Raw genomic sequence first — 144,179 nt, 5'->3', positions numbered from 1 at the left:
AATATCCACTTTGATAATAATGACAGGTACTATTCATTAGGCACTAGCTGTGGACTCCACACAGATCTAAGTCTTTGACAGCATTTAATCCTCACAACAATTACATAAGGTAGATTTTTTTAAAAAATTATACATGACAAAGTAAAGTTTAGAAAAGTGAAATAAGTAGTCAATATTAACACAACAGTCAGATGGCAGATCCAGGATTCAAACCCAGGTCTAAACCCAAAGCCAAGTTTCTTTACTAAGCAACATCAAAGCAAACAAAAAAGCTTCTGGAGGAAATGTTGAAATTTCTCCAATGAAATAGTCCCATCCAATGACATTACTAAAAATAAACTATAAAATCAGCATATGCTTCAGAAGCTAAAGAAGTCTTAAGCCAAATTAATAAAAGGGGGGAAGCAAAGGGCATCCAAAGTAGAAATCAGGCAGTTTTAAAGATGCGGCCTAGAGCAGTTAAAACATTTAACATTAACATTTTTAAATCTCGATGAGAAGTTAGCGATAACCTTGAAAAATAGTAGACAACTGAAGACTTGTTATAAAAATGGGAACTTGCTTCTTGGCCACAAATTCTATTTATTATAGATAAAAAGTAACAACTGAACCAATTCTTTTTTTAAAATACAAGATCAAAATTCCAGTTTCATTCATTGAACAGCAACATTTCCTTTATGGTACAGGTCCTTGAATAAAAGAGACAAAAACAGTTTGAAGGCATAAGCTCTACTCTCAAGGAGATTGTCATCCGCTTCCGCTATAAGACCTGAGGAGTCTACCCATGGCTGGGAAAGAAAGTCAGGTGAAGGGCAGCCCAATTCTGGAGGGACCTGCCAGCCAGGCAGAGAATTTAAGTCTCATGCTCGGGCCTCCCTGGTGGCGCAGTGGTTGAGCGCTAGGCTGCGAAGCTGTCCGCAGCCTCTGCAGCGCCGGTTCGATTCCCCTCCGGCCAGGGAGAACCCCACATGGCGCAGCAGACCTCTCCTGCAGCCCGCTGCCCCTCAGCAGTGTATTTCGTCAGTCTGCCTGTTCTGCTCCCTGCTCTGGCTCTGGTGAATTCTCTCACTCTCCCAAGCTTCTGACTGTACCCCAGTTCTTGTACAAATAAATAAATTAATATTTAAAAAAATAGAAAAAAAGAATTTAGGTCTGATGCTATACAATGTGAAGATTTGGGCAACAAAGGGTTAAAAGAACACTCTAACCAGGCTGCAGCACCACATTCCATGTTCACTATGGAGAAAAAGAGATGTGGTAACCAGAGTCCTTCACTAGATAAGATAAAAGGCTTAAATAAATTAATCAGAATTGCTCTGAACATGATAAGATAAGGGGTTTAAATGACTCAGGGTGAGGTAATTGTTGAATAAGTAGAGATATGCATGTTTCTCCAGCAGAAAAATGGTATGCAATTTAGGGGAGTTTGCTTAATATAATGCAAAACATATTAATTAGATGGAAATTTGTTTTGTTTTGTTTTTTTTAAATAGTTATTTATTTATTTATTTATTTATTTATACAAGCACTGGGTACAGTCAGAAGCGGGGGAGGGTGAGAGAATTCACCAGAGCCAGAGTGAGGAACAGAACAGGCAGAAGGACCGAAGTACACTGCTGAGGGGAGCAGTGGGCAGGCGGCAGGAGAGGTCTGCGCGCCATGTGGGACCCTCCTCCGGGGAGTAGCCGGGGATCGAACTGGCGCAGCAGAGGCTGTGGGCAGCTTCGCAACCCAGCGCTCAACCACTGAGCCACCAGGGAAGTGGGGGGGGCGTTATATGGAAATTTGAAGCCTGGTGTGAGTGGGTGTGTACGTGTGTGTGTTTGTAAGCATGTGTATGTTTGTGTTTGTGATATGGAAGTGTGTGTGTATGCATTATAAGTGATTTATAAGAGAAAATTCATTTGTAAGTGATTTTCACTAAAGTTCACTAAATTGAACTGGCAGGAGGTTATTAATAGGATGGTATGGAGGAAGTTGTTATTTTTTTAAATTTTTGTTTTTTCCTAATAGAACAAAATAATACATGACTATGTTTTCCTTGTAATATTTATAGAAGCTATAGGGCCTCCCCGGTGGCGCAGCGGTTGAGCGCTGGGTTGCGAAGCTGCCCACAGCCTCTGCGTTGCCGGTTCGATCCCCGGCTGCTCTCCGGCCACCAGAGGAGGGTCCCACATGGCGCACAGACCTCTCCTGCCGCCCGCTGCTCCCCTCAGCAGTGTACTTCGGTCCTACTGCCTGCTCTGCTCCCGGCTCTGGCTCTGGTGAATTCTCTCACCCTCCCGCGTTTCTGACTGTACCCAGTGCATGTATTAATAAATAAATAAAAATACATGCCTCTTTAAAAAAAAAAATTTTTTTTAAATTTATAGAAGCTATACATCAAAATAAAGTCCCTTCTGACTGTTACAGGGCCACCCCAGTACACAATGGTTTGCCTGACTGTGGTCCTCACCTGTGCATTTAAAAGGGATATATCATTAAGACACAACTGCAGGCACACACAAAAATGTTAATAAAGGTTTTATTTACAAAAGAAGAGGAAATGAAGAAATGAATAACTCAGGTAGAAAGAGAGGGAGATAAATTGGTGAATGTGTCCTACCAGTTTCGCTCAGCTGGAACCCTAATAGCACACTGAAAGCCAGCAAAAAGCCAAGAGAGTCCCCAAGGGCCACGTCTGGTTTTATACCAAACCTGGCTGCTTAACTCCACCTTCAGGTCCCAGCAATCCTCCCTTCAGTGATGACTACATGGGATTTGTAGTTCTTGGTGTCTTGGAGCTCTTTGGTCCAATTGGGGCTGGAGTGGGGGTGGAGACTGTGTTTGTGGAGTTTGTTCAAGGCATCCTTTCCCTCCAACCTGACTACCTCTCAATTATGTCCTGTCCAAATCCCAATGCATTCTCGACTTATCTTTTCCTAAAATTTGAAGTACAAGCACATTTATACACAAAACACAAAAACCAAAAGAAAATATAAAACAAAAAAACAAAGGGGAGAAAGATTACAGTAATAATGACACCATTATAAAGCAGGAGATGTGCTGGACTGTTCACATAAAAGTTTTTAGCTTGTCAAGCAAATGTTTTGTGTATAACTACTAAGTGTTAAGGACTAGGAACATAATAATGACCTTAAAGATTTCATAGCCAAATCAAAACAGGACATATATCAATAAGGAAGGTAAGATTCAGATAGATTACACAACTCACCCAAAGTTACTGTGACCTAAGTTATATAACTGGGTTTCAAACCCAGTCTGTATGTCTTCAGAGCCCATCCTCCTTCTTTCACTAGTACTCAATTGTTCTCAAATCATTTGTTTCAAAAGCAATAGGTTTTTTTTTTTTTTAAAGATTTATTTATTTATTTGTTTGTTTATTTATTTATACATGCACTGGGTACAGTCAGAAGCGCGGGAGGGTGAGAGAATTCACCAGAGCCAGAGCGGGGAGCAGAGCAGGCAGAAGGACCGAAGTACACTGCTGAGGGGAGCAGCGGGCGGCAGGAGAGGTCTGCGTGCCATGTGGGACCCTCCTCCGGTGGCTGGGGAGCAGCCGGGGATCGAACCGGTGCTGCAGAGGCTGCGGGCAGCTTCGCAACCCAGCGCTCAACCGCTGCGCCACCAGGGAGGCCCAGCAATAGGTTTTTTTTATGAAAATAAAATAATTATATCATAATTCAAAGCAGAAAAAAAAAATGAAAATGCTCTGCTTCATTTCATGGCCTACCCATAAAAAGTACTTGTATTCCTATCAGGAGTACTGAGTGAAAATACTTTAATTACACCTCAAAGGTCCAAGTCCTCTGTTGTTAAACAACTTTAGAGACTACCTAATTAATATTAATGCTGATAGAGAGAATTAGCATTAGTGAATTCCAAACCAAGAAATGCCAGAGAATTATAGATTCCTGTCCTCCCATTATTTGTGACTCACTATCACTAATCTTAAACATACTGGGTATCCAAGATCTGGAATTATAAAAACTCCTTGGTGTTTGATGACCACTACTGCTTAAAAAGCAATTCCAGTACAACAATGTTCTGTTTAGTGATTCCTCTTTACCACCCATACCCCAATGTGGAATATTTGTCAGGTTTAAACAATAGGGAAGCTTAGAAGACCCTGTATTTATGGATTACCATCTGAAATGTCTCACTTTCCTTTTTTCTGCTTTATTTTTCATGCTTAGCTGCCTTTCATTTGAGTCATATAATTCTTCTGAAATGATTCCAGTCTGGTTCATACTAGCTTCAGTCTAATCTTTGCTTTCTAGTTAATGTTTTAACTGCTTCCTCACCTTTGGTAAAATTTAAAACTGTGTTCCAGGTAATACCAAACTATTTAATTCAGTGTCTAAGCTTCTCTTTCTGATGACGTGTCCTGGCAAAAACCCTAGTTCTCCTCCCTCTGTCCTATGAATTCCCCAGGATCAATCCTGGCTTCATGGATTTGGAATTGTTTATTGCAGCCATCATTATTACAGTATCCCCAATGATTCACCATCCAATGTCTGCTTATTTTCAGTCCTGGAAATCTTTCTTCTTCATGTCCATTGTTGAAGAGTAAAGAGGTTTAAGAAGAGACCCCTTCATATCATCAGCTAAAACTAGCTATCCCGTACTTTCTGACCATTGGTTCTTTCCTCCAGAACAGTATTTCTTAATGTGGTGCCTAGATCAACACAACAGTATCATCAGGGAAATTGTCAAAAATGTAAATTCTGGGCCTCCCTGGTGGCGCAAGGGGTTAAGCACCACACTATGAAGAAATCCGCAGCCTCTGCAGCACAAGTTCAATCCTGGGCCAGCCAGGGAGAAACCCAAATAGCGAGGCAGACCTCTCCTGTCTCGCCCGCTGCTCCCCTCAGGAGTGTATTTCAGTCAGTCTGCCTGTTCTGTTCCCCACTCTGTCTCTGGTGAGTCCTCTCACCCTCCCTCACTTCTGACTGTACCCAGTGCTTGTATAAATAAATAAATAAATCTTTAAAAAAAAAAAAAAGAAAGAAAATTAATGTACAGTCTTGAGAGTAGTGATGAAAAGATGTTTCTAAAGCATTCTTACCATAGTGTTTAACAAATAGTACATGCAAAAAAAAAAAAAACCAAATAGTACATGCTTAATAAACTTTAATTTAAAGACATTAGTAATGAATTTGGATGCCCAGATTTGGGTAAGTAAGACAATGAAGAGCAAGGGCCTTTTGGGGAAAGAAGAAGTTATGTGTAGTTTTGTGACAGAGCATGGATAGTGATGCAGATAGTGATGCCAGAGGGGGAGAAGACTTCAAGCCCCGTGTTCTTCAGGGGCATTTGGGAGGGTTAGAGAGAGAGTCATCAAAAGCTAGTGGCCAAGGAGTTGAAGCACTAGTGGAAGAAGTTGCTGGTGAGGCAAAAATTGAGGATCTCAGCAAGGCCATATTCATTGGGCCAGGGAGGTTTCTCACAGTCAGGAAGATAAGCTCTTGTGCATGGGACATTGTACCAGTTGTGACCCCTGACAGTGAACATTCAGCTAAAAAAAAAGACTTCTTGACAGTGAACATTCAATTAAAAAAAAAAAAAGACTTCTTGACCAGTTAATGCAGAGTTTCTCTTGCACACTCAATGAAGGGGCTATGAGTGACATTTTCTTCCTGCTCTACTAACAGAAGCCTGCAACTGGGCATGTCTTTGCACCAAACTCACCTTGCCAATCAAAAGGACCCCACCTTTTAATCTCTCACCGTGGCTTTATGAGGATCTGTTTCTTAACTGACCCCATCCAAAATTTACCAGTAATCTCAGTTTTTTTTTGATCCCTAAAGGTTCAACCTCATGGTCCATCCCTGCCTTGGTCTTATTTGATTGGGCTGCTATCAATCTGACTCAACAGAGCCCTTGCCCAAAGAGAAAACATTTGGTGAACTTACTAAAAACAATTAATTTGTGGCAAGCTCTAAGCTGGCTTGAATTTAGGAAAATCTGAAGTGGGAATACATTGACGAAACTGTCAAAATTACTCATTGAGAACAAACTATATGTAAAGTGCTAGATATTATGGAGATTCAGAGAGTGGGAGGTCTGGTTCATCTTCATCTACCCAATTTGGGAAATAAAACAGAGCATGAGAAATTAACAACACAAATCACACATAAAATTTAATTTAATGACAAAATAAGATTTAAGAGAGCAGATGGATGATAAGGATAATAATTTCCACACAGCTTCTAGAAAGACCAACTCGTGAGCTTTTTGAATCAGGAAATGTGGAGGAGGGGAAAATTGATTTGTATTTTAAGTACAGGCAGTTGTATGGGATGAAATGCCCCACACTCCTCACCCGCCTCCAAATTCAGATGTTGAAGTTCTAATCCACAGCTCCTCAGAATATGATTGTATTTGGAGACAGGGTCTTTCCAAAGTAACTGAGTTCAAAGGAAGTTATTATGGTGAACCTAAATCTAATATGACTGGTGTCCCCATAAGAAGAACAAATTAGGGCAAAGACACAATGATGGAAGAACAGTACAGACACAGGGTGTAGATGGCCATCTACAAGTCAGAAGGAGATCTCAGAAGAAACTAATCCTGGTGATACCTTGATCTTGGACTTCCAAACTTCAGAATTGTGAGAAAATACATTTTTGTTGTTTATGCCACCCAGTCTGTGATACTATATAACAACAACTATAAAAACTAGTGAGGCGGTACCTGGTATCATGTGTGCCTTGAAAGAAGGAAAATTGATTCTTTAAGAAAAGAGCATAATGGGGGCAATAGAAGAGGTTGGATAAAACAAGAAGATGAATTTCAGGAAATGATAGGGGAAAAAAACAAAATGAATAAGAAAAACTAGACAGTGCTTGTCAAAACAAGCCTTTGTTGAAGAAAGAGTACCAAGATTACTTATTCCATCAGAGCTACTCTGTCTTGAGTCAGTGGAGGAGAAAACTGAATGATCTCAGTGACAAAGAAACAAGGAATAAGTGCCTCTTTTTCTTCCTTCGTGCCTTCCCTGGACAAAGGGAACTTTCAGGGAAATCCATGGAGACAAAACCCAAAGAAAGGAGAAGCACCATGGAGGGTGCCCAAGCTATTGAAGGCAGAAGAATATAGGAAGGGGAATTAATGTGACTTCTGGCATTAAAGAAAGTAAAAGATTAAGATTCTAAGGAATAAAAGGAGTTCAAAGGAAGACTCAAGGAGCTAAAAATAAACCATACACATGTGGGCCAAGTGTTATATAAACCAGAAACAGGACATTGGAACAGCATTAGATCATTCAAGGTTAGAATCACAGTTTATGGGGACCAGAAAGGAAAGAAATAGGGTATAACTTTAAAATAAGCAACAAAGTGATATGAGAAGAAAGACTGGGTTTGGGCATCTACTTTTAATCCTTCCCTGAATTTTCTGAACAAATTATTTCCCTTTTTTGTGTGTGTTGAGTCTAAACCCAAGCAAAAATAAAATAACTATGAAAGGAGGAGGAAGGAGGGATGCATTCTTCTTGGCTGTGTTGAATAGATTAGGTGTAATTTACCAAAGGTGTATTTTATAAAGAAATCAGTCACCACAGAGTCCCCTTCCTGGGGAAGTCATGATCCATACCACATGACCTCTTCTATCTTTTCCTAACCCCTCAGCTCATGGGAACTAGGAAAAAGCACATAAGCCAAAACTAAGCAGGTTTTAGATGGATTTATAACCTTGAAGTAGATTAATAGAGAACTTCTACTTAAATAGGGACATCTTGAGTCCAGTAGACACTATCTCCTAGAGATTTGACCTAGAAGTGAGAAATTATGAACAAGTTGAAGCTTTAAGTTGTCAGAAAACATGAGTAAGCAGTTACGAACAAGCAAAAGTCATAGGTAAGCTGAACTCAAATGTATTCATAGGTCAGTCAAGAAACCAGCGTGTAGAAATAGGAATGGTAGCCACACAGTTGGAGGGAAGATGAGTCATGACAATTACCGTATCCCTGAACTCGCCAAGGCGGCCAGATGACTCAGTTTAAAGTCTCTTCACTGGATGCCTCTAGCTCCTGAATGACTGCCAGCGCTCAAGAGGCCAGACCCCACAGGATTTCCTGAATTGCCAGGCAGTTCTTAAAGTTCCTGCTCCCACAAATATCCTCACAATACCCCTATTTCCATCATCCAAATGAACCACTGCTCATTTTAGTAAAAGTAGATTACAAACACGTCAGTAACAATATCGGCTAGCGTTTATTCAACGCTACCAGGTGACAAGCACTCAGCTGTTAACTTTACATTATTTTATTTTCTCAACAATCTATGAAGCACTGTTATTATTCTCACCAATTCATAGATGGAAAAATCTGATTAGAGGTTGCCTTTCTTGCCCAAGATTACATAGTGATTCCATGGTAAAGGTGATTCTGAATTGAAATCTGTACAAAAGCAGAACTCAACCAAAATTATATTTAACTCTAGTCAAGTTACTCTCTTTCTTTGAGATCATTTTAAGACTAGACAGTGGGAGTCAACTACTCCAAATCATCCCAATTTTAAATATAGTGATCAAAACTAATGAGGGAATGAAGAATCATCATGAATATTATATGCTATAAAATAAAAGCCATGTTTCCTGCTGAAACTTCATAAAAGAAAAGTACAGAAAAGTTCCCCCAAAGCAAGAAATGATGAATGGAAATTAATTACTAATTTCAGATGCATAGTATGTGCATGATGTATGTTTCATTTTAATAGATGCTTAGGAAAATGCATTTTTTCTAGTTTAATTGTGAACATGATTTCCCCAAAGTAATTTTTTAAAAAAAGACTTAAACTCTATAATAAAAAATTCTCTACAAACAACTTTTTAGAAAGCTAAGTTTCTAGGAGAGAGATGACTTTGCATTAAAAAAATATAAGTGAAACTAGAGTTTTAAAAATGTATGTAAGAAAAACATATTAAAGTACAAGAAATATAAAGTACAAGATTACTGTGCTCTTAATTATACTAAAGTAATAAGATTTATTTCTTAAAATGGGAAAATTTAGCAGAAGTATATGGAGGCTAAATCAATTTGAAAATGTATAGTAATGTTGCATATGTGTTAGTTAGCCCTAGGGAAAAAAAAAAGATTTTTTTTTGTGTGTTTCCTTCACTGCTGGCTTCTCAGAAATTAGTACAACTTATAGCATTTGGGTGCTCAATAAAACTATTATATAAAATGAATAAATGATCCATACTCAAGGCACTGAGATTATCCACTGAATTCTATCTGCAAATGACACATGAACTTGAACAAATCACTTAACATCTTTGGGTGCAAGTTTTATTTAAATTTGTCGTATTTTTCTGACTTATTTAAAAGATACTGCAAGATGGGATTTGTCCTACCAAATATGAACATTAATAGCATTGTACTGATTCAGGAATAGACAATAATTGGTACACACTAGAAAATTTAGAAGCAGAATCTTGTGTGTGCACTTCAATTTAGTATATGTGCATGCATTAATACAATAACTATTAATATTATTGATGATATATCATCATCTATTAATAATATATTATGCATATATTTAGTATTCCTCAAAGATGGTATATAAAATCAGTATATAAAATAAAATGAACTGGTTAGGGATAACTATTGTTTAAGAAACATACCACATATTAAGCTAACTTCCAGATAGATCAAGAATCTGAACAATTTTTAATAAAAAAGTGAAATTATAAAACTAGAAGGAACAAAAATTATTTGTATTCTTAAAACAACACCCTTTTAAGAGTAACCCTAAATGTCTATGAAGAAAACTAAAATGTGAACTACAATTGTTTTATATTTAACATCACTATAAACACACTTGGGAGGGAATAAATGGCAACCCAGGAAACCATAATTATAATAGAAACAAAAAGAATCATAGTCATGATAAAGTGCTACAATTTTTTTTAAGACTTATTTATTTATGCATACAAGAGCTGGGGTACAGGCCAGAGATGCTGGGGGTGAAAGGATTCACCAAATAGAGAGCAGGGAACAGAACAGGCAGATTGACAGAAGTACACTGCTGAGGGGAGCAGCGGGCGAATCAGGAGAGGTCTGCTGTGCCATGTGGGTAGCTCCCTGGCCATAGTGCGGTGCTTAACTCCTTGTGCCACCAGGGAGGCCCATAGAGTGCTATAAATTGATGAGAATTATAAGTGACATATAACACAGTAAAACAGGAAATGGAATAAACAGGAAATACAGAGAAAAAAATCTATAAATGGCTAAAACACATAAGAAAGTTTACTAACAGTAAATATGTAAATGGACAACAAAAATGACCATTCACTAGTCATTAGTAACAGTTGATATAATTGTTTTGGAGACCACCTTGGCAATCTGTCTCAATAGAGTTGACCTTACTTAAAAGGAAAAGTATAGAGGAGAGAGTTCTCTCTCTCTTTAAGTTAGACAAAACGAGGTTTGACACCTCCATTTGTCAGCTTTGTGACCTTGGGCAAGTTGCTTAAGCTATCTTAGTCACAGAGTCTGCGTGAAAAAAAGTGGCTAATAGTGCCTCTCAGGCTCGAGAAAGTGCAAGCACAGAGCCTAGCACACAGCAAGAGCTCAATAAATATGACTTTCATCTCCTCTTACTCTCTTTTTCCTCAGATCCCTTCCAGTTTGAACAGACGAAGGAGTGAGTCAAGGCCGAAGAGTCCAACTCTCCTGTCACGAAGTCACTGATTAAAGCATTTGTATGTATTTGAGGGAGAGATTTCCAGGAAAGCAGCAAAGCAAAGTGTGGTAGTGAGTGAAGAAAACAGAGCAGAAAGAACAAATCACAAGTAAAGACTTGACAGCATTAAAATGATGAATGCCAAATGCAAAACAACAAGGAAAACAAATTAAATGTGAACAATTATCTACTCTATTGTACATGAGAAAACAAGAAATATTATGGAAGTAGGAGAAAAAATTAGACACATAGAGGTGGCACTAATTCTGAGGCTAATGTGACTTTAAAGTATTTCTGAAATTGTGATCATTATGCACCTTACCAAAACATCAGAAAAGTAGAAGATAGAAAAAATACTCCTTAATTTTAACAGACTGACTATCATTTTAGTTTATTACCTCATAGTGTTTAGCATAGACTTTAAAAAATTGCAATGTATTTCACGTGCCATAAACTTTACCTCCATCAAATATATAATTCAGTCATTTTAGTACATTCACAAAGATGTGCCATTAACACTACTTTTTAAGTCTAAAACATTTTCATCACTCCTCTCCTCCTCAAAAAAAAAAACAAAAACAAAAAAAAAACGGACATCATTAGCAATTACTCTCTATTTCCCATCTCTCCAATTTCTGGCTCCACTTTCTATCTCTATATATTCTTCAAAGGCATATTTTGAACCAGTTGAATTACAGGAGCCTTGCTTTTTTCACTTTATAGTCTATCAGAAACAAACTTTGCATTGGTAGAAAGTTTCCAAATTTTTTTACAGACAAGCCATTTCGAAAATGTTTGCAAAGTATAAAAATTAAAAGAATTGGAGGGCCTCCCCGGTGGCACAGCGGTTGAGCGCTGGGTTGCGAAGCTGCCCGCGGCCTCTGCGGCGCCGGTTTGATCCCCGCCTGCTCCCCGGCCACCGGGCAAGGGTCCCACATGGCGCGCAGACCTCTCCTGCAGCCCGCTGCTCCCCTCAGCAGTGTACTTTGGTCCTTCTGCCTGTTCTGCTCCCCGCTCTGGCTCTGGTGAATTCTCTCACCCTCCCGCACTTCTGACTGTACCCAGTGCTTGTATAAACAAAACAAACAAACAAGCAAACAAATAAATAAATAAATAAACATGCCTCTATTAAAATAAATAAAAAAATAAATAAAAGAATTGGAGAAAGAAAAACAAGATAATTTTAAGATCTCAATTAAAAGATAAAGATATAAGTAATTTATTAGCAAGGTGGTGACATTGCATAAAAAGTGAACTGTGACTTGATCAGATTATTGAAGAAAATGACATTTTCTTGGATCTGATGGTCCTTAAATCAAAGGGTCATCTTTTTCAAAAATTGTTTTTAGTTAAATTACAAAAAAGTCTATAAAGATAAAGGGTGTATTATAATAAGAATGTTTTGTTGCTACATCCTACCCCTACTTCTTCTCCTTTGCTTTCCCCACAAAACCTTAGACCTACACTTGAGAAGCAAACAAGTTTAACCTTTTAAATGCTACAGTTTTTAATTCTTCTTGGTGGTTACTTCCCTATCTCTAAGTAATACAGTCATATCACCACTTCTTTATTTATCAAGACAGACTTTATCTGTGGACTTCCTTCCCATTTTGATAGATGACAGCTCAGTTCATCTACACCCTCCCCCCTCTCAACTTAGATGTCTCACTATTTTTAGTTCCTCTACAGTAATTGTAGTTACACACTACTTTAGGTACTCTTTGTAACTTTCTTAATAGATACCTTTGTTATCACTTTGATTTAATATAATTTGCATCCTTCAACTCCCCACCTTGTACAGTATAGGTCTTCTCCCCCTTTACTCCCCAAATTCTCTTGCTCTTATATTCTGTGATATTTCAGTGAAAAAGTGCAAATGATAGCACAATGGAATAGGAAGTTTTAACTATGACATTTTAAACCAATTTTTATGGATTTGTCATTGGTTTACATAATTATACATATAGAAGTACAGCTTCACACTTTTCAACATATACATGTTACACTTACCTTCCACCAAAGCTCCAAGTGCCAACACCATCACATCACCTTCACTACTCCCTTTGCCCTCCCTTCCCCATCCTTTACACTAACCATTATATTTTTAACAATCTAAGAGTTATTTTGTTGTGTTTTACCACTCTGTTTTCTTTGATTGTTTATATTCCATAAATAAGTGAAACCATCTAATAATTATCTTTCCCTTTCTGACTTATTTCACTTATCCTAATCACTTCAAGACCTATTCGTATCTTCCCGAAAGGCATTATTTCATCTTTTTAAATAGTAGAATTAACTTTTTAAATAGTATGACATTTTGAAAGATTGCATAAGAGTTCAAACAACATTAGAGACTAATGTAGGAAGGCATGAATTGACCACTTAGGCTTATGAAATCTTAACTTTTTAACTTATTTACTCCCATTTTTTAAAAAGATTTATTTATGCATACAAGAACTGGGGTACAGGCCAGAGTTGTGGGAGATGAGAGGATTCACCAGTGACAGAGTAGGGAACAGAACAAGCAGAGTGACTGAAATGCACTGCTGAGGGGAGCAGCTGGTTGAGACAGGAGAGGTCTGCTGCACCATGTGGGTTGCTCTCTGGCAGAGGATGGAACTCGTGCTGCAGTGGCTGTGGGTAACTTCCCATTGCGGATAATTTCCCAGTGCTATACTTACCCCTTGCACCACCAGAGAGGCCCTTTACTTCCACTTTTTTTTTTAAAGTATTATTGGGACTCTCTGGTGGCACAAGGGGTTAAGTCTCAGCACTATGAAGCAATTTGCAGCCACTGCAGCATAAGTTCCCTCCCCAGCCAGGGAGGTGACACACATGGCCCAACAGACCTCCCTTGTCTCACCCGCTGCTCCCCTCAGCAGTGCATTTCAGTCAATCCACCTGTTCTGTTCCCCACTCTGTCTCTGGTGAATCCTCTCACCCTCTGTACCTCTGGCCTACACCCCAGCTCTTGTATGCATAAATAAATAAATATTTTTTTAAAAAAAGAAAGTATTATTAATTCATTCTGTATTACTGATTCACTCTTTTTCTCTTCCACCTCATTGTTTATCATGGTATCAAAGCCTCCCTCATTAATTTGGTTTTTATCATTCCGGCTCATGATTTTTTATTTTGGACACATACTTTGACTTCTGTAAACACTGTCTATTAACAAAGACATTTGCAAGAGTAAAATGTAGGATCTCCCTGGTGGCGTGAGGGGTTAAGACGCAACCTACGAAGCTATCCACAGCCACTGCAGCACGAGCTCCATCCCTTGGCCAGGGAGCTACCCACATGGGGCAGCAGACCTCTCCTGACTCACCCATTGTTCCCCCAGCAGTCTATTTCAGTCAGTCTGTAACAGGGTGGTCCCCAGGAAAGGGGGAGGTTCCAGGTTCCCTGCCCCACCCAAAAAGGAGGGTGGTGCTGAGCAGGGAGAGAAGAAGCTGCAGGAGACTGAGGAAGGAAGTAGGATAGAGAGTCAGAAGGAGAACTGGAGGAGGCAAATGGAGAGGCACATGAAGAAACTGTGCTTGCCTTTTGGTCGTGGACTGGGTGACACAGATGTGGGTGAGACCCGTGGGAGGTGACAATGGCGGTTTTTGTCTTGATTTTGAGTTTGCGCTTTTCTTTCCAGACTTGTCTGGTTGTTTCTGATCCTTTTCTGTGGGTCCCCACTGGAAGATGCTTAAGACTTGAGGCAGGCTTTAGGGCCTTGCTCTGGGACAGTCCTGCTTGGGTGGACTTTTACCCACGAGGGGACGGGGAACTTTGTGTACTTGATTTAGAAACTATATTCTTTGCCTTTCCTGTATTGTTTCCTAATTGTATTAAAGTTCCTTCCCATTAAAGTCGCATATGTTTTGTGTTCATGTGGCGGATAGCAGAATCCATTTAGAGTAGGCATGTTTGCGGGGTCTGGGCTGACCCTCTCCCTGCCCTGTAACAAATCTGCCTGTTCTGTTCCCCACTCTGTCTTTGGTGAATCCTCTCACCCCCTACACTTCTGGCCTACACCCCAGTTCTTGTATGCATAAATAAATAAATATTTTTAAAAAAAGAGTAAAATGTAAGCTACTGAGAATTGGAGAGCAGTACCATTTCTAAGTTGTAAGATTTTAGGATGAATATTACTGCAAAGCAAACAAAAAGTTGCAAGAGCATGACTGATAAAGCACAAAGAATACCATAAAAGGGTAAAAAATAATTTTGTGGCTTAAGAGGAATTATGGGATACACCAAAGGCCAGAATCAGGAAGGTGAATTTTAATTTTGCACCAAGATGGATTTGAGAGTGGGCCATCCATGCAAAGAAATAAGGGACTAAAACTGAAGAGGACATTTCCTGACAGAGTCTCCTCACCAGGCTCATTGGGTGGGTGGAAAGAGAATCTCATCTGAGGGAACACAAGGCAAATCTAATCCTTATGGTGCTAAGTACAGATCACACTTCAGAGAAATGAGAGTTAAGGAAGAAGGGACAGGGATCTGTGTACTAACCCCATTTTCAGCTTATGCAGAGAACATCATCATTTGTAGCTAACATGCATAATAGGAAGCTTAGAGTCTAGCATTTAAGTAATGTTATTACAGACAATTGTGAGAGAAGCAGAAACAGGAGTCATAAAAAAAAACACCAAATTAAAAGAGCTGGAGGCATGAAGATACAAATACAAGGACATTCATTTTTCCTTATTACTAAATAGACTAAATTTTCACAAGGGGTTTGGTTTTAAGTCAGTTGTTAAAAAGAGTTGGTCCTCCCTAGTGTGCAGGAGTGAAAGTATCGAATTATCAAGCTACTGCCAGCCATTGGCGGCATGAGTTTCATCCTGGCCAGGAAGCTGACCCACATGGTGCAGCAGACCTCTCCTATCTTGCCCAGTGCTTAGCAGTGTATCTCAGTAGATCTGCCTGTTTTGCTCCCTACTCTCTTTCTCACCCCCTGCATCTCTGGCCTATACTCTAGTTTTTGTATGCATAAATAAATAAAAATAAATTTAAAAATAGATGGTAATAAAAATATATGTACTCAGAATGAATCGACATTCATTATATTTTTTTAAATAAAAAAATATTTCTGAAAAGTTGGAGTCTCCTGTGGGTCCTGCACTCACATGGGTAGCCTCTTAAAGAGTCTAAGTGTTAGGGGGAAATGATGTCCTGAGTTAATCCCATACAGGCTTTGTGGACCCCCACCCCCACTCCAGACTAAAGCCATTAAGACATTGGGAAAGACAAATCCCATCAAAATGGTGACAAAAAAAGTGAAAGGGGGGAATTGTTAGGGGGAAATGATGTCCTGAGTTAATCCCATACAGGCTTTGTGGACCCCACCCCCACTCCAGACTAAAGCCATCAAGACATTGGGAAAGACAAATCCCATCACCACCAAGGGAGGGTGGCTGGGACCTGAGGGTGGAGTTGGGTAGCCAGGTTGGATATAAAAACCAAACACATGGGCCTTGGGCTCTCTCTGGCTCGCGATCGCTCGCCACCTGGCTTCACCGCTCCTGGCTGGCGGCCAACTCTGAGAGCGCCATTTTGGGATTCCTAATCGGCGGATCGGGTAGGACTCATTTAAAACTTCGTCTCCCACTTTTCTCCCAGAGCTGTACATATCCTCATTTCCCCTTCCCTTGTAAATAAACCTTTTATTAACCTTTCACGTGTGCCTGCAGTAGAGCATTGATAAGTCCTTTTAAGCGCGCGGGTGAGGACCCACGGTCAGGCACCCCGTTTTGTATCGGGGTTGCTCTACAACATAAGGAACAAGTAGATAACTTAGTCCCAAAGTAGTTCAGGCAACGGATGACAAGGAAATGAGGAATGGATGTGATCCTTGCACAACAACTTTACTTTTTTAATGGGTTTCTAATGTAATTGCAATAATATTCTATGTTAGTACTGATACAGGGCAGCCAGGGGCACTAAAACTGGCCAAGGACAGTGCCCAAATAGTTTACCAGTCACTGAGTTCTTCATCTGCATGCACAATTGCAAGACTACTCAGATTCAGAGAACAATAATGGGATTTATTTAACAAACCAGAGAAAACAAAGAGTTACTGAGGCCACAAAAGGCTGCTTACCTCATCTAGTATTTTCAAGTCCTAAACACAAAATCTCCCAAGATGGCATCTTTCTGCCACTGCGGGCCTGGAACATGTGGCGGCCAGACTGTAGGCTGGGATCCAACTCACGAAGAAAGATTTAAGGAAGACACAATAGGAGATGCTCACTGGAGCAGCCGAGATGTGCCAGCACAACACTAGACAAGAGACACTCAAAACAGCAGCTGCAGCAGCTGAACAACCTGACGAGCGGCAAAACTCACTCAGCTCAGCAAGGCTACAGACTCGGGGTCTTCAGTTTTCCTTCCAGGCTGTAACAGCAAAAAAGCTGGGAACAGTTTCAGTTACTCGGCTACTTGCAAAGTCTCCAAACTTTTCCTCTCAGAGATTGGCTGCTGGAAGCCTCTCCACATCCTTCAGAGGCCCTCAACAGCCTTCTGGAAGATTGGCATGGAATCACTGAAGATCTGAAAAATGCTGAAATCCTGAAAGCTGAATCCTAAACTCTTCTGCAGTCCCTTTATTTCTTATCAGTCTCCAATCCCATTGATTCTTTGTTCGCATTTTGCCTGGGGCTATCAATCCTCACTAGCACCCCCCCTCCAGGGGTTGCAATCTGTAGCAGTCTTTGGCTTCAGCTTCCTGTTATAGTAAAATATACTGTAGTTTGCAAAGTACCTTTGTAGCCTGATAATAGGGGGATGTGAGGTAAGTTTCAGCCAAGGCTGCCCCACTCCCCATGAGTAGGTGTGGAGCGATGAGGTGGCAGCAAGTAGTGAGGATGATTAACTAGAGCTGCTCAGAAAAAAGTAATTGGTCCAGTTTAGGAACCGTCATTAGTTTACCCTATGTCAAACTCTCTTTCTGTGAAAACTTCAGTAGGATAAACCTCTTTTTGATAAATGTCACTCAGAGGCAGGTCCAGGAGAGACAGCATTCTACAGGTTGAAACTGAGAACTCCCAAAATGCACTAATAACAGAAAATAATCTTGAGTTTATCAAGAGAGTAGTGTAAGGCATAGAGAAGCAATTAAAACAGCAGTAACTTTTTTTTTTTAAGATTTTTTAAAATTTATTTATGCATACAAGAACTGGGGTACAGGCCAGAATTGCAGTAGGTGAGAATTCACCAGAGACAGAGTGGGGAGCAGAACAGGCAATACTGCAGTACTTTCCAAAGGGCAAAACTACTTAGAAATTACAAAATTGCATAGTGTGGAACCAAGCATAAGTATTCTTAGCCATCGCTTTGTGTAACTGCCATTTTAGAATTTAAGGTTTTGCTGGGTAAAGACTGCATTCCAGAGATAGTTTGGACCCTCACTCCACCCTTACTCTCTGGTCACCAATGAAGGCGAACTTGCTGTAATTGGAGCTGCAGGTTGGAGCTGCATCCTGGCCTGGCCAGTCAGCTTAGAATGATAGCTGGGCAAAGTTGGAGAACGCATCCTTGTAGCCAATGAGTAACTGCCAGCATAATTTAACCTTATTAAAAGACCCCTGCTTCCTTTGTTCGGGGCTCTCGGTATCTGCCACTGCATTGGCAGGTGCCGTGAACCTGTACTCGAGTCTGAAATAAACTCCCTTTTGTGTTTGCATCAGCTGTCTTTGGGTTCTTGGAGGCTATGCCTGCCGAGTCTGCTGACCTTGGGCACAACACGTAGAACTTTGACAGTAAAAAAAAGACTGCATAAAAAGGCCCTAATACTGGGCCTCTTGAAGTGTTCATATTAAAAGATCTTGGCGGGGGGGCCTCCCTGGTGGCCTAAGGGTTAAGTCTCGGCACCATCACTGCTATGCCTTGAGTTCAATCCCCAGTCAGGGAGCTAACCCACATATGGCACAGCAGACCTCTCCTGTCTCGCCCACTGTTTGTTCCTCTTAGCGGAGTATTTCAGTTAATCTGCCTGTTCTGCTCCCCACTCTGACTCTGGTGAATCCTCTCACCTCCCCCTGCCCTCCGCGCCGCACCGCGCCGCACCTCTGGCCTACATTCCAGTTCTCCTATGCATAAATAAATAAATCTTTAAAAAATAAAAATAAGAGATCCTGGGGTATGTTGCAGGGTTACAGGCCATTGATAACTGGCAAATTATGTGGCAAGCTTACTGAAGAAAATACAGAGCAGAAAGTAAAGACAGAAGTCCTAGAAAGGAAGAAAGGGAGGCATTTTGGAAATTAATGTCAAAGATATAAATATCATATGTAGTGATATATAATATGCATTGATTCATTTCAACTTTTTTTTTTTTTAAGACTTATTTATTTAAACAAGCACTGGGTACAGTCAGGAGCGCGGGAGGGTGAGAGAATTCACCAGAGTCAGAGCAGAGAGCAGGACAGGCAGAAGGACCAAAATATACTGCTGAGGGGAGCAGCGGGCAGCAAGGGAGGTCTGCACGCCATGTGGGACCCTCACCGGTGGCTGGGGATCGAACCGGCGCTGCAGAGACTGCAGGCAACTTGGCAACCCAGCGCCCAACCGCTGCGCCACTGGGGAGGCCCTCATTTCAACTTCTTTAGAAGAAATCACCATTAATATCTACAAAAGTAGAAGAAGCACAGCTTCAAACATATTTGAACACTTGACCATATGCTAAAGAAATAGGAACCAGTGTCACTAAAGGGAGCACTATATCCTAATGTTTGTATATGTACACACACGTACACATGCATCTATCCACACCATACACATATGCGAATATATTTGTAAAACATAAATTTAAGTATAAATTGAAAAGTTCATTAAAAAAAAGTAAAAGAGGGCCTCACCGGTGGCACAGCGGTTGAGCGCTGGGTTGTGAAGCTGCCCACATCCTCTGCAGCGCCAGTTCGATCCCCGGCTGCTCCCCGGCCACCGGGAGGAGGGTCCCACATGGCACGCAGAACCCCACATGGCGTGCAGACCTCTCCTGCGGCCCGCTGCTCCCCTCAGCAGTGTACTTCGTCAGTCTGCCTGTTCTGCTCCCCACTCTGGCTCTGGTGAATTCTCTCACCCTCCCACGCTTCTGACTGTACCCAGTGCTTGTATAAATAAATAAATAAATCTTTAAAAAAAAAGAAAGAAAAAAGTAAAAGAAAAAAGCAAATTTGAAATGTCACGAAACTCCACCTTTTATTTTTTTTTAATAAATAACTGTTACAGGGCAGTCCCGATATAAAACGGGTTGCCTGACTGTGGGTCCTCACCTGCGCGCTTAAAAGGGACTTAATACTCCACTGCAGGGTCACACAAAAGGTTAATAAAAGGTTTATTCACAAGGGAAGGGGAAATGAGGAAATGTACAACTCAGGGGAAAAGTGGGAGATAAAGTCTTAAATGCGTCCTACCCGATCCGCGGATCTGGAATTCCAAATGGCACTCCGAGAGCTGGGGGTGAGCCACCAGCCATGAAGCCAAGAAGAGAGAGTGAGACCCCAAGGCCCATGTGTCTGGTTTTATACCACACCTGGCTGCTTAACTCCACCCTCAGGTCCCAGCCACCTTCCCTTTGGTGGTGACGGGATTTGTCTTTCCCAATGTCCTGATGGCTTTGGTCTGGAGTGGGGGTGGAGTCCACAAAACCTATATGGAATTAGCTCAGGACATCCTTTCCCCCTAACATAACCACTGGCAAGAACCAACATGGAGATACTAACCTGTGTCAGTCACACCCTGTGTGAAATTTTTCAGGTTGACTCCTCCTCTACTACCCCAGTGTACTTGCACTTTGTCTTTTGTATCTCCGGTCACCATTATGAGGTATTGCAATGTGTGTTTCATGTGTCCTTCCTTCTAGGAGTTGAAGTTTTTCTGATAAGGTCTACATTCCTTTCATCTTTATATCACTAGCATCTAATGCAGTATTTGTCCAACCTCTGTGCTCAGTGCATCCTTGTTGCCTCAAGGGGCGGTTGTGTTGGAAACAGCTCAGGATGAGGGGAAGATGACTCAAAGTCTATGTGGAGTAATGAGAAGCCTAGAGGGGCTACACCGGAAGTAATGTGCAGCCCCAATACAAAGGCACTCTTGTCTTTATTAGCATTGAGTACAAAGGTGGGGCAAGTACCTAGGGAGTGTACATGCATGGGGGAAGCAGTTATTGGGGTTATTGGGGAAGTACGCTACGGTGGAGTGACCAGGGGCCATTGGCTGGTGCACTCCATTATTCCTGCCAGTTTAAGCATGTTATCGCTATTCCATAATCTGCCTACTATTATCAGCAGATACTGATTTCCCAGTATTTTCCTCATACCAGAACTTTTACCCTTGGTAAGAGGGCCCCTGCATGACCCTACACCTAGCTGACAACCTGGAACTCTGGGCACCAAGACAATATCCCTCAGAACAAGGAGGCCTGGGGACCTCACACATCCTCATCTAGACTGAATCACTATCTGTCACAGAGAAATTAGCTGTCCTGTTGAAGCAACTGCTTGCCTTCTAGTCCAGTTCTCACAGCTTTGTCCTCTCCTTAAACAGAGAATCAATAGCAATCATACTATATTCACAGACTTGCTTTTACTTCTTCCGTGGGAGAATAAAGGCCAATGTTTCTCACAGAGGCTAAGACAATTCTTCCCATGTACTGTTAAAAACAAAAAACAAAAACTGTTAGAAGCCTAAGATTGAGTGCTGAATCACCCAGGCAGAGGCACAGGTTTGGAAGCCTCTTGGTGATGAGAATTAGGAGAGTGATAGGCAGTGGACCTTCTAAATCTCAAACTGCTTGTGTCCCATGTTAGCAAAGTAAAATATCTGCGTGGTGTTGGTTGACTGGTGATATCTGCATTTGTTATTGTGTAACTACAGTGCAAACTGAGATGGTCTTCTTTAGGAGAACAGTATACATTTGGACTATTTTGGGACTGTGGTACCAGGTCATCACCTGCCTCATGAGAATTATGCCATCCAGTCAAGTGTCAACAGATGCCCTGGTTTCAGCAATCTTGGTGGGCCAGTCAGAGATTAGTAGCTCACACTATCACCCTGGGTTTTTAGACTACAATTCCCATCTTTACTTCTGTCAAGGTCGAAGCCCAAAAAGATAAAATCCTTGTCATATAAGCTGTGGATGAGTCCCCTGTATAATAGGAGGTATCCAAGTGTGGATATCACCATGTTATGGAAGACACCGTGTAGCCAGTAACTGCTAAGTCCAGGCTTCAAAGCCAGGCATAGCCTGCCTTAAAACTTTGGTTGCTTGTCCCTGATGCCCTTCAACAGTGGCACAGTCACTCTCATATGACCAATGAATGACCTGGCAGTTGGCAATGTAATAGAGGCCAGATAGCTGTCCCAAGATAGACTGTTTCAGTCTTGCTTTGCTAAGTGAAAAAAGACTAGAAATTTGGAACATCAAGAGAACTAAACACTGTTCTCTCAGTCAGCAGGAAAAAGAAAAGAAAGAACTAGATGAAAACAGTGCAAGCCCGAGAGGATGTATGGTATAAGAAGCTAATTAACCACATCCAATTTGTTATTGGTTTTAATAGTGGAAAAAGCTGACTGTAATAACATGTGATACATAAATTGCTTTTATGACAGAATTCACTAAAATTCAAATGAGGTAATACATCTGAAAGTGCTTTAAATGCATACAGTTATTTGTACAAGAAGAAACCTTTCACAAGAGAAATTTGAAACATTGGTATTTTTGCCTCTCTAAGAACAAGAGCAGTTTTGAGAGTTGTTCCTTGCTAAAGAAACAAACTCATGTTTATCTTCTCAGTTTGGCAGAGTCAGGTAGAGAACAAAATTAGCCTTCAGGAGTAGAAACTCTCCAGGACTCTATGAGGCTCCATAATTGTACTCTGAACTGTGGCCAAGAAGGTTAGGTAGCACTTTTTAATATACTTTTAGAAAAATGTAGAGTGAGCATGATAAAGCTGTGCAATCTAAATTAGACATTATTGGCATGCCTAGAGACAGTCTACTAGAAAAATATTTTTACTTATAAAAAAAATCAATTTTTATTTTATACTGTGAAAGATTCAATCTGCTTCCATTTCAGTTCTCTTTATCTAGTAAACCCACCCCCACCATCTCTCATTATTTTTCTCTCCAGTCTTACAGATCTCCTGACTCTGAGGAGAAATCTCGCTTCACTATTCCTTTCCCCAGAACTGTTTGTCTGATTCATGGAGGTGCCTGATCAGTACTTTCCCTGGGAGTCTGAGTACACATTGTGCCTTCTTTAAATTTCCCTTCTCGTTGTTTTTTTTTTACCTCTACCACCTTCAAACTTTAAGTTCCCTCTACGGTTTCAAATATAGAATATTTTGCTGTTCCTCCTACGAGAGAGCTTAAAACACCTCTAATTACACTGTTTTCCCCCATCCCTCCTCTCCTTTGCAATTTACATGCAGCACAGCAGTGAGGTTTGCTTGACTGGCCTCTCTAATTTCTCGTGTCATTTTGATGTGTTTCTATCTTAGGTGAGTCTTAGCTAAACAATGGCCCAGCATCCCATCTGTGTCTAAAAGAACTGCTTCACAGGCAAAGTAAAAAGGACCTCAGAGCTGTAGTCACCCTGGGCTTTGCTATCCAAACAGTTCCAAGTTGATACTGAACTCTAGGTTGAAAAATTTGTTTGATTCACCTGAAATATTCCTTTCTATATTGTAAGATTGCAAGTTCTTACTTCAATTTGAATGTGTTTACAAATGAAAAATTATATAACCTTATGGGTTAGCCTGTTTTCATTGGCCCAGAGTAGTATTTTTCAAATAATTTGGGGTCTGTGTAATTCTTCTGGACAATTCTTAGACCTCCTCAAGTTTGAGAACTACTTGAATTGTGCTAAGAAAAAAATCAAATGTATAATATTTGGCAGGACAATGTTTTGAACATTAACTGATGCTCTCCTCTTTCCCAAGGCTTCTTTCTTCTTATCTCTACCCTCCTTTGCTTCCCCTCACACTTCAGACTACTCATTATTTGCCTTATTGCCTCAAGTGAAGAACTCAAGAAAACACAGAATTGATTCCTGATCCTTTGCATTTTAAAATATACTTTGAAATCTTAAACTGGGAAGAGATTAAGAGTCTGTTAAAGGCAAAAGATTAAGCTTTTGAAATTTCAAAGCCAATGCCTTAGAAAGGACTCAAATTTAGAGTGTGCACGGTATACCAAAGCTAGGCTTTCCTGCTTCCTGGGACTGGTAAAGGTTTAAATCAAGGTGAGTCAATAAATAAACAAGTGGTAAGTAGACTTAGCAGATTCAGAGAAGTGGCCTGAGGGTATACTCCTTCTTGAGAGAAGGCATATTTGCATTCCACTCCCCCCCAAAGTTGAGGGAAAGGCAGTGAGATCCCAGGTTTGCCATCTGCTGCCAGTAAAGAGCAGAAAGAGGGCTGACCCAGGGAGAGAGAATCCAGGTGATGAGGTTTTGTAGAGTGCAGGGTCCTTGGGTTCACTCTGGGAAATGTTTTGCCAGAGCTCACATTACAGCGAAACGCGGCAAGTTTCTCCACGAGACAGAGACATTTTTATATTTAAAGACAGAGTTATATTTAAAGAGCAGGTTGATTAGAAAAAGGAAAAGGGGCAGGTTTTGCTGAGAGAGGCCTGCATGGTTGCAGGCGGGTGGCCTTGAGGAGAGTGGCCTCTGCTGAGGGAGGTCAGTGAAGAACAGTCCCGGCATGATACAGATCACGGGCAGCCAGAAAGCTGCTGCCCTGCAGAGAGAAAGAGTTGGTGAAAAGAGGCACCTGCATAATCACAGGTGGGCAGTGGGAGTGCTGCCCCAAGCCTGTGCAGAGACTGCCCTGATACAGTCCTTTTCTCTTTGGGAGGGGTCACTCCTCTGTGGAGTGGCCTGCTTGTTGCTGATGTTGGGTAACAGGCAAAACTAGAAAGGGACCAGAGATTCCAGGGTGGGACCAATCTCCTTATCTTTACCCTCAGGTCTGTGCTCCACTCCCGAGGGCAGTCTGATCCTGCTTGGGGTTCATACCTTGTGATAAGGCACAGGCATCTAAGGGTCACGACCTCTACAGCTAGGTTTATGGTCCTACTATTTCCCTCAACCCCCACCTTCTTGTGAGTCAGGTTCTGGTCTTGGGGCACCTCCTTACAGTCTTTCTATTCTTGTCCTCCATCACAGGTATGGGCACAAAATTAGGGAAAGGAGGAGAAATGTTAGTGTCGAGAGGAGAAAACCTTAACTTAATTGATATCAAATCTCTACCACTTGGTGACATTTAAGATCCCATACAGGAATAGGAAATAAAATGTTTCTTCTATATTTCTGTTAATGCTCTGAAATTCATACGCTCTACCCAGTGGAAAGCAGAGGTCTGGGTTCAGGTTGGGAATCTGTCTTGCAAACTGTGTGTGTGCCCCGGGCACTTACTCAACTTTTGTCAACCTTTGTTATTCATTAAAAGGGGGTGTTAACATTAGCTTGAACATGTGAAACTGACATTTTTGTAGGTCAAAAATCATTGAATGTTGGCAATTTCATATGATTCAACTTAGTACCTACCTCACAGCCATAAGGAAAAAAATTAGAATATTATCTTATGCTATCTCTAGTTTTGAATAAGGTGTAATGAGTACATGATTTATTAAAAGATATGTAAGCAAAACCAGTGGTCTAATGGTTATAGTACAATCTGAGCTTAAAATATTTTCTCCCTACAATACTGAGCATGAAATGCTTATTAGTTAGTTCTCTTTTCCCCTTCTCCTCTTCTTCCTCTTCCTCTTAAAGTTTAATTCTTGTTTTCTTTCTTGTTCTGTGTCTTAAACTTTATAAAAGTTCCTATTGAATTTTTAAAATAGTTAATGTGCTTTCATTGAACTCATTGGTGCAGTAAAACATCTCTCATCTCATCACTTTTCTCCTTCTGTCCGGAGTTCTATTTCTTATATATTTTTCTGATGCTGAGCATATTTAAATGTGTTGTATTTGTGAGTTCTAAAAATAACTTTAAAAGTTATTTTAAAGTTTATATATGTAAATGAGTTTATATATATATATATAGTTATTATATAAGATTATCAGTTTATGAATAAGAAGCTGAAGCTTTCAGAAATTCAGCCCCTCTGCCCAAGCTCACGCTAAGAATAAGTTGCAAGGCTTGGACATTAGATTAGCTGCACTTACTGATACTTAGAGTCTTCATGTTATAGAGCAGCCCCGATATTAAACGGGTTCCTAGCTGTGGGTCCTCACCCGCGCGCTTTAAAGGGACTTATGAATACTCTACTACAGACACACACAAAAGGGTTAATAAAAGGTTTATTTACAAGAGAAAAAGAAAATAAGGAAAAGGTACAACTCAGGGAGAAAATAGGGAAATAAAGTCTTTAATGCGTCCTACCCGATCCGACGACCTGGAAACCCAAAGTCACTCTCAGAGCTGACCGGACGCTGCGAGCTGGCCGAGAGCCCAAAATGGAGAGAGCCCCCCAAAGCCCACGTGTCTGCCTTTTGTATCCACCTGGCTGCTTAACCCCACCCTCAGGTCCCAGCCACCTTCCCTTTGGTGGTGATGGGATTTGGAGTTCCCAGTGTCTTTGGCTTTGACCTGGGGTGGGGGTGGAGTCCACAAAGCCTGTATGGAATTTGCTTTGGGACCGCCTTTTCCCCCTAACATTCACATTACAAATACAAACCTTACATTTAAATAATTTATTTCATTAGGTATTCAAGTGTTTTTGTTTTGTTTTGTTTGTATGTTTATGAGCAATAAGAACTGTTAGGGGGAAAAGGCAGTCCCAAAGCAAATTCCATATAGGCTTTGTGGTTGCTCTATAACAGAACCAGTTCAAAAACCAGTATTATTCAAGGTTCCATATTTGTGAATTCTCCTACTTGCTAAAAAATTACTTGTACCTTCAAAATCAATACCCATGGCATGTTCACAGTCATTCTCAGAAAACAGAGTGGCAAAAAAAAATTGAGTTGCTGACTTTATATCCTTCCAGCGAAGGTCGAACAAGGTGACGCTGCATTCTCCTTTCAGCTTTATGCTGTAAACAAGTGTCCTTTTTGCTGTCTATTTAATGCAGTCGATTCAACATTTCTGAGCATTTTGTTGTTGACTTTACTTTTTAAAATGATCCCAACACCAAGTGTTGAAGTGTTGTCTATTGTCCTAAGTACAAGTAGGCTGTGAAGTGCCTACAGAGAAAATGCAGTTTAGGTAAGCTTCATTCCAAAAGGGGCTTTAGCATTATTACTGTGAGGTTAATGTTAATGAATCAACAATATGTATAAAATAATTTGCTTCTAAACAGAAATACATATAAAACGAGGTTACATGTTCAGTTGACAGAATTGTTGTCCCAGAGGTTGGCAGGAGCTAATCCTATATTTCCCCTTGGAGCAATGGTTCAGAATTTGCCAATTCTGTGCTTACAGCATATGGAATATAATGACCACAAAGAATGAGATTTGACTATATTTCAAAACTCAACAAATAAAGTCAAGTTTCTCCACCTCACTTTTTATTTGCTAGGGTCAATTTGATTTATATTTTTCTTAAATATGATAGCTATACTATCATAGCCCACATTCTTGAGTTTATAAAAATAAATCTTTTGTCGGGAACACAAATGAATCCTAACTGTAATTTTAGAGGGGTGGACTTAAAAGAAAGCCATGTGGCAGTAGCAATCAAGTTTTCAGTCCCTTCAGGAGTGTTTACTTTTTCACTAGTGTATGAGAAATGTGTAGTAATCTTCGCAACGGCAACAACACAGAATTTAGCCTTATTTTGCTACTAATAGAAAATGCCATTTTTATGAAAGCAATTTTATGCATGCTGGTTTTTTTTTAAAGATTTATTTATTTAGGGCCTCCCCGGTGGTGCAGCGGTTGAGCGCTGGGTTGCGAAGCTGCCCGCAGCCTCTGCAGCACTGGTTCGATCCCCGGCTGCTCCCAGGCCACCGGAGGAGGGTCCTACATGGCACGCAGACCTCTCCTGCCGCCCGCTGCTCCCCTCAGCAGTGTACTTTGGTCCTTCTGCCTGCTCTGCTCTCCGCTCTGGCTCTGGTGAATTCTCTCACCCTCCCGCGCTTCTGACTGTACCCAGTGCTTGTATAAATAAATAAAAATAAATCTTTAAACAAAAAAAAATAAAGATTTATTTATTTATACATAAAAGAGTTGGGGTACAGGCCAGAGATGCAGGGGTGAGAGGATTCACTAGAGACAGAGCGGAGAACAAACAGGCAGACTGACTGAAATACACTGCTGAGGGGAGCAGCTGGTGAGACAAGAGAGATCTGCTGCGCCATATGGGTTTGTCTTTGGCCGGCCAGGGATCGAACTCGTGCTGCAGAGGCTGCAGATTGCTTCATAGTGCAGTGCTTAACCCCTTGTGCCACCAGGGAGGCCCTGAATGCAGTTTTTGTAAGTGAAAACCAAGCATTATTTAGCATGTATTTTGTTATAACAACAAATTTTGCTACCATTTATGTTCTAATAAGAAATGGCTGTAATTCCTTGTGATTTGTGAAAATGTAGACATTTCCTAGAAGGACAACATATTAAATGTTATCAGTTTCTTGCCATTGCTATATATCCTTTGGACTGCTGTACTTTATAAATATACAAGGACAATGTTGGTCAATTATACCTCAATGTAAATGAGTTTACTGTAAGTTTTCCTGACCACAGCTTCTGTCAGAAGAGTTTTGTGGAGAGAGTGACTAGATGGATGGGAGAGATGAGTTCAAAGAGTAATTGTGAGCTTATCTGTGCGAATGGCCTGTAATGGGTTGAATTGTGTCATTCTCAAAAAGTTATGTTGGAGTCCTAACCTCCAATGGTTCAGAAGTGACTTTATTTGGGCCTCCCTGGTGGCACAAGGAGTTAAGACGCAATCTATGAAGATAGCGGCAGCCACTGGGGCACAAGTTCAGTCCCTGGCCAGGGAGCTACCCACATGGTGCAGCAGACCTCTTCTGATTGGCCCACTGTTCCCCTCGGCAGTGTATTTCAATCGGTCTGCCTATTCTGTTTCCCACTCTGTCTCTAGTGAATCCTCTCAGCTCCCCACAACTCTGGCCTGTACCCTAATACCAGTATTTATAAATAAATCTTTAAAAAAAAAAAGAAGTGACTTTATTTTAGATAAGGTTTTTACCAGAGGTCAAGTTAAAATGAGTCATATTACACTAAACAATATGACTGGTGTCCTTACAAAAAGGGATAACTTGAGGACACAAGCAGACACATACATGCAGACACACTACACACTCCAGGAGAATGTCTGTGATGAAGGCAGAGATCAGGATGATGCAAGTCTAGAAACTCCAAAGATTACCAGCAAAATGCCAGAAACTAGAAGTGAAACCTGGAATAGACCCTTTCCTCATAGCTCTCAAAAGAAAGTTGCCAACAACTTGATCTAAGAACTATTACCTCTAGAACTGTGAGACAATATATTTCTGTTGTTTAGGTCACTCTATTTGTAGTTCTTTGTTATGACTACCTCAGAAAACTAATGCATGACCCATCACTGGTTGAAGAAAAAAAAAAAACCCTGTGGCTTCTACTTTTGCTGTAACTCAGCAAAACCAGCAAAGGATTTGCTTAGAAGCTAGAAATGAAGTGAATCCTTCCCAAGATCATGAAACAATAGCTTCAAGCTTTTATAGAGTGCAAAAGTCTGATTTAAAAACCTGTCTCAAAGGACAGTGCACTCCTGGGCCACAATTTAGGCCATTGGACAACTGTTCTCCATGCTCCCTTGATAAAAGCTTGGCTACTTGTCTATTTAAGTACAAGTAGCCAAAAAGCTTGGCTACCTGTATTTAAGCACAAGTAGCCAAATTAATGAGAGAGAGAGAGAGTGAGGGAATGTTTTTCTGTGGGCATGAGCGGCAGGGTCTTCCTTGTTACTTAACATTAACAATGATCAATGTGTTTTGTCACCTACTCCAGTGCTGATTACATCTTTCTTTCTTTTGTGCAGGCAAATCTACTTGGAACTATTTTGGGCTCAGCGTGGGTATAATTCTTTGTTCACTCTGATCCATTCCCTATGGTTTCCCTATTGATGGGAGATTACTAACGAATGACGGCAAGTACTAAATGAAAGTGGTTTTAAAAAAAAATTCAATGACTCTTTTACATCGTATTCTATGTTATCCACAACATGTTCATTAGTTATTTTATATCTCTGCTGGACATTTTGGGATATGGGCTTTGCAACACCTACACAAATTCTTGTGTGATGATGGCAATTATTATGTTCTTTGTCTAATAACTTTACCAGGTATTGTCACTGGAGTATGAAATGGGGTGTAGTCAGAAATCTGGTCAGAGCCAAGTCAGTTAGTTCTGTTGAAGGAATTTAATATAGGAGCTAGCTACCAGGAACTAATTAGAAAGCCAAGTTGGAGGAGGGTCAAGCCACAGTAGCAAAAACAAGAAGCTTCTACCATCCTTCCCTAGGGTTGGAGAGACCAACATAGGAGCCTGGAGCCACTGTCTCTGACTAGACTAAAATCAGAATTGTAGAGAAGCAGCCACAGTGGAAGAAGCTCCCCAAATCAGAGAGGGGTAAAAATACCTTGGCTTCATTTCTTCTGCCAGTGCTCCTTCTTCATTTTTCTTTTTTTTTTAGATTTTTATTTATTTATGCATGGAAGAATTGGTGTGTAGGCTAGAGGTGCAGGGGGTGAGAGGATTCATTAGAGACAGAATGGGAAGCAGAACAGGCAGATATACTGAAGTACACTGCTGAGGGGAGCAGCTGGCAAGATAGGAGAGGTCTGCTGCATCATGTGGGTTAGCTCCCTAGTCAGGGATTGAAGTCAGGCTGTAGAGGTGATAGCACGATAGCGCTGAGACTCAACCCTTACACCACCAGGGAGGTCCCTACTTAACCTTTTTATCTTTCATTGTCCTGATTCCTTTTGGGCAAAGATAAGTGAATCTAGGGAATGGAGTTGGCAGGAATCAGCTTCCTTAGGTACAGACAGAGCAAGAAAAGAGCAAGGAATGAATGGATCTGAGAATAAGTAGGCAAATGATGAGCACATTAAGGCTAGTGCAGTTTGTTTTATTGGATTTTGCGAGGTAAATAGTCAAAGCAAATCAGAGAAACAAGTCTAAACCAGGGGCTGAACAAGATCAGTGAAGTATAATGGCTATTGTATGCAGTATACAGGGTCATAAAGAGAAGTTCAGTCAATATAGGAAACTAGCACAAATGAATCCTAAATTACAAGTAGAGAAGCATGAACCAGTCTCATTGAGGTCAGAGGAAACAGAAAGTTATAGATTTTCATGATAATTAGGCCATATCAAGGGGATAGGACATAAACACACACAAAGAAGTAAGTAACAAAGGGTCAAATGGGCTTAAAGATGTACAGCTCATTATCTATATAGAGAAATTCATTCCAAATAACCAGTTGAAATGTAGACATTTGAATCCATAAACTACTTTTCTTAGTGTTTGCCAATATCTTTGCCATTTTACATATTTTGGTGATCTGAAGTTTATTCCCACATCTGCTTAGAAATTGTGCTTGAAATTGCTGATATCAGTTTCCTTGTCATAATTCTTTCTCATGAGAGTAGGTTACATAAATAAAAGTTATAATTATCTGAGTTTTCTGTTCATTTGAGACTCTTTAAGTAGAATGCTTCTGATGGTACTAGAGGGCATTTAATTGCAATAAGGAAGGCAAAGATAATGGGGAGTGAACAAGAAAAAAATCATCCAATCAATGAATAGACTAAAAACTTAAAAAAAAAAAGAGCAATGTAACTTTCAAGTTAATCTTACATTTTCTGCCCTTTTCTATTTCTGTACTTTTCATGGAAGTGACTCCTTGGGGAGCCAGTAAAGTCACTATTATTAATTCCACACAGCACCATGTGAAAAAAAGATAAATACTTTAAGTGATCATACCTAACTCTACTAAAAAATAATCTCACTAGTTCCCTATGTGCTTACTTGGATAATTGAATTGAAAGTTATTCCTTGTCTTTAATTAATTAGATTGCAAGTTTTCAAAATGTTTTTATTAATAAAGCTCTTTCTGGTGGAATATAAATTAATATCTGCAGAAGATCCCTGCCTGGCTCACTAATTACGCGGGCATCTGGCTATAATTAATGTTTGCAAGAAAGCAATGCATTTTGCTGCTGTTATTCAACATAAAAATGTGCATTTTGGAAAGTAATAAAGGCAGTACATAGAATTATAGAAACACAAGTTTATATAATCATACACACACAAACAAATGCGACTCAAAGCCTAGACAGATACAAAGAGCCTGCTGTAATTATCTAGGAAATTAATAAAATCATTCACCTAGAAATACAAATTAAATATATATAGGTATTAGACTAGACTCCGAGAACATATAGATACACATAAATCTTAGTTTCATGGAGTTTGTAAGCTAGAGAGAAAGCCTAAGAGGCTTCTATAGGGGCAACATGGGCAGGGATCACACGTGACACAAAGAAAGGTGTCCCCACAGGAAATGGTGAGTAAATTTTTAACCTGAGTGATAGAAGGTCTGAGCTCTCATTTAGCCCAGTCTGGAGCTTTGACCTCATACCATTGGCAAGCTGCAGCCTGGATTTCCACCTTGAGCTAACCTCACTCTGTTGTACACACAGCCAAGCCTCCTTCTTACCTCACTCCCAGTTCTCAAGGGCACACTTTACAAAGTAGAATCTCCCACCCCTCGCCCCACTACACTTCCCACATCAAACAGATCAGCTAGTCCTGTGGATTACATTTCTCAGAAACATCTCTGAACATTTGCCTCCTCTGCAACCCCTCTGCTTCAGACACAGGGCAAATGCTCACTAATTCTCTGTTCTATCACAGCAGCTTCCGATCAGGTCTCTGCATCTGTTTTGCTTTACTGAAACTTTCCACTGGAGGAAGAGTTGTCTTCCCAAAACATGTAGTTCTCTTTCCCAGTACCTTCTGATAGGTCCCTTTTGACTACACCAAGTGGGTCTCAAACTTGGATGTGTTCCAGGATCATGCAGGGAACATTTTTTTAAAACACAGATTCCTCCAGTACCAGAAGCGGGGCCTGGGTGATCCATATTCCTAGCAAGTACTCCAGATGGCTCTTTACCGTCAGCTGAGAGATCAGGGTTTTGGAACTGTAAGATCAAGTCCAGGCTTCCCACACAGTCATTCACAATGACCCTTCCCTGCATACAACTATACCACAGACACAATCGTAATCCATTTCTGAAACTCCCAGAATTACTTAATGCCTCATGTCACTGTACATGCTATTCTCTTCAGAATTGCTTTTTGCCTTCTTTTTCCCCCTGGAAAACATTCCCTAAGTTGCCTTCTCTGGAGATTTCCCTCTCAGCTGAGTGAACTATGAGTCTTGCTCTGCTTACAAAGTCCATCATAAATTCCTTCTCGTGGTGTACTTTAATTTTTTCTTCTGTTTCTTTTACTGCACTTTGACTTCCTCAGGGGTGGGGCTGCAAATTACTCAACTCTTTAATCTTAGTATCAAGCCTGTTCCTGGTTCATAACTGGCACATAACACAAATAAAGAAATGAATGGACAAATGGATGAACAGAGTTCTAGTTATACTATGATAAAAACTGGCGTTGTATGAGGTGATGACTCTTTGTGAACTGAATAATTATATGCCTTCCAATAGAATAATTAAGTTAAATGTAGCTAGCACCAGTTCATCAGCACTTGAGATGAAATGGAAACCAAAATAAATAAATGGTATTGCAAAAATATAATGATTGCTTTCACAGTGCAGGACTGAGGGAATGATTAAGCATTTAGATTAATGTAATGTTTGGCAGATGTCCAGCATTTTGTTTTTCATTTGCCTTTGTAGTCATTTATGGACTAACAATATAGACACACACACGCATCTTTATTTCTTTTTACAAATTCAACAATATTTTTCAGTGTGTTTCTCTTTTCTCTGCTTTTACTCATTTTTTTTCCTCTTTAGTGTTGGTAATACTTTTTTCATGAAAATATTATGAACCCCTAACCACTAAGCAAGAAATTAACATTTAGTTGTATCAATTTACAATTCAACATAAATGTAAATATAATTTTTTTTTTGTAAATATAATTTTTAATGAATTTCACTTCTCTTATATTCATTACCTCCCTTTGGGTAATAAATACTATTTTTTCCCTATTTTGATTACCCCTCTTCCATGTTCTGTGCACTGTGGTTCTTTCATGTGGGTCTAGTTAAGATGTGGGGTCATGTGCCCCAGATTTGGCCAACTTGAGTCACAGTGAAGTCTTCAGGAAGGGCACCGGATCCAAATCAGCCAATGAGAGTTGCTCCCCGTTCCTTTTTAGGACCACCGAGAAATATGTACTCTCTGCACTGGGGATAGACTGTAAGCCATTTTTGCCACTGTGAATAAGGCTGCCTGAGAATGACGTCAACACTGTGGTAAGAAGGGTCAAAAGAGAAAGAGAGGCAGACTGATATATTTTAGTCTTTGCATTGAACTATGCTTGAACCAAATTTATCCCTTTGAATGTACACATTTGAGTTGCATGCACTCTAAAAAAATTCCTTTTTATTCTTAAACTGGTTTGAGTTTGAATAGTAGTACATGACAAATTTTATAGCATCATTGAATTTGTTATATTCCACAAGAATAGTCTGGATTATCAATATAACCTTTACCTTCTTTGAAATGAGAGAGAAAATTTAAGTAGTATTTTACTAGTTTGTTGTGAGATCTTAAATTAGTCACTTAACTTTTCTTTACCACACTTTTCTCACTTGCTAAACTGGGGAGTTATACTAAGTCACTTCTGCAAAATTAATATTCTGTGAAAAAAACACAGACACAATGTTAGAGCAATTGACTGCTATTTAAGGATCACAATTCTGTAGGCACAAATGTTGCAATGGTTCATGGTGTGCCTCAGGGGCTGTAGTGGGGGTGGGAGGAAACATGAGGGGAAAGTTTGATAAACTTTATTTTTTTTTTTTTAATGAACTTCATTTTGGATGAACTCAAAACAGTCAAATAATTTTTTATTTATCATATTATCATTATTAGCCTCTTCTGTAATTGGAAGACTTGTTTAAAAAAATGTGAGAACTGTCACAGTCTGTCAAAGTTGCCAAAGGATGAAAATAGATGTGTCAGAAAAAATGTATTCACAATTCAGTTTCTTCTCATCAAACCGGAACCAAATGCAGTTTTATATTGAGACGAGAAGCCTGAGCATTTTTCAAATACATATTTTGAAGAGGAGAGCAGTGCTGGAGACAGAACTAGGAAAAAAAGCAATGAATATTTAAAAATCTGACTAACATCTGTTTTAATAAAAAAATAACGATATATTAAACTAAATGCAAGGTAGACATTGGACCACACTGTAATTTCAAAGAAATAAGAATGCACTTTTTTGGGCCTCCCCGGTGGCGCAGCGGTTGAGCGCTGAGTTGCGAAGCTGCCCGCGGCCTCTGCGGCGCCGGTTCGATCCCCGGCTGCTCCCTGGCCACCAGAGGAGGGTCCCACATGGCGCGCAGACCTCTCCTGCCGCCCGCTGCTCCCCTCAGCAGTGTACTTCGGTCCTTCTGCCTGCTCTGCTCCCCGCTCTGGCTCTGGCTCTGGCGAATTCTCTCACCCTCACGCGCTTCTGACTGTACCCAGTGCATGTATAAACAAAACAAACAAACAAATAAATAAATAAAAAAAACATGCCTCTATAAAAAAAAAAAAAAAAAAAAAAAAGAATGCACTTTTTGCCTTTTATTTTAAAAATAATTAAGGTACTATTTCCTAGCGCTTTTCCTCCATCTATATGGGACATCCAGATCAGCTACACTTAACAAAGTCAATGCAACCTACAATGTGTTTGTGTTTTCCTCTCAAATCTGTTTTTCTAGTTTTGTATATTAATACGCAAAGTAAGACAGACTGAATTTGCTCAGACTTAATTATCCTGAAAGTTTTCTCTCGTTATATTGTGGGCAATTGTGTTAGAATTCCACTGTGGACAACTTCTCAATAATTTTCCTTTATATTCAATTTTTTTAATTATAAAATGAATATATATTTATTGTAGCAAGAAAATACAAAGCTATAGTGAGAAAATTGGGCCTCCCTGGTGGCGCAGCGGTTGAGCGCTCGGTTGCGAAGCTGCCCGCAACCTCTGCGGTACCGGTTCGATCCCCGGCTGCTCCCCGGCCTCTGGAGGAGGGTCCCACATGGCGCGCAGACCTCTCCTGCGGCCCGCTGCTCCCCTCAGCAGTGTACTTCGGTCCTTCTGCCTGCTCTGCTCCCCGCTCTGGCTCTGGTGAATTCTCTCACCCTCCCGCGCTTCTGACTGTACCCAGTGCATGTATAAACAAAACAAACAAACAAAACAAATAAATAAATAAATAAAGCATGCCTCTATAAAAAAAAAAAATAAATAAAATAAAATAAAAAAAAATATAGTGAGAAAATTAATAATCTCCCTCTTCAATCTCATTCCTCTTAGATTTCCACTGTTTCATGTGCAACCTTTCATATTTTCTCTGTTTATACCACATATAAATATATAGATACATAGGACCCACCCTTCCTTCCTTTCTCCCTTTTCAGTATTTTTCCAAATATTAAATTGTACCACAATTCAAAGACCACAAACTGGTGGCCAGCAAGCTAAATACAGCAGGAAAAATATTTGTTTGCAAAACATTAGGGAAATTTAACATCAAAAACTGGAAGATATGGATGTACAAATCGCCTAAATGGTGATATTACTGACGCTGCAGGGGCTTCCAAGCCTTTTCATTTCTTATTATTTTCTACCTTTTTATATTACTGCCCTATCACCTATACGCATTTGAATTTATATCCTTCTGATATAACTTAGCAACTTGCTTTTTACATTTAACATTTTAGCATAGTGTTATCAATTAGAATAAGATTCAGTGCATATAATTGAAAATGCCAAACTACAATGACTTAAATACTAGGGCTTATTTTTTCTCACATGTAAAGTAAGTCTGGAAGTGAGTGATCTAGGCTTATGTGCCTCTTTTGGGTCATGAGTGACCTAAGCTGTTTCTATTTTCTGCTTCACTTTCCTTATTATTTTTTTAAAGATTTATTTATTTATTTATTTATTTTTTATAATAAATTTTATTGTTACATTCCCCATACAATTGCAGCCCCCCCATTCTGACCCCAATGCCTCCCCTCCCGCCCCCGCCCCCCTAAAAGTGTCTCTGGTTCATAGTTTTTTGTTGATTTTGATTTTCACTTTCTTATAGTTATTCATTTTCCTGGTCCCTTATTTAAGTTTTCTAGATTCCTGCTATGAGTGAGACCATCCGGTATTTTTCTTTTTCTTTTTGGCTTATTTCGCTGAGCATGATCCCTTCCAGCGCCATCCATGTTGCTGCAAATTGCATGTGTTTATCTTTTTTGAATGCTGAGTAATATTCCATGGTGTATATGTATCACATCTTCTTGATCCAGTCATCTATTTTTGGGCATTTGGGTTGTTTCCAAAGCTTAGCTATTGTAAACAGTGCTGCTATAAACATAGGGGTGCAGGTGTTCTTTGGAATTGATGTTTCTGTGTCCTTTGGGTAAATACCTAGGAGTGGAATTGCTGGATCATATGGAAGCTCTATGTTTAGTAGGTCCAGAAATCTCCACACAGCTTTCCACAGTGGTTGGACCAGTTTGCACTCCCACCAACAGTGCAGAAGAGTTCCTTTTTCTCCACACCCTCGCCAGCATTTGTTGTTGCTAGTTTTTTTAATATGTGCCATTCTCACTGGTGTAAGATGGTATCTCATGGTAGTTTTGATTTGCATTTCCCTGATGGCAAGTGATGTTGAACATTTTTTCATATGCCTGTTGGCCATTTATTTATTTTTATACAAGAGCTGGGGTACAGGCCAGAAGCACGGGAGTGTGAGAGGATTCACCACAGAGTGGGGAGCAGAATAGGCAGACGGACTGAAGACACTGCTGAGGGGGGCAGCATGTGAGGCAGGAGAGGTCTGCCACACCATGTGGATATTTCCCTGGCCAGTCAGGAATTGAACTGGCGCTGCGGACAGCTTCACAGCGCAACACCCAACCTGCTGCACCACCAGGGAGGCCCTGCTTCAGTTTCCTTAGAACAAGGTTGCTTTCTCAAGTTTGACTAATTGTTCATAATGGCTTTATCTACTGCCTGTGTTTCAGGCAGGAAGAGAGTAGAAGGCAAAAAAAGAAAATGGTACTCCACATTGAGTCTGTGCTCTTTAGCTATGTTTCGGAAGTTCTACTCAACTACTGGTTTTATCTCATTGGCCATAACATAATCACGGAGCTACATTTAGTTGCAAATGAGATTGACAAATGCAGTCTTTGGACACCTGAATAAAATCCAGGTACTGTCACTAAGGAGAAAGCATGAATATCAATCTCTACTACATATTCCTCTAGGTTAATACAGACCTATGGAAAAGATTTCTAGTGTCTCTCAAGATCTAGGCTCCCCGCTTATTAAATTAAAACCAAACCTGAGGGGCCTCCCTAGTGGCGCAGGGGTTAAAGACAGAACTATCAGACAACAGCCACTGCAGCCCAAGTTCAATCCCAGGATCCCTGGCTGGCCACGGAGCTAACCACATGGTGCAGCAGACCTCTCCTGTCTCACCCGCTGTTCCCCTCAGCAGTGCATTTCAGTGGATCTGCCTGTTCTGCTCCCTGTTCTGTCTCTGGTGAATCCTCTCACCCCCTGCATGTCTAGCCTGTACTCCAGTTCTTATATGCATAAATAAATAAATCTTTGAAAAATTAAAGTAAAAATATAAAACCAAACCTGAGATTCACTTGGTCATAGAGGCATTTGAAATAAAAGATCTATTTTCAAATCTTCAATTTTTAAAAAAGATTTATTTATTTATGTATACAAGAACCGGGGCACAGGCCAGAGGTATGGGGCATGAGAGGATTCACCAGAGACAGCGTGGGGAACAGAGCAGGCAGGCTGACTGAAATACATTGCTGAAGGGAGCAGCAGGTGAGGCAGGAGAGGTCTGTTGCACCATGTGGGTAGCTCCAGGGCTGGGGATAGAACTTGTGCTGCAGTGGCTGCAGATAGCTTCACAGGTTGCACCTTAACCCCTTGCTTCACCAGGGAGGCACACATCTTCAAATTTTTATTTTTTTTTAAAGTATTTATTTATTTATTTATTTATACAAGCACTGGGTACAGTCAGAAGCGCGGGAGGGTGAAAGAATTCACCAGAGCCAGAGCCAGAGGGGGGAGCAGAGCAGGCAGAAGGACCGAAGTACACTGCTGAGGGGAGCAGCGGGCGGCAGGAAAGGTCTGCGTGCCATGTGGGACCCTCCTCCAGTGGCCGGGGAGCAGCCGGGGATCGAACCGGCGCTGCAGAGGTTACGGGCAGCTTCGAAACCCAGCGCTCAACCGCTGCGCCACCAGGGGAGGCCCTTCAAATTTTTAAATAATTCATTTTCATAATCTTCTTTCCTTCTGACATCAGTACTTTTAAATTTTTTTAGGACTCACCAAAGTGGAATTTCTAAGACTGACTTATACAGGTTGTAAGTTTTTTTTTTTAATTTTTATTTTATATATATATATATTTTTAAAGATTTATTTATTTATGCATACAAGAACTGGGGTACAGGCCAGAGGTGTGGGGTGGTGGTGAAAGGATTCACCAGAGACAGAGTGGGAAACAGAACAGGCGGATTGACTGAAATACACTGCTGAGGGGAGCAGCGGGTGAGTCAGGAGAGGTCTGCTGTGCCATGTGGGTATCTCCCTGGCCGGGGATTGAACTCGTGCTGCAGTGGCTGCGGATAGCTTCATAGGTTGCGTCTTAACCCCTTGCGCGACCAGGGAGGCCCTTATATATTTTTTACATCATTTTTCATTTTCGTACACAAGTTGAGTTCTAATAGATAATTTTGTAGGTTGGAGCAATTCATATTCTCAGAAAGTAAGTGTTCAATGCACATCTATTTTTTTCTATATGTTTATCAGCATTGGATATTTTTTCTTTTAAATGTATGTAAATCTGATGAGAGAAAAATGCTGTCATTGTTTAATTTGTATTTCCTTTAGTTGCAGTGATGAAAGCCTTCTTTTCCTATGTTAAAGGTCTATTTAAATTTCCTCCACAGGGAATTTGTGTTATTGGATTGTTTGTCTATTTCTTGTCACTTTTAACTGTTAGAGATATTAACTTTTATGTGTGACATAAGTATTTTCTTCAAATCCCTAATTCCAAAAAAATTCATTCAGTGGAAATTTGTTTATGTAACCAAATCTTTCCATTAATGAATATGGGTCTCTACCGAGGAAAATCTCATCCACCTAGAGGTTATACAAATATTTTTCTAAATTTTCTTCTAATATATTTATAGTTTTGTTCTTATTATTCAACTTATTTGCTCAACTATTTATTGAACCCATATTATGTGCCATACCCTCTTTAAATCCTAGTGGTGATGTTTCCTAGTTGGAAAATATACACTAAACAAATGAACTTATAAATAAATAAGGCATTTCACTAGAGAATTAAAATACAGTGATATGGTGAAGTGAGGCAGGTTATTTCAAAGAGTGAAGTTAGGGAAGGCTTCCTGAGGAGATGAGATTTAAACTGATTCAGGAATAACTAATGACTGCCGGAAAGCCTGAGAAGATGCAAGTGGGTGTTGGTGAGTATGAATAAGAGCAGACAGTTGATGTGGCTAATGCATCAGGGAAGGGGAGAAGCTGTAGAGGGAAACAGACAGCAAATCATAGACACTAGCTTACCAGGTCACAACAAAGTAAATGGATTTTATTCCACATTGAAGATTTGTAGTTTGTCTGGAATTTGTTTTTATATTTAATATCTGTATATCTGTGTTCATACAAATACACAGAGACATGGAAGGCGGGAGGTAAGTAAAAGCCTTTTACCATCAATTTGAGTTATAAATTAACTTCATATTTTGCTGGTGGTAGGGTTGTAGAATCTCACCACATTTCAAACACTGTATCACCAGATGAAATAAATTTTCTGTTTAAATTAAACATATAATGAGTATATTTTTATTCCAGGGATGTAGCCACTAAGTAAAATTTTTCCAGAACTTCATTTTAGAAACATAGTCAGAGGCAGTTTATAAGTCATCTATGGAAACTACCTTTATTACTTTATGGTCACATAAAATTTTTATTAAAAAAAATGCAGAACCATAGTTGATCAGCCATTTTACTCACTAGACTTGACTCTGCAAAAAAAAACCAAAAAAAAAAAAAACCACAAAACTTTTGGTCAATTGCAAAAATTCAATCTGTCCATAAAGGGCCAATATTTGCCAAGACATCTTTTTTTTTTTTTCTTACATTTTAAATGGGCAGGTTTATTAGGAAAAGGAGAAAGAAAAGGAGAGGCACCTGCATAGACGCAGGCAGGAGTGCTGCCTGCCAAGTTATGTTAAGACTCACAAATGCTTGAAAGGTTGAGAAGCACACTTGGAAACTAACAAGAATCAAGCACCTAGCTGACCTGACCTAAAAAGAAATCAAGGTGTTATTAGGGAGTAATAGATATAGGACAGTTAAACAAACCCCAATATAAACTGCTTTCCTTTTCATATCTGTTATCTCTAAAACGCTTATAGATCTAACACCTGCTTCTCTGTGCTTGGAGGAGGGTGAACAGGAAGGGTGCATATGCAAAGCATTGGTCAGAAATGCTTTGGCAGGATATATATTTGAAGGCTCTGCACAGCTCAGGAAGGTTGAGCCACCACAGTAGTACAGAGCCTGACCAATGTGGCATGTAGCAAGCAGGAAGTAGAAGGGGTCTTAAGCAAGCGAAGTGTTTGGGTAGACCAAATTGAGGAACAAGAACAGATGACACTTCCAATGAGAAGCTTCCAAATGCTTCTCAAGGTCATGGCCTTTATAGACAAAGGATAGTACTGACTATATGAAAGAGATTATGGTAGAAGCTTTCCTCATGTCTATAAAAGAGACCTAGCACTGCACTGAGCTTCATACAGGAATGTAATAAGCAAGTGAAGGTTAAAGAGCCTCGTAAACCAAAAGGTGAAAACTGGCAGCCCATAGGTCGGATATAGTTACCAACAGATAAAAATACAGATCTGACTTCCCTTGAAAAAAGGGAGACTCTGGCAATACCAGGCCTGCATTCTTGCTTAACAGTTTTTTGCAGACTTCTGTTGGGATGTGGTTTCTCCACATTGCCATTTCCTCCTCATGGTCCTCTTCAATCATAATGCCACCTGCTAATCCCCGGGAGCATTCCAGTTTACCATCCTTGATGTAACTACTTTCCTGCACACCCACCCAAGGCCAGAACATAAGCAGCCAAGTAAGGTCCACCAGCATGGGCTTCCTCAGTGACCTGCTCAAGTACTCTGTCTTTAGACAGACTCCTCATTCTGTAGCTGCTGGAAACAGCCATTTGCTCTGTCCTAAACAAGCCATATCCCTCTTCTGTCAAGCCAATTTTGGACATATGTTCTCCCATATGATCTTAAACACCTTAATAGAGGAAATGGATATTAAGAATGACAGTCTAGAATCTTCTCCTAAGAAATAGGGAAAAGACCAATAATGTATCCGAACAAAGAACCAATTCTGTCAGCCTTCTACTTGGTACAATACTGCAGAAAGCATCCCTTGTGGATTCTTTACTTTTTGTAACTGTGTATATGCAGGACACTAACTGATGATGATGATGCCCTTAAAGGTTTCTCCTCTGCACTTATAGATTCCATCTGGATGCTTCTTCTCACATATTTATTTCCCTGGACTCCAGTGTACAGGTTGTAAGATCATTCACTCCCCTTTTCACTTTGTGGAATTCCCAAACAAGCACCCATATTTTCTCACTTAGACATTATTGATGGCTTCCAAGTTGCTTTTACCCTAAACTTTAAAGTGCTTAGAGAAGTCTATAAATCCATGAATTGTTTCATTCTTCCTTACCTCTCAGGATTCACCTCCCATTGCATCTTCTCTGGCTCACTTCACTTAGACCACTTGGGTCTCGCAATTTGTTGAAGAAATTAAGCTCTTTTATACCTCTGGTCCATGATATTTGCTGTTCCTTCTTCCTGGAGGGTTTCTTTTCTTCCTCAGCCTTTCCCCTAATCTCCTACTATCCTTCAGAACCTAGTTCCTAATTGCCACTTTGTCAACAATGATTTCTCCATCTTCTGCCTCTCTGCCATTCTTTGAGTCCTCCTACCCATTTCTCAGTAACTCTTGGTCTCTTGCTCTCTATTGCTCTTCAAACAGTTCATGTTTCCTCACTAAACTGTCAGCTCTATGAGAGCCGATTTTAGTTTGTGCTCAGTGAATATTCAGTGTCTGCATAATCCCTGCCATGGTAGTGAGCAATACTTATATGCCAAAAAAAGTGAAAACTCTGTATTCCATTCCCAGACCAGTCTAAAACCACATTATCTGATCTTTTGGAGTGAAGAAGACATTCTTTTTTAGGAAAAATGTTTTTATTTTAGCCTCACATGAGTAAACCTACCAAGGTTTATGAGAAGATTAGTTTGGTGAAGAGGCAAATTATTCACCTTTAAGTTCCCCAGGTGGGATCCCAGATAATCACCAGGTAACTTGGTAGAAAAGCAAATGACCAGGCCCCACTCCGTACCACGTAACCAGAAAACTCTTTAACAAGTCTTGCAGATCATTCTGATGCACACTTCAATTTGAAAACCATTGTCCTAGGAGATCCTGTTTTTTTTAATTAAAATTTTGGCTTTCAATCTATAACCCTGTTAGTAGATACTGGACCCCAACTCCAGAGGCAAACCTTTGTCATCTTCCAAAAGCCCGAATAAAAGCCTATTTGTGTAGAACGCACTATGCAGAATATTCCCAGGGGGTTGCCTTCCTTGAGGGCTAAGGCCTAGTCTGTGGGGTGGGGGGGAGGTGGGTGCTACAATTTAAACGTTGTAACACTACCGATATGCACTACTGCAACAATGCACACGTGTAACTGAGCAAAACCTTCACACAAAGGCAGAATGGTCATGGTGCAAGCCTTTGTTCATGGGTCCACGACTGCTCATCCCCATGTATATCGCTCCTTTCCATTCAAAATGCAGTCACTCAAGTTCCCAGCATTGTGAGCTGCTGACAATGTTTTCAATTAGGCCGTTTTCCCCGGGCCTCTGGAAAAGACTTTTGCGGTAGCGGAAGCAGTTCCACTCCTTCCTCAATCTAGCGGAGAAGTCACTGAAACTAGAACCCCCTCCCAGCCTCAGAAGCAGAACTGGAGGCTCGGGCTGGCTTCCCCGCCCCAACCTCCTCGGAAAACCCGAAGTGGACTCCACGGACGCCGGGAAGGGAGCGGCGGCTGCGGGCCGCGCCTCACCGCGCATGCGCCCTGCCCCTCCCGCCCGGAGCCGGAAGGGGGAGCGCTGGCGACCTGGGCCCGTCCTGGCCGGGGCGTCGGCACCGGCGGCCATCTTGGCTTCCCCGGGAAAGGCGGCGTGAGGGGAGAAGTTGTAGGGTGGGGGCAGGAGCGAGGAGGAGGGGAGAGGCAGGGGGAGGAGGCCGCGGCGGGGCAGGGCGGGGACTGCCTGCCGGCCTGGGTTGCGGAAGTGGGAGCCGCCGGCCGAGCTGCCGTCTCGTCTCTGCTGCTTCGCTTCCCGGCTCCCCGCGGACGGACAGGGCGGCGCGGCCGCGGATGGTCAGATAGCTCCTCCGTCCCGCCGCCCATCTCTGGCCGCACGCAGCACGGAGCAGACGGCGGCAGCGGCAGCAGCAGGCGAGGGGGAAGATGGCGGGACGGCTGCCGGCCTGTGTGGTGGACTGTGGCACGGGGTAAGGGGCTGCCGGGCGGGGGTGGGGAAACTGAGGCGGCGGGAGGAAAATGGCGGGGCGGGGAGGAGGTCGCGGGATGAATGGGCCGGCGCGATGCCGCCGCCGCGGTGTCAGCGTCCGCGCCCGGCCGGGCTGGGAGGGGTGGGGCACGGAGCCGGAGCCGAGCCGGGGCCTCCGCGGTCCCCCGGCGTCAGCCTCTGCGGCCGGGCGCGGGGCGCGGGGCCGAGGAACCCCTGGGGAGCGGCTCCCCGGGGCGCTCGCTCGCTCGCGGCCCTTCCCCCACGGCGGGGGCAGCTCCGCCCGGGGGCGCGGGGACCGTCGCCGCCTCGGGCCCGCGGTGGCTGGGGGGTGCTCCCCTGGGCCGGCGCCCCGGCTCCGCTCCCCCTCCGCGCGCCGGCGGGTGGGGGCGCCGCGGGGACCCGGCCGGGGCGCGGGGAAGGAGAAGCGCCCGGGGAGGCCGGGCGAGCTCGGGTGACACCGCGCGCCCGGGTGTGGGCGGGGAGGGGGGAGAAGCCTCGGAAACCGGGGACCTGCGTCGGGGCTCGCCTTGGACCACCCACCTCCTCTTCCTTTCCGGCTTCCCTGTCTTTTCCATCGCCCCCCGCATTTTGACCGGCGACCCAAGTCCCATTTTAGTCGGGGAGATGTCATGTGTTACCTCTCGGCCTGAGAAAGTCCCCCAGTGAGCAAGCGCGCTGCAACTTCCTCGGTTTTGTCAAAGCCGCTTCCTGCTCTCGGGCTTTTATCGCCTTATAAGGTAGTTTTTCGTTTGCAACCTGAACGCATCTTATTAGAACTTTCAAAATTAAGCGTGTTTGAGGCTGGCTGAATGACTGGGCTGGGGGTCAGGTTCTGTGAATTTAGAAAAAGGGGTGGTGTCCCCGCAGAGGTCGGGAACTGGGGCGCGCCCAGGAAGCAGCTGCTTGGTCCACCTGGGTGCCTGGAGGAGGAGGAGGCTGGCGGGAGGGAAAGAGGGGATGCCCGTCCTTTTCGGGGAGTTGCTGGTCGTCGATGTGTTGTGTCATTTACTGAAATGGAGAAAGGAATGGAAGGGACCGCTCCTTTGGTGGTCATAGGAATTTTGCCGAGTTACAGGACGATTTGTATTTACATAGGAAGTACTTTAATGTAGAATGACTGCTCTATGCTGAAATATGGAAAGGCTTTTTTTTTTTTTTTTTTTCCTGGTCCTGTGGTGATGTATTATTACCTCTGGAATCCCCAAAACACTGTAATTTGGGAGAGGAGGGATTTGAGAGGTGAACTGCCTGCCTTCACTCCCCACCCCCTGATTCAGCAGAGAAGGGTTACTTAAAGGAAGGTGTGCCCCTCACTATTGGCTCTCTGTAAAATTTCTCTAATGTTCATGCTCATAACTTTATGTTGGTGTTGCAATTGCTAGAACTTCAGCCATGCACAGGTGACAGACAACTGGTTTGTTAAATATTTTCCCCTTGGGAAATGCCAGCCTTGTTTAGCCTTGAAACTCCTGTATTACTTATTTTATTTTCTTGATGGACAGTTTAAACTTGATTTTTCCTTAAAGTCTCATTTCTCTGAACTAGTGTTTTTTCCCCTTCCCTGCTTAGTTTAATTGATGAGTAGTTTTGTGTTTAGTGTCAGTTTTTAAATTAGATTTGGCCTGAGAAGGCATTTTCAAGTGTTTTATTAAAGTAAAAAATACTGCTACTTCTTTAATATCTCATGCTTTAGAAATTACTTGATGGTCAATAAAATTAGTGTATATAATTGTCTCTAATAAACAACAGGGTAACATCTTAAAAAGGTGTTACTTTTTCTCACTTTGTTTTTCCCCTTTTGAAATCCAGTTTTGGTATTTTTTAATTAGTATATTAGGTGTTTCATTGAGGTTTGTATTTTTTAATTAGTATATTAGGTGTCTCATTGAGGTTAGCTGTCCTTAGTGACCTTTTCTCTTAAAACTTGTGAAGAGACCAAGAGGTGTGGGGAAAGGGGTTCAGGAATTATTTTTAATATTTCAGTTACATTACATTAGTTTTGCCTTACTAGGAGAGGTTGTCACCTTGACACTCATTGTAATTTGAATGAAACTGGTTAGGATTCACTGTTGTTGCCTCACTTTCTTTAATTCTCTCTCACAATATGAAATTACACCTTTAGAAATTCATTTATTTTAATCTTTAAAAGATTTTTTGGTCTTTTATTGCCTGTAAATGTTATACCTTAGAAAGTTATACCTTCCTTTTTGGTCTTTTATTGCCTGTAAATGTTATACCTTAGAAAGTTATACCTTCCTTTTTTTTAAGCACATAATGGAAAACTCATTGAGATTGGGCCTTTGATAAGAATCTCTGAGTAAGACCTTGATCCAGAGGTTTGTATGCAGAACATTGTGGTCCTCAGATGAAAAAGATGTCCCTATAGTTTGTGCATTGCTTTGTGCTTTAGAGAATGCATTCGTGTGGCTGTCGTTACCCACGTAATGTTTAAAAATTACAACCTTGAATCAGTTTGTTCATTCTATTTCACTGTATAAGTTAGGCAGAGGTGACCTTAAAAAATTGCTTATCCCCGAATCTTGGTGGTCTTAGATAAGAGGAAACATGAAGCTTAATTCCCAAATTTAAAAAGAGAGATCCTCCAGTAAAGATCCTTTATCTCACCATAAGACAGCGAATCAAGGTCAGGTCATAAAAGAAAATAACTCCTTTTGAAAAAAATTTTCAAAGAAACACTTCCTTCATGTTTGTAGCCATATCGATGTACTTTTCTTTGGTCGTATTGCAGTAGTACCATAGAATGAATATTTGGGTACAGACTTTCTCATCGCGCTGGTTGCTTAAGAACAAAATTACAGAATTAAAAATTCAAATCCAAAATGGTAAGAAAATCACTTTTTTAAAAAGCATTTTTAAAAACATTGAACACTTGTAGAATGATTATCCTCATACCTTTTTTGTATGTCTTCACTCAAATTTCTTCAAAATGCAAGCCAAATAAAGGAACTCTTATGTGCTTATTATTATGTTGTAGCTTGGTCACAGAGCTTTACATTGTGAAATTTCCTTTTCTCCTTTATGTCCAGTGACCGTCCGTCCCCCCCCCCACCCCCCCCACCCCCGTAAATACTGCACTGGTAATTTTCATTGATTGTGATAGAAGTTATTAATATTCTTACTATAGAACTCCTGGATATATTTATTTATTTATTTATTTTTCTGGATATATTTAGATTGAGAATGAATTAAGGAATTTCCCTAATTGAGTTAAATTTCTTAGCAATCTTAAAATGCAAAGATAAATTTGCTGGAGTCAGTGGATGAGAACCTTATTTTTTCAGTCCTGTGGTCAGTTCTACCAGTTAGTACAGATAGAACGATCTTGTTTGAGAACAGTGCAGAGGAGTGGAGTGGGTGGGGGGGAAATATAAAGTGGGAAGTTCATGTTTTTTACATTAATTCTGTTCATAAGATTTAATAAGTGCTGTTTCTCTAGCTATTTCCAGGGGAAGAAACATTCAGAGTATGTTGTTGTTACTTAAAACATTCATTAAATTTCTTACTCCTTCATGGGTCATATTGTGTATGCTGTTTGAAGTAAGCATAGCAGATACGATGTTATTGACAAGTCAGATTCTTACTTAGACTTACCTAAAATCTTTCCCTTTCCTTTCCTGCCAATCTCTTTTCTTGCCTGCCAGTATTATGTTGAAATACTGACTTTGGAGTGTGCATATATTGCAGCTAATGAGCTTTCCAGCCTTATTGTAAAACACAGTTCAGAAAGTTTATTTTTAAGCACTGGAGAAAAGAGCCACTGGTGGAAGACCTGCTGGCCAGGCTTTTTGTTTACTTTATCTTATTTAATCTTGTGACAGCTACAGCTATTTTTACTTCTTTTGTAAATGAGAAAATAGGATTAGAAATGTAAGGTACTTTCTTAATGTCATAGGTACCAGTGGTGGGAGCTATTTGGGTTTTAGTTTTTCAATATCTAAATCCTGTGTTCTTTCTATTACGCAGAGGACTCCAGAGCCCCTTGTCAGAACTATGCATTTGCTTTATTTTTAGTAGTAAAGTTAACTATTCTTTTTAAAGGTAATGCTATTAAAAAAAAAAAATCCTAACCTTGTGTATGTCATTCAGTTAATTAGAGAAAACTTCTGTGCAAATCTTTCTGACTTTATTTCTGGACATGGGGATTTCGAGACAATTTCCTTGTTATTTTGCTTAAACTTCATCTAGAAAAATTTGCTTTCTAAGATATATCAGGAAACACTACCAACTAGCATTTATTATGAATTATGTGACATGCCTTGTGGTGAATTCTTTGTATTATCTCATTTACTTTCCATATCACCTGAGACATACTATCTCCTTTTTATAGAAAAAAAAATTTGAGTTTAAAGAAGTTAAAATACTTGTCCAGAGTTTTGTAGCAAATAAGAATGGTAGAAATATAATACTGTGTAGTAGTAGTCTTCTTCCTTAGAGCATGAATTTTTGACAGTTTTGAGTCCTTTGGATTTTTTTTTGAAAGATTTATTTATGTGTACAAGAACTGAGGTACAGACCAAAGGTGTGGGGGATTCACCAGAGACAGAGTGGAGAACAGAACAGGCAAAACTGACTGAAATAAACTGCTGAAGGGAGCAGCAGGCAAGGCAGAAGAGGTCTCCTGCTCCATGTGGGTAGCTCCCTGGCTGGCCTGGGGATTGAACTCTTGCTGCAGAGTCTGGATAGCTTCACAGTGCTGTGCTTCTTGCACCACCAGGGAGGCCCATTTGGATTTTTTGAGCAAATTATATATGATGTTATAAAGTCAGCAATATTACTAACTTAAGGATTACTTGCAGTAGTAGGAAAAAGAGGTTTTGTCAAGTCAAGGTTTATTTGTACTTAGCGGCAGGTATTTTTGGTATTTTAAGAAAACGTATAAGACAGTTTGCCTTCAAGAATGTTAATGAGATGAGTTAAAAATAATTTTTAAAATTGAATATGCTAGAAGACTACATTAATCAAATGTTAAGGTATATACTTTTCCATTAGTAGTAACTAATTCTGCAGGTTCTAAGGAAAGAAAAAAGTATTATGGTCAGAAAGAATCAAGCAAGTTTTAGTGAAGGTAGGATTTGAACTATCCTTTTAAGATTTTGGATGGCTATAGGGAAAGGAAAAGCATATTCAGAAAGGGGAGAGTCAGTAGCAGCTTCTTGTGTTTAGACTTCCTGGCTTGTGTTGTAACACTGTACCCTACCTTATGAATTGAACAGGCTACCTAGATTATATGAAGAGGGACTAATATTTATTGAGAACTTACTGTGTACCAGGTGCTCATTATATGTCAGAGTTTTGATTGAAAAGATTTTAAAAGATACTTGTTAGGGAATAAAAATCCTCCAGTAGAATAGTAAAGAGTTGAAAATAGGCCTTTTAACTACTTGCAGATGGAATGCGGTAAGATCAGATGTAGAAGAGGTAATTTGAAGTTAATGAAGTTATGGGGCTTAGTGCATAGTAGGAACTCAGATCTTTGTTAAATAAATGAACAAGAATTATGGTATGGGTGTTTTTTCTAACTGCATCAGAAATACCCCCAAAACTAGTGACTCAGAATCTGAAATATTGAACCTAGGTGTATTTCACTGTACTTCCTGGGTGATTTTTAAGCAGTCCTCTTAGTATCAGCCTTGAAAAAATTCTGAAATAGAATATTGACTATGGGAATAGATTAGAAAAGATTAATTTGGGAAAGACTGCAGTGATAGTATTTTGTATTGTTTATGGTTAGCAAGGACTTTTTGCTTTTGAGTTTAAGTTCTGCCACATACTATCTGTATGACTTTGTAATTTCAAACTCTGCACATCTTATTTTTCCCATCTGTAATTTAGAGATGATGTTATCTACATATGGGTGACCTTTTTTTTTTTTTTTTCTTTTTTAGATAATGCCTGAAAATGGTTCAGCACAGTATTGTATTTGGCATATAGCAAGTGCTCAATACATTGTATTTATTACAGGTATCCCTTGGCTCCCCTTTTATTGAATTAGAGTTCTTAAGGAAAGGAACACAGACCTACAGTGCTTTTCCTACCACATTTCTTTGCACAATCAAAATGTTTTTATTGATTGGAGAGATGGAGGTTGAACCACATACCTAGGATTTGGCAATTGATTCTAGCGGATTGTAAATAGCCATCAGTGAAGGTTTAAGTTTGTGAGCTTGAGTGGACAGTAAAAGAATGATAAAAGTGGAGTTTATAACTGAGTTTGGAATGGTGATCTAGAGGAAGCCAAAATTATAGGCAACTTCAGAAATGAAAGTGGAGATTTGGCAATTAGCTTTAAATGAAACCCAGCATACTGAGAATTTAAAGAGAGAACAAAACGATTGAACTTTCCTTCTTTAAAAAATACGTGAGGGCCTCCCCTGGTGGTGCAGGTGGTTGAGCACAGCGCTGTGACGTTGTCCAAAGCCTCTGCAGTGCAGCAGGTTCGATCCTGGACGGCCAGCAAGGGTCCCACATGACGCAGCAGACCTCTCCTGTCTCGCCCGCTGCTCCCCTCAGCAGTGTGTTTTGTCAGTCTGCCTGTTCTGTTTCCTGTTCTGTCTCTGGTGAATCCTCTCACCCTCCCGCGCATCTGGCCTATACCCCAGTTCTTGTATAAATAAATCTTTAAAAAAATTAAAAAAAAAGTATGTGATCTGACTTCTTGAGCTTTACCTTGAGAAGAAGGAATGATGCACATTGTTTAAAGTGATAAGTGATCTGCTGTGCTAATAGCCAATTTTCTACCTCCACCCACTTTTTAAAAGGCAAAATCCTTAGGAGAGAAGTGTAGCTCCTGGTAGGGCTAAATTTTCCTCCACAGTATTCTGCCTGTCCATCATGCTTCCCCTCTTCCTGGTGGAAGCAGCTAAATGCTTAGACTAGAACAGAAATGTGGAATGTTTAAAATGTAGCTTTAAGTAATATGTTTTGTGAAACAAAATTCTGCTGAAATAAAGGCATTTGACTGCTCACAATTCATTCTTTTGGAACTTGTCATCTCTTTTACAGAACTGATCTGTAAGTAGCCACTGGTACAGAGTGGCAAGAAAAATGAATGGCAAGAACTTGTAGTTAAGTAATTATAATACACATTAGCATGGTTTATAGCTTCCCAAACACTTATAAATTTATGAGTTACTAAGTAACAGTGCAAGATTGGGTGAGGTTATTGGATTAATTTTTGAATTTGGTTTTTCAAAACAGGATAGACATTAATGTTACCTTTTGTGCTGGTTATGTTACAGCTTTATGTAGGACTTCATATCATAAAATATATAAATGATACTTACATAACTGCCTAATATAACAGTAAAGGTAAATTGATGTCCTTATTTTTCGAAGGACTATTTTGTGAAATTTTAATAATTTTCTTTCAAAGCCTTTCCAAACTGTTGATTTAAGCTCAAGTCATTCTTCCATGCTCTTTGCAGCCATGAAAAGGAAGTACCTTGAATTTGTGTAGTCTGATAGATTCTTTTACCCTTCTTTGGCCTTTTCTCTTCTTTGCCCCAACACATCTTTAAAGGGTATCTTTAAAACTTTCAGTTGTCCTATTTAGTGTGAATGGGTGGGGAGGGAAGGTTGTTAAAAGGAGGATAAAAATCTTAAAAAGAGGATTTAAGATGAAAAATGTCCTACAGTTTAGAGTTGGTTTTAAAACTGTAGAAATACAAAATAATTTTTTAAAGATTTATTTTATTTATTTGTGCATGCAAGAACTGGGGTATAGGCCAGAACTGCGGTATGGGTTGGTGGGTGGGTGTGTGTGTGTGAGAGAGAGGATTCACCAGAGACAGTGGGGAGCAGAAGAAGCGGATTGATTGAAATATGCTGCTGAGGGGAGCAGAGGGCAAGACCAGAAGAGATCTACTGCGCCATGTGACTTATCTCCCTGGCCGGGATTGAACTTGTGCTGCAGAGGCCATGGACAGCTTCACAGCGCTGTGGCTCAACCCCTTGCGCCACTAGGGGGGCCCAGAACTGCTACTTTTTAGTAAAATACAAAATATATAGAGGTCCTAATGACCAATCCACTGATTTGATTAACCCGAAACACATGCAAGTTAAATGATAGAATTATTTATTAGCTATTTGAATATTGCATAGTCATATCTAATATGATAAAACTGAAAATTACTGGTTAATTCTGGATAGCTCAATTAAGTCAATGATGTTTAATTATGTTGATCTTCAAAATGAAGACATATGTATTTCTGAAGCTGCAATTTGAAAATGAATAATTGATGTATTAAAAAGTCATTTCTCATTAATTACTCTATAAAAACAGAAATGAGACAGTTGAACTTAAAAGTAAGCAGAACTTAGCAATAGAGGACTATAAGGACTATAAAAAAGAAATTTTTTTATTAGACTTCAGGGAACTTAATATTTAGTATTTGATGCTGAAAATAATTACTGTATAGATTAAGGAGAACACCTGGGTTACCAGAAAGTGGATTTTTTTTTTTTCTAAAATAGATTTAGAGTTTATGGTGAATCTGCATGCATGTTATCTAAATAACACAGAGTTGAATAAAAGCTTACATATTTTTCTGTTTGAAAGTATTTCAAAATTTTGTTTTGTAATCAAAAAAGGTGAACAGATTTAAGCTCAAGTCATTCTTCCATGCTCTTTGCAGCCATGAAAAGGAAAGAGAATTTTTGGGACTTTAAGCCCCTGCCCTTTCTTGATTAATTTGTTACTCATATAAAAAACGAGTTGAGAATTTTATTGCTTACAAAATGCTTTTCAAGAATTTTGGAAATCTGTCTTTTAAGAATGCTTTTTCCCCCTTGTGCAACTATAGGGTAAAGTCATTCCCTATTGCCATTGTAAATACAGGTGAATGATCTGCCCTGCTTGTTGTCAGGAAAGTTATTTAATCTAAACTTCGATTATTTTCAAAAGTGAAACAGGATTTAAAATTCATCAAAAGACTGTGAGAGGTAGAAATGAGAAAAATGTAACTTGTGGCTCTCTATCAGTTAGAAATCCTAGATGCAAGCAAAATAACTAGCTAATATAAGCAAATTAAAAAAAAAAGGAATTATTGAAAGAATATGGTGTATATCGCACAATTGACAGGAAGCCTGGGAACCTGGTTTAGTAAAGCAAAGGGGAAACCAGTCAACAAAAAGTCTGACACCGAAATCATGGTGCAGGAAGTCTGTAGCATGCTGCAGCTATACACTAGCAACATGCATTATAAGCTTACTCTGCATCTTGTAGTCATTCAGTTAAGATCAAGAGTTTTGACCTGGGCCTCCCCATAGACACAGGGGGTTTAAGTGTTAGCGTTGTAAGCTGTTGGCAGCCACTGGCTAACCCTCATGGCGTGGCACAGCAGACCTTTCCTGTCTCGCCCTCTGCTCCCCTCAGCCTCTGCTCCCCTCAGCGGTGTATTTCAGTCAGTCTGCCTGTTCTGCTCCCCACTTTGTTTCTGGTAAATACTCTCATCCCCTGCATCTCTGGCCTACACCCCAGCACTTGTGTGCATAAATAAATACATCTTAAAAAAAAAAAAAAGTTCTGACCTAAACTCTGATTTAGACATAGATTTTGTGTTGTTTGGTAACTGACAGAAGTGGATTGGTCAGTATTAGTGAAGAGATATTTTGCCTCTAACAAGACTTAGTCTTTTGTGGGTCCTCCTTAGAATAGTCATGGAATTCAATTCTGAATATCCATTGTTAAGGGAAGAAAGGGTAATGACAAAATATATTGCCCATTTTTCTTTATGTTGCCTTAAATTCCTTATTTTATCTTGATGACTGCTTGCTCTATTACTAACAGTTTGAATTAACACATTCTTTTCCAAAACCCTTGTGAGTTTCACATTTAAATATGTAAAAGAGAAGTTTATTTATTTTTAAATAATTGATGATGGTGTGAGTAATTTTGAAGTTATGGAGTATTTTGGAAATAAGGTCATATTTGATAAGTGGTGATATGGCAGGCTGTTTCTTAAAAGTTTTTTTTTTTTAAGATTTATTTTTATTTATGCACATAAGAACTGGGGTCTAGGCCAGAGGTGTGGGGGAGGGGATGAGATGATTCACTAAAGCAAAGTGGAGAACAGAACAGACCAATGTACTGAAATACACCTCAAGGGGAGCAGCCAGCAGGACAGGAGAGGTCTGCTGCTCCATGTGGGTTAGATTCCTCTTTAGGGATGGAACTCATACCTGCAGTGACTGATGATAGCTTGATAGTGCTGAGCCTTTAACTCCTGCATCACCAGGGAGGCCCAAAAGTTTGTTTTTTTTTTTTTTTTTTCTTCAATAGTAAGCCTGCATTATAATTGAAATAATTAGTTTCACTCATTTTCCTCCCCTGAAGATACTGGCATGCACATAAATAGGAAGGGAGGAAATAGCTTATACTTTTAGTTGGTTTATAGTTGAAAAAATTGGTTTTCATTATATATTTAGTAAGTATTATCTATGCAAAGTAATACTTTCACAATACTTTGTTGTGGGGATTATAAGGATGCATAGGAAATGGTGACTTTAGTAAACTCACATGTACGCAAATAATTTTAACGATATGATAAATGATGTGAAAGGCTTCCCAGCGGAAAGGTAATAACTGAAGTAGGCCTAAGGATGAGTAAAGTGTTCATAAGCAGAAATAAGACTGGTTTACCTGGCAAGAGATTGGTGTTGGGAAGAAAAGTAAGGTGGGAAAAGTAGTTGAATTTGGATGTATAGGCTTGATATGGTGAAGTGTTTGATATGGCACAGGGAAGTAAAGAATCTGATATATGCTGGGTGTTCAGTAAATGCTTTTTGAGGTGAATTAAATTAAGAAGATAAGTTGGAAATAGATTATGGAGGTCTATAAGTTCTTCAGTGGAAATAGGAAATGTATTTGATGACTTTGTAAGGGAAAAAGGATGTCCTAAAGCTAATTCCATATAGGCTTTATGGACTCCACCCCCACCCAAAGCCAAAGCCAAAGACACTGGGAACTCCAAATCCCATCACCACCAAAGGGAAGGTGGCTGGGACCTGAGGGTGGGGTTAAGCAGCCAGGTTGATATAAAGGCAGACACGTGGGCTTTGGGGGACCCCCCATTTTGGCTCTCCGCCAGCTCGCAGCTTCCAGCCAGCTCTGAGAGTGACTTTGGGTTTCCAGGTCGTGGGATCGGGTAGGACGCATTAAAGACTTTATTTCCTATTTTCTCCCTGAGTTGTACATTTTCCTTATTTCCTTTTCCCTTGTAAATAAACCTTTTATTAACCTTTTGTGTGTGTCTGTAGTGGAGTAGTAATAAGTCCCTTGTAAGCGCGCGGGTGAGGACCCACAGCCAGGAACCCGTTCAATATCGGGGCTGCTCTATAACAACTTCACTATGGTGAATTGTGAGGATGAAAATAATAGCCAGCAGTTAATCTAATTCGTACTGTGTGCTAGACACTTTGCATATAGTAATTTGATACCTAAGCCTGTCTATGAGGTATGTGCATCCATAAAATAGAGCATAATACTCTTTTTTTATGAATGAAACAGTGACAAGGAGATTGTGTAAATTACTTGGTGAAGATCACATAACCAGCATGATAAACTGTACTGTTATTTTTTTCTATGGTTTTACGTTACGCGTAACTTCTCATGTCTCAGAGAAGAGAGACAATACAAAAGAATACATTTTCAAGGCTGATACAGATATTTGACTCCACTGTTTCTTTGAAGTAGTTTCCTCTCTGATCTGCAGTCTCCTGATAACTGAACACAAGATAGGACATCCATTTTCCAGAGTTAGGAAAAAGGTTAAGAGATACTATATAAGGGCCTTCCTGGTGGCGCTGGTGGTTGAGCGCCGCACTGTGAAGCTGTCCACAGCCTCTGCAGCACGGGTTCAATCCCTGCTGGCTGGCGTGAATCCCACACGGTGCAGCAGACTTCTCCTGTCTCGCCTGCTGCTCCCCTCAGCAGTGTATTTCATCAGTCGGCCTGTTCTGTTCCCTGCTCTGTCTCTGGTTGGTAAATCCTCTCACTGTCCTGCACATCTGGCCTGTACCCTGGTTCTTGTATAAATAAATCTCTTAAAAAAAAGATACTATAAGCATATAGTAAAATAATTGGCATAGAGTAAACAATTTTAATGGCAGTTATAGTATAATTGATACATAAGAACATTGAAATAAATCTATTACTTATGTGAGAGAGGAAAACATTTCCCTTCTGGGTCTTTGGGGTAACAACTAAATTGACGTAAGAAAGATTAACAGGAGGAAACATTTAATTTGGAACATACTAGACCCTCCAAATTATTAGAGCCCCCAAAATGACTATAAGTAGGTAGCTTTTATACCTTGTAGGCAAAGAAATAATAACTGACAAATAAGAATTGGTAAAACAAAGGGCTTGGAGTCATAGATTAGTGAAGAAATATAGTTTATTTTTACAAACTTCCTGTCTCTGGTGATAAGGATACCTTTTCTCTTTCTGAAACAGAGAGGGTAACTTTCACATAGGGAATTTATCTCCTGCTTTCAAAATGGGTGGCCTTCTTTAACAAGCTGACTGTTGATATTATGTAAGCGTTGTGGTATTTGGAGGATAATTTATGAAGGAGCTGAATTTGATCAAATCCTGGAAAAATATAAATAGAATATGAGAGATGGAAGGGAAGAAAGACTATCCATGTAAACTAAGTTGAAAGCTCTTGTGATCACGGGATATCTTTTTTGTTCATCCTCTTCAAGTTATGGCCACATGGACAGTATTTAATAAAACCCAATGAATATTTTATTGATGAAGGGAAGTCAGAAAGGAGTGGAGGTTCCACTTAGATTACTAAATTGAGATGTTTCTTTTGGGAGCTTTGGGACAGCAAATAGTTTACATTTATTTATTTATATTGTATCTCATTTCAGAAGGATTTTAAGTGTGGCAGTGTGGTTTGGAATTAATTTGATGGGCAGTAGATTGTATAGATCATTAAGCAAAAGATTGATAAAGGTATGCAGTTAGTCTGAGTCTAGTATTTTGTTTTATACAGCTCTATTGGGGTATAAATATACACCACAAAAAATGTGTAATTGAGTGATTTTTAGTATATTCACAAGATTGTGTAACAGTCTCCACAATTTTAGGATATTTCATTACCCGAAAAAGAAACCTCATACCCATTAACTGTCAGCTCTCCATTCTCCCTATCCTCAACTCCTGGAAATCACTAATTTTCTACCTGTTCTCATGGATTTTTCTATTCTGGTCTTTTCATATAAATGGCATCGTATAGTTTGTGTGTCCATTTGTGACTGATTTCTTTCATAGGGCAAGTACTGAGTTCTGTAATCTATGTCTTTAATGGTGGACAGTTGGACTGGTGTGGTAGCAAAGAGAGTGGGAAAACATTGACAAGAGTTTGAAAGAATAATTACAGGAATGGATATAGTAAAAATGAAGTCCTGTGGCTAAAGGGAATAAATCTACGGAAGGAACTATTTATTGACTGAATATTTAGTAAGTACTATCTATCGGCTATTAACTTTTTTTTTTTAAAGATTTATTTATTTATGCATACAAGAACTGGGGTAGGGCCTCCCCGGTGGCGCAGCGGTTGAGCGCTGGGTTGCGAAGCTGCCCGCAGCCTCTGCGGTGCTGGTTCAATCCCCGGCTGCTCCCCGGCCACCGGAGGAGGGTCCCACATGGTGTGCAGACCTCTCCTGCCGCCCGCTGCTCCCCTCAGCAGTGTACTTCGGTCCTTCTGCCTGCTCTGCTGCCCGCTCTGGCTCTGGTGAATTCTCTCGCCCTCCCGCGCTTCTGACTGTACCCAGTGCATGTATAAACCAAACAAACAAATAATAAATAAATAAATAAATAAATAAGGCATGCCTCTAGAAAATTAAAAAAAAAAAAAAAAAGAACTGGGGTACAGGCCAGAGGTGTGGGGCAGGGGGAGTGAGAAGATAGACCAGAGACAGAGTGGGGAGCAGAACAGGCAGATCTACTGAAATACACTGCTGAGGGGAGCAGCAGGCAAAACAGGAGAGGTCTACTGTGCCATGTGGGTAGCTCCCTGGCTGGGCTTCATAGGTTGCATCTTAACCCCTTGTACCACCAGGGAGGCCCTCCACTATTACCTTTTTAATCCTCATGACAGCCTCCTGAATTCAAGTTGTTTTTGTTTTTAGATTTATTTTTATACAAGAACTGGGGTACAGGCCAGAGGTATGGGAGGGTGAGAGGATTCACCAGACAGACCGGGGAGCAGAACAGGGACATGGACCGAAATACACTGCTGAGGGGAGCAGCAGGCATAACAGGAGAGGTCTGCCACGCCATGTGGGTTTTTCCCCGGCCGGATGGGAATCGAACATGCCCTGCAGAGGCTGCAGACAACTTCACAGCGCTGCGCTCAACCCTCCACACCACTAGGGAGGCCCTGAATTCAAGTTTTATTCTTTATCCATTAGGAATAAAGTCTATGGTTACTTTCTAATAATGGTGAAACAAGCATTTCACTTTTTTTTTTTTTTTTTAAATTCTAATGTCCATGTTCTTTCCTCCTGCTTGTATGGAGTTGCATGTTAAATTTGAGACCTAAAAGGACTGGAAGAATGTTGTTTCTCCAGATTCTTCCACTCAGTTGTCTATCAGTCTTTTTTTGTGTCAGGTTAAATACTGACTTTTATGTAATGAGAATTATATTAGAGGGGATTAAATACACTTTTATTTATTTTTTGTTTGTTTGGGGTTTTTTTTTTGTTTTTTTGTGGGACCCTCGCTGGTGGCCGGGGAACAAACCGGTGCTGCAGAGGCTACGGGCAACCTCGCAGCCCAGCCCTCAACCGCTGCGCCACCAGGGGAGGCCCTATTTTATTTTTAAAGGTTTATTTATGCATATAAAAACTGGGGTGTGGGGCCTCCCTGGTGGCGCAGCGGTTGAGCACTAGGTTGCGAAGCTGCCCGCGGCCTCTGTGGCGCCGGTTCGATCCCCGGTTGCTCCCCGGCCACCGGAGGAGGGTCCCACATGGCGCGCAGACCTCTCCTGCCGCCCGCTGCTCCCCTCAGCAGTGTACTTCGGTCCTTCTGCCTGCTCTGCTCCCCGCTCTGGCTCTGGTGAATTCTCTCACCCTCCCACGCTTCTTATTGTACCCAGTGCATGTATAAACAAAACAAACAAAACAAGTAAATAAAAATCATAAATAAATAAAAAAAAACATGCCTCTTAAAAAAAATTAAAAAAAAAAATTAAAAAAAAAAAAACTGGGGTGTGGGCCACAGGTGTGGGGAGATGAGAAGATTCACCAGAGACAGAGTGGGGCGCAGAAGAGGAGTCTGCTGAAATACACTTTTTTTTTTTTTTAAAGATTTCTTTATTTATTTATACGAGCACTGGGTACAGTCAGGAGCGTGGGAGGGTGAGAGAATTCACCAGAGCCAGAGCGGGGAGCAGAGCAGGCAGACGGACCGAAGTACACTGCTGAGGGGAGCAGCGGGCGGCAAGAGAGTTCTGCGCGCCATGCGGGACCCTCCTCCGTTGGCCAAGGAGCAGCCGGGGATCGAACCGGCGCTGCAGAAGCTGCGGGCAGCTTCGCAACCCAGCGCTCAACCGCTGCGCCACCGGGGAGGCCCTGAAATACACTTTTAAGGGTAGCAGTGGGCGAGACAGGAGAGGTCTCCTGTGCCATGTGGGTTATCTCCTGGCTGGGAATGGAACTCAAATTGCAGTGGCTGGCTATCATTTGCTAGCGCTTTGTTAACACCTGGGCCACCAAGGAGGTCCCTGAATACGCTTTTTAGACAATTACTAGTTATCTTTATAGCTAATAATCCCTTTGAATTAGCCATTGCATTTTTGCTCTAAACATTCCTGACACTAGAAGTCAAAGAAAAGTAGCTGAGAATTGGGTATTATAAAGGAAAGCATTGTGGTTCCTTTGCAGGCCTCCCTTTTCATTTAAAATTTGATAATTACATTCTTATTATATAACTACCTTCTCTGCTGTGCTTTGATGATATGGTAGTGGTAAAATTGATTATATTGAGGTAGATGCCTTTATGTTAGTGGTTGTTAATACCAAGAAATTTTGGAAAAAGGATTGCACAAGATCATTAAGATTCATTTCATCCTAAAGTTCTAGGGCATGTTATTGACTTTGTTAGATGGCTTAACATTGTTGAAGCTTTGAAAGTTAAAATTCTAGTTCCATTGCTACATAGGCTGTAGATATACTCTGTGTTCAATGTCATAACCTCAGTATATGCTTGTTATTTTTCTGAAATGATTTTCATTATAGTTATTTGTAATTCCAGTTTCTTTTTGAAATGTGCCAATTTTTTTTGAAGATTTTGTGCCCATTTAGTGGTTTAGTATCAGTAACACATTGGAATCTTCAGATAGCCTTTTGTTGTGAGATGTTTTTCATAACAAAGAAATAGAGGCATTTTATTAAGTAAAAATACGGGCCTCCCCGTTGGTGCAGCGGTTGAGCGCTGTGCTGTGAAGCTGCCTGCGGCCTCTGTAACACCGGTTCTATCCCCGGCCGGCTGGCGAGGGTCCCACATGGCGCGCAGACCTCTCCTGCCACACCCGCTGCTCCCCTCAGCAGTGTAATTCGACAGTCTGCCTGCTCTGCTCCCTGCTCTGGCTCTGATGAATTCTCTCACCCTCCCGTGCTTCTGACTGTACCCAGTGCTTGTATAAATAAATAAATAAATCTTTAAAAAAAAATACTCATTGACAACTACATACTTTAAGTCAACATTTGAATTTGTAGTTAAAAATAATATTTAATACGAGAGATGTTTTTATATATTAAGCACAAGCTGATTTTATTAAAACCATTATTTCCATAACTGAATTTCTTTTAGAAAACTATAATAATATGTAACAAATGCCTATTTTTATTGGAATTATTACCTGCTAACATTCTGTTGTGATTATTTCATCTCCTTGATTTTTAAAGTGAACAATATTTATGACTATTCTCAAATCCACTTTTTCTCTGGAGATAATCATAACCATGATAGACTAACAACTTCTTGTATAAAACTTTTTTTTTAAAACCATTCATTTATGTCAGTCCAGGCATGCTTTTATTTCCACTAATACTTTTCTAGTCACCAAGTCTTTGATAACTTCAAAAATGCTTTTCATATCTCTTCTTTACTATATTCCCTTGTCCAAATCCTTTCCCCATCTTGCTAGTCAATATCAGCATTGTAGATTTTTTATATGGGGAGATTTTCTGTTTATCTTTTTTCCTTGGTGTGTAATATTTTGTCCTTATGTGTTCCCTAAACTTAGGTTTAGATAGCATAATTTTGATTGTACCGTTTTGCTTTCCCACTAGCATTGTTGTTAAGGGCTCCCAAACTCTACGTTCTCACTGATCTTTGTTGTCTTCTGCTTTTTATTTTTGGTAATAGCCATCCTATTGGGTACTAAGTGGTATCTCATTTTGGTTTTGATTTGCATATCCTTTAATAATGATGCTGAGCATTTTTTTGTGTGCTTATTGGCCTTTTACATCTTTGGAGAAATGTCTATTTTCGTTCCTGCCCATATTTTAATTGAATTTTCTGGTTGGTGAGTAGGAGTCCTTTATATGCTGAATATTAACTCTTTATCAGATATATGATTTACAAGTATTTTTCTCCCTTTCTATGCCTCTGCACTCTTTAGTTAATGTCCTTTTTTGCACAAAAGTTAATTTTGATGTTCAATTTATTCTTTTTGTTGTTGCCTGTGCTTTTAGTGTCATGCAAAAAGCCATTGCCAAATCCTCTAAGAATTTTTTTTTAATGTTCTTAATGTGTTGAGGTAATTTTTATATGTGGCAGTGTAAGATAAAGATTCTTCTTTTATGTACAAATATATACTTTTCTCATCACCATTTGTTGAAAAGACTATCCTTTCCTCATTTGAATGGTTATGGCATGGCATGCTACTTAAAAATCACTTGACCATATACAGGAGGGTTTATTTCTGGATTCTGTTCCTTTTTTTTTTTTTAAAGATTTATTTATTCATACAAGGACCGGGGTATAGGCCAGATACACGGGAGGGCGAGAGGATTCACCAGAGACAGAGTGGGGAACAGAACAGGCAGACTGACGAAATACACTGCTGAGGGGAGCAGCAGGCAAGGCAGGGAAGATCTGCGCCATGTGGGTTGCTACCTGGCCAGGGATTGAACTTGTGCTGCAGTGGCTGTGGATAGCTTCATAGGTTGCGTCTTAACCCCTTGTGCCACCAGGGAGGCCCTAAAAGAGCCAGTGTTTTAAGAGTTAAATTCTTAGTTTGTCATCTAGCATTTTACTCTTTCTCCACTACAGAAAATTTGACATTTTTGAGGGTCCAGTTTAACACAGCAAGTCATTTGTAGATTTTAGGGTATGACTACTTCTATTTGTGGATTTTATTTCATACTACAGACATTATTTTTGAGCCAGGAGCCACATTAATTTTAGAGGCTAAACAAATTTTAAAGTTAACCTTAAAGATTGGTGGAAATAATCATGTTCTTTGATAGTAATCAAATGCAGTAATTTAGTGGTCTGTATCAAGTGTATACAGATTTGACAGGATTTTGTTGTTTGGAATATTATTGAAATTTTATTTTTTCCCAAGCCACACATGCCCATCTGCCTCCCTGTTCTATCCCCTTTGCCTTCTACCCGATTCCCTCTGTTAACCATTATTTCTTTTTGCCAAGTCAAAGCTATTTCTTCTATTGTTTCTATGTACTTGTTTTTGGGGTAGTTATATTTTGTAGATGAGTAACACCATTGAAATCTGTCTTTCACTTTTGGCTGATCTCAGTCAGGATAGTCACCTCAAGATCTGTCCATTTGATCCCACATTTTGTCTTCTTAGCTGTGTAATATTCCACAGAATATCTGCTCCACAGTTTTTCTACTCATTCATCTTTTGAAAGGTACTTGGTTTGATTCCATGATTTGGCAGTTGTAAACATAGTGCTACTGTGTACATAGGTGTAGATATCTTTTTGTATTAGGTTTTTCCTGTTATTTGGAAAAATAACAGGAATATACTTAATAGCTGATATTATGGGGTCAAATGGAATTTCTATTTTTATTTTCTTGAGAAATCTCCATACTATTTTCCACAGAGGCTATGCCAGCTCCAATGTGTTATTTCTGTTCTTTTTCCCAAATCTTTTTTAAATTGAAGGCCATAGAATATTAATATACTTGGCTATTGTCCCTCAAATTTAGAAAATTATTATTTTGGTATGTTACACATGTAGAAATGACAAGCTATGATACGTTTATACGGTTGCTCTACTATGTATAGTTATTTTGAGTTTTGGGGAAGAGCTTACCTGTTTTGGTTGCGCATTAGCTGCTTTTGTAACAGGGTGGTCTCCAGGAAAGGGGGAGGTTTCAGGTTTCCTGCAGAGAGAGAAGAAGCTGCAGAGGAGACTGAAGCAGGAAGCAGGATGGAGAGCCAGGAGACCTGGAGGAGGCACATGGAGCCGAGAGATACTTGAAGAAACTATACTTGTCTTTTGTTCGTGGACTGGGTGACAGACCCGTGGGGAGGTGACAATGGCGGATTTTGTGTCTTCCCATGAGGGCAGTGGAGGCTGTGAAGCTTCAGGATTCTGCGCAGGAGGGGCCTTGACACTCAGAGGACTTTGTCCTGATGTGTTTAAGGTGTTTAACAAATGATACTCCTCTTCTTCTAACTCTGCCCTCTTGCAGTCCTCTTGGGAAGGGGAAAGTTTATCCCTTTTCCGTGCCATCAGCCAAGCCTCTGCCACAACCACTTTATGGAGGGCAGCCTGTATCTGGTCCTGCATACTTTTAAAAGCTGACTCAAAACAGTTTTTATCCCTCATATTCTTAATAGATAAATCAAGAGTCTCAATTTGTTGTTGCATATTCTCAATAGGTGTAGTAGAACATCTAGCCCTCAGAGAAGTAACAGTGTAAGCAGTGGCACTTGTGTGAGCATGCACACACACCCACTCTCTCTCTCTCTCTCTCTACCAGAAAAACAGCCCCAAAGCAGGGATGGCTTGCAAACCACCCACATATGAATACAAAAGTAAAATCATGTGCCATATACCAGGTTTTTATCAAATTATTTATGTTTATACAACTGGTGGTAATATTTAACGGGAAAAGGCTACTGAAAGTCAAGGCTGGAAAAAAGCTGAAAGAACTCAAGCTAGGGAGAAAACTGCTTAAGCTCATTGCTGAAACACACCCAAACTGAGACAAAGAATTTTTTTTTTTTACCCTTCAAAAGTTCCATCAATAGGAATCTGTTGAGGCCTTTCTCCCCTGTTTTTTAGAAAGTTTCTGTAGATACCAAGCAATTGAAGTATACAATATTACAAGGTGACAATCACCACTGACAGTTTACATACATGTCAAGCACTGAGAGGTTTTATACACGTTTAGAAAACCAATGTTAACATTTCTGTACATGTCAAAGTTTTACCATTTTCCCAAGTGACAATGCTTCTTCCTTCTAGTTGTACTGTACTAAGTAAGCCAAATAGGACAAATTCATCTAATGCCTTTCCCAGGAGGAAAGGGATTAACTTTGTGGAGTGTCTCAGGAGCTCTACTGAGGTTCCACAAAATTTCCTTAGATCAACTAAATGACAGGCTACCAAATTTTTACTTGACTTTAGATTTCTGGGAAGCTTTGCCATAAACATCAGAAAACAACAGCAACAACAATATTCAATCTCTATGAAGACACCGGCTTAGTTCAGTAATACAATGTTGATAATCAAACCTTTAGTTTTTCCTAATAACTGGAGACTTTCCCCCCAATATCTCTAGGCACCATGTATACCAATTTTTCAACTTCTAGAGGCTAAGACAGTTAGACACAGGACATACAGACATAGAACATATAGACAATGTGGAGTGTTGATGGCAGAAATCCAAAAATATGTGGAGTGTAGATGGCAGAAGTCACAGGTTCCTGTTGTCATCCTACAAATCTAAGGCTTTGGAAATAGGAAGAAAAAGTTTTATTAATCACAAGAGTTACATGACCTTGTTTATCACTAGGGTTTTTCAGTGTTCAAGCCTTTTTATTAGAAGCCAATCCTGGGGTATCCTGTACAGAAGCTGAAAAAGCAAAATCAAGTTATCTTTTAAGCAAAAGGAGTCATCTCTTGTTAGCCACCAAGCAGGCAATACTTGGGTTTTCTGGAAAAGAACCTGAAAAAGCAAAATCAAAATATTAACAATTAACTTTCAATTAAAAGGAGTCATCTTACTTGTGTTAGCCACTCTGGGGCAGAAGCTGAAAGGGCAGATTTAAGATCAAAGCACAGATTACACCTCCCCCACACTAGGGAGGAACAGCAACACAGGTATGAAAACTTGGTACAGTTACATGATGTACCATAAAGGGTGCTTTACACAGCAGATCTTCCTTAGTAGGGAGCAGAAACTTAGAATCTTATACCAGCAATTGAACAAATTTAGGATTCAAATGGCAAACATGTCCAAAACAAGTAGTGTAGACAAAATTTACAGCAGTAAATCTTTTTAGACTTAGACCAAATCTTTTTAATTTTTCTGATCCAGACTTTGTAAAAATCAAAGTTATCTCCAAAAATCCATCAAGGCTAACAGCAGTTACCATTTACTGCTTAGGGCTACTCTTTCCTTAACACCCAGGCATACATTTGGTAATTTGAACACCACTGCTGCACAGTTGGCTTGCAAAACCCCTTAGGCAGAGGTCAGGAAGTAGTCGAAGACAATACAACATATCACTGAAGAATCATTATTGCCTTTGGGAATGTTAATGAGACACCAGAGATCACAAAAAGAAAAAAGGTCCAAAGTCCAACAAGAACCTCTGAGTTTTACAAGAGCCTGCCAAGTGGCCTCAGACGCCATCTTTGATCTGGCCACATGGTCCAATGTACTACCTAATCTTTTGAATAAAACTGTTGCACAAAACAATTTCCACAAAATCAAATCTCTTAGCAAGTCACTACAGACAGACTACACACGGACACACAGAATCTTCACAAAGTCCAAGCCAGTTTTTCAACAGCAAATCTACATATGAAACAAACACACTAGAGAAACCAAAAATCACATTTGCCCTTATTATATGGCCATAGGGAAGCCCAGTTTCCCCATGGGGCCGACTAACCATGGATGCTCTGTCCTAAATCACATTGGGCACCAAATCTGTTATAGGCCAGGGAGAGGGGCATCCCAGACCCTGCAAACCTGCCTGCTCTAAATAGGTTCTGCCATCCGCCGCATCAACACAAAACATGAGACTTTAATGGGAAGGAACTTTAATACAATTAGCAAACAATATAGTTTCTAAATCAAGCACCCAAAGTTACCTGAACCCTCATGGGTAAAAGTCCATCCATATGGGATTGGCCCAGAGCAAGGCCCTAAAGCCTGCCACAAGTCTAAAGCGTCTTCCAGTGGGGACCCACAGAAAAGGATCAGAAACAACCAGACAAGTCTGGAAGGAAAAGCGCAAACTCAAAATCAAGACAAAAACCGCCATTGTCACCTCCCCATGGGTCTCACCCACATCTGTGTTACCCAGTCCATGGCCAAACGGCAAGTGTTTCTTCACGTGTCTCTTGGCTCCATGTGCCGCCTCCAGGTCCCCCTCTGGCTCCATCCCGCTCCTTCCTTCCTCAGTCTCCTCTGCAGCTTCTCTCTCTGCTCAGCTCCACCTTCCTTTTTGGGTGGGGCAGGAAATCCGAAGCCTCCCCCTTTCCTGGGGACCACCCTGTTACACTTTGAGTACATGAAATCCTTTGGTTTGCTTTGGAAAAACTTATTGTTGAATAATGTTAAGCTATGCAACTTGACCAGGAATGGGTTATTGATTAATCTGTTGAACTTGTTAAATGGGAGGGTTCTTAAGAGAGTTTGTACTGTAATATGATTTCTCCTTCAAATATCTTATCAAATTTGGGAGAGGATACACACACAGATAAAAATAGCAATATAGGGACATATATATGTTTATTATTTATTAAGAGGGAAGGGTAACTAATAGTGAAAATGATCAAGAAAGACTTCATGAACGGGTGCTTCAGTATGTCTTGCAAAATTATGTATCTTTGTTTTTTAAATAGGGACAGTGGGGGATCTTTGAAGGGTTTAGTTAGTAGAGCAGTATTGCATTTTGAGCAGTTCATGTTTTCCCCTTATTTTTATTTATTTATTTATTTATTTATTTATTTTTAAGATGTTTATTTACACAAGCATTGGGTACAGTCAGAAGCATGGGAGGGTGAGAGAATTCACCGGAGACAGAGTGGGGAACAGAACAGGCAGACTCATGAAACACACTGCTGAGGGGAGCAGCGGGCGCTGCAGGAGAGGTCTGCGTGCCATGTGTTACCCTCGCTGACCGCTGGGAATCGAACTGGCGCTGCAGAGGCTGTGGACAGCCTCACAGCCCAGCGCTCAACCGCTGCGCCACCAGGGGAGGCCCTTTCCCCTTATTTTTAATAGTGATTTCCATTTCACACACTATATTTTTTAAAAGATTTATTTATGCATCTAAGAACTGGGGTGTAGGCCAGAGGTGCGAGGCATGAGAGGATTCCCCAGAGACAGAGTGGGGACAGAACAGGAGAATCTACTGAATTATACTTCTGAGGGGAGCAGCAGCCAGGCAGGAGATGGCTGCTGTGCCACGTGGGTCAGCTCCCTGGCCTGGGATGGAACTCATAGCAGTGGCTGGTGATAGCTTGAGAGTGCTGAGACTTTTAACCCCTGTGCCACCAGGGAGGCCCCCACTCTCAATTCTTGAGCTTAATTTTGGGACTAAAAGAAAGCAAAATGACAAAACAGAAAAATTAGTTATTTTTGAATAATGCATTTAAATAGTATGCAGTGATAAGCAAAAAAAAAAAAAAAAAACTTTCTCATCTCTACCCATTGTCTGCTCAGTTCCTTTCCTTGGAGGCAACCAGAATTAATGATTTCTTTATATACAGTTCCAGAGATATTCAGTGTCTGAACAGTCAAGTATATTTTATGTGTTCTTACCTCTCTCTTTTACTTTAATATAAATAGAACATATTTGGAACATTGTTCCCTGCTTTGCTTTGTTCATTAACAACGCGTTTGAGATTATCCCTTATCAGTACATAAGAAGCTTTTTCAGTCTCATTTTTAATAGCTGAATAATATATCATAGTGTGAAATTAGCATATTAACTAGTTTCTCATTTGAAGGTTACCTAGATTATTTCTAGACTTTTGCTGTTATAAAGAAGACTGCAGCAAATGGTCTTTTATGCTATTTCACACATGTATGCATGTCTCTATAGGATTAGATTCTAGAAATGGAATGTTTGGTTCAAAACGGGTATTTATAATTTTGAAAATAGAGATGTTTAAATGTATTGAAGCTATGGAATTTTGTGTATTTACCCATTATGGAATATTTCATAACAAATAGAAATCTAAGAATTCATAATTGATAAGTTATTAGTGAAAATCTTAAAATTCTTTTTGTTTTGCAGATACACAAAACTAGGATATGCCGGAAACACAGAACCACAGTTTATCATTCCTTCCTGTAAGTAATTCTCTTAAGTCAAAAATAAGCTGATTTAAAGCTTTTTCTTAAAAATTAAAATAAAAGAGATAATCAGTTCTAACACTGGTAAGATTTAGTCCTTTAAAAACATGGTTTGTTATGTTCTGTGTGGCCACATTTCCACACCTCCGACTTTTCTTGTCAGCTGTGTTTTATCAATAAATCTACCAAATACCTCTTTTTTAAAAACAAAAATGAATGGATTGATAAAACTATTTTCTGCTTTGAGGACATTGCTGTTAACAGTATATGGGGTTGACTAGTTTTTTTAATTAATTTTTATTTTTCTACTTAATTGTTCATTTTGAAACAATATTTGCTTCCCCCCACCCCCTCAGGTGTAGTCATCATAGAGTTTCCTTCACCAATGCACCGTGCACCATCACCTCAGTCCCCTGTGCTCCTCCCTCCTTCCCTCTGATCCCTCTCCCTCCTCCTCCCCTGCAGTATGTCTCTGATTTATGTGCCTGTTTTTACTTTGTTGTGTTTTGTACTGTTACTATTTTTTTTACATTGATGTCTTATTTGGTTCCCCTTTATTCCTGCTATAAGTGAAACCATCCGATATTTTTCTTTTTCCTTCTGTTTTATTTCACTGATCATAATTCCTTCTAGCTCCATCCACATTGCTGCGAATGGCATGATTTTATCTTTTTTGATAGCTGAATAATATTCCATTGTGTATATAGGCCACATCTTCTTGATCCAGTCATCTATTTGTTGGGCATTTGGTTTGTTTCCAGGTTTTACCTATTGTAAATAGTGCTGCAGTAAACATAGGGGTACAGGTGGTCTTTTGAATCAATATTTTTGTGTCCTTTGGGTAGATCCCTAGGAGTGGAATTGCCGGGTCATATGGTAACTCCATTTTTAGTAGACTGAGGAACCTCCAGACAGCTTTCCATAGTGGTTGGACCAGTTTGCACTCCCACCAGCAATGTAGGAGAGTTCCTTTTTCACTGCATCCTTGCCAACATTTGTTGTTGCTTGTTTTTTGATATGTGCCATTCTTACTGGTGTAAGGTGTTATTTCAGTGTGGTTTTGATTTGCATTTCCCTGATGATAAGGGATGTTGAACATCCCTTTCATATGCCTGTTGGCTATTTGCATTCCCTCTTTGGAGAAATGTGTTTTAAGCTCTTCTGCCCATTTCTTGACTGGATTGTTCACTTTGTTTTTGTTGAGTTATGTGAGTTATTTGTATAGCTTTGTGATAAGTCCCTTATCAGTTGAATGGAGTCTAAAGATTTTTTTCCCAATCAGTGGGGTGTCTCTCTGTTTTGGTTAATGTCTCTTTGCTGTACAGAAGCTTTTCAGTTTGATGTAATCCCAGTTGTTTATCTTTTCCTTGACTGTCTTTGCTTTGGGTGATGAGTCTTTAAAAATGTTATTGCGATGTAGGTCTTGTAGTGTTTTACCTGTATTTTCCTCTATTTATTTTATGGTTTCAGGTCTTATGTCCAGGTCTTTTATCCATTTTGAATTGATTTTTGTGTATGGTGAGAGGTGGTAGTCTAGTTTCATTTTTTTGCATGTGGTGGTCCAGTTTTCCCAGCACCATTTATTGAACAAACTGTCCGTGTTCCAGTGCATATTCTTTGCTCCTTTGTCAAAGATCAGTTGTCCATATAAGTGTGGTTTTATTTCTGGGCTCTCTATTCGGTTCCATTGGTCTGTGTGTCTGTTTTTGTTCCAATACCAAACTGTTTTTATTATTATGGCTTTGTAGTATAGCTTAAAGTTTGGAAGTGTGATGACCTCCTTTCTGTTTTGTTTTCATCAGTAGGGCTTTTGGCTATTTGTGTTTTTTTTTGTGGTTCCATATGAGTTTTATCGGTATTTGTTCTATTTCTTTGAAGAATGTCACTGAGATTTTTATTGGAATAGCGTTGAATCTGTATATTGCTTTTGGTAGGATGGACATTCTAATAATGTTAATTCTTCCAATCCATGAGCAGGGCATGTCTCTCCATTTCTTTGTGTCTTCTATTTTTTTTTTTTTAGATTTATTTTATTAATTTATATAAGAACTGGGGTACAGGCCAGAGTCGCGGGTGGGTGAGAGGATTCACCAGAGCCAGAGCAGGGAGCAGAACAGGCAGACTGACGAAATACACTGCTGAGGGGAGCAGCGGGTGCTGCAGGAGAGGTCTGCGCACCATGTGGGACCCTTGCTGGCAGCCAGGGATTGAACTGGCACTGCAGAGGCTGTGGGCAGCTTCGCAGCCCAGCGCTCAACAGCTGCACCACCAGGGGAAGCCCTGTCTTCTATTTCTTTGAGCAGTGTTTTATAATTTTCTTTGTATAGGTCCTTCACCTCTTTTGTTAGGTTATTCCCAAGTATTAGTTTTTTATTGTTCAATAATAAAAGGAATGGTTTTCTTGATTTCTTCTTCTTTATGTTGCTTGATTGTGTGTTGGAAGGCTACTGATTTGTGTGTTGATTTTGTATTCTGCTACTTTACTGAACTGGTTGATTATATTGAGTAGTTTTTCTGTGGAGTTTTTAGGGTTCTCTACATATGTTATCATATTGTCTGCAAATCATGATAGTTTTACTTCTTCTTTCCCTATTTGGATTCCTTGTATGTCTTTCTCTTGTCTTACTGCCCTGGCTAGGACTTCCAGTATTATATTGAAGAGCAGTGGTGAGAGAGGACATCCTTGTCTTGTTCCTGATCTTAAAGGAAAGGCCTTCAGCTTTTTGCCATTGAGAATAATATTGGCAGTGGGTTTGTCATATATGGTTTTTATCATGTTAAAATATGTTTCTTCTATCCCGAGAATTTCAAGGGCCTTCATCATAAATGGATGTTGGGCTTTGTTGAATGTTTTCTCAGCATCTATTGATATGATCATATGGTTTTGATTTTTCTTTTTGTTGATGTGTTGGATTACACTGATTGATTTTCTTATGTTGAACTGTCCTTGTGCCCCCGGGATGAATCCCACTTGATTGTGGTGTACTATCCCTTGGATTCTGTTGGCAAGGATTTTGTCAAGGATTTTTGTATCAGTGTTCATTAGGGAGATTGTAATTTCCTTTTTTGTGTGCTTTCTTTGTTTGGTTTTGGTATTAGTGTAATGTTGGCTTCATAGAACATATTTGGTAGTATTCCTTCTTTCTCAGTTTTTCGAAAGGCACTAATACACTGCTGAATGTTTGGTAGAATTCATTTGTGAAGCCATCTGGACCTGGGCTTTTGTTTTTGGGGAGTGCTTTGATTACCTCAGTGATTTGATTTACCTTTGATTTGCCTCAATTTCGCTGCTTGTAGTTGGTCTGTTTAGTTGTTCTATTTTTAGTTTGTCCAGCTTTGGATGAGTATATTGTTCTAGGAATTTGTCCATCTCTTCTAGGTTGTTGAATTTGTTTGCATATAAGTGTTCATAGTAATCTCTGATTATTCGTTTGATTTCTGCTGAATCTGTCTTGATTTCTCCTCTTTCATTTATAATCCTATTTATATGTGTTTTCTCCCTTTTTTTTCTCTGTGTGCCTGACTAGAGGTTTGTCTATTTTGTTTGTTTTTTTGAAAGAACCAACTTTGATTTCACTGATCTTTTGGATTCTTTTTTTATTTTCCATTTCATTTATTTCTGCTATGATTTTTACTATTTCCTTTCTTCTACTGGCTTTAGGGTTTTTTTTTTTTTTTTTTTTTTTTGTTCTTTTTCTACCTCTTTGAGATGTGAGATTAGGTTGTTTCTTTGAGTTCTTTCTTATTTCTTTATGTGAGCCTGTATTGCTATATATTTTCCTCTTATTACTGCTTTTACTGCATCCCATACATTCTGGAATGTAGTATCCTCCCTGTTGTTCAACTCATAGTATTTTTTAATTTCTTCTTTGATCTCCTCATTAGTCCAGTGGTCTTCCAGTAGTGTGGATTTCAATCTCCATGAAGTGGGAGGGTTCCTTGTTTTCTTTTCATGATTTATTTCTAGTTTGATGCCTTTATGATTGGAGAAGATAGTTGAAATGATTTTGATCTTCATGTATCTGTTGATGTTTGTCTTGTGGCCCAGTATGTCATCGATTCTGGAGAATGATCCATGCACGCTTGAGAAAAATGTGCACTCGCATTTTTTTGGGTGCAGTGTCCTATAGATGTCTGTTAAGTCCATGAGTTCTGTGTCTTTATTTGGAGCTCTAGTGTCTTTGTTTATTTTTTGTCTCATTGATCTGTCCATTGGTGAGAGTGGGGTGTTGAAGTCTCCCACTATATATGTATTTTCTTTAATGTCTGTTTTCAAGAGTTGATGATAATTGTCTAATATATTTTGGTGCTCCCTCATTTGATGAGTATATGTTGATGAGTGTTATTTCTTCCTGGTGTATTGTCCCCTTCATCATAATATAGCGTCCGTCTTTGTCTCTTTTCACCTTTTTTAGTTGGAAGTCTGTTTCATCTGCTATAAATATAGCTGTTCCTGTGGGTTTTTTTTGGTCCATTTGCTTGTAAGATTGTTTTCCAACTTTTACTTTCAGTCTGTGTTTATCTTTTGTGGGTAAATGTGTTTCCTGGAGACAGCAGAAGGTTGGATTTTGTTTTTTAATCCAGCATGCTGTTCTGTGTCTTTTTATTAATGTGTTTAATCCATTTACATTTAGAGTTAATATTGATATGTAGACATCTGTATTTGCCATGTTGTTTGTCTTCTTTCTGATTTTATTCCTTGCTTTATTCTGTTCTTGTTCATTCGTCTGTTGGTTTTGGCTTTAGGACTTCTTGTAGAATTTTTTGGAGTGGGGGTTTAGTTGTAATGAATTTCTGGAGTTTTTGTTTGTCTGAGAAGGTCCATATTTTTTCATCATAGAGCAAGGAGAGCTTTGCAGGGTAAAGTATTCTTGGTTGGCATTTGCTGTGTTGAAGTTTGTTGAATATGTTACTCTATTCTCTTCTTGCCCTTAGTGTTTCTTTGGAGAAGTCTGAAGTTAATCTGACTGTTTTTCCCTTGTAAGTTATCTGTTTCTTCCCCCTTGCCAGTTTCATTATTTTTTCCTTGTCTTGGATTCTTGCAGGCTTTACTATTAATGTGTCTTGCTGTAGTTTTCTTTTCATTGTGGTAATTGGGTGTTCTTCTCGCTTCTTGTATGTCTATATTCGTCTCCTTTTTCATGCTTGGGAAGTTTTCTTCAGTTATCTCCTTGAATAATTTCTCAGTTCCTTTTTCTCTCTCCTCACCTTCTGGAATGCCTGTAACTCTTACATTTCCTCTCTTCATGGAGTTTGATAATTTTCAAAGAATGTCTTCATACTGTTTCTTTTCCACTTCTTTCTCCTTTTCTCTTTTGTCTCTCTTTATTTCTGTGTCATTGAGAGTACTGATCCGTTCTTCCATTTCATCGATTTGTTCTGTTTTCATTGCTTTTCCCAGAGTTCTTTATCTCCTCTAGTAATCTTTTTATCTCCTGCATTTCTTTCCTTTCTTGAGGTCTCAGTTCTTCAGTTCAGTGATTATTTGTCTCAAATTATTTTTTTTCCTTTTCATTTTCTTTCTGCTTTTTTTTTTTTTTTTAAGATTTATTTATTTATACAAGCACTGGGAACAGTCAGAAGCGCGGGAGGGTGAGAGAATTCACCAGAGCCAGAGTGGGGAGCAGAGCAGGCAGAAGGACCAAAGTACACTGCTGAGGGGAGCAGCGGGCGGCAGGAGAGGTCTGCGCGCCATGTGGGACCCTTGCCAGAGGCCAGGGATTGAACTGGTGCTGCAGAGGCTGCGGGTAGCTTTGCAGCCCAGTGCTCAACTGCTGTGCCACCAGGGGAGGCCCTCTTTCTGCTTTTTAATCATAATGATCATTAATTCTCTTTTTGACAGGCCGAGAAGTTCTTTCATGTCATTGTTGAGCTCTGGTGACTGTTTTTCTTTATGTGGTGTGTCCGCCTCCTTCAGACTTGCTTGGTTATTTATATTTTTCCTTCTCCCAGCTGTTTGCTTTCTAATTAGTTCTGTGCGTTGGGAGATTGTGCCACTGTTGTTGGCAGGCATCTGTTTGGGGTGCTCCTTCAGTGGTGTGGGAAACTGTTTACCAGACCGAGTCCAGCACTATATGCCAAAACTCCACCAGGATGTTTATGCTGTGTTGCTGGGCACTGTCTCTTACAGTTCCCTCCCTCTGTATTTACTCAGTTCCTACAGGGAATCAGCTAGTTGGTGATTTTGTTCTGGTCAGGAGGTGGCGCCAGAGACCTGTACTTGTTGAACTGTGCTTTTTCCCAGCAGTTCTCCGAGAAATGGAGGGGGGGAGGGGAGCACCTCAACACAGGGGCTGCTCTTGTTCAAGCTGGGTGCTGTGTTCACCCGGTGCTGTGCTCGCGGCTTTAAGGATCTGGCACCCAGAATTCTGCACTCTAGATCTCAGTTCCAAGGCTATCAGATCCAAAACACTGGCTCTCACCTTGTGTAGTGCCCACGGTTAGGGCGTGTCTCACACCCCGGATCCTGCTTCTGGCTCTCAGTTCCAGCATGGGGTCTTGCTCCACGCCTTGTTTCCCTTCTTACCCCTGTTTGCATGGCCTACCCTCTCTCAGAGCCTGAGGGTGGTTTTGGGATCCCTAGCTTCCAACTATCAGGAAGTTGGTGATTTTTTTCCGGGACTTGGTGGCGCCAAAGATCTTTCCTAGTATTCTTCCAGAACTGCATTTTTTCCCCGTGGGTCTCCGGGGTTGAGTGGGGGTTGTGTGGAGCGCCGCCATGGCTGTATCTGCCCTGTGCTCCGCCGTCGTGGTTATCCCAGGCCCCAAATTTCGTGTCCGGAATCTCAGTTCCGAAGCCCTCAGATCCAGTACCCAATTCAGTGTCCACAGAAATGGCGCCTTTTGCACCCTGCTCCCATGCCCAGGTGCCTGATTTTTGATTACTCAGTGAGGGTCATTCATCTCAGTGATGGTTCCCTCTGGTTTCCCCACGGAGCGCGGGGACCTGGGCAGCTGCTATCCGTGTATGATTTTCCAGTGCGCGCTTTTCCTCACAAGTTTACTGGCTGGCCTTGGGCTATTTGCAGGTCTCTCCCTGGAGTCTGGGGTTAACTGACTTTTTAAGTTATACATCTCCCTATATCACACCTACAAAGACTGTTCTTTGGTTTGTAGTATGATGGTTTGCAGGACCTGTACTGTTGACAACCCTGACAAGTGCCCATGTTTCTAAATAAGGGTAGCATTTCATCTTCAGAGATCTTGACTCATCTTATATCCTATAACCATCCCAAAGGTGGTTTTCTTCTACCCTGTTTTTTCTAACTTTGGCAAAACTTCAGCTTTCAGTAGTTTGTCTTTCAGTGGTTTTTGAAAAATACCTTCACATTTAATTTGTTAGTGTTCTTATTTGTTAACATGGTTTATGTATCTGGTCTTTGATAGACATAGTTTTGTTCTTTTGACTTTCAGGCAATTTACCTTATATATGTTATTATATACCTTTGATATATTTGTCCTAATGCCAAATAGAAACTTTCACATATTAGATGATAAATCTTTTGAGCCATATTTTCATGGTGCTAACTTCTAGACAGTTTAATTTGAAGACTGTTTTGAACACTAGTTTTGCACAGTAGTATTGAGACTGTTTGACTTTTTTGTATAGTATGAAAATAAATGGAAAAATGAACAAGCAGAGAGTAGTTGAAAGCAGCGTGTAAGTTTCAAAGTCAGTGAACTTGAGAACAAGATAGAAATTAAGTCACTCAGACCAGTTCTTTAGTTTCATCTGTATACTATTGGACATGAATAGGTCAATGTTTTATCATCTGTATAGCAAAATAATAATTAAATGTGTGAAACAGGAGAAATGCACTCTCAAAGTTATACCTAAAGGGGGAGCTTTTAAATGTTTCATTCTTCAGAAGCAAACCTCTTTGACTTTTGTTCTTTTGATATACTTTTGGTATACCTTTCTAGGGACTGATTATGTAACAACTTGGCTGCTGCCTAAATTTAATACTTTTAATACCTAGAATGGATTTTAGGTGACACTGATGAAAATGTTCATTCATGCAAATATGGTGGGTTTAGTTTGATAGTACTGTTGTCTTTCCCTTGTTTTATTCATGAATATTTGTTACTACATGGACAGTTTTACATCTTTGCCTTTTCCTTGAATTTATACATCAATATATTGATAGTTGTTTAAGAATTTGATGACAGAAATTGGCTCTGTTACTGACTACTCAGAATCACTTTTATGGACTAGTACTTGACTTTAGTTATTACTCTCATCTTTGCAAACTGGAGTTGCTTCTGTTCTTCAGTAGTTTTGTTAACTCTATTGGAGTCCCATAAAACTTGCTCTTTTCAACCTTAATATTGCTTTACTGTTGTACCCGTTGTTTATTTCATCTCTTGGACAAAATATGTAGTTTTAGCTTTAATTGTCCTTTTTTGAGATGTTATAGCATGTTAACTCATTGATCCACTGGAAAGGTTTTTGAATTCAGAGTTTTTTTTTCACCTCAGTTTTTAATACTGTAGGGGTTGTGTTTGAAATCAGTAGTTAGTAGTTACTGCCACTAATAAAAGTTCTGGAAAGCCTAAAGGTGTGATTCAAAGTTTTTCATATATCTTTATTTTCCAGGAACTTTATATATAGTGAGCCATCTGGATGTTTGTGTACATTACAATCAAGTTGAGGGAGAGGCTTTCTAGAATTTAGAAGTAAAACTGTGGATTTAGAATGTCTTTAGTAGCTTTTACCCACTTTATTAAGGCTATTACTGTATTAACTGAAAGTGACAGTTGAATGCTAAATCAATGTAAGTGCCTTACAGAGATTTTGAATGAAAAGCTTGAAGGATTTTGAAATTTATGACTGAATTAAGCAATATATAGCAAGTTTCAGGTCTAGAACTGTATGCTGAAATTCTGAAATTATTTAAGGGGATTGTTGTGGATTTGGTTATGTGATTTGAAATTTCTTAATTGTATGTGATTAAAGTTTTACAGATCAGTATTTCATGTTATATTTAAATTATACTAGTTGAAATACTGGTATATTTAAATTATATTAGTTCAAATCTTATAAAATCTCCCTTGCAGTCTTCCTATTTTCATTTGTTTGTGTTTCAAAATTTTTTCTTTCTGATTGTCCATCAAGTATGTGTTGACTTTATTCAAATAAAAATAGATCTTACATCATTTTTCAAAAAGTAACTGAAACATTCCTATAGCAGTGCTTTTTTTGGCTTTTTACTTTAGAGATATGGGTGTAAGTTGAGATTTCATTAAGTGAATTTTGTCATCAGTTTTTTAATGACTGAGGTTTTTGTGTGACAGTTTAAATAAGTTAGATAATGTTTTGTTTAAAAACACATTGTAATGGAAGAAGGGTAAGTTAACAGTTGGTCTCATTTGAAAAAGAAATGACTTTTGAAATGTATAAATAACTTATTTTATAGGTATTGCTATTAAAGAGTCAGCAAAAGTGGGTGATCAAGCTCAAAGGAGGGTGATGAAAGGTGTTGATGACCTAGACTTCTTCATTGGTGATGAAGCAATAGAAAAACCTACATATGCAACAAAGGTATATTTTTTTAATTTGTATAAGTAAATAACATTTTCTTTAAAAAATTAGTTTGTTCAATATGTAATTCAATTATAGCTCTAATTAATACACTCAACTGCTTCACAATAGAAATTTCTTCTTTTCTCTGATCTCTCCCAGTCTTGCTTTAACTTTGATGTTTTTTCCCTTTCAAGAAAAAAATTTTAGCCTGTTCAGCTGAGCATTATTTACTTTTAGATACCTACTAGATCTTTGAGCTTTCAGTATAATTGTCTTTCTCTTACTGCCATATCTCAATATTTAGAGACGTTTTTATCCTGTCTTTAATTCAAACCCATAACATTTCTCTCCTTTTTTGAAACTGTGTCTGTTATCTGGAAATGCTGTTCTTTTCTCCTCTTTTCCTTTTTTCCCTTTTTCTTCCTATACTCCTTCCCCTTGCTCCCATCCTACCTTACCTTTGTTTTTATTGAGGTTTAATTTACATACAGTGTGAGCTAGGTAAGTTTTTTTTTTTTTTTTGAAGATGTATTTATTTATGCATCCAAGAGCTGGGGTGTAGGACAGAGGAGCAGAGGGTGAGAGGATTCACCAGAGACAGAGTAGGGAACAGAACATACAGATTGACTGAAATACACTGCTGAGGAGAGCAGAGGGAAAGACACGAGAGGTCTGCTGTGCCATGTAAGTTAGCTCCCTGGCCGGGGATTGAGCTCAATTGCAGTGGCTGGCGATAGCTTGAGAGTGCTGAGACTTTAACCCCTATGCCACCAGGCAGGCCCATTATTCTTAATCTGGATTATTTTTAGACATTGATTTTGCCTACTTTGCACATTTGCTCCTTTCTACCTCTTTTATTCCATTCTCATAATTTGTCATTGATCAACAACTACTATGTGAAAAAATCTTCACTGTTGAATACCATGGTAAATAAGAAAAATGACTTTTTTTTTTAAAGATTTATTTATTCATACAAGAACCAGGGGTTTTTTGTTTTTGTTTTTTTTTTTTAAAGATTTATTTATTCATACAAGAACCGGGGTACAGGCCAGATGCGCGGGAGGGTGAGAGGATTCACCAGAGACAGAGTGAGGAACAGAACAGGCAGACTGACGAAATACACTGCTGAGGGGAACAGTGGGTGAGACAGGATAGGTCTGCTCGCCATGTGGGACCCTCACTGGCTGGCCAGGATCGAACTGGTGCTGCAGAGGCTGCGTCACAGCGCTGCGCTCAACCGCCTGTGCCACAAGGGGAGGCCCAAGTAAAATAACTTTCTTAATGCAAGGCTATTACAATGTGGTTGAATGGAAGACATAGAAGAAATAATTATATCACTGTTATGGAGGTTAGGAAAGTATGGGATGCTCTGGACTGTATATTAACCTAGTTTACTTATTGAGGAAAATCTTTGAGGAGTAAATCTTTTTTAAGTTGAGACTTGAGGAATTGGAATTAGCTGGGTGAATTTTGTAAGGGAAGTTGTTCTAGGCAGAAACTCCAATATTCAATTTTGACATAATTTGCTTTAAATATTCTACTTGAACTGCATAAAAATATGTTGCAGAAATAATTTCATTTATAAATATTTAAGTATGTATTTCCTCAAAATGAGCTACAGTGTCTTTTTTTTTAAGCCTTTATTTTTTTAAGATTTATTTATTTATTCATATAAGCACTGGGTACGGTCAGAAGTGCTGGAGGGTGAGAGAATTCACCAGAGCCAGAGTGGGGAACAGAGCAGGCAGACTGACAAAGTACACTGCTGAGGGGAGCAGCGGGCGGCAGGAGAGGTCTGTGCGCCATTTGGGACCCTCCTCTGGTGGCTGGGTTGCAGCCGGGGATCGAACCAGCACTGCAGAGGCTGCGGGCAGCTCCGCAACCCAGCGCTCAACCGCTGCACCACCGGGGAGGCCCTCATTATCACACCTCAGCAATGCAATTTTCATCCAATATCCATTAATGATTTAGTATTTCTCTTGTATATTTGTAGTTTGATTTTTATAGGATTTATTTTATTTATTTTATTTTTGAATAGTGGCCAATCCGCCATGGTATAGTTGAAGACTGGGACTTGATGGAAAGGTTTATGGAGCAAGTGATCTTTAAATATTTAAGGGCAGAACCAGAAGATCATTATTTTCTTTTGGTAAGTACAACTTATAATTTCACTGAGGCAATTTCTGAAGAAGCTTACTGAGAAAATTTCCATCACACATGTGCACAGTAGGGCATATTTTATTGTTTATTAAGTTGTCATTACATGTTTAGAAGATTTTGTTGTAAAACTGCATCACCTTTATGACTCTCCTGTTCTGGGTTCCAGTAAAGTAGTAATGCTGAAGCATCAAAGTTTAGACACTTAGAGGAAGTTTTTTTGATAGTTAATATGAAATCTTAATGATAGGAACAATAGGTTCTGAAAAAGTAGAAACAGAATTTATCTTATAATTATACATTTAAACAGTATATTTTTCCTTGCTTGCTTGTTTTATTAATATTTACTAACTTACTAGTAGAAAAGATGAGGATTTTGTGTTTTTTTTTTCCTTTTATCCCCTCTGCCTTAACTCAGAGTCCCCATCTTCTCCCATTCCTGCATTATAGTTGTGTCATAATGTTTGATAAAATCACTTTATTTTTAGTATGATGACTTTGTGAATATTGTTACGGATGGGTCATAATCATAGTTGAAAGAACTTTACAGTGAGCATTCACATATCCACAATCTAGCCTCAACAGTTAACATTCTATTATCATTTCTTTATGATACTACCCATTTAATTAATGATAGCATTTATTTTTTTTTAATCACTTCAAAATGAGTTGCAGATAGTCATTTCAAGTCTTAATTACTTTAGCATACATTCATCAATTGAAATTCATTATTTAGCTTATAGTCTTTTTCTTTTATATAAAATTTCCATGCTATAAAATGCACAAATATTAACTCTCCCATTCTTTGAGTTTCGACCAGAAGCTGAATCTTTCCCTGGCAAATATTTGTGCCTTTGTTGGCCATATGGTCTTTGTTGCAGCTTCTCAGCTCTGCAGTTGTAATAGAGTATAGACAACACTTGAATAGTTAACGGCTGTGTTCTGATGAAATTGTATTTACGAAAGCAAGTGGGTGGCCTGGATTTGGCCAATAGAATGATGTAGTTTCCTCATCTCTGCTTTTGACTGGTGCATACATCTGTGTCACAAATCATTATTAAGATAAAGAAAGTTACTATCAACCTGGAAAGGTTTTTCATGCCCTTTCCTACTTAATCCTTGTCTCTGCGTACAGATTGATTTTTACCTGTATTTGAGATTCAAAAAAAATGGAATCCTACAAAATGTTCTTTGCTCTTTGGTAAGACTTCCTTCACTAAGCCTAATTTTGAGATTCATACATGTTACACTTATCAGTAATATGTTATATTTCTTTGGGGGTAATAATCGTTTGCATGAGTGTAGTCTATCCATTTTCCCCATGATGATGGTATCATCAATATTTTAGCTATCATGAGCCTTATATAAATCTTATGAGCAATATTTTCATTTCTTCTGTGTAAATACCTACATATGGAGTTTCTGTGTCACCAGATATGTACATGATAGGTTTTATGGGAAATTTTCAGAATTTTTTCCAGGGTGTTGTACCTTTTTTCCATAGCCTCCAGCGAAGTGTTAGCAGTCTGGTTGCTTTATAGTGTATCCAACATTTGATGTGTCAGTCTTTTTAATTTTAGTCTTTCTGGTGGGTGTGTAAGATTTCTCTTTTTGTTTTAATTTGCATTTTTCTGGTGACTCATGATGTTGGGGCACTTTGTCATGTACTTATTAGCTATTTGTATGTTTTCCTTTGCAAAGTCTTCTGATTACATTTTATTTTATATAGAACTTATATATTTTCCCGGAGTTTGTAATTTAACTGCTTTGGTTTTTAAGTTTACTGAATAATCTCCAAACTATTAAATAGAGTTGTAAAACTCTTCTAAATAAGTTTGAATACTTTAGGTAGTTTAGCTATAAAGGTTTTATCTATGGAAAAAATCTTTTTGTTTTACTTTGTGTCTTTTAAAATTAAAAAATATTTAATTTGTAGTGAATTCCATTTTATCAGTCTTTCCCTTTGCAATTTGTGCTCTTTCAATTTAAGGAGTCATTCCTTAAGGTCAAAAAGAATTTTTCTCTTTCTTAAGTTTAAAAGTTTTGCCTGTTTAAGTATTTGAGATAACACAGAAGATTGGGCTGTCAAGTAGATTCATAAGAATCAGAGGTCTTATCCAGTTTCATGCTTTATAAATTTAAACAGTTAAAGTCCTCATAAGACTTGTGAAGTCCAGTATTTTGAGTACTGCCTTGGGTTCTTTCTTGCATCATTAGCATGTGTCTAGCCCAGATTTAATCTACAAGTTTCTAAATGATGTATGTAGTTGCATAACATAAATTGAAAAGAACTGTGTAAACATCTCCATTTTTTACTCTTACCACATATAATTATATAAATATAACATTTTCTAGGAAGCCATGCCATAAATTTATAAAATCTTGGTTTATTTACTATACTCTTAGACAGAGACAGATAAGGTACATCCTGTAAAAAGTATTACATAGATGAGAATTCTTCTACTAGCAAATAATATTGGTATGTTTGCTTGAAGGCCTGTCATTCCCATGTTTATAACTTGATTTGACTGATTATCCTCTTTCCTTCACTTCTTCGTTTTCTCAAGGTTTAATCTTTATAAGTGGTGTGATAAAGAATTTCAGTTTCTTTTTTCTTTATGTGAATAACCATATTGTTTTCATATATGTGTACATCTGTTTGAATCCTCTAGTTTTTCTTCAATCTATATGTATAATGTATCTAATTTTAATGATTTGTAAATTTAGTGTTTGGAATAAATTCTCATTTAAAAATCATAAAGTTACAAAAATAAGCTGATAATGTTTATTTTTAAAATGTTACTCAATTTACTAGACTGAACCTCCACTGAATACTCCAGAAAACAGGGAATATACTGCTGAAATAATGTTTGAGTCCTTCAATGTTCCAGGCTTGTACATTGCTGTGCAGGTAAGCAAGTTAATCAATATAAGCCTAGCTCTTAAGTTTTAATCTGGTTTAATTAATTCACTCTAAAAATAAATTTTTTAATTATAAAGCATGTTGTAATTCTTTCCTGATCTAATAATTTAGAAACCAAATTTAAAAATATGGAAACACTTAGTGAGCAAAAGTGAAATGTTAAAGAAAATAAGTTAATGGTCTTTGGATATTTTAGAGCCTTTCATAGGACAGAAATGAGAGAGTTAATACTGATTTATTCCATGTCAGGAATTTATATAAATGTTCATTTATCCTTGTAGCATTCTTTCTGTCCTTTTTTGGTAGTCTGTTTTGATTGACTTACCACTAATTATATTTGACCACTCTCCCTCTTGGAGAATATCCAGTATATCATAAATTCCTGTAATATTATATTGCACATAATTTGTGTGTATGAACAGCTTCACTCTTACCTCTCAGGATCACAGCTCACCTCTTACTTGTATTTATTTTGTAGCAGATGTGATACCTGGCATATCACAGATGCTTAGTAAGTGTATAAAGTATAGTATTATGATGTGATCTGGTGTTAAAATAGGATGGCCTAGATATCTTTCTAGGTCCCTTTCAGCTATTTTATTGTAACTAGGTAAAATAAAACCAGTTTAGCCCTGCTTTTAATTGTTAGTCAAAAATTGAGGTTTGGAATTTACATCTTTTTTGAAACATTAGCTGTGTAAACTTTTGAACATTTTTTGAAATATGAATTGTACTTTATTGCCTATGCCAAGATTTTTCATAGAAAAATATTACTTTATCAACTTCCTAATTAAATCATAGTATGTGAAAGTGTGCAATGCTTTTTCTCTGATTAAATAATTGGTTACATATTTCTGAATGTAAGTTGCACTTAGAAAATTTGGAACTAATCTCAGAGTGATACTTGTTAATAGTCTTTTATGTATTAGTAATTGGCGGCCAGGTGATTGTACTCTTACTTTCCCCTCTAGGTAAGCATAGTTAAAGTCCTGGCAATTTTAGTACTATACTATTTCCTGTTATACTTTCCATTTTTTTTGAATTGCTGACTGAAATACGGAAAATTTATAAATATGCTCCTAAAAGTAAATATAGCCTGTAAATTTGCCTTTATAAATGTAGCTGTGGATAATATTGCATAATATAAATAAATTAATTTTACATTTTCTTTCCAAAGATACTACATTTAAAATTACTCTATCAACATTTTGTTTTTGTTTTTATATTTTGCATATCTTTTTTTTGTTCAAGGCCGTTCTTGCCTTAGCTGCATCCTGGACCTCAAGACAAGTAGGAGAACGGACATTGACTGGTACGGTAATAGACAGTGGAGATGGTGTCACTCATGTCATTCCAGTGGTAAGAATGTTTTAAAATTTCTGAACAGAACATTAAATAATTCATCTGGATTAATACCACTTTTTAAAAACTTTAAATATTACACTTTTAAAATTTGCTGTAATTTTCTCATTAGTTCAGATATACCTTCATTTTTTATTAGCTAAAGTTATTATTAGAATTATATATATATATATTAGAATTTTATAAACATATTCTAGTTGATGATGCTTTTTCCCCTCTCCCCATGTAGGCTGAAGGTTATGTGATTGGCAGCTGTATTAAGCACATTCCAATCGCAGGACGAGACATAACATATTTTATTCAGCAATTGCTGAGAGACCGAGAAGTAGGAATTCCTCCAGAGCAATCGTTGGAAACTGCTAAAGCAGTAAAGGTAAAAAAGTAACGATGACAGAGTAATCTAATTAGAAATTAAAGTCAAATTTATAATATCGACATGAAAGATTCTTAAGTGTAGAGCAGTGAATTTTTAAAATTTTAAATGAACTCTTTTTTTCTTATATTGTTAATTTTTGAACAGTTAATGATTTCTCCTTTAGGTGTGGTCGCTGTAGTTCTCCCATCATCATCACCCTAGTACCTTGTACTATGAAGAATAGTGTTTTAAAAACCCACTTTTGTTAGCCAATTACAAATCATGACTCTTAATTATATGTATATTTTTATGAGGAAATTATTGGCTGCTGTTCTCCTTTTTCATTTTTTCTCATTTGTGAGGACTTACATATAAATATAAGAACATTTATACCAATTTACTTTAACAAACATTTTGGTGATTTTTCTCTTTAATAAAATAATTAGTTTACTTCAGATTTCTCCCATCTCATTTTTTTCACTGAAGTTTTTAATACAATTTTATGTTACAAGGTTTTTTTTTTTTTTAAGATTTATTTATTTATTTTATACAATAACCAGGATACAGGCCAGATGCATGGGAGGGTGAGAGGATTCACCAGAGACAGAGCGGGGAACAGAGCAGGCAGACTGATGAAATACACTGCTGAGGGGAGCAGCGGGGCAGCAGGAGAGGTCTGCCACGCCATGTGGGACCCTCGCCAGCCGGCTGGGATTGAACCGGTGCTTCAGAGGCTGCGGACAGCTTCACAGCGCGGTGCTCAACCGCCTGCGCCACCAGGGGAGGCCCATGTTACAAGTTTTTAAACATAATTATTTGGTTATAGAAAAGAGGTGATAGTTGGCACATGTGATGTGACAAATAGAAGAAAAATGTGAAAGTTATACTTAGGTCTTTATCAGTACTTCCTAGTAGTGGTCAAAATATTTGACTTTGCTTTTTAAATTCATGATTTGCCAATGTATCTTAAAAAATTACAGTTCCTCAAATATATTTTGAATATATAAAAGCTAAACTGCCTTGGCAAAAACAACTTTCTTCATTTATTTGACTCTTTTGGGTCATTATAGGATTTTCTCAGGTAAAGGAATTAATAAGTGGCTGCTAACAATAACCCTATGTTGGTGGCAACAAAATGAAATAGGTAAAAAAAAATTATTGGAAAAATATTGTTTTCAACATCTTTGGGAAACCTATGAAGTTTTTAAATATAACAAAATCCTGATGTTTTTAAAAATAACCAAGGATTTAAATCTACTTTAGAGAATATTGATGCTCAGATTTTAAACTTCAAGAGTTACCATTTCCATGTAATTCCTAGAGACCTAAAATAGCATCAAATATTCTTTCCTTTTATATCTTTTAATCATCAGCATTAGTTACTAATACCTATTTTAGTCATTGATGTCAAAAAAAGAATCTATGAAATGTGTATTTTTTCTTTCTTTCTTTTTTTTTTTTTTTTTAAAATACTGGCTACTTGAGCGCCCATATATTGCAAATAGACTGGCCCATACATTTTTATGAAAAATTAAAAGGTCTTTTTTGTTTGTTGTTTCTTTTTTTTTTCTTTCAGGATGTAACCAAATATACAATAATTTAGCCTTGCAGGTGAAAAAGAATAGTTTATATTTTCTTTAAAGATTTATTTTTAATTTATTTATGCACATAAGAACTAGGGTGGGGGCTGAGAGGATTCACTGGAGACAGTGGGGAGCAGAATAGGTGGATCTACGGAAATACACTGCTTGAGGGGAACAGCAGGGGAGACAGGGGAGGTCTGCTGTGCCATGTGGGTTAGCTCTCTGGCTGGGATCCAACTCATGCTACAGTGGCTGGAGATAGCTTGAGAGTGCTGAGACTTTAACCCCTGGACCACCGAGGAGGCCCCTTAAAAAAAAAGTTTATTTTCAACCTTTTTTTATTTTGCTCACTTACTGAGGTCATAGTTTTGTTACAGTAGGTATTAAGGATCTATATTAATTTGTGTGGTTATAGCATTGATTCTGCAGTTTTATGTGTATTTCATATTTTCTCTTATTTAGAATATAAGCTCTATTAATTAATGGAAGCCATGTAAAATATATGGATGTTATTAATAAATGTTTTCATGAAATAGCATTATAAGAAAAGAAATTGAATCTTTAGTTTGACACTTATTCTATTCATATTTGACACCAGAAATTACATGTAGGAGACAGAAATTACATATTTATTTTTACTGGACATATGAAATCCTAACAAAATTTTTTCAGCTTAATTTTCTGATTTTATTTTTTGGAGATATTTTTTCACTTGATTGTAGTTTGTTGAAAATATGCCATATATTTTTTTTTTTTTTACTTTTCCTAAAACAAGACAAAAAGTTACTTGTTTGTTTCTTTTTTTAAGGAGCGTTATAGTTATGTCTGCCCAGATTTAGTAAAAGAATTTAATAAGTATGACACAGATGGATCAAAGTGGATTAAGCAGTATACTGGAATCAATGCTATCTCAAAGAAGGAATTTTCCATTGATGTTGGTTATGAGAGATTCTTGGGGCCTGAAATCTTTTTTCATCCAGAGGTAAGTTTTCTTTTTAGATGGAATTGTTTTGAAATATTCAGCAGAAAATATCATCCAACCATAAGATATCCAGATAGTTAACCTCAGAAATGTCTTTTGTATACTAAATACTACAGTGAGTCATTTTTCAAGAAAAAATTGCTTTGCCTTTGTTTAAATAGGTTAAACAGTTTCTCTTTTTCATACATTTAGAAAAATGAAACTTCCGTCTCTAATATTTATAGACTTAGAAGGCTGGTGAGAAGAGGGGAGTCCCTTTAATATATGGTAATTTAAGAAAAATAGTTTTGAGACCTTAAGGTTCCTCCATCCTTCTTATAACATGATATGATAGTGACTACTTTACAAAAAGCCTTTAATTGACTAGTTCAACAAAACATTTAACTGTTAGCAAAATAGTCTGTTTTAGCAATATATCGACTATATGAAATATGTACCTTTTGGGGGAGATATGTGCCCTTTTTTTTAAATAATTATTTATTTATTTATACAAGCACTGGGCACAGTCAGAAGCATGGGAGGGTGAGAGAATTCACCAGAGACAGAGTGGGGATCAGAACAGGCAGACTGATGAAGTACACTGCTGGGGGGAGCAGCGGACGGCAGGAGAGATCTGTGCGCCATGTGGGACCCTTGCTCGGCTGCCAGGGATCAAACCGGCGCTACAGAGGCTGCGGGCAGCTTCGCAGCCCAGTGCTCAACTGCTGCGCCACCTGGGAGGCCCGAGATACGTGCTTTTTATAATGAAAAATTCTTTTATAACAGTATATGTAACAAATTTAACTTAACTAATCAAATTACTAATCAAAGTATCTTCTGAATATTCAGCATTGAAAGCAGTTATTTTTTAATATTGTTTGTTCACTCAGTAAATAGTAAAATGAATAATACAATTTTTACGGCCTCAGTTTAAGCAGTGAGTACTCAAAAATCAACAAGTGTTTTGTTTTGCTCATGTCAAACTCTAAAATAAGAGATGAATATTTGAACAGATAAAAGTTTCTTTAATGAATGCATGTATCTGGTTAAAGCATAGAAACAAAGAGTATTTAAGTCTGCTTGGGAAGGGATTGTTCATGGGCTAGACCATGAGAGACTAATATGCTATGCAAAAGGAGTTTGCTGGATTCTCTGATCTTCAGCATAGAAATGACACAGATTTATGTTTAACTATTAGGAAGGTCACACTGCCTGCCCTGGGTTGGATAGATTGGAATAGAGGTTATGAGTTGTTTTGGAAACAGGCAAGTTTATTGCAGTTTTTCACATGAAAGATAAATAATGTGAGTAGGTCAATGAGAATGAAAAATGAGTTAAAACAAAGAATGGAAATCAACATGATGTACTGCTAGCTTAGATATGAAGAGACTGAAAATGAAGAATCTGATGACTCTAGGTTTGTAAGTTGAGCAACTGGATGTCGTACCATCCACTGAAATTTGGAATACAGATGAGTTTATAATACATTTTTAAAAAGTTAAAATATGAAAACTTGGGTTAGTGTTTTTGAACTGATGTATGCATCCTGGTGTAAGGCTAGATACGATGTCATCACCATATGTGGGACAAGGGAAGAGCTTGATCAGGGAGAGGATGGGGAGTGGGGAGAAAGGGAAGAAAAGGACCCTAGTGGACACTAACTTTATGGACAGGCAAAGGAATCTGCAAAGAATACTAGATATCACATATGGGAAGAAGCCCAATCAAGGGACTGTGGTCCTAACATCAAGAAAAAAGAATATTTGCTATTGCTAGAATAAGGTAATAGAGGAACATTTAGAAATACTCAGGGGTTTTCAGTGTCCTGCTTATTGCTGAACCCAGGGAAGCAATTTCAGTGGAATGGTGTGATAGCGACAGCTTGCTCATCAATGAGAAGTACGAGATTGGGACTTCGTAGTGGGCATCCTAGTTGGTGATTGTAAAAGAAAAGCCTGATGACTGCTGGGGATTGGTAAGACTGGCTGAAGAATTGTATTTTTAGGAAGGATTACTCCATTGATAAGAGTAAGGTTAAGTGTAGGTGTAGGAAAATGTGGAGCTGTTAAGGCAGAGGAGCAGGCAGGTCGTTGAGGCAAGTTCATCATCATAGTTCATAGTAGCTTCACTACTCCAGATAGAGAATTTTAATTTCTTTCTGTAAAGCCTCATTTACCATTCTTTATGTAGTTTCTTTTACTTTCAGTTTCTGGGACTTTTGATGCATCGGATGTTTTTTAATCAACTTAATTTTCTAAAATGTCTGGTATATCCCAGTCTGAACCTGTTTTCTTTCTGTACCTGGTAGAGTTTTCATATTCCTTTGCTATCATTCTGTGGATTCCCTTTTGCTGATTTTCTTGTTGGAGCCCTTTTTTTCTTTTCTTACCTTTTTCGTTCTTACAATCTATTGATATTTTGGTGGAGATCATCTTCCTCTCAGGGTTTCTGATACAAAAGGATGCATGAAATTTAGGACTTTTTTATGTCTGAAAACATGCTCATCTTATTTTCACACTGCTATGTGTGTAGAATTCTAGATTGAAAATAACTTTTCTTCTGTATGCTGAATTACTCAATTGCTTTCCATTACATGAAGCAAAACAACCATTATGATTTCTAAACTTTGTATATGACCTACTTTTTTTCCTCCATACCCTTGTAGAATCTTTCCCTTGTCCCTGAGCATTCTTATGTGGTCTTTATTTTTTCTTCTCGCTGCTTTTTATCGTTTTGTAGCTTTATCTTAACTTTCTATTGCCTTTTTAATTTTTGCTACCATTTAATTTTCGAGTTTCTCTTTCCCTTCCTTGAAATAGTCACTTCTTTTGATACTTTCTTTGTTTTATGGTTCTTTATCTCTGGCTTTCTGAGGATATTAATCTTAAGTTTTTAAAAGTTTCCTTTCTGCATGGTCTCTTCTAAATTGCCTTTTCTCTTTGTTTTGATTTCTGTATTTCTTCTGCTAAAGACTTTCAAGGGCTACTAACATAAGGGGACACTGGAAATACAAACTTTGTGGGTAGGGCTTATGGACCAGAGCCTTTTTTTTTGTGTGGTTCTATAGATAATTTTGGATAGTCCAGTTCCCAAAGAAATGTCCTCCCTGGAGGGTAAGTGCTGGCAGCCAAGTGAGGGGAGAAGTTTGGCATGTATGTGTCAGCAGTAGGCTATCTTCACTTAAAATCCCTGTAATTTAATTGTTTTCTGCTGTGTGTAACAGTCCTGGGAGACTATTCCCTTTAGAGGATAGATGAGCCACTTTTCTCCTTGAATGGGGAGATATTCAATGATTTCTTTAGAGAAGATCTGGGACTTTAACTGTTCTCAGAGAGACTTTGAATCAGTTGTTTTTTTCTGCCCTCCATCCATTTCAATTTCAGAGCTAGCAGATCCAGGCCAGTTCTTCGGGGGATCTATGATATAAAGCAGGCTAGTTCTTGGCTCTCCTTTGGAGCTTAAGTATTTTTATAGGATCTGCATGGTCTTGTCCATCTGCATCCTAGATTCCAGTTTACTAAATTTTATTGCTGTGCTTCTTCCTGTTCTGTTTTCTCCATTCTTTTGGGATTACGCCTTTTTTTTTTTTTTTTTTTTTTTTTTTAAAGTCTCTGTATCGGTGTTTTTAGTGGAGTTTTGGGAGAGAACAAGATTGGATATGCCATTTTTTGGTATCATATGAACTGTTAAATGAATTTTAAGATTCCTTTCCCTGTAATTTTAGATATTTGTGTCATGGTTTCTTTTTCATTTGAAAGATTCACTTTGGTTTTTCTTTTATTTAAATGAAAATAAAGGCTTCTGAATTTGAACATGCAAGATGAAATGTATGAAAGAGTAAAGGAATTTATTTTTCAACAGCTAAATTCATTACAAATACTACAAAGAACTATTTTTAAAAGGACAAGTTTAGCACTGAGATTTTTTTTAGGAAATTAAACTTTTTGGAGAAAGCTATTTGGAATACTGTGTTTACTTGGGTGTATTCTCTATTTTAACTTTTCCAAAAGAAACCGTATTCTTCCCTTGCTAGCTTTGTGTAAGTAACATTAAGAACTGATCAGAGACTGTTCAGAAGGACTAATCCTTTTGCTCAAAGTAAAAAAAGACCTAAAAATATTCTTAGTAGAGAACCCTAGGTTGAACCTTTTAGTATTAAAGTACTAAATAACCCTCAACAATTTATTAAATTTCAGTTTTTAAATTTATTTACTGAATATTCATTTCTTATTGCTTTACTAAATATTGCTGAACTTATTTTCATCTGAGGTTTTGCAATATAGTACTCCTGAACTTTTTTAAAAGGTATACTCAGATAAGACTTGGATTAAGGGTACGTGAATACTTAAAGGTTTCATCAACTTTTTTTTGTATATTCTTATTAAAAACTATCAGTACTGGGCCTCCCCGGTGGCGCAGCGGTTGAGCGCTGGTTTGCGAAGCTGCCCGCGGCCTCTGCGGCGCCGGTTCGATCCCCGGCTGCTCCCCGGCCACCGGAGGAGGGTCCCACATGGCGCGCAGGCCTCTCCTGCCGCCCGCTGCTCCCCTCAGCAGTGTGCTTCGGTCCTTCTGCCTGCTCTGCTCCCCGCTCTGGCTCTGGTGAATTCTCTCACCCTCCTGCGCTTCTGACTGTACCCAGTGCATGTATAAACAAAACAAACAAACAAACCAGCAAACAAATAAATAAAGCATGCCTCTATAAAAAAAAAAAAAAAAAAAAACTATCAGTACTATGAGAAGGACACAGATTTGGCACAGAAATAAATGACTCTGTCCCTACCTCTTACTCACTTATGGTATAGAAGATGCATTATATTCAAGGTAGAGAAAAAAATTACAGGAAGGTTAATCTGATGTGTATGTTTTTTTATATAGCATTGTCTTAGGTAAATAAGGAAGAGTTTGGTTAAGGAGGGACAATGAAAAGAATTTGCAAGTTATATATTATAAATTGCTAACAATACTTAAAATCATAAAATATCTTCTGCCATTTATGAATATTTTCTGTCAGATTTGGGGGATTAAATCTTTCTGAAGGACTGTTATGGGATCTCAAAACATTTCGGGTTTTGAGAACTTAAGGTTCCTTAGAGATTTATAGCCTAAAATGTAGAACAGTTTTCCAAGATCATGAATATAATTATGGAAAATAAAAATTTAAGGGCTCTATTTCTACTTCTCATGCCACTAAGTTACCAACTATGCCATTCCTTGCCAGTCACCTGAGTTTTTCTGTAAGTGGTACAGAGAGCCACCCTAATTGAACCATATTGTTCTATTTTTCCACATAATACAATATGGAATGAGAGGTAGATCATTTCCTAGTGTGTCGGTTGGGTTCTTAAGTAAAAGTCACACTTCTGTATCCACTGTACATTCTCTTTGGGGTTTCTTATGTATGCCCATTAACACACTCTAAAAAGATTTTGACTGCCAACCTCTTTTCCTTTATTGCTAAATTAGAGAGCCATAGAACCTTTTGTTATTTATATTTTATTTATCTAAATTAAAATCTTTTGTATCATTCTTGGTCAATTAAGTAACAGTAAATTTCTTTTTATTGTATGCCCAGCCTCTAATTTATTTATTTTTAAGATTTCTTCATTAATGCACACAAGAACTGGGGTACAGGCCAGAGGTGCAGGGGGGTGGGATAAGAGAATTCACCAGAGACAGAGTGGGGAGCAGAATAGGTGGATTGACTAAAATACAGCGCTGAGGGAAGCAGCAGTGGAGACAGGAGAGATCTGCTGTGCCATGTGGTCAGCTCCCTAGCCAGGGATTGAACTCTCGCTGCAGTGGCTGCAGACAACCTCATACTGCTGAGAATTAACCCCCTGTCCCACCAAGGGGGCCCCCCAGCCTCTAATTAAAAACTAATTTTAGAAACTGGAAAAAATTGGCATATCCCTGATAATTACCAGTCAAGTTACAGAATCAGTTTAATGAGCAAAGAAATGTTCTGTCACCCATTAAGACAATCCTATTCTAAAAAAGAGAGGAACATTTGTTTATTTTTGACAAATCAGAGCTAGATACAGATCTTTTTAGGCTAGGAAAATTCTATCCAACATTTCCTTTACATTTTTAAAGAGTAATACATGATCACTCACATCTATTTTTGAAAACTTTTAGTAAAATAAGATCTTTTTTTCAGGATACAGGTTTAATTCTGGACTCTGGTATTACAAACTTTTTTTGGTTTTGTAGTTCTTCGAAGGATATGTACATTATAATTTAAGAGAGTAATAGGCCTGCATATAAAGACAAATGATGGGGAAGAAAGGAAGCCTTCTGTAATACTATTTCCTCTGTGTAAAGCTTCTTTGTTGTATATAATAATGTTCCCCATTATATAAAGTTTAAAAAAATATTATTTAACTCCATTCCATTTTCATAATGATTCTAATTGTCAACATTGTCTATCAAAACTATCTCCATAGCCAGTCCATAAAAATTTTTTTGAAGCATGTTGCTAATATGTACCTACAATACCACATAAATGTTAAAACGTGTTACTGTTTTAACACAGATTTTGTGTTTTTTTGTTTTTAAGAAATATTACAGAAAGAGTACCTTCACCAGAGCCTTTCTGTTTTTTATCTTTTCTTCCTTCTTCTGGGGTATTTGCTATTGAGAATTTAATATATACCCGGTCCATGTTTTTAAATGTGCATGTAGTACATGTATCTATAAAAATATACATATATTTTAAGGATTTGCATACTTGAAATCATGCAACTGAAGTTAGCTTTTTAAAAATTAAGTTTTGATTATCAGCTATTTGGAAATAATTTATAATATGTCATCATGTGAACAAACGGTTCATTGTCATTATTCACGTAGAGGTTCTATAAAGTTGGCTGTGAATACTGAATTAGCAAATACTGAACCATTGCTCCTAGTGTAATATAGGGTTAGGGCCCTGTAAGCCTCAGGTTACGTTTTTTTTTATCATCCTAGGAATGCGAAGCCTTGTTGTATATGTGTGTTTTTGTTTAAAGACACAGTTTATATATATTGCTGATTCATTAATATTGAACACATAGGTAAGAGCTTTATGCCATATATAAATGAGCCTTATCCAGCACATCTGTTTTCTCCATATGGTACATTGCAGCCTACCTATGCTTAGGAATAGTACATAGCATTTTAACACTATCATGGGGTAATTTTAAATAGTAAAATCACCACAAAACTGTGAAAACTGATAATAGGGTGAAAATCAGGACACAAATTGTATGAAAGCTGATAAGAGAAAGGGAGAGAGATACCTTGTTCACCTTCAGCTGTGAATGTATGTATCAGTGAACTCAAAGTTTTGTAGCTCTGCAGTTGTGCATGCCTATGAGCATCTTGAGTATTGACTTTGGGGTTACAAATAAATTTTAGTAAAATTTTGCACATTCCAGATCCATGAATAAGTATTACCTGTATGTCTTATTTCCTTCCCTGTTGATGGACTTATGAGTTGTTTTTACTCTTAGAGACAAAACTGCAGTGATTATGATTTTATGTAAATCATATTGCACATTTGTTCTGAGAATTGGAGTTATTAATGTGTATATTAAAATTTTATTAAGTATTGCCAAATTGTTCTCCAAAATGTACATCATTGTTTATTCTTTTTTTGTTTGTTTGTTTTGTTTTTTTTATAGAGGCATGTTTTTATTTATTTATTTTATTTGTTTGTTTGTTTTGTTTATACATGCACTGGGTACAGTCAGAAGCGCGGGAGGGTGAGAGAATTCACCAGAGCCAGAGCAGGGAGCAGAGCAGGCAGAAGGACTGAAGTACACTGCTGAGGGGAGCAGCGGGTGGCAGGAGAGGTCTGCGCACCATGTGGGATCCTCCTCCGGTGGCCGGGGAGCAGCCGGGGATTGAACCGGCGCCGCAGAGGCCGGGGGCAGCTTCGCAACCCAGTGCTCAACCGCTGCGCCACCGGGGAGGCCCTCATTGTTTATTCTTATCAGTAGAATGAAGATTCCATTCACCCACATTTTACCTGCCATCATAGTATATATGTGGCTTTACATTTTTGCTGTTCTAATGGTTATGAAATGGTATATATCACATTTATTTTAACTGTATCTGAAATCTCTGATTTCAATGTCTTTAATTTGAATCAGTGACCAGAATTTGTTGCTAAAAGGCCTTTTGTTTTTGAACTACAAAGTTAGTTTTTTTACTGTGACATTTAAGTTAGTAGTTATCTAATCTCTATATGTTCAACTTTACTTACCTTTCAGTTTGCTAATCCAGACTTTACTCAGCCTATCTCAGAAGTTGTAGATGAAGTAATACAGAATTGTCCTATTGATGTCAGACGTCCTCTCTACAAGGTCAGTATTTTCAGCAAAGATTGTTATTCAGAGTACTTAAAAATAGTCTTTTTGTTCTTTGAATAGTAAATTTAAAAACACGTCTTCAAAAGGACATAACAGAATTTTTGTACCGACTGTTTCTTATGTCTTTAATATTTTTCTTGTTTTTAAATACAGGTCATACTTAACTTGTTTATTTTTCTCCACTAATACAGAATATTGTCCTCTCCGGAGGTTCAACCATGTTCAGGGATTTTGGACGTCGCTTGCAAAGAGATTTGAAAAGAACTGTAGATGCCAGACTGAAATTAAGTGAGGAATTGAGTGGTGGTAGATTGAAGGTTGGTTTTCTTAGTTACTGTTGAGAAGGTTGAGGATGCCCTGGTCGTTGTAATGGGGAGGGTAAATGTCTATCAACTTTTGCTCTTACTTAAGAAAATAAAAGGAAACTACTGGGTAATCTAATAGAAAGAGGTTAATATTACAAATTACATACTATTGTTGGTCCTTCGATTGCTCCAGGATTTTATCTGCATTTCCAGAAGTATTCTTAGGTATAGCTGTGAGAAAGATTTTTTTGATATCTCTTAAATAACATACATAGTAGATTTCTTACATATTTCAGGGATAATATATTTTATGGACCCACAAAAATTTAAATACCCCTGTAGCAGAACAACAAAGCAGAGGTGAGAGAGATGTAGATATTGGGAGGTAAAGTCTCCTTTCACAAATTGACTCTAGCCTCCACATAAATACCTCAGTGGTTCAGCAAAATAACCTTTTTGTACATGTTCTGGACTTTTGTACTTGATATCAAAAAATCTAAAATTTAAGTTCTTAGATAGCTACTTTTTATATTAAACAAATTTTCAGTATTTTTTTTTTTGTTTCATCCTTGTTAAATGTAGAATAATAAAGGAAAACATTGATTCAGAGAATGTGTTGCTGAATAAAGCACATTTTATTTGACTTGGAAAATTACCAAGAATGAAGACTCAAGCTGATAAACAGTCACTCAAAATGACCTAAAAGTTAAAACACAATGTTCTAGGGTTTGCTACTTGTTGAAAGATCTGCATCAGCTCCTGAATTTGTATTATCTTAAACTTATCCCTTTGAGTGTAGTAAAAAGTATATTTGTTTTGCTTAGTTTGTAAAGATTCATTACAGATACATGAAAAAAGAAATGCTGTTTTTAAGTGTAGTTTTTTATTTAAGTAAAAATGATGTAGTAAATGACATAGGGAAAAGCCATATGGATACTGGAGGACTCTGCTTCCTTACCCTACTCAATAGTCATTTTTATAAATCTTCATAATATCTTTATGTGATTTTAAGCCTGGCTTTATTTCCTTTTCAATCTTTATTTTTTAATGGCTACCAAATAGCTCTTTTTTAAAAAAAAAAGTAGCCACAACTTTTTACTAGATGTAAGGTTTTTAAAATCATTTCCTACTTAAAGAAAAATTGTCAAACTTTAGTAGAAGGGATTCCTATATTTACTCATCTAAATTCTGTTGTTAGCATTTTATCACATTTGTTGTATTACTCTATTTCTGTAAATATATGTAATACAGAATATAACTATGTGTAAATACTACTTTTTTTCTGAACTGAGGGTTTGTTGCAAATATAATGGTTCATTACCCACAAATATTTTAGTGCATATTTTCTAAAGGCAGAGCATTGTAATGCTTAAGATCATGAGTTTAACTTTGTTATAATACTATAATCTAGTTATAGGTCTGATTTAAATTTCCTCAATTCTTCTATTATTCCCTTTAACAGCATAAGGAAAAAAAATAAATATTTTTTTTCTGGTTTAGCACCCAGAGTTGGATTACACATTTTCCTTCAATTCAGAACAAGCATTTTATCTTTTTTGTCTTTTATAATCTTAATATTTTGAATAGTATAAGCCATATATTTTGCTGAATGATTCTCAATTTGGGTTAGAATGGCTGGAATCAGATTATGCACAGAAATGATGTATCTCATGTATCTGAAAGTACCTATCACTAGACACCTGATATAATATGTCAGATATTAACTTTGATCACTTGGTTAAAGTTGTGTCTGCCAGGTTTCTCTACTGTAAAGTCATTATTATTTTCCCTTTTTTTTTTTTTAAAGATATATTTTTTTATGCATACAAGAACTGGGGTGTACGCCAGAGGTGTGGGGGTAGGGGCTGGTGAGAGGATTCACTGGAGAGAGTGGGGAGCAGAACAGGCAGATCTACTAAAATACACTGCTGAGGGGAGCAGTGGGCGAGGCAGGAGAGGTCTGCTGTGCCATGTGGGCCGGCTGGGGATCAAACTCACTCGTGCGCAATGGCTGGAGATATCTTGATAGCACTGTCTGTAAACCCTGCGCCACCAGGGAGGCCCTATTGTTATTTTTTCCACCATATTTAATGAAATCTTTTGGGGGAGGTATTTTTAGACTTGTAACTGCCTGTTTCTCATCAAACTTTCAACTTTTGACCTTAACCATCACTTTTTCTTTGCTGAAATAGTTGTTAATATGGTAGTTGACATGTGGTATTTTGTAAAATTCATCATTCCTCCTGTGTTTTTTAGTTTTCTGTCTTCTTCATCCATTAATAGCTATAAGGAACTATTGGTCTCATTATTTTATAGACCATATCACATGTGATATAATAGCAAAATGTCATCAATACTATTGTCATTTTGATGCTCAAATTTTATCAGATTTCACGAGTATGGCTCAGGCAGGGTGGTTTTTATGTCCTTTTGATGTGACCCCAGTATTCTTCAGGCACTTTCTTACTTTTATAGCACAGCAACGTGTTCCACACTCATTTTGTATTTTTCCTTCCTTTTAGAATCAGCCTTTTCTGTTATTCCCCCCTACGGCAATCTTGATGTTATTCTTAAAATGATTTTAGAAACCAAATTTTGGATGCTAGGTAATCCCATTGCAACTGGGGATAACTACTTGGAGGCCTTCTTGGGGATTAGAGATAGAAAAGGTGTGGGTGGGTGTGTTCCCACACACACCACTGTATAGTTCTCTGAAGATATTTAAAATTGGGCCTCCTCTGGTGGCGCAGGTGGTCGAGTGCAGCGCTGTGAAGCTGTCGGCAGCCTCTGCAGTGCCGATTTGATCCCAGCCGGCCGGCGAGAGTCCCACATGGCGCAGCAGACCTCTCCTGTCTCGCCCGCCGCTCCCCTTAGCAGTGTATTTCATCAGTCTGCCTGTTCTGTACCCCGCTCTGTCTCTCTGGTGAATCCTCTCACCCTCCTGCGCATCTGGCCTGTACCCTGGTTCTTGTATAAATAAATAAATAAACAAATCTTTAGGAAAAAAAAAGAAATTTAAAATTAAGAATTCATATCAATAATGACATTTGCAGAACACCAAAAGCTCATTCCAGCTTCTAGTTCTCCATATATGTAATGCCTTTCTCTGCCTGGGGGGAAACCTAGTTTCATTCTATTATATATTTATTTTTTTTGCACAGTTCTTGAGTATGTGTATAGTAATTTTAGCCTTGTTAATCTATACCACCTCTGAGAAACAGACCTGCTAATTAGAGTTCGATATTTGCTTAGTTTTCATCTTCACCCTGGTATTATAATCATAATACCATGTTCACAGTTTATTTGGGTTAGTTCCTTCTCCCACAAATAGAACTAGTTTAATTTGTTTTTGTTGTATTTTTGTATTTTGTTTTGTACTCCTGTTTAAAGGGTGGGGTTTTTTTTTTTTTTTTTGAGTACATGAAACTTTACATTTTTGTTTATAGACATTTATTTGAATTCACTGTTGAACTGACTTTTTCTCTGTCTTTTGCAGCCGAAACCCATTGATGTACAAGTCATTACACACCACATGCAACGATACGCAGTTTGGTTTGGAGGATCCATGCTGGCTTCCACGGTGAGATGAAGCTTACTTTTAAAATTTGATTTTTTTTTTTTTTTTTTAGATAAAAGAACCCATTGATACTTAAATAATTTAGAAAAATAAGGCACGTCTTTAAATTTTATTTAAATATTATATGAGAAAGTTTTAAAAATTGCATATATGTACATAGTGTTTCAAAAAATGGAAATCACTTGAATTTTATGTTTATATTTTCTTTGTTAAAATATTAAAATCATAGGAGAAATAGGTGTTGAGCAGGGAGAAGGAAATATATAAATTAAATATGCTTTTTCAGTTTTGGTAGAGATTTATAACTGATTTTAAGTTGCAGTTACTAGAATTTCTCCACTTTGTTCAAGTAATGTGTTTAAGCATTTTAAATATAACCAATCTGTTTTAAAGTATATTGAAAATAATTGATTTTTAACCTTTATGAAAATATGTTTTTTTTTTCCAGCCTGAGTTCTACCAAGTATGCCACACCAAAAAAGATTACGAAGAAATTGGACCTAGCATTTGTCGTCACAATCCAGTGTTTGGAGTCATGTCGTAAAATTGACTTCATAGTTAGTGGGGTTAGGGAGGTGGGGAAGAAATAATCTTTCTGATTATCTGTTTTGTCTGGAGATGGCTGGTTTTAAGGTTTTAATAAACCTGACTTGAAATAATAAGACCAAACATAACTATACAGGAATATTTTAATAAATATAACATGCGAATGTAGAGGAGAGCCAAAATAATTAAGTGTTTTTCTTTAGATTGAATATTTGAACCATATGTGTAACAAAAAGAAGTGAATTTTAGTTCTTTCTGTGCCCTGATATTTTGTATATTATTGAATTATCCAAGATTTGATGGGATTTATCGGTATGTAGATAGCTCTATAATGCTTGAATTGTACACTTCTAAGTGTGCGATGCAAGAGCTTGTTTATATTTCATACTTTTTATACTTTGAGGGAAAAAAGTCAAAGAAAAACTAGTATTTGAGGGAGGAAAAGAGACCAAGTAGAGGATAAATTAAAAAATAACCTCGGATACTTGGCGTACACATTCATGGGATTCCAGTTATTATGAATGGCTTCTACTCTCCTGTGCCCCACCCATGGTTTTCTTTGCAAGTGCTTTTGAAACTAAGAAGTTAGTATCTTGGATTAACTGATGCCTGCTAGTGCTTTCTGATTACTTGCATTCTGTTTCTTGCTTTCAAGGAAAAGTAAAGACAAGACTGTTGGACCAGTATTGCAGTTCTGTAGTGTCATTTCTTACAAAAAAAGATTAAATTGATTACCCAAACTGGTATATTTAATGCCTAACACCATTCTAATAAAGGCACAAATTTCTTTATAATACTTGTTTCAAGCTCTTTAATCTCTTTATAAGTTAACTAATAAATCTATTTTCTTCAAACCTCTGCAATGGCTCTTTACAATCACAACAGTTGGTTAGCAAGCTGACTTTTTTATGTGCTCTATACAAATAATTGTGAATTTTTAATATGTTGAGTGCTTTCATTTTGATAACTGGATCTCCATTTGATATTTTCATTTGTATAACTCATTTGCAGTCTGAGAATTTTTTTAGTGCCAGTCCCTGACATCATGAAAAGTTAATTTTCTTTGCATTTTAAAAATACCTGGATCATAAAGAAAAAGTGATGAAAATAAATTAAAACTGAATTACCTTTTCTAATGTTTTTTTTTTTTTTTTCCTTAAAGAAGCAGTGTCATTCTACTTTGTTATAGTGGAAAATTTCTTGCGAATTTAAAATATCACCAATTATTTGTAGAAGACTAAAATGGGAAGCAGTGTCATTCTACTTTGTGTTATAGTGGAAAATTTCTTGTGAATTTAAAATATCACCAATTATTTGTAGAAGACTAGAATGGGAAGGGTTTTGTAGATTTTTTTTAAGAACTCAAATAGTAATACCAGTGAACACTTGAATTTCTAATGTCCATGAAAATAACACATAAGATCAGTATACTTCTGTTCAAAAGTTAAAGAACAAAGTGGTTTTTTTTTTTTTTTTTTTATAGAGGCATGTTTATTTCTTTATTTATTTGTTTGTTCTGTTTACACATGCACTGGGTACAGTCAGAAGTGCGGGAGGGTGAGAGAATTCACCAGAGCCAGAGCGGGGAGCAGAGCAGGCAGAAGGACCGAAGTACACTGCTGAGGGGAGCAGCGGGCGGCAGGAGAGGTCTGCGCGCCATGTGGGACCCTCCTCAGGTGGCCGGGGAGCAGCCGGGGATCGAACCGGCGCCGCAGAGGCCGTGGGCAGCTTCGTAACCCAGCGCTCAACCGCTGCGCCACCGGGGAGGCCCGTTTTGTTTGTTTTTAATATAAAGATAAAATTGGGTAGTAAACTTCATTTAGAGTGAAACTGAACATTTAAAATTGTGTTAATCATTTATGTGACTCAATCCTTTGAGTGTGGATGTAAAGTACAAACTGTATGTCCAGGAGCAGTAGTATCAAAGATGGTTTTTTACTTGAAAAAAGTATTTCATGAAGTTGATTTTAAAAAAAAAAAAATTCAAACAGTACCAAAGAGTAGATAGTAAAAGTAGATTTCTTTTCTACATAACCCTGTATCATTTTCTTATCATTACACTGCTAGAAATAGCTTAACTATCTGTGATTATGAAAATGAATATAGTTCCCTTGTTTAATACCTGTGGGAGCTTAGTATATTTATTGTTCGGTACTTTGCTTTTTCAGAAATCTTCCTGATGAAGAACTAAATGATAAGCACAAAAGATTTCACCCTCTAACCCAGTAAAGCATTATCATTGACATAAATGTCTTTTCTACTGAGGATAGTTGATAGAGAATGAATAAGTAGGAAGACATGTTAACAAAGCTTGCAGGTTATAGTCTTTGTGCATACTCATACAAAGATGTATGAGTTTGATTTGAAAATGTGAAGGTCAGAAATTTTCCTTTAAGTTTAAACTTATGTGGGAAAACAAGAATACTATGATCTTCCTTGTATGTTTTCTGTTATCTTTGCTCTGCTTTTATAACAGTGAGTTCTAGTATGATAGTAATAGTGCTCTTTAGAGGGCTGCCAAAATGATTTGAAATCTGTAATCCTTATTTAGCATGAAGCCAGAGTCTAAAATTTTTATTTTGGTTCTATAAATTGATAATATGACTCCTTCAACTATGTTTTTTTGTTGTTGATTGTTGTTGTTAAAAACATGGAAAATATATTTGTATATCTTGGAAAAATTCTTTAAACTTTCTGGATCTCAATTTATATATAAGGTAGCAGTTTTATGCTAGATTAGCATTGCAGTTTTTATGAATTATGAGACTATAGCTTAGCCTTTTGCATTGGTTTATTAGTAGTTGTAACAGTATTACCTAATATTGCCTTTTTAATAGCTAGGATTTTGATTAATTGGTAAATATTAATGGACAGGAAAAAAGTAGATAATGATTATCTAACTTGATGCCCTATTTGTAGTAAGCCAGTTTTCACAACTTAACTCTTAAATGCTTATAATTTGAACTTACTGCTAGTAATCACCTACTTCTGATCTACTCAGGTCCCTAATACAATTTTCAGTATGTTATCAAACCTACTTTAACAGATTGAAATAACTGTTCTTGGCTTTATGTCTAGAAATATCTCTAGAAATAAGAATATAAAATACAGGGATAATAGGTTATTATGTTCTTTATTTTTAATTTCTACATAGAAAACCTAGAGAATATATATTAACAAAAACTTCTTTCAGGTAACTCTGTAGATACTACCAAAGTCCTTGTAACGCTATTGGAAATTATTTGTAGTGTAAAAGCTTATTTTTACCATTGTAAAGAGTGGTGGTGTTCCTCTACTACTGAACAAATATGTAGTTGCCAGTCTTGGCTTCCTTGGCTAACTTAGTACCTTGGCTAGCCCCCTCTAGTCTTTAATTTATCTTTGCCAAAATCATAGGTGCAAACTCTGGGCATGAAAGATTCTCATACTTAGATTGGAATCTTGTGTCTTAGAACATACTTCATTGTAATAACACTTAGTCTACATTATGCAGTTAACTAAGGACAGTTGTTACTGAGAAGTTATGGGGAACTCTCATAGCAGATCCTGAAACAACTTTGTTTTTGTAATTATGTCCATGTCATGTCTAAGGTGACCAATGAGCACGTGAATTTTAAGATCTGGTAGAGGGTCTGGAAAGTTTGTATACTTCAGTGAAAAGGGATTTTTCAAACTCATTCTTGATGTTAATCCTTCTTTCATTAATTTGTTTTCAGTATCCCAGAACTTTTGATTATTTACAACCTGTTTGGCCTTGATTTAACAAAAATAAATGAAGGTCTGTGGTTGTCTTGGATATTCTCTTCAGTATAGCTGATATATTTGAAACTTAGGAGCTGAAGTTAAATACCTGTTTGAATTCAGGATTGCATTGATAATATTCCAGTAAAAAAGGGAAGAAACAAATGATTAAAAAAAATGGCAGATGAAAAATAAATTAGAAATTTAAAAATGAGAAGAATGTAATTTTCTTTAGATTTTTGATTTAGCAAATTATGATTTACTGTGTTCCAGTATTACATCATTTACTAACTTTTATGCATTACATTGAAACTAAGATGCTGGGTCAAAATAAAGTTTCACTTTTACTCAAATGTAAAACTCACACTAATTATATTTTACATTTGGACCTCTCATAGGCATTTCTTCACTCTATTAATATATATGCACACACACTATGGTTCAAACAATTTGTAGGAAGATGAATAAAGCATTCTGTCTTGGGCCTCCCAGGTGGTGCAGGGGTTAAAAGTCTCAGTGCTGTCAAACTGTCACCAACTACTGTGGCCAGAGTTAGCTCCCCAGCCAGGGAGCTAACCCACATAGCACAACAGATCTCTGCTGTCTTGCCACTGCTCTCAGTGTATTTCAGTCAGTCTGCCTGTTCTGTTCCCCGCTCTGTTTCTGGTGAATCCTTTCACCCCTCCCTCCCAAATCTCTGGTCTCGATCCCAGGTCTTGTATGCATAAGTAAATAAAAATAAATCTTAAAAAAAAAAAAGTCTTGAAATTAGAGACTAGTGTGATAGTAAAGATACTGAGAGAAGTAAGAAATATTTTGCCCAGAGATTTGGATACCTTACTAAGCTTAGAACTTCATAAAATGTAGTGATGGTGGTGGTTTTGAGGAAAAAGACTCAACTGATAAAGTGAAAGTTATAAAATGTGCCTATGGTTTAAAATTGATCTTTTGTGTGCTCCTGAAATTCTTAAAATAATGGTATGTATATTTTAATAACCTCAAAATCAAAGATCTGTTATTCTCACATTTTGATTACATTTGAGTTGTGTGTGGTTCACCTGTCACTAATAGATCTCAAGAGAAATACAATTATTTCTGAACATAGTATTTTTTTACATTCATTATTTAATTTATTTTTTAATATTTTATATAATTACATCATTTTTCATTTTTGCACAATGTATGCATTTTTATTTTGGTTAGAGTCCCCATACAATTGCACACCCCCCTTATTATCTTGTCATATGTATTTCTCTTTCTTCACCTTTTTGAAATGGAAAATTGCAACTCTAGATCTTATACTTGGGACATTGGAAGCATATTTGACATTGTTTTAGGTACTTGTTTTTTTTCCTCCCAAGGGAAAGAATTTTTGTTCAGTCAGCATTCTAGTATTACTAAAATTGAATAGCTGCTTGTTTTTCATCTATTTCACAAAGATCAGGACTTTCAAAGACAGCTAGAGATAGGAATGACAGATGTGATGTTTTGAGTTAAATCCTTTAATCCATCCACTAGATGTCTCTTTTCTCCTCTTAAACATAAATGAATACATTTCAGTTAGAATGGCTGTTTTCCAAAGCAAATGGGATCTGGACTGTGGGAATAAACACATTTCATTTTCCCCATTTAAAAGATGCTGTTTTCACAGTATACCCATGACTTCAGTAAAAACAAAGGTATTTCTTGGACTGTGACAGTAACAGTGGGATTAGCTTATTCTATAAGCTAAACTGGTCAACTGCTAGGATATAATAGCAAACCAAACAAACATGGTTTTTGCCATCCGGAACTGAAAAGGATATTCAAGCAATAGCAAAAATTTCAGTGCCATAACCAAAATCATTTATGTCTTTGTATTTTTAAAAGCCAAAAAAACCCAAATGGAATTAGGCAACATTTACTTGTCACCCTTAAAGTTCAGTTTTTACAGTACTTATTAGTGTGTCCTACATTCCTTTTAGGTTTAGACTTTAATTTCTCTTTGGTGATCTAAGTCATTGAAAAGGTGAACTTGTAATTGCAAAGTCAACAAAGAAATGTAAGACAGCTCCTTAATATTGTTACAGAGATATAATTGCCTTTAATATACAGATTTGATTAAATTTTCCACTTCAAAAGATGATGAAAGAGAAATACATAGGACAAGATATTACTGGTCAAATTAAAAAATTGTATTTCATTTAAGATCTATTAGTGGCAGGTGAATACAACTCAAACTTGGGTCCCACATATTGTTAATACACAGTGTAAATGATTTATTACCCAGAAAAAAGTTCAAAAACTATTCCATTTTGCGGCATGTGCTCTAGAACTCCATGAGTGGTGTGTTTTTCACATATGGAGCACAATTTTAAGTGATAACAGATTGGTTTAGCCAGTTGTGCTTACTAATATAGCATAGGACTAGTTTTAGGCATCCTTATCCCAAGGTACTTGGGCATTAGCATAGGAAAGGCTTGTGATTTTGGTTTTATATTCTAGAATATATTTACTCAAAATACACCCTCCTCTATATTCTAATTTGAATTGGTTTGTTATTTCCCACAGAAAATCTCAGCTATTTTTAACTGATCAAATTAATAAAATTATGTCAAGAACCAGCCCGGAATTTACTGTGTTCTGACACCCAGGAATTGTGTGCTGTGAATTGTGTACATTCTGGGCCAGATCATTTTTCATTCCCAATCAGCTTTCCTGTGTGGGCTTATTACAAACTCAGAAATGAGCAACTTTAGAAGGAAATGGAGTTAATGTTTCTTAAGTAGATATGGTGCTGGTTAGCCTAAATAGCAAAGAAATGTACCAAAGTTATACTTTCATCAGTCAAGCATTTTTCTTTCTTCCATGAGCAGTTATATTTTCTCAGGGCATCCTTATAAAAATGTAAAAAATGGACACAAAAATAGATGGCCTAAAAGTACCTCTTAAATAATTCCACCTCCCCTCCCCCATCCAAGGCTGTTGTGAGTTTAGAGGATGGCACTTCAGAGTGAGATAATACTCCATTGAAAAATGGAATAAATAAGTACTGTTTTCACAGTGCCTAAGTGTTTAGATAGTTTGGAGTGAGCAAACCATCAAATTATGCTAGGCAGGAGGCCCTGGCTCTGAATTGTAGTAATGTGTGTGTGATAACTGCTACTGCTGTCAAGTTAGGCTTCACAAACAAAGCAATCTATACAGAGAGGCAATGCTGACATTTGCCATCAATGCAGTCTCCTCGTGTCTTTCGTCTGCCCTGAGATGAGAGCCAGTTCTACCAGATGTGGTTGATCAACAGGATGTGGTTGAACACTCAGTAAAGAATGTTCTTTAAGAATAATTTTCATTGAGTAATCTAAATTGCATTTTCATTGTAATCTAAATGTTGACTGATGTATGCTTGTAATTTGGTACAAAGCAGAACTGCTTTATCAGATGGGAATATTTGTGTTCACCAAATCCTAATAAGTTTACCCTGGAATTATTAAATGAATGTTTTCTTGAGTCATTTGATATTGGGAACAACAGCTTTTTGTACTATCTGTTTGCATTTACACCCATCAGACCAATTTACAAACAGCAACTTGCAGTCTGTGAACATTTCATGATGAGATGAAAGTGTCCTTGTGACACAAAAGCCATTTACTTAGGGGCATGCAAAGTTAAGAACAGTTTTCTACTCCAAATAGTTTCATTATGTTCTTTGTAATAGGTATGATTATTTAATGAAATATTTGAGCTGAAAGATTGACCATCATTTGAGCAATACAAATTTAATCTTTCTAAACAATGTATGTGTAGGGTAGGGTAAGAGGACAAAGGCTGATTGTATCATAAGAGTAAAATCTGAAAGAGGCAGTTTTGAAAGTATATTGTTCATGTAAGTAGGATTTACACAAGGCTAACCCATGTATGTAGCTGTCTATTTCCTTTGAAAGTTTCCTTTGTAGACAAAACTTTGCAGAATGGATCTCTGTTGAAAAATATTAGAATAATGTTTTTTCCAGCTGAGGGAGAATGGCCTGTTTTCAGTTTTGCAAATGGGGAGGGCTCTTTGTTTTAGAAGAATTCCCTAACTTGCCACTTGACTTGGCCTTATCTTAGTTTTGCTTGGGCCTAATATGCCCATTTAGATGTCCTTGAAATACTACTATTTTTTGGTGATCAGATTCAGTCTAAAGACATTGGTTTGAACATCTCCCACACAGGAGACATGATGCTAGGCATTGGTGGAGATACAGAATACTCTATTACCTATCCTGGAGAAATAGCCCCAAACGTTACTAACCAAAATGCAAGGCAGTCTGTTTCTGGTTGTAGTGGAGGTGAAAATAAAATTAGCTAGAAGGAGAAAATATAAATCTAGTGCTTAATTAGCCACTGACAAAACTAGCTACAAAGTTAACAGTAAACAGTAGTTCTCCCAAGGACATGCTACAACATACTGTGTCATAGTAACCCTTTGAGTTACTGCTGCTTCCTTACTCACTGAGAAACTTTGTTCTCTAATATCACAATCAGAAATTTTGCTGTTTAAATTGAATCAGTAAAAATGAAATATCCCACTTTTACATAATTCACTTTGACACAGAGAAGAGGCCTCAATTTCCAAATCAGGTGCAGAGTTGTGGGACACAGCATTCCTCTGTAAGCATTGTAGTTTCCAAGCACATAGGACCCTGGGCCCACTGCAGTCCACACCTGATGTTCAGTACTTTACAGACAGCCCTGCTTCTGCTTTGCTTTGAGTCTTTCATAACGCTTATTTAATTTTACCCTTCCCAAATAATCTTTTTATTTCTACATTTTCCCTATGTTCAGCTTTCTTCATAGTAATGAATCAGTAACATTGACTTTGTCAGACAGTCGATTTGTTCCTAGAAGTATTAGACTGTTGGGGCTAGGATACATTCTGAGCGTAAAGCACAAAAGGATAGAGAAACCGATTTTAACTGAGAATTCAAAGCACTTTCAGAAGGCAGACATTTGTCACTTTTTAAGTTTATTTAATATTACAGATATAATACCAAGTAAATGGAACTGATTTTTTGCACTTTGACAATTCTCAATTTAGCATTAAATATGGATGTATAATACATTTACATGATATGTGTATGTAATAGTTACTGTGTGTTTTAAATATATATGGATACATATATATATATATATATATATATGATCTATATTCCTGTATCCTGGTTTTTAACTTTTAATGGTTTTGTGTGTAGATATTTTTCTTTCACAAAGGAGAATCTCTTCCTGAAGAGTAAAGTCTGTGCTTAGAATTCCACCTGATTTGTTCAGCATTGTGCATAGAGTTGATATCAAGTAAACATTTTGCACATTGAATCAAAGAAGCATCATGTCTTACTATTTCCTCGAGACTTTCCTCAAGTTTGAAACCTAACATGTTATGTGGTATCCTCTTCATCACAATTCCAACTCTGCCTAATATAATGTAAATTATCCTTAGGCAGTGAGGTGCTGTGCAGTTGAAGCTTTTTATATAGTCCTATTTGTCTGCAGTCACCTAAACGTCAGTGGAAGATGTGTTTGTCTTAATGTGTGTTAAGTGAATATAAGCACCCCCCTTCTTGTTAGCAGTATCGTTAGAGATAAAATAAATATACAGGCACTCAAAGGGGTGATAATCTGTCAGATTCCACTCTAAGGAAATATAGAATGTCATTTGCAGTTGAAAATGTGCAGAATTAAGTGCACAATTCCTCACCCTACCCTGGTTTTTTTTTTAAGCCTTTGCGTACTTATTTCTCTTCATTTCTTTCCTCTGTCATGCCATGGTGGAATAAAGAATTAATTAAAAGTAGCTCAAAAAAGCCTCTGAAGGAATTACGAGATTTGAATATAGTAGCATCAAAAAAGCTGTCTTAATGTACTGAACTGCCTTCGGGGGAGGGGCTCTGTCCTTCATGTAGCCTATTGGTGGAAAAACAAATCTCTGGCTCTCCGGGGATCTGTGCCAGCGATTCACCTACATAACTCTTTACTTCAAACTTAATGTTTGCAGGTATTCCTAAAGCCAACAGAGGTAGGAAGTAATGGGGAAAAAACCTGAGTAACCTGAAGGATTTGATAGTTCACGTTCTGAATCTGCCCATGCTCTTTTTTGACACAGCGCTCCACTCTTCACACTGCTTGGCCTGCAGTTCTGAACACTTACCAGGTGTTTAGTCCCTGGTGAATGTCATTATAGTAGATTTTGAGCAATGACAAGGAATTCACTTATGTTTTTATCTCTGCTTTCTCTAGGTTCTAACTGTTTTGACAGAGCAAGATCATTTAAGTGATGTACATACCTTTAATAGTCTTATTTTCTACTAATGAATGTGAAGCAACCAGAGAGAGCGATTCCCAGTTTCCTCTGTTAAATTAATTGTGATCCACTCTTGTGGTCTAATCAGGTTATTGAGATACAGTCTCAAGTCATTTCAAAGCTGCTGTCCTTTACCACAGCTCTGCTTGTATAGGGGGGAGCCAACAACTTAGAGCTGAAAGGTGCAGGGTCTCACCTCTCTCCCCTTGCTCTTTCTGCACCTGTTCCACGAGGGGTGGGAGGGTGGGGAGCTGGCCCTTCTCTCTTCAGTGAGTTGTTACAGCCCTCCGGTTTCAAATCTTACAGACAACTTAGAGCTGGATGGGGAATGGTAAACCTCTCTGATGATGTAGCCAGTCTGGCATCTGATGATGGTGGCAAAACTCCAGGGAGAGTCAGCTGTGTTTCCTGCCTGCAGGCATCATGCTCGCTGTTCCCTGAGGAGCACAAGGTTCATTGCTGCTGTGTTAGCCCTAACCAGCTGTAGATCTCGGTCTCATACCATCCGTGTTCCCAGCAATGAAGCTGGCCAGACAGCCAACTGGAGGATAAGGGATAAGATGCAGAAATCTAACACCTAGATAATACAACACAAAAATAAGTTTTTGACATCAAACCATCCAATGGGCCATAGCAATAGTCCATCATACACTAACCGCAGCAGGACCTTCAAAGACAAAATCAAATGCAGTGTCACCTAAGAATAGGTCTGGGCCCTAAACAAAACATAACAGGAAAACGTCGGAAAATAAAAAAAAAAACTTAAAAAAAAAAAGCTTTTAATGGCAGTAAGCACTTAATGTCTCAATAATTTTCTTAAATGTAAATGAGTGGAATTCACCAATTATAATGTATGGTGGGGCGAAAACAAATTCCAATCTTCTTAAGTTCCCAGAAGGAAAGAGAATGAGATGGAAAGTTGGGGAATTGGATTTGCTCTGGAGAGTGACGGGTGGTCCTCTGCTCGGAAAGCAATAGTTGGAGGGATGGGTGAGCCATTCCAGGAGAGGATAGAGCAGGTTCCAGCTCCAGCGGTTTGAATTTAGCATGACAAGATTCCTTAAGCTCTCTTTCGTACTACTTGCTCTCAATATGTGAGGTTTATAAGATGTCCCCTTTAGCGTTAGCAGTGGATTTCAAGGCAGCTCATAGAGGAGACCTTTCCTGGCAGCTCAAGGCTAGATGGTGGCAATCACTCTCCCGAGTTTATCCGTGACCACTCTATCGTGCTTGTGGCAGATGGCAGCAAGCCCTAGGTCAGGAACCCAGCTCTGATGTGTTAACAAAAGACACTGGGCACACGTCCTTTGATCAGATTAACCAAGCACAGAACTATGGGGCATTAACAATTGAGATTAATATTGGCTGGGGGTGGGGGGGTGGGGGGGTGGCAAGGCAAAACTGGGAAGTGCCAGACTTTGAATTCAGAAGCACTTCTGGTTTGTACTCATTTTCAGGATTATATTTGTAGCACAAAAGGGACTCCCAGAAGATGGAATGGACTTCATGATTAAAAATGATGCATGTGGGGCCTCTCTGGTGGCGCAAGGGTTAAGACGCAACCTATGAAGCTATCTGCAGCCACTGCAGCACGAGTTTGATTCCTGGCTAGGCAGGGAGCAACCCACATGGCGCAGCAGACCTCTCCTGACTCGCCCGCTGCTCCCCTCAGCAGTGTACTTTGGTCAATCTGGCTGTTCTCTTCCCCACTCTGTCTCTGGTGAATCCTCTCACCCCATGCACCTCTGGCCTGTACCCCAGCTCTTGTATGCATAAATAAATCTTAAACAAAAAAGAAAAAAAATGATGCATGTGAGCACATAGTCTGCTCAGTACAATGATTCTGTACCCCTCAAATGCATAGCAGTTGGTAGTACAGGGAGGCAGCAATTTCCTGATTTTTTTTTTTTTTTTAATCTGAATTGCAGGAACCTGGTTGTGTTCTGGGGGATTGAAGTTGCTCGAAATCGGATTGCCTCTTGAAATAGGTAAAAACTCTAGCAGGTACTTTGTGTATTGTTAGTATAACAGACCTAAATGTACCCACATTGAAAGATAAGTTCATTTCTTGACCTTCTAGGCAAAGGACACTGGTCCAAGGCTTCTTTTCATTCACTTTGCGGTGACTCCTTTATCTGACGTTACAGATTTTGTCATTGATCCTTCTGCCAAAAAAAAAAAAAAAAAAAAGGGCACTTCCTGCCTCTGTTTCCCACACCCAAGAATCATTAAGTATTGTTATCAGTTCCCTCTCTGACCATAGCCTCATCTCAAACTAACTGTGGTGGGTGCTACAGGTGTCAGCATACAGAAGACTGAACAGTATATGCAGGAGGCTATCTGCCAGATTATTGCACCCAATGACACTAATGTAAAGGACTCAGTTCCTAAAATTCTATTAGTACAGACCTAATGGGAATAGTTCAGAACCTGGTGGCTGCAGTGTGTGTCTCCTTCCAGGTCAAGCTTCTGTCTCTCATCCCTCCTGGTCTCTTTCATACGTGTACCCACTCTGCCTGGTGTTGGATGGACTCAGTGCTAAGCCCCAGAAAGATGTGCTCTAGGTCTCTGGGAAGTCATACTCTATGACAGATGGTGGCAAATTAAACTGGCAATTGAAACAGCCAGAGCCTCTGCTGGAGGAGTGATTCCAGATGGGTGGGGTCAGAGGAGACAACCAATTGCAAAGTGTCCCAAAACCTGCATGTTGCAGCTTGGTCAATGAACATTTTCTAGAAACCTATGCAGGAGAAGCTATTCCCAAATCTATTGGTACATAGACCTACGTTGTGTCCCAACGAATGACACATAGGGGCACAAGGACAATTTTAGGATGAGTGGAGGGGAGTTGGAAATTATAGTCACCGCACAAGAATGTGGTGACGTGTGGGCATGGGTCAGTCTTGAATGACATGAAGAAGATGAGAGAAGCAAAATTCTGGAGCTCGAAGAGACACTGGACAAATCCCTCAATTTAAAGATTAGGAAATTGAATCTCCTCCCTAGTAAATGAAGGTGAAAAATGCTCAGTTATTTGGTGCTCAGTGATTATTAGTGCCATTACTATATAACTAATAAATGTACTACTACTAACGATAGTAACAATTATAGTGCTACACTGTTACTAATAGTACTAAGCACTACTAATCCCTAAGATTATAGACCACTTAAAATGTGCCAGTCACTATTATAAGTGCTTTTAGGTGCATTAAATAAATTAACTAATCCAATCATTATGTTATTTTCACCTCCATTTTGCTGGTGGCAAGACTGAGGCAGAAGAGTACAAGTCACTTGCACAAAGTCATAGAGCCAGTAAACAGTGGAACTGAGATTCACACTGGGCCATGGGCTGCTCAGCTTGTGCTAGTCTTTCTTTTTTGTGGGGGAGGGAAATAATTATTTTCATTAATCTTTTTAACCCAAACACCGTATTTTTTCAGGTTTAATTTAGTGGCAAACTTGATTAACATTTCCAGATGTTCACAGTTTCAAAGCGATGGTTCTGATTAAGATAATCTAGCTATTGTTTCAATATAAATGAAGTTTTGTTTTTATTTTTTCATATATATATTTTTAAAGATTTAGTTATTTATTTATTTTTATTTTTTTTTTTTTTTAATTTTCTAGAGGCATGTCTTATTTATTTATCTATTTGTTTGTTTGTTTGGTTTATACATGCACTGGGTACAGTCAGAAGCCGGGAGGGTGAGAGAATTCACCAGAGCCAGAGCAGGGAGCAGAGCAGGCAGAAGGACCGAAGTACACTGCTGAGGGGAGCAGCGGGCGGCAGGAGAGGTCTGCGCACCATGTGGGACCCTCCTCCGGTGGCCGGGAAGCAGCCGGGGATCGAACCGGTGCCGCAGAGGCCACGGGCAGCTTCGCAACCCAGCGCTCAACCGCTGCGCCACCGGGGAGGCCCTAAAGATTTAGTTATTTATACAAGAACCGGGATATAGACCAGATGCGCAGGAGGGTGAGAGGATTCACTGGAGACAGAGCGGGGAACAGAACAGGCAAACTGACAAAATACACTGCTGAGGGGAGCAGCGGGCAAGACAGGAGAGGTCTGCCGCGCCATGTGGGACCCTCGGGGGGAAGGCTGGGATCAAACCGGCCCTGCAAAGACCGCAGACAGCTTCACAGTGCTGCACTCAACCACCTGCGCCACCAGGGGAGGCCCTATAAATGAATTTTTTTTTTTTTTAAAGCTAAAAGCAGTCTGACATCTTAAAGAAAAAATAAATAACCTAGAATTTAGTACTTAGTAATATAAATATACTTCAGTACAACAAAAAGGAAGATGTAAATTGAAGATCAGAAAAAGCAACACTATATCTCTACAGTGTAAGTCTTAGAGATGAACATGCTAGTATGAATGAGTCAATGAATGTGTCAGGCACTGCAGTGAGGTGTGCTGCAGGCAGGAGTGCGGTGATGGCAGGCAGAGCAGGGAATCTTTCTCTAGGAGGACGTTCAGGCATCTCTACAGAGCAGTAGGAAAACTTTCTTATAGTCCTCATAAGTATTACCACTAATCACGGAATAAAGAGAGGTGGCAAAATTATTCCTAAATTCCTCCCTTATGTCAAACAGATCAGCCTGCCTCCTCGAATCCATTATTGATGACAGCATGATCATCTGTCTTAGCTTCCTTCTCAGCATAGTAGTATGTTCCTGAAAGGTAGGCAGATAAACTTCAAATAGATTTCATGGGCCTCCCCTGGTGGCGCAGGCGTTTGAGTGCCATGCTGTGAAGCTGTCCGCAGCCTCTACAGTGCTGGTTTGATCCCCGCTGGCCGCAGAGATACCCACATGGCGCGGCAGACCTCTCCTGCCTCGCCCGCTGCTCCCCTCAGCAGTGTATTTCTTCACTCTGCCTGTTCTGTTCTCTGCTTTGTCTCTGGTGAACCCTCTCACCCTCCCGCACATCTGGCTTGTACCCCAGTTCTTGCATAAATAAACAAACAAATAAATAAATAAATCTTGAAAAAAAAATTAGATTTCACAATAGCAAGGAGTAGTTGCTCCAAATTACTGGAAGTCTCTTGGTCAGTGCTTTCCTCAATTGATACAGCCATGTATTTGTGAAACACCCTTTTTGAATGAGGCATACTTTTCTTCATCTGTCCCCCACGTCAGCTCCTCATTTTGAATGAAAGCCTGAGCATCTTATTCAACCTGAGCTTCATCAACTCTGCATCAGGGTCTCTATTAACCTAAAGAAACACCAACATTGGGCAGTCTGCCTGTTCTGCTCCCCACTCTGTCTCTGGTGAATCCTTTCAACGCCTGCACCTCTGGCCTGTACCCCAGCTCTTGTATGCATAAATAAATAAATCTTTAAAAGAAAAGAAAGAAACACCAACAGCCTCTGGTAGTGCCCTGAAGGACACCCGCCATACCATGTTGAGCCATATTATTCTTCATGCACTTGTTTTATGGCTCAGAGTTCTTCAGGTGTCCTTGATGCACTAATTTCCATCAGTACTTTTTCATTTGTCTCAGCGACCTTAAGAACGTGCTTCAGTTCATAGCATCATAAAGCTGAGAGGGTTTCATCAGAGCCATGATTAATTTCACAAATTTTACAGTCAGTTCTGATTTCAAGTGTCCAGAAGCTCCCTGACAAATAGAGTTTTAAAAGCCACAGCAATTTCTGCGTCTGAGCATTACTTCCGGATGTCAACAGTGAGGATGCTCTGCTCATCGGTGCCTCAGCTTTCCATGGTCTGCAGAGAATTGCTGCTCATCAAACCCAGGGAAGTCAGACCCAGTCCTTCTGAGAACCTGGGCAATGGAGACCATTTGCCATTTTAGGGAAGGGGATGCAGGGGCAGTTGTGGGACTAGACATGATCCTCCAGGACACAGATGGGGAGCACAGACTGTGATGTGCTGGTGCTCTGGTGGAGCAGGGATGCAGGCCTGGGCAGATAGGCTGCCTGCCACTCATCCTTTTATCTGAGCTACACAGCCCCGCAGGTCTCTGACTCCTGGCCCAGTGCTCCTTGTCCTGACATTGGGCATGTAAGGGGTTGAGGAGACTCTGAACAAGTGATATTGATGAAATTTGACGTGATATTTGACGATATTTGACGAAAGTGATATTTAAAGATGCTTGGTAAGGCTTCAGTGGTCACAGGGGACTAGAGAAGATATGGAGTTAGTCACCTCAGGTGACTGCTGGTAGAAGATTGTCTGGATCCAGCTGTAGTAAGTATCTGGACCACATCAGGAAAAGAGAAGTTTGCACCAGACAAGAATTATTAGTGAGCAATAATTCACACCATATTGTGAATTAGTATGTCCTCTTACTTATCTTTCTAGAAAACAAAAATACTTACTGATGAAAAAGGGATAGGAGAGAAGGTTGAAAAAAAGGGGAGAAATCGTACAGAAAAAGGAAGGAGGAAAGGAGCAAAAATAGAAATGGAACCAATACTGATGACTTCCCAAACTTCTGACATTGGTCCTGGTGTTTGGGGCATGGTTTCATCTACTTTAGGTAAAATGCAGTGTCAGTTTCTCATGGACTGAAGCTAAGAAGAAAGCAAGAAAGATTTCATCCCCTTAACAAGAGGGTAAGTACCATGGCAGGAGTCTACTGCATTTCACCCTTGGAGAAGACTTGTCACCCCACTGCTCAAAGACCCGTTAGAAGACAGCCAGAGTCTTTGTCCAAGGCACTGGCCTTTGCCAGGGAATGCACATCCAATGCCTGAGTAATGCAGGGTTACAACATGGGCAGCCCTGGCAGGCCACTTACACCCAAACGCTCCTTGTGGAGATGACCAAGGCTGTTCTTGGGCTGCATCACCGCTCAATTCTACCTCCACTGGCTCGTGTTTCTGTCCCCTCCTTTTTGCAGGCATCCATCCTAAGAGCATCCTGCCTTCTAAACTCCACTCAGCTTTGGCTTCCCTGGAAACCCAAAAACAATGATGGAAACTCTCTCTGCCTGCCTCACTTGTCACTCTACTGAGACTTTGATTTTCTGATGGGGAGGGAGTGTCTTCTTCCTCTACCATACACTTCCTCCCTCTAACTTTGTATCATGAAAGATAATCAGAGAAAATCTGATCATGCACTGGGGCAGGGTGTGGCCTCAGTCCTGGCTGGAGCCTTCAAACAGTCCTGGGGCTTATTGGTTTCTTTCCTTGTTGATCACAGATGTTTTGTAGAGCAGGGAACCTTCAGAATGTGTTTGACTGGAACTGATTTCTCATTTCTGTGAAGACCTCAGGTGACTGCCGGTGAAAAGCCCCTGACTCTGTCAGGTGTGCTCAGAGGTCTGCCAGCTCTGGCTTCATAATCTCCATCGTGTGTCTGGTCTTTGTGAGAGCCTCCGGCGCCTTTCAGTAGGAAAGAGGGAGCTACTGTCGGATTCCATGTGACACGTGAAATCCAAGGGTCACATGCAGCCTGAACGTGGCCCTCAAATCACTCTGCAATTGGCTCTGCTCTGGCTGATGACCACTCTCTGGCCTTTCTGATGCATATGGTGGCATCCCCCCTTCAGCACCAGAGTCCAACTCACCACAGATCTAGCTGCACCAGTTCATGGTTCCTGAACACCGGCTCCAAATCGCACGAGAGCTAGACTCTTTCTTCCCAGCTTGAGGTGAGATGATCATCCCTGTTCAACAGCTGTGGCTGGGGAATATTTGTATAGACATGGCAGTTCCCCAGCCCTGGCCCCACAAAGCCTTAGAGGAAGGGACATGGTGAGTGGGGGAGAGGACCCCCACAAAAGATTAGCAACTATGTGCAAATGTATCCACAGAGGGTTGGACTCGACAAGAAGAAGGCTTTGAAGGAGGTATGACCAGGTTTCTCATGCCAAAGAGAAGCAAAAATGATACTTCAGGGAGGAAGAGGGGAATAGGCAATGATTAGCTATTTCAGTTAATTATAAAGTGGACAAAGGAGCCCAGGAAAATGGGGAAGTCTACCTGCTTCTGACTAGTTCTAAGAACAATTGGCTGCATGAGGAGTCAAATATTTAAGGACATCAGCTCATATTTGAATACTGAGCTCTTGTTCAGTCTTGTAGTAATACTTTCGTTGGCATGCTGTTAGACGAGCTGCCCTCAGCTGCTCATTTTTACATACAGTATGTGAGCAGTTTTCTAGATATCCACCAGGTGGTACCTTTCTACCAGAAATCAGGTTGCAGGTTGTGGCAATCCAGATTGTTTTTCTGTCCCATAGTGAAGATATAGAATTAGTTGCCTCTGTGTGTGTGTGTGTGTGTGTCCTACAGTGATGTTATTTTCAAGGATAGGGGACAGAAGCTGAAGTGTCCTTTCAGCGGTGGGAGAGCCGCTTGCAGATCTATGGGAAGAGTCACAGAGAAGGTCATGTGAAGCAGAAACTGTGAGATTAACTCAAGGGGTCCTGGTTATTAAAACCCTCAATGATGCCTTTATCTTATCCCACTGGTTTCCAAATACCTTTTGAGTCTGCATGGCATGACTGGGATGCTCTGAAATGAGAACCAGTGACCCTGTAAAAGAAAGCTTTTAGTAGAGAGACTTTCTCATTTATTCAATTCTTTGGATTCTAAGGTCTGAACCAATACCTCCCCAGGTTGCTACACAATCTTGACTTGGGGACTAATGTTTCCTGTAATGTGACCACGGCGTCCTGGTTTGCTGGGCACTGTCCTGCTTTCACCGCTGAAAATACAGCCAATCCAGGGCATCCTTGGTGGTACAAGGGGTTAATTCTCAGCACTATCAAGCTATCACCAGCCACTGTGGCATGAGTTTGATCCCTGGCCAGGGAGTTAACCCACATGGCGTGGCAGACCTCTCCTGTTTCCTGTCTGCTGCTCCCCTCAACAGTGTATTTCAGTCAATCTGCCTGTTCTGCTCTCCACTCTGTCTCTAGTGAATCCTCTCACCCCTGCTCCTCTGGCCTGTACCCCAGTTCTGTGTGCATAAATAAAAAAATAAGTCTTTTTTTTTTTTTTAAAGAAAAGTACAGTCAGTCCAGCTGGTTGGTCTTCCTGAGTGACCAGCATGTCCACACAGGGTCAGTGCTAGGACTCTGCATACATACAATGAGCTGGGGAATTTGGGTAGGGAACATTTTCAAATTAGGAATCATTTTATTTCTGGTATTTCCTTATCAACCAGTTTTAAGTGGAACACTTCCCCTTGTTCCATTCAGCCGGTGAAACATATCAAGAAAGGTAAGATTCTGGAGAAAAGCGGTCTTCTCTTGGCTTTTGAGTTTCAGAAGTATAGGCCTTACCCTTTAGATCTGGGAGAATGTGTCATTTAAAATGTTTCCAGGAGAAAAAGAAGAAAGTGGTGGGGGGGTGATGAGAAATTAGGTCTTGGTGGACTTCTGAGTAGGGAGGCTGCTTTGTCCCATCCACCTTTGGCAAAGCTCCCTGGGGAGGGGTGGTTTATAGGGTCTTGGATGCGGTACCTGAGCCCCTTCTCTGGGGAGAAGATGGTAAAGTGTGAAAATCTCAGAGAAGAAAAGGCTGTTCCCTTGCTTCAGGACAGCGAGAGGCAGGCTCCTTCAAGAGGCACAGAACAAGCAAACTCTGGACCTCAAAGTAGTTCTGAGATAGCGTAGTGGCTTGTGTCCCTTTCAAATTTATGTCTACCTGGAACCTCAAAAAGCGAGGTAGAAATAGGGTGTTTGCAGATATAAGCAAGTGAAGATGAGGTACACCCTAATCCAGTGGTTCAGTGTCCTTACAAGAAAAAGGAAGGTTGGATACTGGGACTCTCACACAAAGGGAAATAGTTATGTGAAGGTGAAGGTCCAGATTGGGGAGATGCAGCCACAAGCCAAGGTGTACCAAGAACAGCCAGCAACCACCAGAACTAGGAAAAAGCAGAGAAGGATTCTTCTCAAGAAGCTTTGTATGTGGCACAGCCCTGCTGACACCTTGACTTCAGACTTGCAGCCTTCAGAACTGTGAGGGAGTAAATTTCTGTTGAGTCATCGAATTTGTGGTCCTTTGTTTTGACAGCCCCAGCAAACTAATTGAGACACGATGAGGATGATGGGGAGGCAGTTGTGTGCGTCACACCTGAAGCAGGAGGGGAGAGAGAACCCTCTGAAAATGCCAGCAGAGAGGGGACCACGGAGGCTCACCGAAGCAGACGTTGGCCTGGAGCTTTTGCAGTGGCGTCCTGAACTCCATGTGATGGCATTTCTGACATCGGACAGTGAAGCTTGAAATAGAAATTGAGTAAGAAAAAAGTAAAAATTGCTTTTCTAGCTTTTTTATTGCATGGGTCTGTAAACTAAAATTTAGTGCTAATTACACACCCGCTCTCTTATTTAATGCTCTGAAGTATAAGGACCATGGTGTGGATTAGATGGTGAAGACACTAAGGCTTAGGCAGTCAAACAAGGCCCCAAGTAGCCCGCTGTGGCCGTGGGATTCAGCCCCACCACTACCTGCTTCCCATCTCCTCCCACTTTCCATTATTATTTCTATGTTTCCTGCTACCTTCCTGATACTTTGGCCGAAATGAACTGGGCCCCACACCCTAAACATAACTGCGAGCTTCCTACTTGCGTGTTGTGTTGATAACACACACTGACAAATGGAAGTTGTGGAGCAAGCTGTAGAATGCAGGATGCTGTAGGATGCAGGATGCCGCCCAGAGCAAGGGCCTTTTTTATTGATAGAATAACCATGCAGCATCACTTGTAAAGGGAAAGAGGACAAAGAGAAAAGGGAGGGGTGAAACTAGAAAATGTGCTCTGTCATCTATAGTATCGAGATTGTGAGTCTGCCCTCCAGGCACTTCTCATCAGCTTGATGACTCAGTACTGTAATTGAGATCAAGCCCTAGAACCCCAGCCTGGTTTCAAGCTTATCAATGAGGCCTTCCATGGATCAGCTTCTGGGGCCCCTTGTCCTATATCAGTCAGCAACCCCCTTGGGCATTCCAGGTCATCCCCCTGTGATGCAAAGTTTGATTGATTTGAAAGGCACCTTGTTGGGTTTGGCTCCAGCCGGTTGTGACCTTGCATAGCAATGCAAAACCGTAGGTAACAAAAATGGTGATTAGGGCCTCCCCTGGTGGTGCAGCGGTTGAGCACTGGGTTGCGAAGCTGCCCACAGCATCTGCAGCGCTGGTTCGATGCCCGGCCACCGGGCGAGGGTCCCACATGGCGCACAGATCTCTCCTGATGCCCGGTACTCCCCTCAGCAGTGTATTTCGTCAAGTCTCCCTGTTCTGTTCCCCGTTCTGGCTCTGGTGAATCCTCTCACCCTCCCTCGCTTCTGACTGTACCCAGTGCTTGTATAAATAAATAAATAAATAAATAAATAAAAATGGTGATTAGCAGACCCACACTTGCACAGTCTTTGTCGAGGGGGTCCTTTCCTGCTTCCTGTCCACATCCTCCCTGTTATGCCAGACCCAGCTCCTGAAGCCTTTCCAGGTTCCCAAACCAGTTGTTACCCTTTTGAACTCTGCCGATTGTTCTAAAAGGCAGATATGCACTGCTTTTAAAATATTTGCTTCACGCTGCTTCATTTTTAAGAAAGACCTACCTTCTTACGTGTTGTCCCTCTCTGAAATCCCAAGCAGACGCCTGCTTTTACCACACAAGACAGAAAGCCAGCGCAGCGCCGGGGTTTGCGCAGTGGGCGCGGGGCCGCTGCGCGCGGGCCTGGCTCCTTCCCGGACCTGCTGCTACAGGGCGCGGTGGCAGCGGCGGCGGGGTCGCGTGCTTCCTGCGCTCCCTCCAAGTGAGTGTGATTTTAGGTTTTATGTGCTATTTGGTATGACTTGGTATGCTATTTGGGGGGCCTCGGAATGTTCCAAAAATCCCTTAGAAATTAATGGTATAATTACTGCTCGGCTTCACGCCACTCCAGCTCCGGGAGGTTTCCGAGGAGGCCTTCACTTGCAGAGAGCGGGGGTCCTGTGCTTTTGCAGGCAGCCCCACGGCTTCTCCTAGCTCCCCAGCTCAGCGCAGCCCCCACGCCGGCGTGGCAGGCTCAGCGCAGGGCAGCTGATGTGTGTGGGGACGCTGCGCTGCCTACGCCGCGGTGCTCACAGAGTGCTGTGGACTCGGGCGGCCTGTGCTGACTTGAGGAAATGTCCCGGGCCCGCGCTGGCCGAAGGATGAAATGAAAAGGTCCCCGTCATTAAGACCGAATATCTCAGCCGCTTCTGGTGTGACTCGTGACTTTCCAGGAAGGTGAAGGGAAAAATAAGCATTTGGAGACACGCCGTCTTAGTGTTCTACCTGCGCTGGGGCAGTCCTCCTCACACCGGAATTGTAGGTCTTCAGGCCTAGTCTCCCAGCCAGGAACCATCCCAGGCTGCCGGGCAGCGCTGAGTGCAGACACTCGACCACCAGGGGTTGGTGTCTCATGAAGCCCCAGCAGGAACTTCGCAGACGCTCAGGCAAACAAGCGAGAAGAGGCAGGTTTGTTTAGAGAAAGAAAGTTTATTGAGGAGAAAAGGAACAGAAATAAAGTGGGACTCCCAGGCCTTGAAACCAGGCCAGAGAGGGGCAAGGAAGCCAAAGTGGAGTCGTGTCTCAGGGAATATACACCTTCTTTCCTGATTATTCTAAAGCTCCAGCAGTCTCCTTGTGATTGGTTAGTTCCGGGTGGTCTCACTCACTGCCTAAATGTTTCTGTGCCCAGAACTAAGTCTCTGTGTCCCAGCCCCCCCCCCTTTTTTTTTAATTCATTGCCCTCTATTTCAAATGTCTTGTTGACCCTAAGGTCATAAAGTAGGTCCCTAATGTCATAAGTCCTGGGGTGTTTGATTAGTCTCCTTTGGAATTTGTTGCCAGTATCTCGGAGCCTTCCTTAACTCTCCTGAAGTCCCTGCACTGTCCTTGAGGCTGCCCAATTATCCCTCACTTGAATTCCAGTCTTCCTAAGACAGGGGCGGGCGTGGGGTCTGCAAGCCCCCTGGCTGGCCTGGTTTCAACACCTTGCTGACTGCCTTTCATTCTCATATCTTCCTCTGTCTGCAGAGGCCTGAAACCCCTTAGACTGAGCTCATGTACCTGCATTCTAGAATCAGAGATAGATGTGGAAGGCAAGTTTTCCTGTGAGGGGGGAAGGAGTGATTTAATTTCTCACTGAGGTCTAAACAGCCGGCAGTTTCCTAAGGAAGTTTCCTAAGACTGAGCTCATGTACCTGCATTCTAGAATCAGAGATAGATGTGGAAGGCAAGTTTTCCTGTGAGGGGGGAAGGAGTGATTTAATTTCTCACTGAGGTCTAAACAGCCGGCAGTTTCCTAAGGAAGAACAGGTCGGGCCTGTTCTCGAGAGAGAACAGAAGGACCTTGAGCCGACCTGTTGATTAGATCAGAGGTGAGCAGAAAGGAAGGAACAATGGATGGGTAGTGGGATAGAAGGCCTGGGGGAACCAAAGGTGTAGTTCATCCACTCCTTTTTCATATCGGTCCTGTCTCATTCTGACATTTATTTTTGATTTCACAAATATAAAAGTAATTTCCCAAAACATTCTGGAACACTAGAAAATTCCCATTATTTAATGGATTAACTGAGAATATTAGTAATAAACAAACAACCCCAAACCCCTGCCACATATAATCACTATCATTTAGTAAAAGAAAGGATGTTTTAATTACAAAACATCATCACTGGGAAAGATAGTCTGAGAATAAAGGACATTTCTTTAAAGTGGATGAATATAGCTTTATGAGGGAAAATACTACTTTGCCCCTATCTGTCTCCCTTTCCTGGGTCCAGGAAAATGTGTGCTACGATTGGCATCCCAGTACCAACCGGTTTTTGAGAATCACATCCAGGCAGATTTTGAAGCCCCAGACTAGTTTATAGTGCAAGGCCCTGTGCTGCCCCCTGGTGGCAAAATTCAGGAAACGATTTTTATCAAATGAACTTTGGGGCCCTGGCCCCTCAAATACATTTATATTTATTTACCCATTGTGCAGCTAAGGGTAGGGCCATGTGGGCAGGGTGAGATGGGGACACATGAAGATGAAGACAGCCAGATCATTCCTATGAAGAAACTTTCCTATAACACCGACATTGCAACCAAAGCTTAGCAGAAGTGTTTGGGTTTGTGCATTGAGCTTCCCACCAAGGTGCTCTCACTTCTTCACCACAATCCCAGAGACCCAGAAGAGGCACCAGTGTCTACATGGTGGAATGCAATCGATCTCTCAACATTAGAGCAGTCCTGTGAACTTGGGTCCAACTGGCCACCTAGTGCTTTCTTTCCAGCCCTGCAAGGAAGTCAGGCCCACAGACCCTGCTGACAGTGGGAGGTGACAGTACAGAGCAGAAGTCACCAAGCAGTTTCCCTACAGGGCACGGCTGGCTTCGGCTCACAGCATCTAAATCTGACTTATGTGTCCCTCCTAAAAGGCAAGTCTATCATGATGGCTCCAAACCCCTAATCTCTATGCCCTTAGGACTATTCTCTATCAATATTTTTTTTTATTTTGTTATCCAAGTAGATGAGAAATTCCCTGTTGGCTGAGACTGTGTTGTAACAGTTTTTCTATCCATCCCTCATTCTCAGATTATTTTGTAGAGTGCTCAATTTTCTTTTATTACGCAGAGGATTTGCCTGCTTCCTTTCAAAAATCAGGTCTGCACTTACATTATTAAAATATTTTCTCATCAAACATGACAACTGCTTGATTTAGTATAGGCTAAATTATTTGATTGTAACAAATAAGCCCCAATAATAAAAGTTTCTTTTTTTTAAAGATTTATTTATTTATGCATAAAAGATCTGGGGTACAGGCCGGAGGTGTGTGTGTGGGGATGAGAGGATTCACCAGAGACAGAGTGGGGAACAGAACAGGCAGACTGAAATACACTGCTGAGGGGAGCAACTGGTGACTCAGGAGAGGTCTTGCTGCACCATGTGGGTCACCTCCCTGGCTGGGGATCGAACTTGTGCTGCAGTGGCTTCGGATAGCATCATAGTGCTGCATCTTAACCTCTTGCGTCACCAGGAAGACCCAACAAAGGTTTATTTCTTCCTAATGTTACATGTCTCCTGAGGGTCATTTGAGAGTCAAGTTGCCGGAATTAGCAAAGAAAAATATAGAACCCTCAGCCAAAGCTGAATATCAAATAACCAAGGATATTCTTAAAGTGTGCATATGTTCCAAACATACATACTAAAAATGTATTATTATTTTTCTGTTATTAAATTTTAACTGGCATCCTGTGTTTATCTGGTAACCTTACCTGGAGGCTCTGTTCCATGTCCCCATTCTGTACTCAGGTGACTGGAGCCTCCACTATCAGAATATCACAGAAGGGAGGGGCGTTTGCACCCAGCCCTTGAAGTTTTCTTTTGGAACTAATATTCATTATCTCCAGTCACATTTCTTTCGTCCAAGTGATTCATTTGCCACTCCTAACTTCAATGGGGTGGGGAAAAACAAGATGTAGTTTCCAACCCTTTAACATCTAGTCACTCTCTACTTAGTTTTACCCAACTGTTAAGAGAACAGAGTAAGGAAAAAGTAGTTTTTGTAAGGAGAAACCAAAGATGACTTTTGGAAGCTGCTTTCTCAGTCCTGGTTTAAAGTAAACATGAGGGGCCCTCCCTGGTGGTGCAAGGGGTTAAGACTCAACCTATAAAGCAATCCACAGCCACTGCAGCACAAGTTCGATCCCCAGCCAGGCAGGTGACCCACATGGTGCAGCAGACCTCTCCTGACTCTCCTGTTGCTCCCCTCAGCAGTGTATTTCAGTCAATCTGCCTGTTCTGTTCCCTACTCTGTCTCTGGTGAATCCTCTCACCCCCCGCCCCATCTCTGGCCTGTACCCCAGCTCTTGTATGAATAAATAAATCTTAAAAAAAAAAATAAAGATAAGGCTGAATAAGGCCACAGCCACCCTACAATGAATTCTGTATGTGAAAAATTGAACTTCTGTTGTTGTAAAACCCCAAGTGCTAATTGTTAATGGACAGGCCTTGGGAACTCTGAAACACTTGAGAACTCCTAGGTCTTTCTTGTGCCACAGCTACCAGTTGGGAGGATAGACGTGATACTCACAGCTGGTTTTGTATGGCAGAATTGAGCTTCAGGTATTGAGGTAAATTAAAGATAGCTGAAAATTTCTTGCTATTCATCCTCTTGAATCTGGGCCAGTGGTAGTGGTTCAATAGAATCACCAGACCGATAGATTATGGCCCAAGCAACACTGCATGACTTCCAAAGTCAGAAGAAGCCATGTAGCTCCTGCCATGGTCTTTTGGAATTTTCCCTTCAAGCCCTAACCATTTTGTAAGAAATCTGACTCCCCTGAGGCTACCATGTTGGCATGACTTTGTGTAGTTGCTGCAGTTGCCAGTCAGTTGACTTTAGTCTCTAGTCATTTCTACCAAAACTCCCCTGTCCGACTTAATAACCATCTAAATACCAGATTGATCTCAGTTAATGCTCTGTGGAACTGAAACATAATTAGCTAAACTTGGCCTGAATTCTTGATCCACAAAATCATAAGGTATAATAATATGACTATTATTTTCAGCTGTTAAGATTGAGGAACAGATACACACACACTAATACTCACTCCCAGGTACTTGATTTTCCTTTCTCTTTTATACAGATCCTTCATGTTACATACCTGGGTGCTCTTGCCAGATTTCACAAATTGGGAAGTACCACTAACTGGAATCTGCATCTTCACCAGGGATGGTCCAGATAAACTCCTCGTTCAAACAGGTTTGGGCAGCATTACATGTTCAACACTGTCCTCAGTTTAAAGCCAGTGAGTAATCAATCCAGTGTTCAGTGATCACCATCATGGGGGACAGAACTAAGCACCTTCTCTGTCTTTCTCAGGTAAAACAGTTCACTGCCGTTTTAACAAGTACACTCACATGCTTCGTTGTTTCTTACAATCACCTTGTGAGGCAGCTATTATTTTATTACACAGACAAATCAGAGCTAAGCTGCACAAGCAGTAAGCATCACAGGTGGGATTTTAACCCTGGATTATTTAGCACATTCCACCACTATGTTAAAACCTTAAGAGACAGATGCAAACCTTCATTTTACAAATGAAAAGACAGAGAACCACGTAGAAAAGTAGTGCCTGCTGCTGTGCTCCATTCCTAACCAGAAATTCTCTGGGCAGTAAGACTCCAGTTTGGTCCTAAATAAAGGTTCTTTAGAGTGAACACCAGAGTCATGTTGAGTGAGTGTTTTCAACACTGTTTCTTTAGGGAGGGAGAGAGAGGAGATACTGCTCAGCTCTTTCTTGTGTGTTTTTGGAAAGTTCCAGCCCTTGGTCATCCTCCTGTTTAGCTCCTGGCTGATGGTTGAGGGGTTGGGCTGTAATTTGGCTGATGAACAGTTGGGGTTTCCAAAGTTCTGGGTTAGAAGTAGGAACTTGTCACTGGAGCAATCATCTTCCCAAGAAACCATCCATCCCTGTGGCATGGAATAGGCTGCAGAGATAATTTCATTTTTGCTCCAGAGCATGGGAAAACAGAGACAATAAGTCATGGGGCTGTTTATGAATCATAAGTTATTCAAAAGACCTCCTGGCTTGCCCTGGCTCTCTCTCGGCCTGGATGGTGAGGTGCAGGTCAGCATCCACCAGCAGCTGGGTACTACAAGGAGACTGGTGTGGAACATGAAATATTTACAAGTAGAAGAGGGACCCTGTGTGACTTGGATAAAGAAAAGTCCAGATGGAGCCAGAAATTCTATGTTGAAGTCACTCTGGAGATTAAGTATTTATGAAGCACTTTGTACCCACAAAGTGAATTTCAATCAGTTATCATATAAACTCAGTATCACAGTAATATTTAAGTATTTGTGTTATGACTGGATGGCCCAAACATGAACTACTGCCTATAAAAAAAAAGGGAATTTTCATGCACTTGGATCTTTTTTAATGTAACAGTAAAGCAAGATCAGCAATTTTTGGAAGAAATACAAAAGCATGAACATGTCAGCCTGTAATTCTCTCCTATGGCATTTCTGGAAGTGTTGGCTCTTCCTGGTGGCAGGGAGCAGGGAAAGGTGGATTCTCTCTGATAAAGCTCTGATAGCTCTTTTCTCTTTATTCCACAATAGGATGCTTTGTCTATGTAGCTTTTTGTGTTCTGAGATGACATCTTGGGTGATTTTGAATATATGTATCGTGCAGAGAAAACCACACTAATTAGTTTTCATCCAGAATTCAAGATGAAAGCTGGTTCCGACTGTGGCAGTTAAAGTTGTTTGCGAAACCAGCAGTTGACTATAGCTCTTTCTGAAATCACCAAGAAGCCTCAAGACACCATAACTACATTTTATTTCTTCTCTGACGGTTCAAATGACCCCATTCACAAAAAGGTGCCTCTATTTAATCTACCCTATCTCTCCAATTGCCCAAAATTCCACTTTACCTTTTAGTTAGAATTATTGACCTTAGTATCTAAAAGGAATTATAGATCATTTGGTCCAAACCTCTCTTATGTTACTGGTGAGTAAACTGAGATTCTAAAAGGTTAAAAGGAAGGCTAAATCTTTAAGTGCTTCAAGTCTACCTCCCACATCCTATTTCAGAATCTTATGGTGACTGGTTGTTCAATGTGTTCCCACAGTTACACTGAATGCTTTTTACCTTGGAGTTTTCTACATTCCCAAGAATTCCTTGCACAGGACTCACCCATCGCATAGGCAATCTGCAGATGGTTAGTAATGGCTGCCCAGTGGGCTGAGGAAGAGTAAGTGGGATAGCTCTTCACATGGCTAGCTCTCTCTCATTGGACAAGTTCCTCTCCAAACATGACCTCTACTGAGAGAACTTTGATCTCCTTTAGCTAAAATCCTCTGTGTCCCCATCCACTCGACCACACTATATGTGTTTCCTTTCTTAATTGTCTTCCAGCCCCTGTCATTATCTGAAATGATCTATGTCTCTTGTTTATTTCTTTCTCTTTTCACAGGAATGTAAGCACCAAGAGGGCACAGGCTTTGTTTATTTTGTCCACTATAGTGCCTGCAGTGCTTATTGGAGTGCTGACACGTAGGAAATGATAAATATTTGTAGATTAGGTGATCCAAAGGTGTAACTGATTAGTAATGTCTGCCATGGACAATGGAGGGATGTCATAATGTCAATACTAAGCTTTTGTAACAGCAATTATTTGTCTTTGGGAAACCAATCTGGATGCAGAACTGGTTTTCTCCTGACATTTAGCTTAATTCTGGTCCATCTGCTGATAACTAATTACTGGTACTCTGGAAACAGGAATTTCTCTTAAGCTCTAATTTTAAGAACTTAAAAGGAGAAAAGCGTGTTTTCTGTTGTTATTGCCTTTTCTCAAATGTTTAATAGTGTCTTATTCATCACAGAATTTCTACAATATGGGAGAAATCTTTTCACAATAGTTATTTATCTACTGACCATTTCTAATTTTTTTTTTAAAGATATATTTGCATATAAGAGCTGGGGTACAGGCCAGAGGTTCAGGAGATGAGAGGATTCACCAGAGACAGAGCAGAGAACAGAACAGGCAGATTGACCAAAGTACACTGCTAAGGGAAGTAGCGGGTGAGTCAGGAGAGGTCATGTGGGTAGCTCCCTGGCCGGCCATGTGGGTAGCTCCCTGGCCGGACGGGCATCAAACTCATGCTGCAGAGGCTGCAGATTGCTTCATGGGTTGCGTCTTAACCCCCTGTGCCACCAGGGAGGCCCTATTTCTACTTTTTCAATATCATTTTAAAGTGATTTCAGCTTGCTTACTAACCTGGAATAGCTGTACCATAGTACATAGTACTACATAGTAGAGAATACACTGTGCACATGGGTGTGACTAATTGAGACTGACATGTACAAAGTCATGAGCAAAGTTCCGGTAACTAAATAAATTAGACTGCTCTAAAGGAGGAGGCCCCATAGCTGCCTTAGCCCTGAATATTGGCTGTTCTCATCCATCCTTTCCTGGAAGTCAATATTTGAAATAGGCTAGTATGAGGCAGGAGAGGTTTGAGAAAAATAAAACACTAAAGAGGGATTTAGTGTGTAAATATATTTACAAATTCATCTCGATTTCTTTTTATGGCCTTTTAAAGAATTGTAGTGTATGTGGAAACATTTGTAGCAGGTAAAGGTTTTTGGAAATTGGCTCATTTTTAACCCAATCGATACTGTTGTTTCATGTCAAGAGCAAGATATGATTCAGTGCCCTGGTAAGTCTGATTTAATATTCCCTAGGACTCTGGGTTTGTATACCAGCTATACTCCTAAATTTGATGGTGTCAATATGACCTGACATTTAATTATTTGCATAGCCTATTTAAAATTAAAATAGCAACGGGCTCTGAGTTCTTTTCAAGCTTTAATACACTCTCCTTTTAAAACTATATTTTTCATAAATTACTCCGCTGTCTGGCAGGCCATCACATCCTTCAGTTCCTGTAATAAAAGGGGAATGGTGCTATGTGGGTGTGAAATGTGAAACGTGGAGGAGAGCACCATGGTTAAACAAGAGTGGACACTGATCAAGTCCATTAATCAAAGTGCCTTTTAAATCTCTGCAAGTTGAGAACTGTGGCATCCAGGGATTTGATTAAAGAGGAAACATAAATGGCAGAGGAGGCCCCATAGCTGCCTGGGTAGGTCACATCTCAGAGCCCTCGATGAATAGAGCATTGCTTTCAATGGGATTTGTTTTTTCTTCTTCAATTTTTTGAAATTTGTCTGCTAAAGGAGTTCATTTGTTAAAGAAGATGGGTTTGAGCCCCCCTGTCTTCTTATGGATATTGGAAAACCACCAAATCAATATTCTAAGAGCTTGTAAATTTGTTCAGGCCGGTATCTTATACCCTTTCATTTTTGGATTACCCTAACAGTCCTGATTTCCATGTAGCACAAATAACACCCTTGGTCTTTTTTTTTTTTAAGATTTATTTATTTATGCATACAAGAACTGGGGTACAGGTCAGAGGTGTGGTGGGGAGGTGAGAGGACTCACCAGAGACAGAGTGGGGAACAGAACAGGCAGATTGACTGAAATACACTGCTGAGGGGAGCAGCGGGCGAGACCAGACAGGTCTGCTGTGCCATGTGGGTGGCTCCCTGGCCGGGGATCGAACTCGCCCAGCAGTGGCTGTGGATAGCTTCATAGGTTGCATCTTAACCCCTTGTGCCACCAACTTCCCTGGTCTTTTTATTCTCCTAATTTCAATGTTCCATATCCAAGACCAATGGAATGATTATAATATTAATATATACAGAAACTTTTAAAAATCTCAGTTTAGTCCATCACCTTCTTTGCTGTTTTATGCTCTCACACTCCTGTTACACATACTTATATGTGTATTGTCTAAATGCAATGGGCTCTGCTTTGCAACTTACTTTTATAAACTAATGAGGTATTCTATGCCAATAAATACTTATCTACAGAGAAATTATTTAAATGACTGTAACCAATCTTCTGTTCTTGGATATTTAGGTTACTGTTATAAATAATATTGTAATGACTGTCCTTACAACCAAAACTTAATTCACAGTCTTAATTACTTTTGTTGGTTAATTTCTTAAAGTTGAATAGGGCCAAAATGTATTCACATTTTTAAGAAATCAGAGTGTGTGTATTCACTCATTTGTATTCTATATATGTAAAATATCAAGAGAGATTGTTGATGTCAGAATTTGTTGAGAGTGACTAATCCATCACCATTTTATTGAAACCTATGTGTGGTTCATCAGGCATAATATGAAAACTAAAAAAATTATGGTAAATTCTGCAGTAATGGCAACTTATAGTTATACCAAGGAAGTGACTAGAATCCATAGCCAGTGGGACCAAGAGAGCAGTCTCTCTTTTAGATTATTTTGGATATTGTTTTGCTTGACAATGCTCTGCTTACCTGCAAAATTCTTAGTATTTACTTATGTATTTGTCCTAAGTTCTATCTTAAGGTATTACATTTTTCTTGACTATTGTTTTTTGCTTGCTAGTTGCCTGCTTTTCTACTGTTCAGAAACGGAATGTGAGATGTGTCCTCTGCCTTTCTAGATCTGTGCTTTGGAAGGTAACAAATAGTCCTGGGAACCATGGAGGTCAAGGGATATTTAAATCTGTTCTGTTGGAAACAGTTCCATCTAGGTGGTAATCTGATCTGAAAGTAGATCCCTCATTGAGTGGTATTGCTGTGGTTTCCCAGGCAGAACTCAACACATGACTATCTAACCACTTCACTGACCCATGCAATAAGCACTTACCAAGAATTTATGTGCCAGACACTGCTTGGTGCATTTGTGAGCAAAATAATTACTCCCTCTGTCCATGTGTGGTTCCAGACATAAATTGAATAAAAAATAATTCAGCTAACATCACATGATTATCAGTGTCATAGTGGCAATGTGATTGATACAATAAATGTAGCAGGGGTAATGGTGGTGAGAATGCATCCTTGGGTTTGGGGGAGAGGTGATACCTGTGCTGAGAAATGAAAGATGAGAAGGATCCAGTCTTGGAAAGATCTAAGAATGTAAATACAGAATTCCCAAGCTGGGTATGTTTGAGTCATAAAAAGAAGGCCAGGGTGGCTGGGGTAGAGTGAGAGCACAAATGATCATCAGAGATGAGCTGGCAGGGCAGGCAGGAGAGAATCTGAGCCTTTGGGTCTTGGTAAGGGGATGAGTTACTATCAAAGTATGATGAGGAGCTTTAGTGTGATTTAAGCAGGAGAGTGGCAAGTCTATTTTATATTTACAAAAGATTGTGGGAAATGGATTTCAAGGCAGAAGAGAAAAGTCTTGTCATGAACAAGGACTCTTCTAGAAAGAGGCAAAACTAAACTGTATTGAGTTCTGAGTTCTGAGAGGCTCAGTAAGATGAATACAGAAAAAAATTCCTTTGAAGTTAGCAAGATGGAGACTGTTGAGGACTTGCACAAGAGAGTGTTGATTGCAGAGGTCAGGACGGACAATGGATCAGAATGTGTCAAAGAAAGAAAGGTACCCTAAGAAGAGATGGAGGTGGAGAAGTTTGGACTTGGGCTGGCCACAGAGCTAAGGATAGAAACAACATAAAGGGATACAAAGGTGTCAAGAGAAATTCTACACATGAATTAGGATGACCTTCAGCCCCTTGTCTTTCCCTGCAACCAGAATTGCTGCTTGCTATAACTCTGTGTCGGCCAGGAGGTTGGAGAACTTCTGGAGGAAAACTGCCTAGTGTAAGAACTCCATATACTGACCTTCAAGGAACTACAACAAAGGAGTAAAATCCCCACTACCTTATTATACAGGGAGCTCTCCAGTTAACCTTCCAGTCTAGTTTTAATGCCTGCCTTTTAAACATGAACAAAAAGCCTGTGAAAATCATCTATTTAAAAGAAACATTTGCAATAAAAGACAGAGAGCAAAATTAACAAACAAACAAACAAACAAACAAAAAAAAAAGAGAATGCAGACAATGTGGAGATCAGACAAAAGCTTTAAAAAACTAGAATTTACATCTTAGGGACATAAAAAATACATCCATAAAAAAGAATAGGGTACTATAAAAAAGGAACATTTAGAGAAAAGATAGAAGATTGGAAATTTAAAATATGCTAGAGGATTGGTATTAAAGTTAAGGAAATCTTTCAAAATGTGCAACATAACAAATAGAGATGAAAAAGTAAGAAGCTGAAAAAATGATATTACTATAATAAAATAAAAATAGAAAGAAAAAGAAAGTTTTATCTGCTTGTCAAATCCAAGATTTTAAATGACAGTAAAACAGAAATGATTTTTAATGCCAGGTACCAAAAGAAGTATATTTATTGACCTAAAAAGATAGTTATAATTAATTAAGTGAAAAATGCAAGTTAATGAATATTAATTAGTTGGTGTTTAAAAAAAATATATTTTCACACAAAAGAAAGTGTAGAGAATATATATCAGAGTAAACACATAGCTGGAATGTGAGATGATGGGATTGTGCTGTAACCCATAAATAGGAAAGGCTATATTGTTTTTTTTTTTTTTAAAGAACTGGGGTACAGGTCAGATGTGTGGGAGGATGAGAGGATTCATCCATACAGAGTGGAGAACAGAACAGGCAGACTGACTGAAATACACTGCTGAGGGGAGCAGCCGGCGAGACAGGAGAGGTCTGCGTGCCATGAGGCTATCTCCGTGGCTGGTGGGGATTGAACCGGCACTGCAGAGGCTGCGGACAGCTTCACAGTGCTACACTCAACTGAGTGTGCCACCAGGGAGGCCCAGGATAGGCTATATTGTTGTAATAGAACTCACTAGTCAATGGTTCAAACTCCTTTTAAAGCTTTTTTGAGATATAATTCACACAGTATAAAATTGTCTTACTTAGCTTAGGCAGTTCACTGTTTATAGTATATTCACAAATATATATAAACATCAAAATAGTGAATTTTAGAATATTTTCAGTACCTCACACAAAAACCCCATACCCATTAGCAATCACCCTAAAGTTGGTCTTTTATGACTGATTTCTTTCACTTAGCTTAATGTTCTCAAGGTTCATTTATGTTGTGGGATGCATTACTATTTTGTGCTTTTCATGCCCAAGTAATATTTCAGTATATGGAGATATACACACACACACACACAATTTTGTTTATTATTTATCAGCTGATGGACATTTGGATTGTTTCTACCTTTGCCTAATACAATACTGCTATCAATATTTACATGCACATTTTTTGTATGGACATATGTTTTAATTTCTCTTGGGTATTACCCATGAGTAGAGTTGGCAGGTCGTATAGTAGGTCTGTGTTTGATTATCTGAGGATTGCCAGACTGCTTTCCAAAGTGACTTCACCTTTTTATAATTCTGCCAAACTGCATATGAAGATTCCAATTTCTCTACATCCTCACCAGCACTTGATATTTGACTCTTTGATTATAATCACCCTGGTACAGATGAAGAGGTATCTTATTGTGGTTTCGATTTCCATTTCCCTGATGACTAATGATACTGAGCATTTTTTTTTTTCTTGTTTTTACAGATTTTTCTTTTTTTAAATTTTTCTTTCTTTATTTATTTTATGTACGCACTGGGTACAGTCAGAAGCGTGGCAGGGTGAGAGAATTCACCAAAGCCAGAGCGGGGAGCAGAACAGGCAGACAGATGAAGCACACTGCTGAGGGGAGCAGCAGGAGCCACAGGAGAGGTCTGTGAGCCATGTGGGACCCTCGCGGGTGGCCGGGGATCGAACCAGCGCTGCAGAGGCTGCGGGCAGCCTCGCAACCCAACGCAACCCAGCGCTCAACCACTGCACCACCAGGGGAGGCCCCAGGCCATTTGTTTATCTTCCTTAAGGAAGCGCTGATGTGGATCATTTGGTCATTTTTAAATTGGGTTATTTATCTTTTCATTATTGAATTGTAAGATTTTGTTCTATGGTCTATATACAAACCCCTTGTCAGATATATTATTTGAAAATATTTTCTTCCAGTCTATGAGTATTCTCTTCACATTCTTGATGGTGTCCTTTGAAGCACAGAAATTTTTATTTTATTTATTGTCTTACATCTTTGTTAATTTTTGGATAGTATTTAATTTCTCTCCTTGGGGGTAGTCCCCATAGTTCTGCAACCACCCTAGCCCCCATCATCCATCACCATAGTCCCTTTGAAGTACAGAAGTTTTAATTTTAAGGGTGTCCCAGGTGGCGCAGCGGTTGAGTGCTGGGCTGCGAAGCTGCCCGCAGCCTCTGTAGCACCGGTTCGATCCCCGGCCCCGGGGCGAGGGTCCCACAGGGCACGCAGACCTCTCTTGCTGCGCCCACTGCTCCCCTCAGCAGTGTGTTTCGTCAGTCTGCCTGTTCCGTTCCCCGCTCTGTCTCTGGTGAATTTTCTCACCCTGCCGCGCTTCTGACTGTACCCAGTGATTGTATAAATAAATAAATCTTAAAAAAAAAAGAAGTTTTAATTTTAAATAAGTATGACTTATCTACTTTTCTCCCCATGCTTGTACTTTTTTTTTTTTGTCATTTTCAGAATCCTTTGCCAAATCCTAGCTCATGAAGATTTACCTTTGATTTCTTCCAAGAGTTTTATATTTTAAGTTTTTTCATTTAGGTCTTTGATACATTTTGTATTCATTTTCAGATAAAATGTGAGGTGAAGGTCCAGTTTTACACTTGCATGTGCCAGCACCATTTACTGAAAAGACTATTCTTTCCCTCCTTGAATAGTCTTGGCACTCCTGTGGAAAATCTGTTGATCATTGATTTGTGGGTTTATTTCTGGATGCTGAACTCTATTGCATTGATTTGTATGCTTTTCCTTATGTCATTCTGTCTTCATTACCATTGCTAAGTGGTAAGTTTCAAAATTTGGAAGAGTGTGTCTTCCTATATTATTCTCCTTTTTCTAGTTTGTATTGGGTATTTTGGGTGCTTTGAAATTCCATGTGAATTTAGAATTGCCTTGTCAATTTCTGCAAAAAAGTTAGCTGGGATTTTCATAGCTGGGAATCTGTAGAACAGTTTGGGCATTATTGCCATTTTAATATTAAGTTTTCTGATTCATAATCATGGCATGTTTATCCATTTATTTAGATTTTCTTTCAGCATGTTTTGTAGTTTTTATCATTTAAGTCGAACTGCTTTTAAGTTTATTAATAAGTATTTCATTATTTTTAATGCTGTTGTGACGTGGGTTATTTTTACAATTTAATTTTTGGATAGTTTATTGCAAGTATATAGAAATATAATTGATTTTTGCGTGCTGATCTTTGATCTTGTATTCTACAATGTCCCCAAATTCATCTACTGCTTCCAATAGTTTTTCAGTGGATTCACGAAGATTTTCTATGTAGAAGATCCTGTCATCTATAAAAAAGAATAGTTTTACTTCTTACTTTTCCATCTGGCTTTTTTTTTAACTTCCTTTCCTTCACTATTTTTGATGTTATAGGCTGAATGTTTATGTGTCTCTCCAAAATTTATATGTTTAAATTCTAACTCCCAATGTGATGGCATTAGGAGGTGGACCTTTGGAAGTGATCAAGTCATGGGGACAAAACCTTCCTGATGAAATTCGTGCTCCTGTAAGAGATTCTAGAGCTCCTTTGCTCTCGTGTGATACAGTGAGAAGACTGATCTATGAACCAGTTGGCAAGTTCTCACCAGGTACAGAATCTGTTGGTGCTTTGATCTTAGAATTGCCAGAAATAAACATTTATTGTTCAAGTCACCCAGTGCATTATATATTTGGTATAGCAGTCCAAACAGACTTAGACAATTGCCTTACTAGAACATCCAATACAAAGTAAAATAGATATGGCACAAATGGGTATTCTGGATTGTTCCTAATCTTAGGGACAAAGTCTCTCAGTCTTTCACCAGTAACTGATGTTAGCTCTCATAGATACCCTTTATCAGGTGGAGGGACTTCCCTTCTATTAGTTTGTTGAGTATTTTTTATCCAGAAAGAGTAATGAATTTTCTTAAATGTTTTTTTTCTGTTGTCTATTGAGATGAGTATGTGATTTTGTTTTTATTCTATTGATGTGATGTATTACAAGAGTTCTTTTTTTCAGGGCCAAACCAATCTTGTATTTTGGGGATAAGCTCTATGTGGTCACCATGTATAATTTGTTTTATATGTGGCTACATTTGGTTTGCTAGCATATTGCTGATGATTTTTGCATCCATATTAATAAGAAATATTAGACTATACTTTTGTTGTGTTGTCTTTATTTGATTTTCTTATCAGGATAATACTGGTTCCATAAAATCAGTTGGGAAATGTTCTATTTTTTTGAAAAGCTTCTCAAAAACTCACATTAATTCTAAATTTAATTATTGGTAGAATTAATTGTTGAAGCCTCAAGATTTTGTGGGTTTTTTTGATGGAATATTTAAACATTGTTATTATTAATACAATCACTTCACTACTAACAGAATTCCTTATTATATATTAAGATTGTCTTTTTCTTGAGTTAATTCAGGTAGCTTATGTTTTTCAAGGAATTTATCCATTTTATCTAAGTTATCTAATTTGTTGGGATGCAATAGTTTATAATATTTATTTTTTTTCCAGAGATTTATTTATTTATGCATACAAGAACTGGGGTACAGGCCAGAGGGCATGGGAGGGTGGTGGTGGTGGTGAGAGGATTCACCAGAGACAGGGTGGGGAAAGAACAGGCAGATTGACCGAAGTACACTGCTGAGGGGAGCAGCGGGCAGTCAGGAGAGGTCTGCTGTGCCATATGGGTTGCTCCCTGGCTGCCCGGGGATCGAACTCATGTTGCAGAGGCTGCACACTGCTTCATAGGCTGCGTCTTAACCCCTTGTGCCACCAGGGAGGCCCAATATTTCTTTATAATCCTTATTTCTGTAAGATTGGTAGTGTCTCTGCTATCATTTCTGATTCTAATAATTTTAGTCTTCTCTTTCTCTCTCTTTCTTTTTTTCCAGTTACTGTACCTTTCAGTCCCAGAATCTACTTTTGGCTTTTTTTTTTTAAAGATTTATTTATTTATGCATACAAGAACTGGGGTACAGGTCAGAGGTGTGTGTGTGTGGGGTGACAGGATTCACCAGACACAGGATGGGGTACAGAACAGGCAGATTGACTGAAATACACTGCTGAGGGGAGCAGTGGGCGAATGAGGAGAGGTCTGCTGTGCTATGTGGGTATCTCCCTGGCTGGGGTTTGAAACTTGTGCTGCAGTGGTTGCAGATAGCTTCGTATGTTGCATCTTAATCCCTTGCGCCACCAGGGAGGCCCCTACTTTTGGCTTATTTTTAAAAATATATTTTCCCTCTTTTTAATGACATTCTATATCTGATGTGACATTACCATACCTTCCATTATTGCTTTAATCATGCTTTCTTTGGTTCTGTGAATGCACTTTTTTTTTCTGTACTTTTTCTGATGTCTGGTCACTCAGTTTCTGTTACTGTTCTTTTCCTCCAGTATATGGGTCATTTCTTATTTCTTTGCATGTTTTGTAACTTTTATTTTTTTTGTAGGAAACTGGACATTTTAGACAATATATTGCTACAACTCTGGGTACTGGCCCTCCTCCATTCACCTTTCCTACACTTGTTTTTATTATTTGCTTCTCTGTTAGTGACTCACTAACAGATTATTTAGTGAATTCTATTGCCAGGGAGCAACCCACATGGCACAGCAGACCTCTCCTGTCTCGCCTGCTGCTCCCCTCAGCAGCGTACTTTGGTCAATCTGCCTGTTCTTTCCCCACTCTGTCTCTGGTGAATCCTCTCACCTTCCCATATTGTATTATTTTTGTGAATTCTATTCTCTCCCTTTCCCGTTGTGTAAGCCTCTGATGTTCCTTGGGAAGCTATTGCTTTGTGGATGCCCAAGGATGGCAGTCATCGAGGACGATAGTGGTTGTGGTGGTGTTTTCTCCCACTCTGTCCACTGTAACTATGAAACTACTAATTGCCAGTTGATTATTCTAGTGTTTCCCACAATGCTCTGGAGGATAAATTCCTCTACAAGCAAATGCAATTAAATTGTTACTCCATTGTAGGAATAGTTTCTAAATTCAGTGTTTGATATTTATTCTGATTCCAGGATGCCTCGTTCCAACTGTTTTATTCCCCTCTCTCTCCTGTATCTAGGTTGTATCTTCATTAGACCATGAATCTCTTCCTAATTGCTTTTCATTACAACTCCCATTGTTGTGAGCCTGTCCTTAGGCTTAAACTCCCTCATCCTCTGTTGCCAATGAAGTCTGTTCCTTTGGGAAGAGATTTGGAGCTGTCTGTATTGTTACCTGTTTCTTCCTCTAGGCAAAAAAATCCCTGATCCAGGGTTCTGCAGCTAGATAGAGAGATTGGTAAGCTTCTCTTTGAATGATACCGCTACCTTACATTCCAAGCACTTGGTAGGGAGGGCCGTAGCCTCTGGTCCTCTTGGCTTGTCTCTCCTGGCATGAACCACTGCCTCGTGAGTGAAAGAAAGGGCTATCAGCACCCCAGTATTTTAAATATGCCACATCCAAGGTAGAACCTCTGTTCCATGAATGGGGATAGGGAAGAAAAAGGAAGCCTCCATTTCTCAACTGCACTCATCTAGGATTTAGCTTTGGCGCTAGGATGTTGAGGGCAGGATGAGAAACACTGAAGTCCTGCTCCCAAGAAGGAGCCCTGGGTTGTTGACAGTAGTAGTCTGGGGTTGGAGTTTTTATCATACTGAGCTGGGAAGGAAAGAGAGGAGAGGAGCAGTTTTGGCTCAACTACCACAGACACTCAACATTTCTTACTGAATTTTCTTAGCTTATCTTGAACAGATGCTTCCTCCTCATTTGCTTTTGACCTTAGGACTATTACCAAAGGTTTGGAGTGACTGCTTTTTTAAAAAGTAATTTTTACAAGTTTTATTAGGAAATGAGTCAGTGGCACTCCACATGCTGTAATGCTGAGGGTTAGTTTCTTAATTTTTTTTTTTATGGGACTGAATATGATTTAGAGGTATAGAACCACACCTCTAGGTGTCTGTTACCACCCCACCCCACTGTAAAGTGCCCGTAGTCATCCACCACAGTCCACTGTGTCCCCTCTAGATTTTGCTCTCCCCATGTCCCTTTCCTACAATTCTGTAGTCTGATTTCTAGGTTTGTTACTGATTTTGTTTGTTTGACCTTTTGTTTTGTTTCTCTGTATTCCACATATGAGTAAAACCATCTGGTATTTGTCCTCCTGCTTCTGATTTATTTTACTCAGCAAATTCCACTCCAGTTCCAGCCACATTATCACAAATAGCAAGAGTTTATCTGGTTTTATAGCTGAGTGGTATTCCATTGTGTAGATAAACCACAATTTCCTGATCCACTCATCTGATTTTGGGCACTTAGGCTGTTTCCATAACTTGGTTATTGTAAGTAGTGCTGCAATGAACATAGGAGTGCATGCATTCCTTTGAATTAGTGTTTTTACATTGTTCAGGTAGATACCAAGGAGCGGGATTTCAGGGTCATATGAAAGATCATTTTTAATATTTTGAAAAACCTCCATACTGTTTTCCACATAGGGCTGGATCAGTCTACCGTCTCTCCACTATGTATGAAGTTTGCTTTTTCTCCACACCTTCGTCTACACTTGTTTTTTCTGATCTTTTTGATATGGGTCATTCTCACAGATGTGAGGTGTTATGGAGGTTGATTTCTTAGTGACTTAACAGATATTTATTTCTTGCTCTGTACTAGCCTGAGGCTAGAATTCAAAGTTGGCAGACTAGCTATTGCCAGAAAATCTTACACTGATTAAGAAATGGCTCCGCCATTTCAAAATATCATTTCCAAGTTTGCTCTGTTTTTTTTTTCCTCTCAATCTTGCAGAAAAAGAAAAGGGCATACAGGAATGTACATGGAGTATGCTATGGTCCTTGCCAGCAAGCAGGACTTACATTTCATTAGTGAGTGGAAATGATGTATTTCACCATTGAAATGTAAATGTTTACCCTAACTTCACTGGACCTTAGGAAATGTAGTTAACCATGTTCTCAGCAGTTTCCCCAATAGGTACTTCTTATTTTCTTATAGCTTACCTTTATTTTCTAATTTTCCACAATGAATTTATACTTAATACAATATAAATATAGACTAAAAGTAGAGGACAACAGTGAGAAAGTAGAGATAGGGAGTATATAAACAAACTCTTCCAAGATTTTTTGCTGGTGTCATTTCGGGGGAGGAGGGGACTTTTTTAAGAGCTTATTAAATACAGACATTCTAGAATATTCCTATAAGCTGCGAATTATCCATGAGAGAGGAAACAATTAATAATGAATCTTTGATTTGGCTACCCTTATAGACAATATAGGCTCTTTCTCACATGAGAGAGGAGAGAATAGAAGAGAAAAAAGTTTGAAAGTATCACCTATGCTATTTCTACACACTCCTGGGGATGATGAAGGATTTCAAAGCTTGCTCTGGAAGACTTGCAAGCACAAAAACAAAACAAAACCAGTGTTTATTGAGCTTGACAATGTTAACAAATTGTGAACATTTCCAAACTAATTATTGCTGTTTTTCTAGAAAAATTCCTTTGATATGCTAAGAGCTTTAATTAGGGTCATTAAATACAGAAAGTCTTGGGTTTTGAAAAAAAATCACTGACACAACCCACTGATGTCTTGAATATGGGAGAATTGTAATTTATCAAAGACATTAACTATTTTGTATAAAATGAGTCCATCATGCAATGGAGTTGCTTTCTCAGAAGTAATCTTTTGATTTCATGACAACATTTTGGAAAAATTTTATGAATGATAAAAAGAAGTTTTATGGGAACATATAAAGAGAAGAAATAATTCTCACTGAGAATCATTATCAGCTTCAGAGAAAATGTTGTATTTGAGCAAATTCTGGAAGGCCAGTAGGATTTTGCCAAGGTTCTTAGAGAGAAGGCATCATTGGTTGGGAGTGACAATATGATTAAGAAATAGAGGACAGGTTATTGGAGGAATTGGCTTGACTGTAGCTGATGAATGGAAGGTTCAATGGAAGGAAAGTCCAAAGAGGAGGGACAGCCACACAGGAAGGTCATGAATGTGATTTAAGGAGTTGTGCTTTTAGTCTTAGTCGGACCAGTGATTAGAAGAAGTTATCTAATAATAGAGAGATGGGCAAGAGTTGGGGGGTGGGGGAAGAAATGTTAAAAGCAGACTAGAAGGAGGGAACAGCCATGACATATTCAGGAGGTATGGAGACATTGACTAAAGCCAGCACAGAGATATGGGGAGAATGTAGTGATTCTCCCCAAAAGTGTGAGAATGAGTTTTTATAACTTCCAGAGGGAACAAAGTGGTGATAACAGATCTGCAGGTGTCTTTGATAATTTCCCAAATGGTGAACACACAGAGTTTGAGAAACAATACCATTTTATAAGCTAAGATGTGGATTCTCTCTCACCATAGAACATCCTGCAAACTCCAAGGAGAACTTTTACATCATTAAAAGTTTGCAAGTTGTAATATCAGTTGTTTTTCAAGTGCCACATATACCAACCAAAAAATCTCAGAAAGAATTCTCTGAGATTTGTGGTTGTGGCACTATGGATTTTGTGCCAGGTCTTCGATGCACTGAGTTGGGTCTCCTCCAAGGCTGATGCACAGCCCTACCCCATGTAGTCACCTCACTCTCACCTGGAAAAGTGCTGGCTTTTTGTGGGGTAAAGTCACAAAGGTCTTCAAAAGCAAACTCTGGGTGAATCCAGAAGAGCTCCCCCACCTGCTCTAGCATCCTCTTGTTCCAGTCACTGTTCATTCATTGCCTCGTATCCATGTAGAAAATTTCCATGGGACACCATGGGCTGTTACCATTTTTTTTAGAAGATTTATTTATAAATACAAGAACTGGGGCACAGGACAGTGGTGTTGGGAGTGAGAGGATTCACCAGAGACAGAGTGGGGAACAG

General features: G+C 39.2%; 1 protein-coding gene and 1 pseudogene across 9 annotated transcripts; one reads left to right on the top strand and one right to left on the bottom strand.

Annotated features, from left to right (window-relative positions):
* Nucleotides 1-44,508: 44,508 nt before the first annotated feature.
* Nucleotides 44,509-100,763, top strand: ACTR3 (actin related protein 3; the record flags this gene model as incomplete). Of its 8 annotated transcripts, none has more annotated exons than XM_084227672.1 (12): nt 44,509-44,552; nt 69,067-69,122; nt 78,542-78,666; nt 80,687-80,797; nt 83,621-83,716; nt 84,980-85,084; nt 85,320-85,463; nt 87,837-88,010; nt 96,239-96,331; nt 96,529-96,654; nt 100,139-100,222; nt 100,668-100,763. In XM_084227672.1, the coding sequence occupies 12 exons, from the start codon at nt 44,509-44,511 to the stop codon at nt 100,761-100,763; spliced, it is 1,254 nt and encodes a 417-aa protein (XP_084083798.1). The 8 variants fall into 8 exon arrangements, with proteins under 8 accessions (XP_084083798.1, XP_084083797.1, XP_084083800.1 ...); XM_084227671.1 differs by having other exon boundaries at nt 84,980-85,087; XM_084227674.1 differs by lacking the exon at nt 84,980-85,084.
* Nucleotides 100,764-115,503: 14,740 nt separating this feature from the next.
* On the bottom strand, nt 115,504-117,714 carry LOC311184622 (annexin A5-like; annotated as a pseudogene). The gene is made up of 3 exons: nt 117,594-117,714; nt 116,191-116,541; nt 115,504-116,044 (listed from the first exon to the last, which is right to left on the bottom strand). The product of its transcript is annotated as an annexin A5-like (transcript).
* Nucleotides 117,715-144,179: the final 26,465 nt, after the last annotated feature.

Source organism: Talpa europaea (assembly GCF_964194135.1).
Source record: "Talpa europaea genome assembly, chromosome: 1".
In the NCBI taxonomy this organism is placed as follows: Eukaryota; Metazoa; Chordata; class Mammalia; order Eulipotyphla; family Talpidae; genus Talpa; species Talpa europaea.
The sequence above is the reverse complement of the archived record's forward strand: the minus strand, read 5'-3'. Positions and strand labels throughout refer to the sequence as shown.